The sequence below is a fragment of the Pinus tabuliformis genome, chromosome 5_1 (assembly GCF_031772625.1).
Source record: "Pinus tabuliformis cultivar Carrire ecotype Pingquan chromosome 5_1, CPIR1, whole genome shotgun sequence".
Classification (NCBI taxonomy): Eukaryota; Viridiplantae; Streptophyta; class Pinopsida; order Pinales; family Pinaceae; genus Pinus; species Pinus tabuliformis.
In genome coordinates, this window is record NC_142305.1 from 494,763,971 (window position 1) to 494,908,149 (window position 144,179).

A 144,179-nucleotide genomic window follows, 5' to 3' on the forward strand; every position below is an offset into this window, starting at 1 on the left:
AGTTTTAAAGTGGTTTGTGGTTACCTTTGTATTCCTCTCCTCAGCCTGGAGGAATTATGAAATGCTAACACTGTGATCCAATAAAAAAATCATTATTCAGAGGGGTCTAGAGAAGAGAATAGCATAGCACTTCAGGAAACAATCCCAAGGCACTCCATCTTTGTACTGGAACTAGGGAAATTGTAGATGGATTATAAATACATTGGCAGCAATGTGGGAGAAGAAACTATCTGGCAGTATCTGCCAAATCCCCAAGTGTATTTTCAATTTGCTCTATAGTCCTTTCTGAGTGTTGCAGCGTTATACGCCAAGGACAAGTAGTTGAGGTTCGGCTCCAATTCTACCAACAACCAAATATCCATTTAATGCATGATAATTTGAATTTTGGAGTCCGATCCCCTGTGAAGACTGTAAGCCAGAGATCAAAACTCAAGGATGGCTTTCTTAATATCCTTCAGTCTGATTTTTTGCACAAAAATGACACCAATGGAGGTTGATCTGAAGGCAACACAAGTGACAGTTCCAACCAATACTTTATTTAAAAGTAACCTCTTGATTGCTAGGTAGCTCCTCAGCTCATGTGCAGAACATTTTCTCTATGATCACTATGGAGAAAACCTAACTTGACATCCTGCAGACTTGCATTTTGTGGGTTTGGAGATGTCCATAATAAGATTCAAGAGTAATATGTGAGCAACAATGATAAACCCCATAGTTAGCATACAATCTATATCAATGGAAACGCCCATATTGGAAAGCTTCTATTATTAATCCTCTAGTGTAAATTTAGTAAATACTCAAAATCAATACTTATCATATTTCAGCTTCCATTCATATCTGCAAATATCTTCGTTATTTACTTAGCACCCTATAGTGTAATAATGACTTAGAAATTACAGGGTCATTTCATCTCCCAATCCTTGTTCCTTAGTCTACCTTGAAGACTAATGATGGCTCAGTGGAGAAATGTTAACACTTAATCCTTGGACTCTAGTTTCTATCCACGCCAACCTATAGCTAGTGTCGCATCCCTTCCAAGACTTATGTTCCAACCCGCACATGCTTAGGTATACTTCACTTTGACCTTTTGTCCATCATTTCTAAACAAGAAATCAAATTCTTCATTGAACACGAGCTTAAAGTTCGGTTGGTGGCTACTTTCTCCTGCTCCTGAGTGGTTTCACGTTTGTGTGGCCTTCAACTTCATGTCCACTTATCCACTCAGAGGTAACTCCCCATCCCCGTCCATGCTCTGAATTTGGGCTAATTTTGGATTCGTTCACTTGTGCTTACTTGATCAACTCTGTCTCGCCAACAAGTAGAAAATACCACTGAAACATATGTCTGCACACGAGCTTATCCTTCCAACTATCACGGCCATGTTGGGTAGTAAGAAGCACCTTGTTGCAGTCATTTCACACTATGATATGCATAGCAGAGCTTATGAAGAAGTTTGTGAAATACTTCCATGCCCAAGGAGGACGACAACGATAACCATGAACTCACTCTTACACTTCTTACAAAGGCCATTCCAAGTATACCCACTCATTATCACATTCCATATGAGAGCATCTCATTGGCATATTTTGTCAAACACTTAGCGTGCATCCTCCATGTACCCAACACATCACAAGTTTGGTTAGCAGGGCGTTGTTATTATGGTGAGGCCCTGTGATAAGGATGTGGACGTGGATTTATTATTTTTTTTTCTTTGAGTGACTTCACATGGGATATGCCTGCAATAGACAAAAATAGGTATTAGTGTTGATATTGGGATTTAATGTTAAGATTGTTGGATTGTGCAGCGGACCCTGGTGTTTGTTTGGGTTGTTCAAACGTTGAAATAGCATTGGCATGAACACGAAAATTGTAGAGAAAAATGATGTGCTTTAAATTTATGGAATGTCGAGTGGAGGGCAGTAATGTGGATGAAAGAGAATCCTTGATTCCAATGCAAGCATTAACTAGAGTACAGTTGCAGTCCATGAAAGGACATTTTTTTCACACATTATGTAAACCACATACGAGCACCCTGCTCTGTTCATTTAATAATAGTCTGATACCACCATGCGACGGTTATTTTGTAATCATGGTAACCCATATGATTATATTTCATTGGTCCCTTGTGTATTCAACACTTCGACATCTTCCATATCTGTTACATTCCTCTAACTTTTTAAAATAAATATAATATTTAAAAGTAAAATTATATTCTTAAATCTTTAATTTATTTGGTTTATTTTAATTAAATAAATTGGAAACATTTATTTTCCCTGGCTTAATGTGGCCCTTATTTAATGATCTATTCCTAGCAAAATGAAAGAATAAGATCACAGGTAATTCAACCATAGCATAGTGATTACATCGAAACTTCGAAAATAAAGCTTAAAAAAAAAGTCAATAATATCCCCTAATATGGACAAGAAAAGATGGAAAGTGGCTAACTTCGAAGTACATTTCACTTATTATTACCCAAAGGTATACGGAGTTCCATAGTAAATAAAAACTAACTCAATCAAAAGTAGTTGATTTTCAAAGTGGTGCCCACTTCATATTGCAATCCTCCTTAGGATTGACTTAAATGGCCAGTCAGTAAATTTTGCCAGTCATATCAAAAAAGTTGTGGCGTTCGATGGCTTCTTGCAGTTTTTTACCCCACTCCTCAATTACCATCCTGGTGAACCTATCTACAGACAAGTATGTATTCATGGCTTCTTTTCCAATGTTATAAATCCTTCTCCGGTAAACCAATGGGAGGGTTTCAGATACATCAACTATGCTTTCCACCAATTTCTCATTGCCCTTGAGGTTGACAAGAACACTAATCCAATTGGTAAGAAATGAAACGCGAAATGGGATACAGGTAATTATCCGCCCGTTTCTTAGAGCTTTCAGAAACCGATCCATTATATCAACTAAACGATTAGAATATCCACTATTATCTCGACAATATCTATCCCATGCAATATATCGATATACGACTTTGGGAATTTCAGCATCTTTACAAAACATATAGAACACTGTTTCAAACAATTCCTCATCGCGTCGATCAATCACCTTAACTATCCAAGAAAGTGCGGAACAAGATTTAGGGGTTTCAAATTTGGCACGTTCAATGTTGGCACTAAACTCTTTCAGAAGTGCAGACCTGCAAGTTTCCGCAATGGATTCATTTGCATTAAAGTGAGCTATGATATATTCTTCAATATACTCGCCATTAACAAATGAACCACTGGAGATTGTAGACAACATTTTCTGGAGAGTCTGCTCCAGCATCTGTTGACCCCCAAGATCTTGTTTGCATTGGATCATGCCGAGTCTATCACTTAAATCACCCCAAATACTTATCTCCAGAGAGAGTAAAAGGGCTCTGAGTTTGACTTCTTGTTTAGTGCTCCAAGGAACGGCACTCAAATATTTCATACATTCCTCCATGCATTGTTGAAACAAGAGTTCGGAAGCAACTGGTAGAATAGCAAGGGCTTCATCCACATTTGAGAAACGCAAGGGTTTACCTGCATGAGAAGAATACATGAGCTGAATACATTTAATATAAATCTCACCACTGTAACGGCTTGGTACAGTGATTTCAAAAGGCTTCGTCTTCTCCAAGGACCAGCGCTCAGACAACAAGGTGTTGTAGAATTCAGATTTTCTGAGCACAATGGAATGAAGATGAAGAAGCTTTCTTTGGTACTCAGTTCCATCTGTGTAGATTAACTGTAATTGAATGTCAGCGGTGCTGTGATCTCCAAATTGAAATTGATCAGCCATTGCTACCTGCAAATGGAAACTTTTCAAAACCCTGAAATTCAAAACCTTCTGAAACTTTTGAAAACTCAAAAGTATAACACTCACCGTTGCTCACCTTTATTGTCTTTTACAGTCTTTGCTTTGCACGCCTGCGAAACGGAAGCGAAAGAGGCGTCAGCAGCATATATCTTCACGGCAACCAATTATTTAATGGTGATATATATCATACAACAAATTTTAAAAATATAACTGCTCTTTTATATATATATATAATCCAATTTTAATTTTCAAAAGTATTATATATTTATTTTTAAAAATTATATTAACTATATTTTAGTCATAGTAATATTTATTTATTTTTTTAAATCACACTAATGTTTTTTATAATATTAATTTTAAAATAAATAAAATTTTCAATCATATGTAATATTTGGACACAAAAACAATCAAAACCGCTGAGATTAATTCGATTGGTACTTCATAATCCTTAAAATAGGACGCGTTAATAAGGTTATTTATTTAATTCTTAAAATTGACTATATCCATCCATGTATAAATATATATTATACTAGCTTTTGCACCAAAAGGTGCAACACCACACACAGATTGTGTTTCGGTTTTTTTTACCCTTTGAATATGCAAGACCTGACAATGAAAACCATGGTGCTTGGAGTGAAAAGACAAGTGTTCTTAGCAACAAAACCTTCAGTGTTTGAGAGACCCTCTCCCTCCGGTTTTGAAAACCTGAAGTGGGGGAAGGAATCTCCGAAGAGAATACAAGGACTATATGTTGTAAATGAAAACTATGGTACTTGGAGTGAAAGGACAAGTGATCCTAGTAACAAAACCATCCGTGTTTGAGAGACCCTCTCCCTCCGGTTTTGAAAACTTGAAGTGGGGGAAGGAAACACCGAAGAGAATACAAGGTTTATATGTTGAAAAAGAAAAGTAGAGTGTCTTTTTTGGATAGTGAGTTGTAGCCTATTATGTTCCAATAACAAGGGGTTGCTTGTAATAGACCAAGAATAAAGTTAGACTAGTAATAGGTGATTGTTTGTAATAGACCAACAATAAAGTTAGACTAAGATAGGTGATTGTTTGTAATAGGGAAGATGGCTCTAATGCTTCCTTCTATCACTTTGTAAATCCTTCAACCCTGTCCCATTGATATTTAAGGCAGTTGTTAAGATATTCAACACTAGGAGTGATTTAAGGTCAACTTGTCTAATGTAATGTTAGGTAACAAGGTGCTTTTGGTGTGTTTATTTAATGTGATTTTATATTTTAATGATCCAATAATCACAAACATGTCCTAGATGAGTGATCTAACAATGCAAACATCTCTTTGATATTAATGATAATTTATTCATAACTTACCATCCAATTGGTCCATCATCTATATTTAAAAAGTACGAAGGATATGTTGCTAATGATCGATTATGGAAAATATTCATGTAAATTATTCTTTTAGCATTAATTAATTACTTCAAACGATCATGTTTGCTAAGGTTGTGCATTGTTTTCCTCTTTAAATGTTTTAACCATGTAAACAATGGTGAACTGATCTTCGATGGCATTTTTCAATTTCTTAACATGTTTTACATGTGTTGATGTATCCTATTTTTTTTAACATAAAGAAGCCAAAACAAAAATCATACCCCTCCAATCTCAACAAAGACATCATTGTGTTCTTGGCTTTCACAACAAAGACTTGAACCAAACCAATATTTTCTTTTTCTAATGGTGGTCCCTGAGGAAATAATGCCTAGGCAACTCTTTTCAAGCAATCTAACCCTCCTAGGATCTCATTATCCACTCAACACAAAGAACTTGTCTTAAATATAAGTGTTGAGAACACCCATTATCATCCTGAGCTCTTGAGGTACAACTTAAATTCAAGTTGGTCCTACGAAATCCTTTTGCAATTCAAAACCAACACAAAGAAATAGCCCTAAAGATCCCTCCAATGTCTCATAAGCACCTCAAGATGGCACTGAACAAGAAGAATAATAAACAGATTGATCATTAAATTTTTGGTACAAATCTCAAAGAATATTTGCAATTCAAAACCAACACAAAGAAATGGCCCTAAAGATCCCTCCAATGTCTCATAAGCACCTTAAGCACCTCAAGATGGCACTGAACAAGAAGAATAATAAACATGATTGATCATTAAATTTTTGGTACACATCTCAAAGAATATTGAATGTTATCAACTTTTCAGCGTTTTTTTCTACTTTGTCAATCATCATACCCCATAATTCCTTTGGCAAATCCTAGACAACAAAGAGATGTCAAAAAAAACTTGAATAGTGTGTCAACAGGAATCCATGTCCATCCTTTGTTTAAGAATAATGTTAGCCTCTCTTTAACACTTGACTGAAGCCTTCAAAGAAACTCTCGTCAATTCTTCGCACAAATAGATATTCTAGTGCTTTAACACTAATATAGTGCATGGGCTAATGGAGAACCTTCTCTAATAGATTTGAACAAGTCCACAACTTCAAATTTGCATCAATGGATGGAAAGATACACTAATTTGTGATTCATGAACAATTTCACAAGAACTATGAAGAAAAAGGAGTCAAATCCCAACGCCTTGGCCTTTAATCAAATAAAAGATCACCACATTCTATCATAAGCCCTTTTTTAAATAAATTTTAATCAACCCGGTGTCGAGGTCTATAAATCTAGCCCATTTCATGTCCAATCCATTCTCAATAATAAGAATTGTAATAATAATAATAATCTAATTTTAAGGTCATGGCTAAGCCAACAGCGACTTGGTGTATGAGACCAACTTGTTTCCGGGACAAGGGACCCTCGCCTCACAATGATTTAACGGCTAAAGTCTATAGAGGCTACCTACCCCACTCTCCATTTGAACCTATAACCTATTAGGAGAAAACAGCCCACTCAAGCTGTACATGTAGTGAACCATACTACTTTGACCTGATCTGATAATATGGGGAGAATATGCTCAACTCTAGGGCAAGGGCCATTTTCAAGACCTCACAAGACACAAAACGATGCAATGGGCCTCCAACCCCAGATAACCTTGATGATCAAACCTATATGATAAACCTTGTTGAATAATACCTTTGTTTATTTTTACCCAATAATTGTTTTCTCACTGCTTCCTCAAGTACTAGTAGAATGTTTATGCTGACAAACCCCCCAAATAGCCTTTTAAACTACACATGGAAGTACCAAGAGATTGAATATATGTATGCAATACAATTACAAGTATTTCAAATGAACAACTTATTTTTTTCAAGATTTGAAAAAAAAAAATGGAGAACATTTATTTATAATAATAACAATAATCTATTTTCAAGGTCACAGCTTAAAGAGACACCAAATTGGAGTATGCAATCGCTTGTGATGGAAAAAAAAGTTTTTTTTTAAAGAACATTATAAATTGTTTCGTTATCAGTCCTTTGAGCTTAATGGGCAATTAGGTATGCATGAAAGTGCAACCTGTGAATAAATCCAGGGCACAATTTGCCCATAAAAGGTATCAGCCTAGATAAATCTTTCATTGGATAAGGTTTGATCAGGATCAACAATTGACCTTGCAAAACCTTATTCTTGGAATTCACTGAATAAGGCACAGGTTCTAGGCCACTACATCAATCACCCCAATCAGTTTTCAAAGAGTCAAGGCTGAAGACTCTAATTAAGAAGTTCCAGAATTATAAACTTCCAAGGAACAAAAGAAAGTTCACAAGCTCACAAGCCATGGAACTCGCACAAGGGTGACTGCACCTACTTTTCTCTATTATACTTTTAGGCAACCTTTTCTAAACATTCATCATTTGAGTGCTGAAGTTACAGTTGCATTTTTCATGAGCAAAACAAGATATTGTTGGCATTATGATAAAGGTATGACACAGATGTTGTCCTTGATGGCAACTCACTCAAATGACAGATCATAGTGCAGCAGGTCAATAGCAAAGAAACAAGATATTGTTGGCATTATGATACAGGTATGACACAGATTTGTCCTTGATGGCAACTCACTCAAATGACAGATCATAGTGCAGCAGGTCAATAGCAAAGAATTAATGATCAGAGAGAGGTATACGCAGGTTCATCATGACAAAGATGCGTATACACGCGGGTTAGTGGACCAAAAGGTGTGTATAACATACACACGCACTTTCACAGAAGGAAAGGCGTGTACATGTTGGAAAACTAAGTTTTGGTCCGTGGTATTTGGTCCATGGTATTTTGGTATTGGTCCATGGCATTTGGTCCAAAGTATTGACCCCAGGTATTGGGTCCAAGGTATTGCTCCTACGTGGTTTTGGACCATGGTATTGAGAGAGGCCTAAACCTATATAAGGAGGAGAAGATCATTAGGCCAAAATGTGCAAGTGTGCAAGGATTGCATATCGATGAAGTGTGAGATCTAGCATGCTGGTTATGGGTTTGTGATGCCTTGTTTGATCTGAACCAAGGATGCACCTATGCGGTTGATGATGGATGATGGATCAAGATCATAAGGCTTGGAATGTATTATCATTATGTGGTTTGATCATGGATAGACTAGATCTGAATTATTGACGCATGTTTTATTATATAAATGTTATGATCTGGGTATCACTGATGTCTGGAATAGCTGCAAAGTTATGAGTAAATATTTGCAGATTTGTATGCAGTTTCGCTTTGGTAAAAGCGCGTATACACGCTGGTTTGGCTCATCAGAGTACCATATACAGTATGAAATATGATATTTGAAGTTGCAGTTGGATCTAGTGGTTGTTGCAGAATTTTGGGTTCTGCTCTATGTTCTGGTGACTGTGTTTTGATGATAGGGTTTCAGTGATTCAGTATTGGGTGATTCAGAGATTGATGATGCAGGTGTAGTTGATGGTTGTATTGCAGTAGTGATTGATTTGTACTTCAATGTTGTTGATGGGTCCAGTATGAAAATTGGATGAAACGTGGCCTTTCATATTATGGTGTTGTAATGAAACAAGAAGTTCGTAGCCTTTAGTAGGCGGAGGCTATGTACTAGTAAACATATTGGCTAGTACAAGAGCTAGGGGGTTGTAGCTCCCTTCCAGTGGTAGCTGGAGAACGAGAGAAGGTTGTAACCTTCTGCAAGTGGTTGCCTGCGTACTAGTATGAGTCTGCGCCAGTACAAGATTGTAAACAGGTTTTTTTTATCTTAAAGAAAACAGCAGGGAGTGGTTTTTGTCCCGCATTGGGTTTCCACCTTATATCATGGTGTTCACATGTGCTTCTTATATGTGATGATCTGTTCTGTTTTACTGCACATGTTTACTGTTTATATGGTTAATGAAGTTCTGATGCACTGATTAAAGATCAACATATAATGGATTAACTGAATCATAAGTTTACTGGATATACGCTAGTTGCATTAAACACAGTTGCATGTACATGCGGGTTCCCTTAACTAAAGTAGCGTATATGAATCTGAGTATGGAAATGAAAAAGATATTGATTTGCTAATACTGATTCACCCTCCCCCCACCCCCTCTCAGTATTATTTCCAACAATTGGAATCAGAGCAGGTCCTTTGGTAGAAGCTTGATCGCTTGAAGGAGATCCGTAGAACAATGGGAAAGAAAGCGCGTCAGAAAAAGAAGACAACTCAAAGGAACAGTGACAGCTTGCCATTAGGTGGAAGCAAGTATTCAGATTCTGAATCACCTCATATTGAAGATGAAGAAGCAAATGAAGCATCAGATAAAATCATAGATCAACAAGATCTATTTAACAAAAGGAAGAGTGCCCTCAAAGAAGAAGTTACCAGATTAAAAGCTCAGCTGGAGTGTGCCTTCAGAGTACGTCAAATGTTGCACGAGCAGAATGAAGAACACGAAAATGAGATTCTCAAACTAAGGCAAACAGTGGAAGAAGGAAGAAAGTCTGAAGAAATCTTGAAGAAGCAATATCTAGAAAAGGAAGAACAACATCAGGTTGAGGCAAATATCTTGAAAGGTAAATTAGAAGAAAAAGATAAACTATTACGATTTCAAGACAGTACTAAGATTTTGGATGATATTCTTAGTAGTCAAAGGTCGTCTACCATCAAAACTAGTCTTGGTTTTTATGAATCTGTTGAAGATGAATCTAGCTCACAAGGTGAGGCAAGGAACTCTAATGCAAAATCTGAAATGCTCAACAAGGAGATAAGAGGTCAATCCCATCAACAACCAAGGAAAGAAATTCTTCAAAGAAAATCTTTTGCTCATAACTGTGGAAATGATAGACTGTTATTTCCTCGAATGAATAAATGTTATGTATGTCATAATCTTGGACATGTTGCAGCCAAATGCAGAAGTAGAATGGTTCAAGACCGTCACACAGAAAGATCATCACGTTCCAGGTACTTTAAGGGATATTGTTTTGCTTGCAATATGTTTGGTCACAAAGCCATTGACTGCTATAGAAGGAATATGAAACATGTAAGATGTTATGCATGTAACAAGCTTGGAAATATAGCAAAGGAATGTAGGAAAAGATTTTGAGCACCATACCAAAAGGAGAAAACATCATCTCAGTCAAAGATATGGAAGAAGAAGGAAGTACAGTCAGAAAGATGTGACATAGCAAAGTATACAGACATGACAGACTCAGAGGGAGCTGAAGGTGTAGAACCTCAGTGTTCCAAATCTCATACGCAAGTTTCATGAAGACAATTCGCGTATATACACGAGTTAGAAGCTGCACAGTTGCGTATATGTTGGTTTGAGGAAATGCAGTGGGACAGACTCAGGAAAATAAGTCTGATATGGTTCGGTCATGGTATGTGTTGGTTGGCACAGGTTCAGGGGGAGCATATGCTTCGAATAATGCATTGTTGGCATTATGGTTAGAAGTCTTTGGTGATGATGCTTATGTGGCTAAATGATACATCTTGCTACTTACTGTTGGTTGGCCAAGAGAATGGTATTGCAGGTTACAGGTCTGGAAGCTGGTGACAGATGCTTATGGTGCAGATCATATATGGTGTATGATAGTTGCTGATGACTATCATGGTCTTGTTTAGATTGCTGGTCCTGATGACTATCATGGTCTTGTTTAGATTGTTGGTCATTGTTATAAAATTCATGTATATCATTTGATGTAAAGGTCATGAAAAGACCTAATTTGTAACCCCACTTTGCATGGGAAGGATGATGTAATAATGTCTATTTCAGTCATGTATAAACATTTGATATATCCCCACTTGGTTGGCAGATTGATGTATGTATGAGTCATTGGTGATAGGAAGGTCATACTCACTTAGTTGAGTTGAAGAGTCATGTTATAATTTTGAAAAATATTTTTGCAGACTCTGCATGTGCTCAAGGGGAGCATGTACAAAAGGGGAGTTCGATCAGAGAATTCAACATGTGCTCAGGGGGAGAATGGACGGATTGGTATATCTCAGCATGTACAAAGGGAGAGCTCAATCAGAGATTTCAGCATGTACTCAGGAGGAGTATGAACAGCAGAATGTATATCAAGGGAGAGAATATCTTGGTCCGCCCTTTGCCCTTGATGTCAAAGGGGGAGAGTGACTTGGTGTGGTTGTTGCCATCAAGTCCAAAGGGGGAGATTGTCGGCATTATGATACAGATATGACACAGATGTTGTTCTAGATGGCAACTCACTCAGATGACAGATCATAGTGCAGCAGGTCAATAGCAAAGAATTAATGATCAGAGAGAGTTATACGCTGGTTCATAATGACAAAGATGCGTATACACGCGGGTTAGCGGACCAAAAGGTGCGTATAACGTACACACGCAATTTCACAGAAGGAAAGGCGTGTACATGTTGGAAAACTAAGTTTTGGTCCGTGGTATTTGGTCCATGGTATTTTGGTATTGGTCCATGGCATTTGGTCCGAAGTATTGACCCCAGGTATTGGGTCCAAGGTATTGCTCCTACGTGGTTTTGGACCATGGTATTGAAAGAGGCCTAAACCTATATAAGGAGGAGAAGATCATTAGACCAAAGTGTGCAAGTGTGCAAGGATTGAATATCTGATGAAGTGTGAGATCTAGTATGCTAGTTATGGGTTTGTGATGCCTTGTTTGATCTGAACCAAGGATGCACCTATGCGGTTGATGATGGATGATGGATCAGGATCATAAGGCTTGGAATGTATTATCATTATGTGGTTTGATCATGGATAGACTAGATCTGAATTATTGACACATGTTTTACTATATAAATGTTATGATCTGGGTATCACTGATTCTGGAATAGCTGCAAAGTTATGAGTAAATATTTGCAAATCTGTACACAGGTTCGTTTTGGTAAAAGCGTGTATACATGCTGGTTCGGCTCATCAGAGTAGCGTATACAGTATGAAGTATGATATTTGAAGTTGCAATTGGATCTAGTGGTTGTTGCAGAATTCTGGGTTCTGCTCTATGTTCTGGTGGCTGTGTTTTGATGACAGGGTGTCAGTGATTCAGTATTGGGTGATTCAGAGATTGATGATGCAAGTGTAGTTGATGGTTGTATTGCAGTAGTGATTGATTTGTACTTCAATGTTGTTGATGGGTCCAGTATGAAAATTGGATGAAATGTGGCCTTTCATATTATGGTGTTGTGATGAAACAAGAAGTTCGTAGCCTTCAGTGAGCCGGCGCCTACATACTAGTAAACATATCGGCTAGTACAAGAGCTAGGGGGTTGTAGCTCCCTTCCAATGGTAGTTGGAGAATGAGAGAAAGTTGTAGCTTTCTGCAGGTGGGTGCCTGCATACTGGTATGAGTCTGTGTCAGTACAAGATTGTAAATAGGTTTTTCTTATCTTAAAGAAAACAGCAGGAGTGGTTTTTGTCCCGCATTGGGTTTCCACCTTATATCATGGTGTTCATGTGTGCTTCTTATATGTGATAATTTGTTATGTTTTACTGCACCTGTTTACTGTTTATATGGTTAATGAAGTTCTGATGCACTGATTAAAAATCAACATATAATGGATTAACTGAATCATAAGTTTACTGGATATACGCTAATTGCATTAAACACAGTTGCGTGTACATGCAGGTTCCCTTAACTGAAGTAGCGTATATGAATCTGAGTATGGAAATGAAAAAGATATTGATTTGCTAACACTGATTCACCCCCCCCCCCCCCCCTCTCAGTATTATTTCCAACAGATATAAAGCTCAAGGGATTTCCAAAGACTACGATCAAGGAGTTGTAGACTAATAAACCTCTTATGGAATGAGGAATTTCATAAGCTTTTCCTAGGAGTCAAGACTATGATCAACAAGTTCTAGAACTATAAAATTCTAAGGAACCAAGAAAACTCACAAGCCATAGAACTCCTACATTGGTGACTGTCCCTGCTTTTTCTTCAATCCACTTAGGTCACAACTTTTAACTTTTTCATTGCTGCTTAAATTACAGCTATACTTTTTCATCATTAAAATAATATATGAAGCAAAAGTTTTTCCATAACCTCTATTCCAGAAGTTTTGGAATTATAGATCTCTTACGGGAGGTGAGAAACAGAGAGCCAAAACAGAAAAGTTCATTTGCATTTTGTCTACATGGCTCCAAACAGCACAAACTATAAAATTCTTTACATGAACCCTCCTGGTGGGTCTTAGCCTACCCAAAGGCTGTACTCTTGATACATCAGTATTCAATATAGATATTAAAACTCAGCATTCAATATAAATATTAAAACTTTGTTGCTTGGACAGTGCAGACATTTCGGATACTCAATTAAAGAATTGATGAATGATTATACCTGACCAAAGCATGTCCCAAAACCAACCCTTCGCGTGTTCTTTCCAAATGTGAAGAATGATGGCTGCAATTACAAAGAAATTATATCAGGACAGTGTTTTCAAATGGAAAGTTGCTCAGGTCATGAATAACAAGTCTCAATGATGTGTTCAATAATACTTCAATTATGCATCTCAGCATCTTGAAACTTCCACAACTACGTGTCCTTCCAGCCCCTCAATTAAATGAGTTTTTCCAAAACATAAATGGCTTACTCAGATACTAGACAAAATCCTGGCGAAAATTAAAGATATTTATGGATAACGAACCACACAAACTTGTGTAAAATTATTTCAAATTGACAAGCTATTTGATCTCCGTGGCATTTATTTTTGGAATTAATATGCAAAGCTGAAACTTCCACAACTACGTGTCCTTCCAGCCCCTCAATTAAATGAGTTTTGCCAAAACTGGCAAAACATAAATGGCTTACTCAGATACTAGACAAAATCCTGGCGAAAATTAAAGATATTTATGGATAACAAACCACACAAACTTGTGTAAAATGATTTCAAATTGACAAGCTATTTGATTTCCGTGGCATTTATTTTTGGAATTAATATGCAAAGCTGAAACTTCCACAACTATGTGTCCTTCCAGCCCCTCAATTAAATGAGTTTTTCCAAAACATAAATGGCTTACTCAGATACTAGACAAAATCCTGGTGAAAATTAAAGATATTTATGGATAACGAACCACACGAACTTGTGTAAAATGATTTCAAATTGACAAGCTATTTGATCTCCGTGGCATTTATTTTTGGAATTAATATGCTTTGCAGTACCTGTAAAATGGGTTATATATTTGTCATCATTGTCAATCCTTGAAACCATTGTCCTTTTTCCTCTTTGCCTTTTTAACAACTTTCTGAATTTCTTAAATACTTCAAAGGCTTTTAAATTGATCATAAAACACTGGAAAATACTCAGAGCCACCAATTGGTTCCATCTTTGTTGATTCACATATATCACCATGCACTAATTTTAGTGTTTGCCTCACTCTGGCATGTTCTTTCAAAGCTGTCATGGTGTTGCTTGCCTGATGAACCTGCTTCATTGGTACTCGCTTCTCTTTGGATTTTGGTGGACCATTCACCATTCTGTTCCTAATCACTAGCTTAAGATAATAGTAGTTGAGATGGTTGTACCTTCAGTGCCATATTTTATCAATCTACGAAAGTCACAGGTAATATTGTTTTGTTGCTATGGATTCAAACCTGTAAACGCATCTCTCCTTGAAAGTAATTACAATCTCTTTATGATTGTGTTTGTTTTCTCTGTGGTTGGTGATTCGGCAGGGACATCACCATCTTCCTCTATTTTCACTGCTGTTCCTACTGAGACATTAGGGCTTCCTCTTTTGATGAGGATGAGTAGCCTTTTTCATGTTGCAGATGAGTATGTCTTTGCTGATCTCTTTTTCAGTAGCTTAGTTTATTTCTTTATTATGTTCTAGTTTTTACGAGTTGCTTCAGCACTTCCATGGCATGTCACTACTAAATTGTACTTTTGAAACCTGTTACCCTACTTTTGTGGTTGAAATTATCTTATCTTATCAAATCAAACACTTCTCAGTTTTAAACTTCCTCTCATTGTGTTATTAGCAACATGATTGACATTGGGAAGATTGTTCTGCAAACCAGGGATATATAGAATATTTTGGATGTGTTTCACTCAGTGTTCCACGGGGACATGTCTTGCAGGGTTGGGGGTGTGCCCCCTGCACTTTATGTGCCCCTAGGACAGGGGGGTGCCTAGTGAAACATTTTGCCATGCATTCCATCTTGTGCAGCTTGGTGAAACGCACAGTGAAACATTTTGGCGATGTGTGGGATGTGCTTCGCAAAATGGGGGGCTTCTGGTGCATGCCCCCCGAACATTAAACCCCCAGAAAAGTAACATGCTTGGATGTCCCCCCATGATTTTTGTCCAGAAAACCCCAAAAATTATAAAAAAAAAAGTCATAAAAAATAAATAAATAAAATCTATGCAAGCAAAGAATCTATTGCGTAATGATGAATTTATGTGAATTTATGTGGGATGAATTGTTATGTTGGGATTTTTTTCTTAAAAATTTATTCTAGAGATGCCCCCATGTTAGGCAACCCTGTCCCTCTGTTCCCTATGAACTTCCTTAAAATTCGGGGGATATCTCCACACATCTCCGTGTGTGTTTTAAGAATATTTCAAATGAATAAAGCTAATTGTTAAAGTCAATTGATAAGTAATTGTTTTTTCTTGTATTTTTCCATTGATTTCAGATAATTGATCATTGACATCGTTAACACCTTTTAGGTGGCCACCGTTGATCTGCTATTTTGTATTTGTGACACATATAGCTTGACTTAAAGATGAGTAGTCTTGTTTTATTTGCATCTTCATATGAAAGTCATGAACTTTTTTCTTCACCGTGCATATTCCATGTCCTACACTTGAGGCACCTGGTATGATGTCATCTGCTGCAGATGGCATAGTGATCATCTATCCTTGCTGGTTTACAAATATACTTTTTCCGACTTCTGACAATAATATTTCAACAGCCACTTAAATGCAGAAGCTGCTGGAAAGTTTGAAAACTCCATTAGTATGCAGATTTATTGTTAAACAAAAAGGTCAGCAAAATCTTACTTCTGTCACTAATCTTTGTGATTTTGTTAGACTTTGTACAATCTTAACAACATTTTGCTGGGTAGAATGGGTTATTCTTTGACTTTGGATAGAAGCTTGCCCTTCTGGTGCCACTTAAATGCCTTCTCTTAGGAAAAGTCATACCTCTTGTTGGCATCTGTATTTTTCCTCAATCTTCCTGTCACTCCAAATGATCAAAGTCTGCTGGACATGCCTTCTAAACTCTCACTTGCTGTTACCTGACCTCAGTCTTTTCTTTTCACATACTGACATAGGCTCTTGTTGATGTTCTCCAAGCTCATGGCACTAGTGTCAAGGTCTCTAGCATAGGAGTCCCCGCCTCTAAAATTATAAAAATAAATAATAATGATAAAATCCCAACAAGAACAATTCATCCCATGCAAATTCATCATTGTGCAATCTGGTGGAAATCTTCTACTCCTGCCAATCAATGCTATAATAGTATAATAAGTCTGCTGAATTCTGGATGGGATATGAAATTCTACTTTCTCCAATGAGGTTGGAACCATTCTCAAACACACTGAAACAATTAATGGTAATGTTAAAAATTTAAGTAAAAGTGACTATCTCTGGACATTCTCCAAACAGTCATAAATGACACTGTTTGGAACTTTGGATAGAAAAAGTAAGATAAAGGAGAATGTCTCCTTTATGACTGTTTGGAGAATGTCTGGAGAATGTCATTTTTATTTTAAGAATTTAATATTTCCCTAATTACCAAGGTCACAAACTCCTCAAATTTCTATCCCATACTTCTGTTTTGTCTTGAAGGGATGTTGAACAAAACATTTGGGGGCCGGGGCACCCAGGCATCCCCTCCTAGAGTTGGTGGGGAGAGGGGGCAGGGGGTGCCTAGATGCACCCCTTTTGGGGAAATGTGTCCCCCACATTGGGAAATGTTTCCCTTGGCGCCCCATGCATGGCTTGAGAAACATGGGGGGATGTCCCCATGAAACATTGGAGAAAATATGTAACAAAAAAAATCCAAGGTGGTTAAAATGCCGAAGCAGACATCTTATAGACACGAAAACATGCATTCCTCAAATTTTTAAAAAATTAAAAAATATGTATAAACCATCCAACATTTTAAAACTAGCAGTCTTTCTTCAGTGAAAAGCAACTTGAAACATAACATACCACATAACAAAGTGACATATATGATCTCATCATCTTGATTCCCTCACTAGTTTTAGGAGAATTATTAGTGTAAAAAAAGTTCAACACACAAGTTTTTAACACAAAAGTACAACTGAAGCAGTGTGATATCAATTAGATACATTTGAAATCATAAATTAAAATTCTAGGCTCGGGGTCTCAGTATATTTATGTAATTTCATGTCCATCTTCATCACTGACAACACTAAACTCTTCAGCTTTGTCATTATCTGGAATATTTCTAAGTAGTACATTGCCACCCTCATCGTCTAGGTGGTGGTGTATGAATGTAGGCACTTGGACCCCTCTTCTTCCTGTGTTTTTTTTTAAATTCAATCCAGTTCAATTTCCATCAATTAATCAAACCTACCCACCCTATTCCAGCCACACCGATTTCCCACATTGTATGATTCCCTCGTGCTGCCACACTGTCTGTCTCGAAAAGAAAGAGAGAACCAAGCCAAACAACTTCCTCTGTACACAGCACAGCCTCCTATGTGGCCTACATTATCCTTCTCTTTTCCCGTTTAAAATCACTCCAAATTAGAGAAGCTTTCATTGCAATCCTCAAAGCCATCGAAATAATTAAAAAGTTCCTTCCTGAAAACAGATTCAATATTAGGTGCTATAGCTGAGGGTGTTATTTCTTCAGGAAGGATCATGTCGGATCTCCATTTCCCTCCAGTGTGAATGTGAACATGACAACTGATCGTTCTCCCCAACCCCTGTGGTAGTATTGGTGTTAGCATTGTTGAAGTTTCTAAGTCTACCAATTAGAAACCCTCCATGCACTTTATTGATTTATTCCTACCTACTTGTTCTGTTACTTAACAAGTTATTTACAATGTAAATACTGAAAATAAACACTAGTGCATGCTCAACATGTTACAGATCATCAACTGAAGGAAACATAAACAAGCACACACAATGACACCGTTATTTTTGGACCAATGTCCCCGGAAAAACCCAATGTGGGAAAACCGGTGTAGCTATCTGAGGGTTTTCTTATTAAGCAATATCAGAGTACAATCTGGGTGCCGAAACTGGCCTACCCAACAGAGAATTTCCTTGGCAGTAATACCTCTCAGTTTGAGACAAATCTCCTCGCTGAAACCCCGGATAATCCTTCTGGCAGCTCCTCAACTCCAATCTGCCTCAGAAACCCCAGCGTCATCCTTTTTGGACTGCGTCAGCCCCTCTCTGCCTAGTGTTGGCCCTGCGTCACCCTGGATGGGTCTGTGTCAGCCTTAGGAGGCCCTGCGTCAGCCCTCTGGCCCGCTGCGTCAGCAACGCTAGCCTCTCTGAGGCTCTGTGCAGCTCCTAGTGACCTCTGTGTGGCCCTGCGTGAGTTTTGGCTGCTACTGCGTCACTCTCCCCGGCTACTGCGTTGCTCTCCCAGCACTATCTCTGCCTCTCTGTCTCTCTGTACTCAATGCCCCTTAGCTGCAACTCTCAATCACTAATTCCATCTCTCTTAGCAAACCCTGCTCTAGAGAATAGAATGACTGATCACTCTGGTGTGTTCTCCAAGTGACCCTCAAGCCTCCTCTTATACTTTTCTTGTTGGCATATCAACGGCCGAGATTAAGGCCCTAATCAACGGCTAAGATTAGATCTGGCTTGATCCATGTCTTTTGGACCATTCTAACATAGTTTCATATTAATACAAATTAATATTTTATTTTCCCTAAACTTAGACTTAGGGACTCCATTAAAAATATTAATTATTTTAATATCTCCTGAACTGTTTAGAATTTGCCCATACCTTTTCTGGGTATTGGAGATCTCATGTGCCCCAACCTCTCCACTAAATTTTGTGGCTAGATCACATTCGATGCTACCCCAAATCAACACTCCCTCTTAGCAAGGATTGTGCTCTAGCAATACTCCTCACTGAGTATTACTCTGATCATCCAACATCGGTCCCTGTGCTGATGCTAGGCCTGCTGCCCACCATCCTCTGCACTACTGTATCCTATACTGTTGCCCATGGTTCTGCCACTACCATTATTGAATTTGTATGATAGCTCCCTCTGCATCCGTGTTGCTACTGGTCCTTTCTCCCAACACTGCATCCGCACTGCACCTCCTCTCATCATGCTGCCCACTACTGCACTACAACTCAGTTACTGAGAAGTAAGTAATTGATCTCCCAACTCTGACCTCTCTGTTGGGCTAGAGACCCTCCTGATGCTGAAGCTCCCTCTGCCACTGACAAGTGCTCCCTCTCTGACCTCTGTGCTGCTGCAACAACTCCCTGCATCTCGCACCGTTGCACACCTCTTTGTGCCATCCTGCACTGGTGCAACACTCCCGTGCCTCTCGCACTGCTGCAGCGTGCTAGCCTCGCGCTGTCTCGGGATTCCTACAAGGTAGCTCTCTCTCTGCCGCATCCATCTCTACCCAACTCAGCCAGTCCTACTACTCCTCTTCAAGGCTTCCGTAGTAACGTCTAATCCAAGAGGCTGGGTACCTCAAGGATCCTGCCCCTCATCTCCTGTAGTCTGCCTGACTACAGCTCGATGTCTCCCCACTTCCGCTCAAGTGGTGCGTGTGCACTCATAGCATAGTCATCATCTGTCAAAACTTCCTTCTCTGCCCTTGCTGGCGTTGCCTTAGTCTCGGAAGACTCTCCCTTACTCTTCTTCCTTGGACACTGGGTCACATAATGACCCAGCTCTCCATAGTGGAAGCACTTGATCTTGGAGAGATCCTTCTTTCGCTTTTCATGCTTTCCCTCAGTTGCTAGGGCAACATCTTCCTCCTCCTGTTTGACTTTGATCCCCTTGTTGTTTCTACCCGTCTTCGACTGTCGTCTGATCTCTTCTTGGCGAAGAGCAGCCCACATATCATCCCAAGGTGGAAGTGTCCCTCTACCCAATATACTCTGGACAAATACCTCCCAGTCTTCTGAGACTGCATTCAGGGTCATCCTCACCATCAACTCCTGATCCGGCGTGGCTTCTATAGCAGTCAACTGATCTCGGATCTCATTCAGTCCTCCGAGGAAGGTGCCAATCGATTCTCCCTTCTTCATCTGATACGACCTCAGCTGATTCTCAAGTAACATTCTTCTCTGCACAGAAGTATGCGGGTACAATTTCTTGAGGGCCTCCCACATCTCATATGCCGTTTCCTTCTCGGCAATGTGTGGTACTACATGGTCCTTGACCTCGTCAAGTATGATGCTCATGGCCATCGCCATTGCCTCCTCGTACTTGTCGTTATCATTGGGGTCGACTAGGATAGCTATAACCTTCAAGGCAAAGTCCTTGACACGATTTCTGTCAAGTACGGATAAGATTCTGGCCTTCCTGACTGCGAAGTTCGATGCTCCATCTAGTCTATCCTGGTCTCTTACTCAGTGTAGTGCCATGATGCTCTTCTACTTCTCTCCTGGAAGTTCTCTGTTCGACTCCTCCAAGTCTCTACTTCCCGTCTGGAAGTTCTCTTCTGGACTCCCTTTGAGTCCTGATTTCCCTCCTGGAAATCCTTCTGCCGCTGTCGAGATGCCCCCTACTCTGATCGTCTTGTGCAACCGCACCACTGATCCGGGTTCCTCGGTAGCAACTCCCTCCTCTTGGCCTTGCTCTGTCACATATTGTTCTGACTACAGTACCTCACCAGCTCCACTCTGCAATAATTTCTCAGCCTTGTAAACCCCAGCAACCTGAAGGTGAGAGCTCCTAGGCTCTGCGCAATCCCGGCACTAGCAACCCGGCCTCCTCAGCGAATTGTGTCAGCCCTCCCAACTTCTACATGGCTCTGTGTGAGGCTCTGTTTGCCTTCCTTAGCCTCTGCGCTGCCTCTTCCTGCCTCACCCTTGATGGTGCAGGCACTGCGTCACCCTTCCCTTGTTGCTACTCTGTTATAAATAGCTTCTGTCACCTCGGGACAGTTGTTTTTTGCTGCTATTGCTCCGCTCGGCTAATGTCCTCAGTCCTCCTGTGATCTGCAATCACGCTCCGATACCAAGTTGAAGTTTCTAAGTCTACCAGTTAGAAACCCTCCATGCACTTTACTGATTTATTCCTACCTACTTGTTATGTTAATTAAAAAGTTATTTACAATGTAAATACTGAAAATAAACACTAGTGCATGCTCAACATATTACAAATCATCAACTGAAGGAAACAGAAACAAGCACACACAATGACACCGTTATTTTTGGACCAATGTCCCCGGAAAAACCCAATGCGGGAAAATTGGTGCAGCTATCTGAGGGTTTTCTTATTAAGCAATATCAGAGTACAATCCGGGTGCCGAAACTGATCTACCCAACAGAGAATTTCCTTGGCAGTAATACCTCTCAGATTCAGACAAATCTCCTTTTTGAAACCCCGGATAATCCTTCCGGTAGCTCCTCAGCTCCAATCTGCCTCGGAAACCCCAGCGTCAGCCTTTTCTAGACTGTGTCAGCCCCTCTCTGCCCAACGCTGGCCCTGTGTCGCCCCGGATGGGTCTGCGTCAGCCCTCTAGCCCTCTACATCAACCCTCTGGCCCTCTACGTCAGCGACGCTAGCCTCTTTGAGGCTCTGCGCAGCTCCCGGCTACCTCTGTGTGGTCTTGCGTGAGCTCTCGCTGCTATTGCGTCACTCTCCCCGACTACTGTGCTGCTCTCCCGGCACTATCTTTTCCTCTCTGTCTCTCTGTACTCAATGCCCCTCAGCTGCAACTCCCGATCACTAATTCTATTTCTCTTAGCAAACCCCACTCTAGAAAATAGAGTCACTAATCACTCTGGTGTGTTCTCCAAGTGACCCTCAAGCCTCCTCTTATAATTTTCCTGTTGACATATCAACGGGAGAGATTAAATCCCTAATCAACGGCTAAAATTAGATCTGGCTTGATCCATGTCTTTTGGACCATTCTAACACAGTTTCATATTAATACACATTAATATTTTATTTTCCCTAAGTTTAGACTTAAGGACTCCATTAAAAACATTAATCATTTTAATATCTCCTGAACTGTTTAGAATCTGCCCAAACCATTTCTGGGTATTGGAGATCTCATGTGCCCCAACCTCTCCACCAAATTTCGTGGCTAGAGCACATCCGATGCTACCCCAAATCAACAAGCATCTTTGGTGGAGTGGACTCTTGGCAGAAAGCAGAGACCCCTGGCCTCTTACAAGTTACAACCCATTTCTTTGCCTCCCAGGTACGACATAGTCGATGGCACAACCCCACCTCTTTGCCTCCCAGGTACAACATATTGGATGGTATGCAGGTGCCTAAAATGTGCATAGAGTGGTGGTATCTAGACAGGATTTTTAAGCATGTTAACTGCAGCTCATTCGTGTTTGTAGCAACCTGTGCTTATGTCAATGACCTCGTTCAATTCACTTATTCCATCCGCAATTACTCATTATCTCTTAATGTCCAAATTCATCAACATTGTCATGGTTGCCTCCGAGTTCGTGGAAGACTGGTAATGTTGACTGTATCATATCTGAAGTTTGGACTATGCCAAATATTCAATGTATTTCAAACTAATGCAAATAACTATACACGAAAGGCCTGTTAGCTCTGCTACATATTTTTTATTTCTAAAAGTCGGAAGTGAGCTTGGTCCTTGGTCATGCTCAAAAGAGACTCACAACGGTCATTTTCTCCTTCCCTTGCCCCGCTCATTCTCCCTTCATCAGTCCTAAAAACGATTATTTCCTTTATCGGGTCCGGGTTTAATCGTTATCGCAAGTCGCATCCATGTGTGTATAAAGGCCGCACTCCTCAACTTCCGCCGATGCGATCTGATCGCAAGTCACATCCATGTGTGTGTAAAGGCCGCGCCTCTCTGCTTCCGCCGATGCGATCTGATCGCAATCGCACATTGCCATATGTAAAGGCCCAAAATCACCAAAATCCCGATCCAATGACTCCCGTCGCGCCCGATAAAGCGACTCGCCCAATCACTCCTCTGTCGTTCGATCAGTTCCGCCAAGATCCAACGGCCCACGCTCATTCCACTCTTGTTAATTCTGATATCCCTCACCAAGCCATCTCCACCATCTATCCCCCCGATCCGACGGCCGACCTTTCTCCCTCATCCAGCTCGTCCATTCGCCATGCAGTCCACTTCCCTTGACCGTTCCATGCACCTGAAGGACGAAAGCAGTGTTACTTGGGAGCGGGAGCGGGAGCGGGAGCGGGAGCGGAAGCGGGAGCGGGAGCGACCATTTTCAGAAGCTCCCGGTTTGGGAGCGAATCCCGGAGTGATTTTTTAAAAAATATATATATTTTTTATATTTTTTAATTTTTGATACATATATGTCAACAAAAACATGTAGAATGATGAAATAGACATAAAAAAACATAAATTGATCATTGAACCATATCACATCAATCATCTAGAAATTATAATCGTCATCAACCTTAGTAAAATAATAAATTAAAATAACATTCAATTCAATAACATTTATCATCATTGATCACCAAAGTAACAAGTTGTACTTGTAAGCCAAGTTTAACCATTACAAGAAGTAATATCGAAGATATTTCTAAGTCCTAACTTCTAACTGTTAACATGATATGAAATGTTAAAAATTTATAAAATGAAACATGAATAATGAGATGAAATGAAACAACTTTAGTCTTTCACAAAGCATCATATTCATAATTCACAATCATTACCAATGAGTTATAATTGCCAAGGCCCAACTTCAAACTTCAAATTTTCATTGTCACAGTGATATAATGTTTACAAAAAATATCATAATGTCATAATGATATGAAAGAGTCAAGAGTCAAGAGTCAAGGACTCAAAACTCAACACTGAACAGTTATGAAAACTAAAGTGACAAGTCTAATAGAAACTAAAAAAGACAAGTAAACTGTAAATCTACAAGTGGCCCTTGCCACGAGAGTCTCCAGGAGTATAAGTAGGTCTTGGCGGTCTTCTAGGAGTCTCCCGCCCAGACCGACGACCAGAACTAGAGCCTCCACGCGAGGGTGTCGATGGAGGTGGCGACAGCAATGGAACAAGACTCGGGCCCCGAGAACTGCTACTGGATGGTGGAGGTGGAGGTGGCATGGCTGCTGCAGCTGCTTCAGCTTCATCCCGTACAAGCTCATCTTCTAGTTCTTCCATATGTACAATGCCATCCTCTAAATTGTCGTCCTCAGGGTGATTGTCCCAAATTTTATATGTGGGATCTTCATTAGCCCGATCACAGTAATGGCTCAACAACCTCAAATTGTAGTGCACATAAACCAAGCTTTCTGCTCGGTTTTTGTTGAGCCTGTTTCTTTTCACATTATGTATATAACTGTAGGTGCTCCAACACCTCTCTGCAGAAGAAGAATTTACAACCTGTGCAAGAACTTTCAATGCCAATTTTCGCAAAAGTCCGTCGCCGCCATATGTTTCCCACCATGTGAGAGAATCAAATTTATCTTTGTCGTCCATTGCATGGAAGTTACCATACAAACCACTGCCAGTGAAGTATCTGCCTATTTCAAGGCGCACAGCTGCACATTCCTCCCTGTCAGGCACCAACTTTTCTAATGCATCCAGATATCCTTTAGTTACCTCTCGATCTAAATGGGGTTTGGTCCTAACACCACCCCCTGCTGCAGGTTTGCCCAACCAAGAATCTGAGTAGTATTTTGGCGTAAGGATATACGCCAAGCAATGTAGTGGAAGGTTAAGCTTTTTCCACCGTTCACACACACAATCGTGAATCAGATTGTACAAGTCGGGATCTCTGTTATTAACAATGTCTTTTATTTCCCCCAACATGGTATCCATTTGCTCATACACCTCGCCAATCACTGGTTTGTCTGTATCTACAAACCGAATCATGTTATAAATTGGCTTGGTGAAATCCAATACCTGTCTCACAGCTATCCAAAACTGCCCATCAAGAGCGGCCTCCTCCACCGTTTCAAAACCTGCAATGTCAGCTACATTTGTAGCCCTTTCCTTTAACACCTGCCAATTTGGACTTGATACCATGCTAGCTAAACCCTCTCTTACCTTCAAAAGGCGCCTGAAGGTGAGGTAATAGCTACCAAATCTAGTCCTCGCAATCTTCAGCAACTCCAATCTCGAGTGACTGCGGAAAAGGCCATGGGTATTGCTATGATTTGTAATAAATTTTATCATTTTTTTTCCTCTCTTGTACAAATCCCCAATCCATTGGTATTGTTCATTTTTGTTTTTGACAATATCATGCAACAGAAGGTTCAATGTGTGAACCAAACATCCAGACCAAAATATGTTCGAGTATCTATCCTCAATAATTGCTCCCGCTGCCTTACAATTAGGAGCATTATCAGTGATGACTTGGATGACATTGTATGGGCCAATACGCTCAATTGTTTCAAGCAATGCTTCTGCAATGTTGATAGCGGTCTTGAACTTGTCTGAGTAATCATGTGCAGCTAGAAAAATGGGACCACTTCGGGACACAGCAAGAACACTTATCAATGGCTTGCCTTTTACATTTGTCCATCCATCAGATACAATGGACACCCCATTGTCAGTCCAAGAACTTGTCATTTTATTCAAAGAATGTGATATTTTTGCTTTTTCATGATCAAGGCCAACTGTTCTTGCCTTGTCATACCCAGGGCTCTTGTATCCTTTAGGGGCATCATTTATGGCAGAAACCATTTCGTGCCAATAAGGTGAGCGTAGAACATTGAATGGTATCCCATTTGCATAGAGGAACCTGTAAATTTTTGAATCCACATCATTCCTACACCCCTCATCAAAGAAATCTGATATGGTTCTACGGCGTAAAGATGATGACCCTGAGCCTCCATGTCCATATCCACTGCCTTGGGAGAATGCTGAAGGAGTTCTTTGTGAGCTTGGTTCAAAGAAACCCCTTGATCTTTTTGCTTTGTATTGGGCGTCCTCCTCTTCCTTTATGTATTTGGCTCTATCAACTGTTGACACCGCGTCACAAGTTCTGATTCCTATTTGTTTCTCTCCATCCCATGCCCTTTTCCCGCAAAGGTGTCTTCTCAAACGGGTGTATGAGCCTGTGAAATCAGTGTTGCAATGGGGGCAATGAAATTTAGTGGTTCCACCCCCTCTCCCTGTTTCAGGCCTCTGAACATATTTCCACAATGGAGTTTGGTCTTGTTTAGTTTTTTGACCCTCATGTTCACCCTCCACATCCTCCTCACTGGGGTTTTCACCTATTTGACTTCCTTCGGCTTCTTCATCCACCTCTTCAGTTTCAGGCCCCCTCCGTTTCCTACTCTCCACCACCATAATAACCAGAAAGGGGACCAGGAAGAGGAAAATGCCAATAAAAATGCTCAGGTCCATCGTGTTTGATGTTTGTAGGGTTTGAGTCTTGAATCTGCAAATTAATTTAGTTTATTGGGATTAATTCATTTAATTTATTAATTTAATTTAAATTAATGATCTTTAAACTCAAACAGGTAAATGAAACTAACAAAATTAACTACCTAACCAACTAAACTAACTAAATGATTAAGTTACTTACCTCTGCAAGCTTGCTCCTCGCTCCTTGGCACTTGCTCCTCGCTCCTCAGCTCTGGCTCCTTGCTCCTCAGCTCTTGCTCCTTGCTCCTTTGCTCTCAAACTCAAGCTCAATCTCATTGAAATGATTTTGTTTTGGCCCATTGGGCTTATAAATCCAAAAAAATTAGTTTAATTTTTTGTTTTTTTCGGGTCCGCGGATTTTTTTTCCGCCGAATCGCTCCCGGAAATTTAAAATTCGCTCCCGGAGCGTTTTTTTATGCCCGGGAGCGATCAGGGAGCGATCGCTCCCCGATCGCTCCGGGCATTAAAAAGCGCTCCGGGAGCGCGGGAGCGATCGCTCCCTGAAGCGCTCCCTCACAGACCAGGGAACGCAAATTTTTTTACGGGAGCGCGCTCCCGAAAATCGCTCCCGTCCGGGAGCGATTTGGGGAGCGCGCTCCCGAGCCGCTCCCGCCCGGAGCGCGCTTCGGGAGCGGGTTCGTAGGGGGGGGGGGCCGCTCCCCCGCATCACTGGACGAAAGTGATCGTCTCACCAGTACCAGTTACAGTGGCTTCTCAACAACCACATTTAACAGACAGCATGGCCGAGGAGGAAAAGGACAGAGCTTGATCGTGTAACTGCATTTAGCAGTTATGGAACTTCATGAATACGAACACCCCTACTGCCTGAGAAGACAACAAAGCACCTGAGAAGATCAGATTCATCCACTGAGACAAGTAAACGCACTCAGAGACTCCATCAGGTAACTAAATGTGGTTGGTAGTCAATTATGACCCCTCCATACCTAGAATGGCCGAGTGTCTTTGTATTGAAACTCTATATATACCCAAAAACAAAATGTAATCATGGTTGATGGTTGTTGTTTTGATGTAAGGTTCAACTTCTGGAGACTGTAACTATTTTGATATTTGCAGCGTCTCGTCTTCATTTTCAGCTAATACAAGCTTCTTTTACTGTTAATTGCTCACTTTTCATTCTTCTTCTGTTCTAAGTTGTGCCTGATATGTTGTATTTCTGAACTCTTGATGTTTAGCATTAGAGAAGTTGTCATCCTATCTCTGTGTTAAAGTCTTGTATGTATCAGTGAATGAGCTATTCAAGTTTCTTTTCACCTAGTACCAAAGAGCTGTCATCCTGTCTGTGTATTAGGGAATTAGATTTGCAGACTTCTTTACTGGTTGCAGCCGGCCATCACATGGTCTTGTGCATCTGTTGGTGTGGTCAGTATTCTCCATATTCACCCAATCCTTAAACTGTGAGTAATTGGTGGTCTAAAGCCTTGTAGTCTGGGGGTGTTCACGCATGTCTGGGATCAAGCAAAGTAGAAGTGGTTATCTGGCTTGGACAAGCATCATTCCTTCCATTCAACCATTTGCAACAATAAGTTGAATTTTTATGTTCCCGAGCATCTCCGAGCTACAACTTAGGAGAGTTTCTTGGGGTGATAACATTAATTGGTGTCGTTGTCGGGGAGAGGAGATTGAAGCTCAGCTTCCCTGGGAGAATGACACAGTTCCAGCTTTGATGATAGACAGAATCTGGATAGATTTCTAGTTGTAATCATCTATCTAGCGACTCTACTGGAGGACCAACCTTTGACGACTTCACATTATAGTTCTGGCTCAGTTTGTGAGACATACTCGAAGAAATCCTCAGAAGTCACCAGCTGACCCAGTGCCTCACCCTGAGAAGATTGCTAAGCAAAGGAAAACATCACAGAAAGGAGCATCAAGATTAGGTAAGCCTAAAAAATCTTATGTATCTCTGCAAGAGAAGATTATAGTTGAGAATATACAGTTTGAAGATCTAAAGCCCAACGTTGTTAGTGAAGAAATACCCTCAGAGATTCATAAAGCTCCTCGTTCATTTAGTTCCCCTTTGGATCTCAGTCCAAAGAAAGTCTCCGATATAGTCCATCACATTCCTTTGTCCCTGTCATCCACTTCACTGCTCCCTACTGTTCAAACTGCCAATATCCTTCCACCTACCCCAGTCATGGCAGGTCAGCAAGCACCTACAAAGATGGAAAGAATCATAGTTGCTAGGTATGGACCCTTGGTCTTGCCTGTTCCTTTGAATGCCATGCCTGCAGGAGAATATCAGAAATATATGCCTAAGTTCACTGGTACAGAGGGAGTAACAACTGAAGAGCACCTTGAGTCCTTTTATAGCTATGCTGATAACCTAGATATCAGTCAAGATGATGTGTGGATGAGGGTTTTTGTCCAAAGCCTAGATGGAGAGGCTAGAAAATGGTTTAGAGAATTGACTCCTAGGTCTATAGCAGACATTGAGGCCTTAGATGATGTGTTCCTAAAGCATTGGGGGGATAAGAAAGATCTGCTCTACTATCATACTGAGTTTGGGAACTTACAGAGGGAAAATGGTGAGCTGTTGTCTGATTTCAACAAGAGATTTAACCGCATGTAGAGCAGAATACCAGCTGAAGTGAAACCCACCCCTACTTCTGCTAAGCTTACTTATGCCAATGCCTTCGATTCTCGTTTCTGTTTACTACTGAGGGAGAGAAGATGTGCTTCTTTGGCTGATATGCAAGATGCAGCCCTGGAAGTAGAATCAAACATCATGGCGACAGAAAGGCTCGAAGGTAACTCTGATAAGAGAAGACAGAGGGGTGAGCTCTCATCATCCTCAGATCCTAAGATCGATAAAATGGTCAGGATGATAGAGTCATTAGCCTCTGAAGTTTCCCAATTAAGGATGGAGCAGCATTCAGGGAAAGGACAAGCTCCTCATAATTTTGTTCTTCCAAATTTAAATCCATATAGAGGAGCGAAGGAGCAGTCGCAGATTTTGCAAAGAAACAAAGGTGCAAACGAAGACCAAAGGGTGAAGCCCCTGTTTCAGAATATAGTCATGGAAGAAGAGAAATTTGAAGAGGAGGATGAGGTCCATGGTATGGAAGACAAGGGCAGTGCCCCTTTCTTAACCAAAGCTGCCTATGAGAAGTCATTATCCAAAGGCCCTGCTCATAATTTTGTTGTACCTGCAAAACAACAAGCTTATAAGCAGAAGCAACCAGCAGCAGATCCCATCATCCTCAAAGTTCCAGCCATAGAGGTAAGAGGCCTTGAAGGTTCCCCTTCTTTCAGTTTTCAGTTAGAAATTCAGAAGCCAAGAATACCCATGCCTCTGATTGAACCAGTGAAGAATGAGTCCTTCAAGAAATCCATCCTCGAAGACCCTGAACCTAAAGCCAGCCCAGCTTCCAATGACTATGCAAATCTGCAAATTGACCAACCTACTGTTATCCTCAGCCCGGTGATTAAAAAGGGTGAAGTTAGTTCCCCATCATCTTATGTTCCTCTGTCTGTTCAAGAGACAATCCCTCATAGCTGCCCCCTAGGCACTGAGGCCAGCCATAACTCAATGCCCAAGGCTGATACTGATAGTCTCAGTCTTGATATTCTGAAGCCTGCCCAGGTGGCCTCCACACAGCTTGAAAGGGCAGTTTGCCAGATCACAGAGGAAGAAGGTGCACAGTTTTGGGACACCTCCTTGGATGGGGCTGGTTCTAAGCAAGCTACAGAAGCAGGTGAAGTCTTTGTGTCCCACACACAAGAATACATTGGCCCACCATTTATATTAATTATGCAGGCCACAAATGACACAGTCGAGTACACAGCAGCCATTGTTATTCAGCAGGTGTACAAAAGCTTCCGCGAAAAACATCCAAGGATGAGAACATACAAAGAGGGGGTGAAATATAAACCATCTCTACCTGATAAGGTCAAATGCCCTAAACTGTTTGAGGTAGATGATCAAATCAAACCAATTCTGCAAATCTTTGATGAATCGGCTAACATGCATAGTGACCAAGAGAAGGGGAAACAATTTTGGTGGCCCAGTAAATGGGTAGTTTTTTGAAAATTATGTTGTTTAAGGTCTTCAGGCCTTAAAGTTGTAAATATGTTGTTTTATCAGTTTTAGTGTAGGCCAAATTAAACTCCATGCCCAATGGAACACTAGGAAATTTTTGTTGATCTGGTTTTTGAAGGAAAGGCAACGATCTACAGTTCTTGAGACCTCACAAGGAGGATCTCATCCCCAGGAGGAGCCAGTGTTAGCTCTGCTACATATTTTTTATTTTTAAAAGTCGGAAGTAAGCTTGGTCCTTGGTCATGCTCAAAAGAGACTCACAACGGTCATTTTCTCCTTCCCTTGCCCCGCTCATTCTCCCTTCATCAGTCCTAAAAACGATTATTTCCTTTATCGGGTCCGAGTTTAATCGCTATCGCAAGTCGCATCCATGTGTGTGTAACGGCCGCGCCCCTCTGCTTCCGCCGATGCAATATTGCGATGAGATCTGATCGCAATCGCACATCGCCATATGTAAAGGCCCAAAATCACCAAAAGCCCGATCTGACGACTCCTGTCACGCCTGATAAAGCGACTCGCCCGATCACTCCTCCGTCGTTCGATCAGTTCCGCCAAGATCCAACGGCCCACGCTCATTTCGCTCCCGTTTCTTCCGATATCCCTCGCCAAGCCATCTCCACAGTCTATCCCCCCAATCCGACGACCGACCTTTCTCCCTCATCCAGCTCGTCCATCCGCCACACGGTCCACTTCCCTTGACCGTTCCGTGCACCTGAAGGATGAAAGTGATCGGCTCACCAATACCAGTTGCAATGGCTTCTCAACAACCACATTTAACAGACAGCATGGCCGAGGAGGAAAAGGACAGAGCTTGAGCGTGTAACTGCATTTAGCAGTTATGGAACTTCATGAATACGAACACCCCAGCTACCTGAGAAGACAACAGAGCACCTGAGAAGATCAGATTCATCCACTGAGACAAGTAAACGCACTCAGAGACTCTATCAGGCAACTAAATGCAGTTGGTGGTCAATTATGACCCCTCCATACCTAGAATGGCCGAGTGCCTTTGTATTGAAACTCTATATATACCCAAAAACAAAATGTAATCATGGTTGATGGTTGTTGTTTTGATGTAAGGTTCAACTTCTGGAGACTGTAACTATTTTGATACTTGCAGCGTCTCATCTTCATTTTCAGCTAATACAAGCTTCTTTTGTTGTTAATTGCTCACTTTTCATTCTTCTTCTGTTCTAAGCTGTGCCTGATACGTTGTATTTCTGAACTCTTGATGTTTAGCATTAGAGAAGCTGTCATCCTATCTCTGTGTTAAAGTCTTGTATGTATCAGTGAATGAGCTATTCAGGTTTCTTTTCACCTAGTGCCACAGAGCTGTCATCCTGTCTGTGTATTAGGGAATTAGATTTGCGGACTTCTTTACTGGTTGCAGCCGGCCATCACATAGTCTTGTGCATCTGCTGGTGTGGTCAATATTCTCCATATTCACCCCAATCCTTAAACTGTGAGTAATTGGTGGTCTAAAGCCTTGTAGTCTGGGGGTGTTCACGCCTGTCTAGGGTCAAGCAAAGTAGAAGTGGTTATCTGGCTTGGACAAGCATCATTCCTTCCATTCATCCATTTGCAACAATAAATTGAATTTTTATGTTCCCGAGCATCTCCGAGCTACAACCTAGGAGAGTTTCTTGGGGTGATAACAAGGCCAATACAGCCTAATCATGCTACTATGCTTTAAACAGTCATAGATTGGTCCAGAAAAGAATCAATAAGACAACCACATCTGTAATGATCTGAGATCTGAACTTCAGAATTTCTCGATACAAAAATCCTTGTCAAATTCCAGAATTGCAACTCTAAATACAATAACAAAATAAAAATAAAAAAACATCAAGCGCATTCAGAGAATAATTCTGGTGTGCACTTAATTCGTAGAGAAAAGGCTTGCCACCAAAAGAATCAACCCAGTCAAAGGCCATGCAGCGTCCCTCATGACTTGAACCCAACCAATTAATGAATTTACAGATCAAAGATTTTATTGCAACTCTAAATATAATAACGAAATAAAATTAACAAAACATCAAGCCACTAATAGAAATTAAGAGCATAATTCTGGTGTGCAACTCAATTCGTAGAGCAAAGACTTGCTACCTAAAGAATTAACCCACTCAAAGGCCATGCATCATCCCTTATGACTTGAACCGATCAAATATTTTACAGCTTACCATTGTCTTGCTTTAGCAGTGTTACAACACAATCTAGCACCTCCCATGATGTAAAGTCCTAACCATCAAGGTGCTAGTTTTGTGCACTCTAGGAGGCTACCCACTGTCACCACAATAACTCTTCCTCCCATTTCTAGTTGGCTTTTCTCCAACTCGAGGAGGGGGCTTCCCAAACAATCAGATTGCTAAGGCTATGGAGTGAAGGCAGAAGGTGAATTTTGAAGAGTAAGCCTTAACGAAATGGGTGGTAATAGTTGGTGAGCTCCAGTATTGTAGCAATAGTGCTACAACTCCTGGGGCTTCCTGTCTCTAATTTTATCAACCCGGTAGTTCGTACAAACTTGGAAGCGACGGTGTTGTATGCACAAGTACTAGCTCTTGTCGCAGCTGTCACTTGGTCAGCTGGCACAAGTCCGCTAGGGCTCAAGCCAACTTCTATATGCTCTTAGAAGAAGCTTGCTAAATGATGGACGAAAGCTAGCTCAAAGAAAACTAATCTACTTGACAAAAATGAACTGAAAACCAACCATAACATGGAAACCCTAGTAAACCCTAATCTGACTAGTCTAACCTCTAGGATGCAATAGTGAGAGTGCAAATGTCTAAAAATGATGCCATTACTTCTAGTGATGTGAAATGCATGAACTCAAACTACTTTCATTGAAAAGAACATTGTTTTTATGTTTTTGCTTAAATGGTTGGAGTGATTGTGATTTGGTTCTTATTAGGGTTTGGTTGTGCAGAGGTGGTGCAAAGGGAAGGAAAGCTTGGGAAAGGTCAGGGAGGTTAGGAGAGGTCCCAGGGGATCTCTAACATCATCCCACAGAAGTTCCTCACGTTCAGATGCTCAGCAACCGAGTGAGTGGGCTCGTACAGGATGTCTGCAGGGGATCCTACAGGAAACTCAGGAAGTCTATTAATTTATACAGGATGTCCTACCGTGGGTGTTTTGGGTGATGGTGAAGTGATGGAGTGGTATGGGGACACAGGTAAGATGGAGATGGAGCTGGTGATGGCTCAGGAGTAGAGAAATAGGATGGAGAACGAGTGCATGAAGTTGGTTGGTGGATGGAAGGCTAGAACAACGAAAGGTCAAGAAAATGAAGCTACGTGGGAAATGGAAGAGTTGGAAGATAACCGAGCTGAGCAGAGGTCGAGGATGTGGCTTTAGGCGTGGTCAAGACGACGAAGAAGGAAATGGAATGATGTGGAGCAGTGTAAATAAAACAAATTGCTTATGACTGTCACAAAAAAACGAGAATTCATTAACCTATGCTACCTGTGCTATGAACTCAATGAACAGCAATGTAAACCGTGAAGAGAAGTTGTGCATGGAGTTGTGATGAAGGAGTATGGCTCCGGATCAAAGTGCATGGAAAGATCTCTAATGAAAATGACCGTGTTGCAGCTTGCATAAAGGTAAAAGACTGTGTTTTTTTGGTGGTTGGTGTAGACTGCACCCCAATCTCCAAACAGAGATGGCAGTGGGGTCTCTCTCAACCTTTTTCTTGGAGCTCCAGTAAATTACAATCCTCCTATTCTAGCTAAGCAACTGAAAGCAATTTAACCATAAGCTAATCCTACTCAATCTCATAAAACTAAATCAGCAGACTGTAATTTTGAATTGCATGTTAAAGCAAAGAAACAAAGTGCTGGAACGAAAGGCAAATAACACTACAAAACAGAGGAGGTCTATTGCTCTCAGGTTGGGCCCTAACCTGAGAGCTATAGCTCCCTTAAAAGCTCAGAACTAGATCCAAATCTGCTTGCCTTTATTCATAATCAAAAGTCTAATGTCATGCCAAAACTGGCTTACAAAACAAACAAACACCGAGCTGTAACTCGTGCTCAGAAATTACAATGATAATTCCAAAGGTCAAAAAGCTTCTAACATAGGCTACGGCCTGCATATTTATACACAATGAAGATCAGGCTGGCTTCCTCCATTCGTGGGGCTTGGCTGTCCAACTGAAGTCAAACTGCTGTAAAACTGTTGATCCTGTAGAACATGTTGGCTGCCTTTGAGCTCGGTGGGGAGAGCTGTTGGAGCTCGGAGTTAAGGTGATAATTACGAGGGAAGTCATTTAAGGCTGTAGACAACCTCCCTATAAACCTGCAACGTCACCTTTGCTGTCTCCTTGTCTCCATTTACGTGGTCTTTTGCTCTCTTTAATGCCAAAAACCTGAAATCACCATGTATTAGCCACATAGATATAATGCCTGCCCTTCTTCCTACAAACAACACGAATATACTAAGAAATGAATGCATAAGTAATAAAAGATGAATGGTTGAGCAAGTAAAGTAGGCCAAAATGAGCCCAAATTGTACCAAAAATTGGGGCTCATCATCACCCCCCAGCTAAACCATTTGCTCATCCTTGAGCAACTTAGTCCAAATCTTCATCCTTCATGGCTTTCACTGCTTCCCTTACATCCCAAGCTTCTGTGGTAATGTCCTCCTTGCTGATATGAAACCCAGCTGTTCTGTCCACCTTTTCCCATTGTTCATTGTCATCCTTCTCTGTGCTACCTTCAGCCAATCCTAGCAGCAGTGGTGGGCTGAGTTTAAGGCCAATCCAGCTGGCCTGGAGGCTTTGCATGGATTTCTTGTAAAGGTTTACCCTTGCCAATGCTTCCCTCATCCGAGTTGGGGTATGGTATTCTCGGATCTTCAAACTGTGTGCCAAGGTATTCCATCTGCGTGTGCATGCTTGGGCAGCAGTTTCTCCTAACAGTCTTTCCATGTCTTCAAAATGGGCTATGGCTTGGGCCTGTTGGTCCATAAATCTCAAGGAAGCTGTGGGATCAGTAGACAACTGTTGGTGTGCTGAGATGAGTGCAACCGGATCCTCTGGTTCTGCTCGAATGAACAGTGGCTCGCTCACTTCTCGGTTCATGACCGATTTTCCTTCAGCTGCTCTTTGATCCTCATGGTTTAACCATGAAGCGAAGGCCATCAATTGCATATCACCCAAGGCAATATTGGGATCCCAGGAGACTTCATTAGGCAAAGCCAAATTGTGGAGGTAGAACTCTGCTAATTTGGCTTTGTCTTCTGACGAACTAGTACTGCACAATTCAGAAAATTGCTGTGGGTTATGGATCTGAGAAATACCTCTTTGTGCCAAGGTATTTATTTGGAACTGCAGCCATTGATCTTTTAAGTACAACCCATAGGATTTTGCAGGTTGTCTGCACTGTATTGCTTCCATGGCCCAACTGGCCATGCAGGCCAATTGTGCTTCCTTTTGTTGCAGCTGTTCTTTTAGAGCTTGCACTTCAATTTGGCCTTGCTGTTCTGCTTCCTGTAGAAGTGTCATTGGCTCCTCAAGACTGGTGGTCAGCTCCTTTTTGCCCTGTTGTTCTTCTGTGGTGTCTTTGGAGGATGTACCTACCCCTGCCCTTAGCTCCTGTAGCTGCAATTTCAACTTCTGGTTTTCTTCCTGTAGAAGCACACGTTGGCAATTAGCCACATGCTTAGCCATGGCAAATTCACTCCTGACCTCCTTGAGTTGCTCTTGTAAGGGACCTATGTCCGCCACACCCTTTGACTTGGCGATCTGCATCCATGTGTGGGAACGGACCCTTTCCTCCTCTAATGCAAAAAATAGAGGCACAGTAAATTTCTGCGGTATGATTTTTCCCGCCTCTAAAAAGGTGTAGTATGAACTCAGACTAGGTGAAGGGCTAGGTTCTGGGATATGTTCTCTTTCTACCTCTTCAGGTGGTGCTACCTCACCCTCCTTTTGCGGTGATGAGGGTCCTTCTCCTTCCCTCTTTTCCGTTTCCTGTAGCCGGGCCAGAGTGTCCTGTAGAACATTTTCAGCTTCCTGTAGCCGAGTTTTTTCATCCAACAGGTCTAACCTTTCTTGCCACGTATTTTTCTTTGGACTTCCCTTCTCGTAGGTGACTGTTATCCTTGAGGGGGACTTTTCCTTGGGAGAAGCAGGGGTATCTTCGATGACAATCGGGCTGCTGGACGGAGGCTGTGGCTTGCCCGTCTTTATCCTAACACTTCTTCGAGCTTTAAAGTATAGAGGGGTGTCCCTCTTCCTCTTTCCTTTTGGCTTAGGTGGCGTGCTGAGGCCAGCTAATACAGCTGCTGCCTCCCTTGCCAGAATGTCCACCTTCTTCTCCTTGGGTTTTAATTTTGCAGGGCTTCCTGTAGAAGCCTGTTTCTCTGTTTTCGGGCTTCCTGTAGAAGCCTGTTTCTCTATTTGTGGGCTTCCTGTAGAAGCTGTTTTCGGGCTTCCTGTAGAAGCCTGTTTCTGCTTTCCTGTAGGGACAGGTGTCGCCACCTTGGCTTGCTTTGCTGCAGGGGTTTTACCTTTTGGTTTGGTTGCGGGTGCTGATGAGGTACTTGGGCTGACGTGGACCTCTCCAGCTTTGTCCGTTCTGCTCTGCAACCTTTTTTCCCTTGCTGACAAGATGGGTGAGTCAGCTTTCTCCTCAGCATCTTTTTCCTTTTGCTTCTTCTCCCGCTTTTGCTTCTGCACTGTGGTCGGGGTCCTCGGGCTAGTTTCCTTCTTTCCCTCGGCCTCTGATTCTTCTTCCTCACTGCTAGAGGAACCACCTTCTTCAGCCAGCATCCTTATGTCTCCATCTCTTGTTAAATTTCTGAATGATTCCCATGAGAGGGGAACCTTATATGAATGGAGCGCATCCTCCACAAGAAGCTTGATCAACCCATGGTGGGCTACCTGATCTGGTATGCCTTCTTTGAGCTTTGTGGCACACTCAATTAGAGACTGTAGCAGGAAATAAGGGATGCTCAGTTTCTGTTCTACAGGAAGATCAATCCGGTGCCTTAATTCAGTGAGCAACCGAAAGTGATATGCATACACGATGCTATAACGACCTTCACAGGTTATATACTTCATGATTTGCAGGCTGACTTCGTTCCATGGTGGCAACAAACTTGTTCTTCGCACCCCATTTTTGTCCTCCGAGAATTCCTCCTCAGGTGGGAAGAATTCTTTCTTGGCCTGCTGGCTCAACTTCCGTTCTTCCTTATCCCACGGCAGACCCATTGGAAGTTCAGTGATTCTACTGATATATTGCGGGGTGAGCTTGAGGCTTAGGCCCCTGAAATTCACTGTGGCCAGTGTCTTGGATTTCGGCCTCAGGGCCTGCAAGAATTCCTCGGCCACTTCATCGTCGTAACCCTGCAGCTTATCACAAAATGATATCCATTGTGCTCGTGTGAAGAGCTCCACCACTTCCTGATTTCTCCTTAACTTGGCTGAATCAGTGGGTTCTCGTCTAATAAACCCACCCGGCATGATAACACAGTTTTCTTAACCGGAGGTGGTGATTGTGGAAGAGATTTTAGTTTACTGAGACAGAGCATAGAATTATGCACAGAACCCACAAAATTTATCCCTGAGGAACTTGACACAGTCTAATTACTCGACATCCTGTAGAATGACAGTATAGGCACAGCAGACAACAATTTCACCACTTTCCTATGACCAGACTGTGGACGACAATTCTGCCACCTTTAATAACCAGTTGCATGAAGAGTTCAGGGTTACCTCTTTAATTGGCCACCTTTTTACGTGAGGCACCCGCTTTCCTGTAGAAAACTGCGTTCCTGTAGGATGACAGCGTTCCTGTAGAATGACAGCGTTCCTGTAGAATGCAGCGCGCGATTTTCGGGAGAGACTGCAGTCGGTCTGCGCCTTGGGTGTGCTTCTCAATCGCTCTGATAGCCAAAGGCTCGGCGTATCACACTGCAGAAGGATCAGGATAGCCGCTCGAGTTCAAACCGGTGGTTGATACATGCATGAATGCAATCTAGCCGATTAGATTTTGAATTCGGCGGAATTCGTGGCGCGGGGGTGAGCTGTCCCCGCCGGACCGTTGGGTGACGTCACCCCATCATTCAACTGTGCGTTCACTTGTTGCCGCATCAATTCCCGCAGATCTGCCGCCGCCTCTTCGGTTAAACTCGTTTTCTCGACGGGATTTCTCTCACGTGCGTGCTGCTATTCTTTTTGTCATGGCCGCCACCCTCTCATCCAACTAGACCATTAACTGGCCGACGTGGCCGGCCAAATGGCCATACGGCCGCTCAACCCATTCACCTTTACACTTAGCAATCAATCAAAGTAACATTCATGCAATCTGATGGAAGGAAGGGTCGAGACACTTACCTGCGCGGCTGCACACGATGTTTCGGTTCTTTGCACGCTGATGAGTCGATTTACCTGCTGCTGGCGAACTTACACAGTCCCGGAGGTTCATGTTTGCAGGCTGCCCGATGGATTGGACGCTTTGGTTGCATGTGCCCGCGTTTCATTGTATATGGCCAGCGCTGTGAAGAGTATCCACTCTAGCAGGCTCAACTGTTACAGGACTCCCGCGGGCGTCTTGGAACAGTTCTTCCTCCTTAGATGCATGCTGCACGACAATGGATGGCCTCATGATCACGCTCCCGGAGCTTCTGGATGACGATCTGCTTGCTAGTGCAGGTAACTTTGCTGCATGTCGACAAGGATGGTGGAGCAAGATAACAGCAATGTGCAATGGTGTCAACAGTGGCTTGCATGCGTCCAAACCGATCCTTAGCCGTTAGATCTCCTCATGAAATGGATTCTGGGCCGTTCTGAGCTTCTACAGGAAGTTTCCTGTAGAAATACAGAGCTTCCTGTAGAAAGGCGGCTCTTCCTGTAGAAAGTCTGCACCTTCCTGTAGAAAATCCGCATCTTCCTGTAGAAAATCTGCATCTTCCTGTAGAAGACTCAAGCTGTAATGAAATTGCACATACCTTGGAGAAAATGAGTATTCTTGGAGAGGGTGCTGGTGAGGTGTCCTGGCTGCATGATGAAGACCCTTGGCTTTGAGTTGAGAGGCTTCCTCTCCTCCATAGAACACCTGCATGCACTTTTACATAATAACTTGCTGACTTTGTTTTTTTCCTTTGTTTTTTTCTTTTTTTTCTTTTTTCGAAAGATAGCAGGGGCGCCTCAGTGAGGTTTTCACCCTTGCCATCTGCCTTAAGCGCCTCAAAGAGGTTTTCACTCAAGGATCTTTTCCAATCTCTCTTTTTTTTTGAAAGACAATAGGGGCGCCTCAATGAGGTTTTCACCCCTATCACCTGCCTTGGGCGCCTCAGAAAGGTTTTCACCCAAGGATCTTTATTATTTATTTATTATTATTATTATTATTATTATTTTTTTTTATTTTTTTTTTAGATTCTTCAGGGTATGCCCAAAGCAGAGGCAGAACTCTTCTCTATGACCAATACTGCCTTCTCCATAGTTTTGATGAACTCTTGTCTTGAGGGAGGCTTCCTGTAGATCTTCAATCGATGCCCATTGACAAGCATGGGGATGGCTTCCTCATCAATGGTCCGAATAAGAACAGATCCATTGTCATGACATTTTTCCACTGAATATGGCCCTAGCCATCTGGTTCTCAGCTTCCCCTTGAAATCTTTGTATCTGGAGTCATACAACAAAGCCCAATCTCCCAGCTGAAACTGCTTGTCATGGAGATGTTGGTCATGCCACACCTTTCGCTGAAGTTGAACCACTTCTGAGTGAAGGAGGGCCTGCATTCGGTGCTCATCCAGTCCATTCAGCTGCAAGAGCCTTTCTTGTTGTGCATGGTTGAGATCTAGATCCAGCTGAGCTGCCATCCTTAAAGTGTTGTATTCAAACTCAATGGACAGCAAAGCTTTCTTCCCATAGACCAGCTCATAAGGTGTGAAGCCGGTGGTGGTCTTCCAAGTGGTGTTGTAAGCCCATGTGGCTTCAACCAGGCGATCTGCCCAGTCCTTTCTGCTGCTGCTCACCACCTTAGTCAAGATCCCTTCTAATGCTCTATTGGTGACTTCCACCTGCCCATTTGCTTGAGGGTGATAGGGGGTGGAAGTCCTATGCTTGATCTTGTGATGAGCTAGTAGATCTTCAACCAGGTTGGAGGTGAACTGGCTCCCTTGATCGGTGACCAGCTCTCTTGGATAGCCAAACTTATAGAAGATGTTTTCTCTTAAGAACTCGGCCACCTTTTCTTCTGTTGCTGCTTTGATTGCTTTGGTCTCTGCCCACTTTGTCAGGTAGTCAGTGCAAACAATGATGTAAGACCTTTGCCTCGAAGGAGGGTTGATTGGGCCCACAAAGTCCATACCCCACTTCTCAAATGGCTCAAGAGTCACCTGAGGTTGGAGAGGCATCTCATCCCTTTGGGTCGGTTTCCCCATTCTTTGGGATTGGTCACACTGGCTGACATATCTTCTGACATCTTGATGAAGTGTGGGCCAATAGTAGCATGCCTGCAGGATTTTGAAGGCAGTTCTCTTCGCTGCAAAATGTCCTCCACAAGGCCCATCATGACAGGTGAGGAGGATATCAAAGACGTCCTCCTCCCTTACACAACGCCTTAAGATCTGATCGGGGCCAAAGCTTGAACAGATTGCCCCCGATCCAAGTGAATGAGGCACTTTTTCTGATGATTCTGCTCTTCTCCCTTGAAGATAGGTGCGGAGGGAACTGTGCTGAAACAATGTAGTTTGCTATATCAGCAAACCATGGAGAGAGTACTGAAATAGCAAACAGATGTTCATCGGGCATCTGGTCATCCACTGTTCCATCCTCATCTGCAGACAAATCCAATCTAGATAAAAAATCAGCAACAACATTTTCTCTACCTGGTTTGTCAACAATGGTCAAATCAAACTGCTGCAATAAAAGTAACCATCTAATAATACGAGCATTCACATCTGGTTTATTCATTAAATATCTGATTGCAGCATGGTCAGTATGTACAAATGTTTGATAGCCAGTGATATAATGTCGGAACTTGTTCAGTGCATGGACCACAACTAAGAATTCTTTCTCAGTTACGGTGTAATTCAGCTCAGCTTTGGACAAGTTTTTGCTAACAAAGTAAATGGCATATGGAAGTTTCTGCTCAACTTGTCCTAAAGCTGCACCTATGGCTTTGTTCGAGGCATCAGTGTGGATGTGGAAAGGTAGGGCCCAGTTTGGACCTCTCAGGATTGGGGCTGTCACCAACTTGTCCTTCAATTCATTCAAAGCCCTCTGACAATCGTCAGTCCAATTAAACTCCACATCTTTTGCCAACAGGCCAAACAATGGCGAGGCTAGCTTGCTGAAGTCTTTAATGAATCTCCGGTAATATCCTGCTAATCCCAAGAAACTCCTAACATCCCTTACTTTTTGAGGAGGTGGAACCTTCTTGATGAGAGCAATTTTGTTAGGATCCACCTGTAACCCTTGACAAGAGATGGTATGGCCTAGCACGGTCCCTTCAGTCATTAGGAATTCACATTTTTCAGGACTAAGGGACAAGTTCATCTCAATGCATTTGGTTAGGACTTTTCCCAGATTGGACAATGCTTCCTGGAAGTTGGCCCCATAAGGAGTGAAGTCATCCATGTAGATTTCCACTGCATCATGGACCAGCTCCGAGAAGATGCTTAAGACAGCTCTCTGGAAGGTAGCAGGAGCATTGCATAGCCCAAAGGGAAGGACTCGGTAGGCAAAGGTACCCCAAGGACAAGTGAAGGTGGTCTTATCTTGGTCTTCCGAGCTGATTTGGATTTGGTTGTACCCGCTAAACCCATCCAGGAAAGAGAAGAACTTCTTTCCTGCCAATCCATCCAACACTTGATCTATGAAAGGTAGAGGGAAATGGTCTTTCTTGGTAGCTTTGTTCAGTTCTCGGTAGTCCACACAGATTCTCCATTTCCCATTTTTCTTGGGAACCAACACCAGAGGGGACACCCATTCACTATCTGAGATGGGGTAGATGAATCCGGCATCCAACAGTTTTTGCAATTCTTCCTTGACAATGTCCTTAAGGGCTGGATTCATTCTCCTCTGGGGTTGCCTAACCGGTTTACAATCCTCTTTGATGTATATGTGATGGGTACAGACCGAAGGATGGACTCCTTTCATCTCCTTATAGCTCCAAGCAAAAGCATCTAGGTGGCTGGCCAACAGGCTACACAGCTCCTTTTCCTGAGAAGGAGACAGGGAGGAGCTGATCTTTAACGCTCTCTCAGGGCCGAACTCCACATTCTTGACTCTGGGAGTGACAGGGTTGGTTGTACAAAGATCCACTAAGGTGCTAGCTTGGGCATCCTCCACCAATTTCTCTAAGGATAGTGCACTGGAAGGTGGATTCTGGATCAAGGTCTCGATCAAGTCATCCTCGGTTGGAGGGTCTCTTCCAGTGGTATCTAGGGTGCACAGAGGTGCTGAGTACACCTTGTCTTCCTCTCCTTCTTCCAACCAGAGTGGTAAGTCATGCTCTAAGGAGGGTTGGGCAGGAGGGTATAGGACTAGCTGCTTGGACATGGGACCATTTTTTATGGTCATGTTTCCTGCACGACAACTTATGTAAGCATCTGCAGTAGCTAACCAAGGCCTTCCCAGAATGAGAGGATATCCAGTAAGCTTTGCCTTTGGTTGCAGAACCAGGAAGTCTGCAGGGTATTCCCAAGAGTCAATAGAGACCAAGACATCCTCCACAATCCCTTCGGGAGTCACGGTGGAGCGATCTGCTAGTTGTAGTACGGTCGAGGTCTTCCTCAAGGAACCCTGAAGATTGAGTTTGAGCATGGTATCCTTGGTCATCACATTAATGGCAGCCCCCAGATCAATCAAGGTGTGAGGTATGATGGTGCCATTGATGTGGACATCTACTACAGGACTTCCAGGATCTAGGTACTTTGGGCAGATGACTTGTCCTAACATAAGGTCAGACAGTTGTCCTATGACATTGATGGTTGAGGCATCTTTCTTCCGCCTGCCTGGGTGTTTGAAGCACTTTTCCTTAACCAGTTTGTTGTATATTGGCACATCCTTGATGGCTTGGAGAAGTGGTATTTTCACACACAACTGCTTGAGCTCTCCCAGAAGCTCATCCTCCTCTGGGTTGGGTTGTGTGGTGGCTGTTAGTCTCTCAGGAAAGGGTGGAATAGCCTTTGGTTCACTTTCCTGTTTATCTTCCTCATCCTCTGGGGGAGGAGGTTGGCGATCCGGAAGGGTCTTTCCAGATCGAAGATTGATCTCCTGGATCTCCACAGCATAGGTAGGACATGATGTTTCCCCAGTGTATACCTGCTGGGCCTGTCTATTGTTGGGGTTCGGGTTCGGTTGAGCAGGCATTTGAGGTTGTCTTGGAGGAGCAGGAGGTAAAGGTTGAGGTTGAACTGGTGGTGGAGGCAAAATGGCAGGAGGAGTGTTGTACTGGGGCCTCCACCCCGACTGAGGTGCACTCCACTGAGGCTGTGACTGGGCATGTGAATGATATGAGTGAGAAGTGGGTTGAGTAGGGTACTGAGGTGGATAAGACCATGGAGGAGGCATGGACCAGGAAGGATGAGCAGGGGGACCCCAGGAAGGCATAGGAGTCGATTGGTTGGGGTTGTAATAAGCTTGAGGTGCCCCTTGCATTCCCTGCTGATAAGGTCTAGATCCTTGTGGCCTCCTTTGGTTGATGAAATAGAGAGGTTCAGTGGGGGCTTCTGTCCCTTGGTACATGGCTTTAAACCCAGGTAAGGTTGGACACTAATTTGTGGGATGGTCCTCCTCACAGACGAAACATACTTCAACCGAATGCAATGGGCATTCGTTCTTAGGGTGTCTTCTTGTGCACCTAGGGCAGAAGACAGCCAAGGCTCTCTCGGCTTCTTCTTTCTTCTGCTGGATCCTGAAGGTGTCCAGCTGCATGGCAATGGTTTGTCTCACCTCACTCTTAAGATCTTCTAACTGGTTTGCAAACTCATGTTTGGAGAAAGGGACACCAGTGGAGAGGAGATTTCCTCTACCTCGTTTCCTAGCTGCCCTGGAGTGATTTCTAAACACAGTCTTGATGTCCTCATAAGGCAGTTGGTAAATGTCCCCCCCAGCTAACATGTGAAGGGTATCTAAGAGGTCTTCAGGGACTCCTCGGAGCAGGACCAACTTGAGGGATTCAGGGTCAAGTGTGCACCTAGCCCGCTTATAGCTAAGTTGGAACCTCTCCTCATAATCCTCTAAGGACTCATCATTTCCCGTGGTCATCCGAAAGATTTCTCCCTTGGTTTCTTTGGACCTACAGTAACCCCGGTACTTGGTATTGAAGGCTTGCTGCATTTGAGCCCAAGTAGTGATACTATTCCCAGGTAAGCCCATGAACTAGCGTAATGCTGCATCCTTAAGAGTTGAAGGGAAGAGTTTCAGCTTTTGCTCATCTTCAGTATAGTCATAGGTTCTACAAAGGACAGCAAACTCAAACAGGAAGGTATCCGGATCTTCAGTAGTCAGTCCATGGAAGTGAGGTAAGGCGGAGGGGCTAATGTTCTTCATTTTCATCTCTCCATTGGTCTCTCGGATGGGGAAGGCACATTCTATTCTCTCATCTTCTCTTCTATTGTCAGCCATAGCTTCAGATGGAGTGGTCTCTAACTCTTCTTCTTCTATAGGATCTTTGTATATCTCAGGATGTTCACCTATAGGTTCTTCTGGGTCACTGTCACCAAAGAAGAGAGAAGGGTGACTCAGTGATGTGGTGGGGGTGTTGGGTAGGAATTTGCCTGATTTATCTCAGTTCCTACGAGGCATGAAATGGAAAAGACTTTCTTCTTTTTTTTTGATTGTTTTTGCTTTTTCTCCTTGGTACCTGCAAAACTGAAACAGATTGATCTACAACTAACTATAAAGATGCAGAATTAAACTGAAAGCAGGAAAGAACTAATCTACTTTGCTCAAATGAAATTGCAGGAATGGAAACACTAGTCTACGCTTGCAGAAATGAAAGGCTAATCTATGAAAGCAGGAAATGCTAATCTATGAAAGCAGGAAAGGTCTATGCTACTTTTGCAGAATGGAAATGAAATAAACTACTTAGCAGAAGGCAAGAATAAGAAAGTAGAAGAAAAGCAACAATTACTAATACTCTGACGCTTCCCCGGCAACAGCGCCAAAAAGATGGTGAGCTCCAGTATTGTAGCAATAGTGCTACAACTCCTGGGGCTTCCTGTCTCTAATTTTATCAACCCAGTAGTTCGTACAAACTTGGAAGCGACGGTGTTGTATGCACAAGTACTAGCTCTTGTCGCAGCTGTCACTTGGTCAGCTGGCACAAGTCTGCTAGGGCTCAAGCCAACTTCTATATACTCTTAGAAGAAGCTTGCTAAATGATGGACGAAAGCTAGCTCAAAGAAAACTAATCTACTTGGCAAAAATGAACTGAAAACCAACCATAACATGGAAACCCTAGTAAACCCTAATCTGACTAGTCTAACCTCTATGATGCAATAGTGAGAGTGCAAATGTCTAAAAATGATGCCATTACTTCTAGTGATGTGAAATGCATGAACTCAAACTACTTTCATTGAAAAGAACATTGTTTTTATGTTTTTGCTTAAATGGTTGGAGTGATTGTGATTTTGTTCTTATTAGGGTTTGGTTGTGCAGAGGTGGTGCAAAGGGAAGGAAAGCTTGGGAAAGGTCAGGGAGGCTAGGAGAGGTCCCAGGGGATCTCTAACATCATCCCACAGAAGTTCCTCACGTTCAGATGCTCAGCAACCGAGTGAGTGGGCTCCTACAGGATGTCTGCAGGGGATCCTACAGGAAACTCAGGAATCCTACAGGAAGTCTATTAATTTCTACAGGATGTCCTACCGTGGGTGTTTTGGGTGATGGTGAAGTGATGGAGTGGTATGGGGACACAAGTAAGATGGAGATGGAGCTGGTGATGGCTCAGGAGTAGAGAAATAGGATGGAGAACGAGTGCATGAAGTTGGTTGGTGGATGGAAGGCTAGAACAACGAAAGGTCAAGAAAATGAAGCTACGTGGGAAATGGAAGAGTTGGAAGATAACCGAGCTGAGCAGAGGTCAAGGATGTGGCTTTAGGCGTGGTCAAGACGACGAAGAAGGAAATGGAATGATGTGGAGCAGTGTAAATAAAACAAATTGCTTATGACTGTCACAAAAAAACGAGAATTCATTAACCTATGCTACCTGTGCTATGAACTCAATGAACAGCAATGTAAACCGTGAAGAGAAGTTGTGCATGGAGTTGTGATGAAGGAGTATGGCTCAAGATCAAAGTGCATGGAAAGATCTCTAATGAAAATGACCGTGTTGCAGCTTGCATAAAGGTAAAAGACTGCGTTTTTTTGGTGGTTGGTGTAGACTGCACCCCAATCTCCAAACAGAGATGGCAGTGGGGTCTCTCTCAACCTTTTTCTTGGAGCTCCAGTAAATTACAATCCTCCTATTCTAGCTAAGCAACTGAAAGCAATTTAACCATAAGCTAATCCTACTCAATCTCATAAAAACTAAATCAGCAGACTATAATTTTGAATTGCATGTTAAAGCAAAGAAACAAAGTGCTGGAACGAAAGGCAAATAACACTACAAAACAGAGGAGGTCTATTGCTCTCAGGTTGGGCCCTAACCTGAGAGCTATAGCTGCCTTAAAAGCTCAGAACTAGATCCAAATCTGCTTGCCTTTATTCATAATTAAAAGTCTAATGTCATGCCAAAACTGGCTTACAAAACAAACAAACACCGAGCTGTAAATCATGCTCAGAAATTACAATGATAATTCCAAAGGTCAAAAAGCTTCTAACATAAGCTACGGCCTGCATATTTATACACAATGAAGATCAGGCTGGCTTCCTCCATTCGTGGGGCTTGGCTGTCCAACTGAAGTCAAACTGCTGTAAAACTGCTGATCCTGTAGAACATGTTGGCTACCTTTGAGCTCGGTGGGGAGAGCTGTTGTAGCTCGGAGTTAAGGTGATAATTACGAGGGAAGTCATTTAAGGCTGTAGACAACCTCCCTATAAACCTGCAACGTCACCTTTGCTGTCTCCTTGTCTCCGTTTACATGGTCTTTTGCTCTCTTTAATGCCAAAAACCTGAAATCACCATATATTAGCCACATAGATATAATGTCTGCCCTTCTTCCTACAAACAACACGAATATACTAAGAAATGAATGCATAATTAATAAAAGATGAATGGTTGAGCAAGTAAAGTAGGCCAAAATGAGCCCAAATTGTACCAAAAATTGGGGCTCATCAATAGTACAATGGATTAATGGGTGATGTGGGAAAGGAATATGGAGGTAAAATCCCCAAGACCAAGTGCCCAATCACACCTTGGGAAATGGAGTCAAGGGAGCATCGATCAAACAAGGCAAGTGCATGAAAATGTAAGGCAATATGGACTGCTATCCATGCCACAAATCAGCCTCAGTTTGCTAATTTTCATGGCAGACAATTACCTTGGAAGGCTACAGGTGCCATACCTAAGCATTTGTCATGAATGTGAGGTCATGTTAACCTAGCAAAAATTTGGTTTATTATATGAAAGGTTAACATAAGAACAATAAGAACAAGAGGAGGGGTAAATCCTCAAATTATTATCCAAATGACATACGGTTCATTATAAAGGGAATCACAATAGTAAAAAAATTCTCCATATAGGAGGATATGCGCCAAGTGTTGATGATATTAGCATTGGACAGGTACTTCCACACACACTTAGTTTTCTTAAGCCCAGATATGATTTTTATGAACAAAAATGCATTGAGCTTAGTAACTTTATAATGCAAGCGAAAACTGAAAACCATTCACAAAAATTTTATTTTACCCTGAAAACCCCAAAAGGAAAAACCAGCAAACAAGTGATTTTATTATCTCAGCCCATAGAGAAGAATTCTGAAAAGTTATTACAGCAATTTGTACAAGTTCAGAAGTCTTGGAAATTGTGCCACAGAATTCAGCCCAGATTTATCCCTCAGCTGTGCGGCCTCCTTGGAAATTGCGCCACTTCAATAAACTGCCCCTGAACAGCCTCGATCTGTGTGCAGCAGATGTGAACCAAAATCTGTACCTGTGTATGGCCGATACAGCCTCAGCAAATGTGCCCAACTGCCTTGGGGATTGTGTAGCTGTATGGCTCTTTCAAATGGATGCCTAGGGATGTGTGCAGCAAGAAGAATTTGGCCCTCATTCTGCTCTATGATTTCTCTCTCCTGCAATATATTTTCTTTGGAGGCGTCTCATCACCAACTCTGGCCTCTAGAGTTTTGGTGTTTGGAATCGATTTGCAAGAGTCCCACCCATGTTCAAATCTCTGGAGGCATCACCCATACGTCCGTAGTGTAGGAAGATACAAGCAATATGAAAGCAAGTCCCATCACCAACTCCGGCCTCTGGAGTTTTGGTGTTTAGAATCGATTTGCAAGAGTCCCACCCGTGTTCAAATCTTTGGAGGCATCACCCATACGTCCATAGTGTAGGAAGATACAAGCAATGAAAGCAAGTCCCATCCAATGTTTTTAAAACCGGAACCGGTGACCGGGCCGGTCCACCTAATGTCTAACCGGGACTAGTTTGGTCTAAACAAACCGGTTTTAGAAAAATACATTAAATAATTAGTTTTTAATGAAACAAAACTATTTTTAAGATTTAAAACCATGATTCCAAGCCAATAGAGACAAAATATGCAAAGTTTGCTCATTTATATACCATGTAGAGGTGAATATATCAAAATGGCACCGAGTGCAATACATATCATCGACAAAATAGCAAAATACATAAGCAATGAGGCTCTAAATGGCCTATAAAGTCCAAAAACAATGTTGCAAGCTATGAGGCCATTGGCCTACTACAAGTCTACAGCGTACACATATTCAATCATCAAGTTCATCACCACTACTAGCCACAGGATCATCATCAGGAGCTACATAGACATCATCTGGTTCAGAGTTTGAGGATGCCTCAGCCTAATCTACAACCTCAGTAGCATAGATGATAGAAGTGAGAAGTTTATAAATTTATAACACAAAAAAAATTAATTCATGGACAGCAGTCAAACGAGGAATTTTCAAGTGAAAATCCTTACCTGGAAATGCAAACTAACTTCCTTAGCCTCCACTTAAAGATGCCAACTCCACTGACAACTACAAATTATCACCAAAATAGCTCCAACTCCAACTCCAAGATGACTACTCCAACAAAAACTCAACACTCTCCAAACTCCCAAGCAAACTCACAAACACTCATAAACACTCCAAATCAGATGTGTGAGACAAATGAGAGGGAGAGGGGCCTCTTAAAGGCTTGGAGAGGGTGTTTTTGGAGGGAAAGCACCCTTAATTTCCCTCCAAAACCCCTAAACTACCTTGGAAAAGCCGCACTGTAGATCCCCAGTGGGCATGGCAGGTAACCGACCGGTTTAGGACGGAACCGACTAGTTTGCTACAAACCGGCCGGTTCTGTGCTAAACCGGCCGGTTAGGACTGGTTAGGGCCAATTTCTCACCACAACGCCTCCTTAATCAGGTTTTTCAGCCAGTTCCAACCGGTGGCCCTATGACCGGCCGGTTAGACCAGTAACCGGTTAGCTAGGCCGGTTTTAAAAACTATGGTCCCATCACCAACTCCAGCCTCTAGAGTTTTGGTGTTTGGAATCGATTTGCAAGAGTCCCACCCAGTGTTAAAATCTCTGGAGGCGTCACCCATACGCCCGTAGTGTAGGAAGATACAAGCAATATGAAAGCAAGTCCCATCACCAACTCTGGCCTCTAGAGTTTTGGTGTTTGGAATCGATTTGCAAGAGTCCCACCCGTGTTCAAATCTCTGGAGGCGTCACCCATACGCCCGTAGTGTAAGAAGATACAAGCAATATGAAAGCAAGTCCCATCACCAACTCCGGCCTCTGGAGTTTTAGTGTTTGGAATCGATTTGCAAGAGTCCCACCCGTGTTCTCCTTAACCTCAAAACCTCCTCTGTCAAGTGTTAAATCTTTTTTTGTGAAAGCTTCCTTGTGAGCACTCTTGTTTTGAAACTACTCAATATTAAATAACTTAAATCTATAGTCTAATGTTTCAGTTAGATACCTTGTTAGCACATTAGAGCTCTCAATTGGTAAGAGCTGATGCATTAAGCCAGATTGAACAATGATGGGAAAAAAAAATTGAATGCCAACAACATATCATTCAATAGACTCTTCTGTAATTGGGAAAGGATGCCTCTTAGAAATTCAAGATAACATAGGCAGCATGTTGCAGGGTATGAGGAATCTCATAAGCTTTTCCTAGGAGTCAAGACTATGACCAATGAGTTCTAGAACTATAAACTCTTAAGGAACCAAGAAAACTCACAAACCATAGAACTCCTACATTGGTGACTGTGCCTACTTTTTCTTCAATCCACTTAGGTCACACCTTTTAGCTTTTTTATTGTTGCTTAAATTACAGCTGTACTTTTTCATTATTAAAATTAAAATAATATATGATCCAAAAAAGCTTTTCCAAAACCTTTGATCCAAACATTTTGGAAGTATAGACCTCCTTCGATTCTGAAGTTGTTTTGGAAGTATAGACCTCTTATGGGGGATAAACAGAGAGCCAAAACAGAAAAATCCATTTGTATTTTGTCTACATGGCTCCAAACAGCACAAAAAACAAAATTCTTTACAAGAACCCTCCTGGTGGGTTTTAGCCTACCCAAAGGCTGTACTCGTGATACATCAGTATTCAATAGAGATATTAAAAGTTAAAACTCAATATTCAATATAGATATTAAAACTTTGTTGCTTGAACAGTGCAGACATTTCGGATACTCAATTAAAGAATTAATGAACGATTTTACCTGACCAACGCATGTCCCAAACCCAACCCTTGCATGTTCTTTCCAAATGTGAAGAATGGACGGCTGCAATTACAAAGAAATTATATCAGGACGGTGTTTTCAAATGGAAAGTTGCTCAGGTCATGAATAACAAATCTCAACGATGTGTTCAATTATGCATCTCAGCATCTTGAACCTTCCACATCTACTTTTCCTTCCAGCCCCTCAGTTAAATGAGATTTTTTCCAAAACATAAATGGCTTACTCAGATACTAGATAAAATCCTGGAGAAAATAAAAGTCGCAAGGGCTGTGCTGTAAACAATGGACTGCCTTGCAACATATCGGAGGCATTCCTCCTTTGGAAAACCAACATCGTGGGATCAACAAGCAACCAGCCAGAGAGAGCATTCTCGATCAAGCTATGGACTCCAAATGAGAGCACTCGCCTGATGCTGGTAGAACGCATGACTGATAATCTCTTTTCAATTTCATTCTTTTCCAGAAAATATGGCCTCCTGAGCAAATAAGAAGCTGCGGAAATGCTTAGAGAATCGAGAGAGCATTTGTTGCTGTAAATGACCATGAAGCCAAGGAACCCAGTTCAGATGATAGCTCCGTAGTGTAGTTTTATGCAAGAGAAGCCAGTAGACTCATGCCAGAGGCCGTTAAGCAAGGACCCACAACCCAGAAACAAGAACATGAGAAAAAACTAAGGCCTGAATTGAAGGAGATCATTTTTGACATATAAAGATGTGATCGAGGGTTTGTCGATGGAACCCTTGCTGAGAAGTTCCTGAGGCCATTAGCAGAGAAAGGGAATAGTTATACCAAGATATGCTTCAGCAACCGAAGCTTTGGTCTCGATGCTGCTCCTGTTGCAGAGATAGTCTTGATGGAAGTTCAAAATACGGCAATATGTTTCCCTAATCGTTCGGTCTTTTTCTATGTTGACCTGATTCAGATCTTTCAGACACTGCAAACATATGCAGTAAGGAAAGAAACAACCAGGATTAACTGATTGGATGGAGATCTAGCAATACTTTCAACAACATTGATGCCTCTGATTAGAACACGGAATATGCACTTGCTGAATTTCATCCATTTCTCTATTAATTCTAGATAATGATGGTTCAACACGTCTTTCAGACTCTCTGTCCTGTTTACTCAGTGCAAGCTCTGCGTATATATGTTAAAGTCGCTGGTGAAAAATTGAACTGCTTGCAATCGACTGTAATAGTAATATTCCAGAGGTCCACCATTAGAAATTGCAAATATACCTATAACAAGCAATTTTTCAATTTTGTTTGTAGGTTGAATACAATAAAGAAACAATGGCCATTATCCTGGATGTACATTTTACTGTGAGAAGGACGGCTGGCAGCTGGAACGGGAAGCTATTGAACAAGGTGTCCTCACCGGCCTCATTTTTCAAACCCAGCGCAGCGTTTATGCATATATCCGACAAATTCTACGCAGGGAATTTCGTTTAAAGATTCTTGAATATAATTATTCTTTAAAATATTAAATTATTTTTAAAAAACTTAAAATAAATTTACTATTGACTTTTTAAAAATATCATATAATTAGAAAATTGTTTTCTACCGTGATCAAACGCTGATTGCCTTTTAATTCAAAGTTTCATGTTTTTTTGGTGTCATCCAAAGCCAAATGGTTGGCATGCGGATTTATTATTTTATTATTTTTTATTGTACTCAGCTACCTGTTCGATATGCCTTAAGTTGTGAACTTAGGTAAACAGTGACACAAGATTAAGACAATCAGGAGATTGCGCTGCTATGGCTGAGAACAACTGCAGAATACAAAAAATTGAAACGCACCTGAACAACCTAGTTTCTTAGTACAACAAGACTTGAAACACACCTGAACAATCTCATTCCCTGGTACACCAAGACTGGAAGCAAAGAGCACACAGAACCTTGGAGGTAGATGATTGTTACAACGTGGCACTCGTATTATGGGCTCAGCCTCCTTACCACAGAGGAGGGCACATGCAACATAAAATTTGGCATCCCATCAGGGCACCACCCAGCAATTAGGTTCCACCAACAGCACTACTCTCAACCCTGTTATTTTAGCAGCAACATCTCTTGATGCAGATCCTCTAGTAGCATAGACAGAGGTGGCTGGAACAGTTCGTGATCGAGCCTTAGCTTAATACTGGTATCGAGTCCTCAGCTTGTAGAGATTATGACCTTTGTTTTCGTGCTTTTGACCTTTGTGTTCGAGTTTTTCTATAATAGGCAGCAATCGCAAAGACAATGATAGAGGCATTACGGGCAGATAAGGTAGCAGCAGAAGCAAGGGCAGCTGGAGTAGAGACAGGGACGATCAAGAGCCAAAGGGAAACATCCGAGTTGCACCAGATGTATCAAAATCCCAAGCCAAGCACTACATAAACAATGTCGAAGCAGAAGAGAAGAGTCCCAAGAAAACAACAAAGAAACTCATAGCTTTGTTGCCAGATATCTAGCAGTGAAATTGCCCAGAATTGGTATGTAAACTCTCTCATCTCTTAATTGTGACTTGTTCCATGAAAATGAGCATGAACATCTTTTCTTGTACTAATTTAGATGTTCATCTTTAAAGCTACGCTGGATCTTGCTATGCTCTCGTTCTATCTAGCTTTGCCTATGATGGCTTACCTTCGCTTATATATATCTTACTCTGCCTATATATCTTACTATGAGTATGCCCACATTCTTTAGCAATATACCATATCCTGACATTCCAATATTAAACTTGTGAGAATGGGTAACCCTAACTTACCTTTCCATTCCAGTCCAATGGCAGTGGCAGAGACTACAAGGCTCTACCAGACAATAATCTTAAATGTCCACCTTAACAAAATCAGATAATCAATGAATCTTGGCAGTGAAGCAAATTTCAATGATAAGAAAGTAAGACAGTGCGCTTACCGCCAAATGGTTTGAAGGCGTGCTACCAGATTTAAGAGCCAACCCCAGTGGAAACCCTTTCGTAGTAGAGCCGACGGTAAGGGCTGCTGAATTTCCACGATCTTGGGTCTAGGACAGAATCTTAAAATATCTGACGCTACCACACCAAGAATCTCAAAGATACTACTTTTCTCAGTGGAATATAAACAACAGTAAATCACACATGCACAAAATATAGACAATTTTTTATATTTTTCAACCCAACTTCGTTATATTAAACAACATATTATACAACAGTCTAGGGCTCCCGTACCAGGGATAATGGCCCTCATACATCGACTAGTACAAGATACAAAACTGGGGCTTGGTGTCAATCCATCAACAACAAATCTACCCTCAACAAGATACGCTGACCATCTAGCTGATGAAGTCGACTCTCTCAACTCCCCTCAGTCGCACCCTGTACCTGCCTAGTCCTTCAGCTCTAGATCTACAGCTCCTGCCTCTATTAATGCTCCAAGTCCATCTGGCCACTGAATCTCGGCTATCCAATCTGCTCTCTAGTTGTGCGTTACTCTATCAAGGGCAAAACAAATCGAGACTCCTATCTAGTTGTTCACAGCTCCACTTGTGAACAACTCTCGATCTGCCCACTGTTGCTCCTTAGCTACTCAGGGACTTCAGCCCACTATGGTCTTCCTTTGTAGTACCAATGAAGACCAACATAGGACACGGAGGTCTAGCACCTATCACTGCAAGATGTCCATCTCCCACAATGAACACGGGTTAGGAGGACTACCCATCATTTTCTGTAGAAATCCTTCTCCACACACAAGTCTCGGGCTCCACAAACTACTCCTGGTTAATCAGACCCTTGAGCTCAACAACTGCCTCTCTCGCAACTACCTTTGTCCATCAAAGTGTTGCTCATTGAGCTCCAACTTGGACACTATCATGATGTCCTCCATCACACCATAAGTGCCCAATCACGTCCATACTTGATCCATTCTCACGCTGCCCTCCAACAATTCGTGAGTGATCAAGTTCACGTTGTAGCATCTGCACCAAGCTAGGACATCCCCACACCTAGGAGACCCTTACACATGGCTGCCCACAGACTTCTCCTCATCCGCCCTTTTCTCTGCAATAAAGGAGCTATTGCACAAATCTAGGCACCAAAATTCACTGTGAAACTGCCCATTGGTTAGGGCTTCTAACATGCCACGTCAACCCTACATCCTTGGCTTTCACAGGCTACAACAACTATGTCCACTCTAGGACACCTACATCACTCCATAGCGGGATCTGCTCCTAGTTGGAGTTCCTTCAAGCCCAAGGCAACTCAAACAAATGGCTCCCAACAATCTGCAATGTAGACTAATCCAAACTGATCCAAGAACATGGATCCAACGCACATTCCCATGCTACTGCAATATTGTTGTACTATTGTCCTGGTTAGGGCAACTGCATGTTGCAACTTCCCTTCATAAACCAACTTGACAAACCTCTCTTTGTTGCGACCTAGGCCAGGAGGTACACCTTCTTTGTGGGTTGTTGTTCTAGGCAATTGGCAACCCTTAACAACCCAACTTTAGGACTATTTTGGGAGGCTAGACCTGCTACCTACCTCAGTTGGTTGCGACTCTCCTACAGCCCACCAAAACAACCCCCATACTAGCCCTAAAATAGTCCACAATACTCCCAACAGTCTCGGACTTCCTCCAAGGGACCTCGGCCCCTCTACCAGCAACTCGGACACCCAAAACAACAATCTCAGACCCTTAAGACAATCCCTCCTTCCACCTTGTTCCTTCCTCCTTATTGTTGTGGCTAGGGGACAAGAGAATCCTCCTCCAATGAGTCTTCCTTTTGAGAATGCATTGCACAAATGGATACCTTAATGCATCTATATCGCCTTCTATTTATACATAAATGAGGGGCTCCTTCCAACGTTACTCTAAGTCTATCCAACTTGTCAAGAGGCTTATTTAACCCAATCTTACCTTGACACATATGGTGTAAACCCACCATAACCTTCAAAACTTCATAACTCCTTAATGACAACTTGAAATCGGATGATTTTCTTTGCGTTAGAAACGTCTCACCGAGACCTATCATCCTCATCCTTCACATGTCGAAAAATCGTCACGGTTTTGGCCCAAACATCTATGGGTGCAAAACCCCAAGGCTTAGGTTCTAAGCCCATAGGCCTACTTGTGGCGCTTACCTCCAAACCTCAAACACCAGGGCTTGGAGTACCTCCCAAGCTACACAAAAATCAACACTCTCTCTTAGCAAGGGAGGTACTTCTAAGACTAGGAAGTAACCATCATTGTCCGGCGACACTAGCCCATCTGGCATCCATCACTGCAACATACTTTGTAGAATGAACCCAGTCATCTCGGTAGTGCCTCTGCCTCATCACATCTGAACCTGAAGATCCCAAACCTCCATAGGGTTGCTCCTTCTGAGGCTAGACTCCCTCTGAGCCTACACGATCTCCACTGGCTCAGGCCTGCAAGCACTCATCCTCCTGGATCAAATACCACTCGTCCAAATCCCACCAATCTCAAATATGCAACATCACGATCCTATGAAGACTCTAGCCTGCCAACTTGTAGTCCATCACCTAAAGCCGTCTCAAGCAACCTAATCTCGTCCAAGCCAAAGTAACCTTCGAATTGTCCCAACCATCCATGACAAGTCAACAAAAGTTCACAATCAACAATCTGCCCTACAACAAACTATTGTTCACCAGCCTCACCACCAATCCACCAAAACTCCAAGCCAATCTCCCTGCCAAGCCAGTCAAGACCACATCTCCATGTCTTCAGCTAAAACTTTTGCTCCATTATCTAGACACCCACAACTCCCTTTGAGTTGCTTCGTTGTGCACACTCTGATTCACTGTCCCTCAAAGTAGCTCAAATATGCTCCTGATACCATGTTAAATTTCCATGATCTTGGGTCTAAGATAGAATCTTAAAATCTCTAACGCTACCAAACCAAGAATCTCAACAATACTACTTTTCATAGTGGAATATAAACAACAGTAAATCACACATGCACAAAATATAGATAAATTTTTACATTTTTCAACCCAACTTCATTATATTAAACAACATATAATACAATAGTCTAGGGCTCCCGTACCGTGATAATGGCCCTCATACATCCACTAGTACAAGATACAAAACTGGGGCTTGGTGTCAGTCCATTGACAACCAATCTACCCTCAACAAGATACTTTGACCATCTGGTTGATGAAGTCGACTCTCTCGGCTCCCCTCGGTCGTACCATGTACCTGTCCAGTCCTTTGGCTCCCGATCTACAGCTCTTGCCTCTATCAATGCTCCAAGTCCATCTGGCCACTGAATCTCGGCTATCCAATCTGCTCTCTAGTTGTGCATTAGTCCATCAAGGGCACAACACATCGAACTCATGTCGAGTTGTTCACAGCTCCACTTGTGAACAACTCTCGATCTACTCACTGTTGCTCCTTAGCTATTCAGGGACTTCAGCCCACTATGGTCTTCCTTTGTTGTACCGATGAAGACCAACATAGGGCACAGAGGGCTGCTACCTGTCACTGTAAGATGTCCATCTCCCACAATGAACACGAGCTAGGAGGACTTCCCATCCTCTGTTGTAGAAGTCCTTCTCCACACACAAGTCTCGGGCTCCACAAACTGCTCCTAGTTGATCAAACCTTTGAGCTCAACAACTGCCTATCTCACAACTACCTTTGTCCATCAAGGTGTTGCTCACCGGGCTCTAACTTGGACACTATCACGCAGTCCTCCATCACACCATAAGTACCCAATCACATACACACTTGATCCACTCTCACGCTGCCCTCCAACAATCCACGAGTGATCAAGTTCACGTTGTAGCATCTGCACCTAGCTAGGACATCCCCACACCTAGGAGACCTTTACACACGGCTGCCCACAAACTTCTCCACATCCGCCCTTTGCTCTACAATAGAGGAGCTATTGCACAAATCTAGGCACCAAACTTCACTATGAAACTACGCATTGGTTAGGGCTTCTAACATGCCACATCAGCCCTACCTCCTTGGCTTCCACAGGCTGCAACAACTATGTCCACACTAGGACACCTACATCACTCCATAGCGAGATCTGCTCCTAGTTGGAGTTCCTTCTAGCCCAAGGCAACTCCAACAAATGGCTCACAAAAATCTGTAATGTAGACTGATCCAAACTAATCCAAGAACATGGATCCAACGCACATTCCCACGCTGCTGCAAAATTGTTGTATTACTGTTCTGGTTAGGGCAAGTGCATGTTGCAACTTCCCTTCATAAACTGACTTGACAACCCTCTCTTTGTTGCGGCTTAGGCCAGGAGGTACACCTTCTTTGTGGTTTGTTGTTTTGGGCAATTGGTAGCCCTTAACAACCCAACTTTACACCTATTTTGGGAGGCTAGGCCTGCGGCCTACCTCAGCTGGTTGCGGCTCTCCTACAGCCCACCAAAACAACCCCCATACTGGCCCTAAAACAATCTGCAATACTCCCAGTAATTTCAGCCTTCCTCCAAGGGACCTCGACCCCTCTACCAGCAACTCGAACCCCCAAAACAACCCCCATACTGGCCCTAAAACAATTTGCAATACTCCCAACAGTTTCGGCCTTCCTCCAAGGTACCTCGGCCCCTCTACCAACAACTCGGACCCCCAAAACAGCAAGCTCAAACCCTTAAGACAGTCCCTCCTTCCACATTGTTCCTTCCTCCTTATTGTTGCGGCTAGGGCACAAGAGAATCCTCCTCCAACGAGTCTTCCTTTTGAGAATGCATTGCACAAATGGATACCTTAATGCCTCTACATCACCCTCTATTTATACATAAATGAGGGGATCCTTCCAACGTCACTCTAGGTATCTCCAACTTGTCAAGAGGCTTATTTAACCCAAGCTGACCTTGACACATATGGTGTAAAGTTGTAAACCCACTCATGACCTTCAAAAATTCATAACTCCTTAACGACAACTCAAAATCGGATGATTTTTGTTGCGTTAGAATCGTTATGCCAAGAGCTATCATCCTCATCCATCAAATGTCCAAAACTCGTCACAGGTTTGGCCCAAACATCTATGGGTGCAAAACCCCAGGCTTGGGTTCTAAGCCCATAAGCCTACTTGTAGCGCTTACCTCCAACCCTCGAACACTAGGGCTTGGAGTACATCCCAAGCTACACAAAAATCAACACTCCCTCGCTTCTAAGACTAGGAAGTAACCATCATCATCCGACAACACTAGCCCATCTGGCATCCATCACTGCAGCATACTCTATAGAATGAATTCGACAATATCAGTAGTGCCTCTGCCTCATCAAATCCGAACCTGAAGATCCCAAACCTCCATAAGGCTGCTCCCTCTGAGCCTACACGATCTCCACTGGCTCAGTCCTGCAAGCACTCATCCTCCTGATCAAATACCGCTCATCCAAATCCCACCAATCTCATATATCCAACATAATGATCCGATGAAGGCTTTAGCCTGCCAACCTGTAGTCCATCACATAAAGCCATCTCGATCAACCTAATCTCGTCCAAGCCAAAGTAACCCTCGAGTTGTCCCAACCATCCATGACAAGTCAACGGAATTCCACGATAAACAATCTTCCCTACAACAAACCGTTGTTCACTAGGCTCACCACCAATCCAACAGAACTTCCAACCAATCTCCCTGCCAAGCCAATCAAGACCACATCTCCATGTCTTCAGCTAAACCTTCTGCTCCATTATGTAGACACCCACAACTCCCTTTGAGTTGCTTCGTTTTGCACACTCTAATTCACTGTCCCTCAAAGTAGTTCAAATATGCTCTGATACCATGTTGAATTTCCACGATCTTGGGTCTAGGATAGAATCTTAAAATCTCTGACGCTACCAAACCAAGAATCTCAACGATACTACTTTGCACAACGGAATATAAACAACAGTAAATCAGACATGCACAAAATATAGACAATTTTTTACTTTTTCAAGCCAACTTCGTTATATTAAACAAGATAATATAACAGTCTAGGGCCCTCGTACGAGGGATAATGGCCCTCATACATCCACTAGTACAAGATACAAAACTGGGGCTTGGTGTTAGTGCATCAACAATCAATCAACCCTCAACAAGATACTCTGACCATCTAGCTGATGAAGTCAACTCTCTCAGCTCCCCTCGGTCGTACCCAGTACCTACCCGGTCCTTCGGCTCTGGATCTGAAGCTCCTGCCTCTATCAATGCCCCAAGTCCATTTGGCCACTGAATCTCAGCTATCCAATCTGCTCTCTAGTTGTGCCTTAGTCCATCAAGGGCACAACACATCGAGAATCCTATCGAGTTGTTCACATCTCCACTTGTGAAAAACCCTCAATCTGCCCACTGCTGCTACTCAGGAACTTCAGTCCACTATGGTTTTCCTTTGTTGTACCGATGAAGACCATCATAGGGCACGGAGGGCTGCCACCTATCACTACAAGATGTCCATCTCCCACAATGAACATAAGCTAGGAGGACTGCCCATCATCTGTTGTAGAATTCATTCTCCACACACAAGTCTTAGGCTCCACAAACTGTTCCTAGTTGATCAGACCCTTGAGCTCAACAACTGCCTCTCTCGCAACTACCTTTGTCCATCAAGGTGTTGCTCACCGAGCTTCAACTTGGACACTATCACACTGTCCTCTATCACACCATAAGTGCCCAATCACGTCCACACTTGATCCACTCTCACGTTGCCCTCCAACAGTCCATGAGTGATCAATTTCACGTTGTAGCATTTGCACCTAGCTAGGACATCCCCACACCTAGGAGACCCTTACACATGGTTGCCCACATGCTTCTCCACATCCACCCTTTCCTCTGCAATAGAGGAGCTATTGCACAAATCTAGGCACCAAACTTCACTATGAAATTGCCCATTGGTTAGGGCTTCTAACATGCCACGTCATCCATACCTCCTTGGCTTCCACAGGCTACAACAACTTTGTCCACGCTAGGACACCTACATCACTCCATAGTCGGATCTGCTCCTAGTTGGAGTTCCTTCAAGCCCAAGGAAACTCCAACAAATGGCTCCCAACAATCTGCAATGTAGATTGATCCAAACTGATCCAAGAACGTGGATCCAATGCACATTTCCACACTGCTGCAATAGTGTTGTACAGGCTAGGGCAAGTGCATGTTGCAACTTCCCTTCATAAACCGACTTGACAACCCACTCTTTGTTGCAGCCTAGGCTAGGAGGTACACCTTATTTGTGGGCTATTGTTTTAGGCAATTGGCAACCCTTAATAACCCAACTTTGGGCATATTTTGGGAGGCTAGGCCTGCGACCTACCTGAGCTCGTTGTACAGGCCACCAAAATAGCCCCCATATTGGCCCTGAAACAGTCCAAAATACTCCCAGCAATCTCGACCTTCCTCCAAGGGACCTCAGCCCCTCTACCAACAACTCAGACCCCCAAAACAGCAAGCTCAGACAACCCCTCCTTCCACGTTGTTCCTTCCTCCTTATTGTTGTGGCTAGGGTACAAGAGAATCCTCCTCCAATGAGTCTTCCTTTTGAGAACGAATTGCATAAATGGATACCTTAATGCCTCTACATCACCCTTTATTTATACATAAATGAGGGGATCCTTCCAACATCACTCTAGGTTTGTCCAACTTGTCAAGAGGCTTATTTAACCCAAGTTGACCTTGACACATATGGTGTAAACCCACTCATGACCTTCAAAAATTCATAAGTCCTTAACGACAACTCAAAATCGGATGATTTTCATTGCGTTAGAATCGTCTTGTCGAGAGATATCATCCTCATCCATCACATGTCGAACACTCGTCATGGTTTTGGCCCAAACATCTATTGGTGCAAAACCCCAGGCTTGGGTTCTAAGCCCATAAGCCTACTTGTGGCGCTTACCTCCAACCCTCGAACACTAGGGCTTGGAGTAACTCCCAAGCTACACAAAATCAACACTCCCTCTTAGCGAGGGAGGTACTTCTAAGACTAGGAAGTAACCATCATTGTCGGACGACACTAGCCCATATGGAATCCATCACTACAACATACTCTATAGAATGAATCCGACAATCTCGGTAGTGCCTCTGCCTCATCACATCCGAACCTGAAGATCCCAAACCTCCATAAGGCTGCTCCCTCTGAGGCTAGACTCCCTCTGAACCTACACAATCTCCACTGGCTCAGTCCTGCAAGCACTCATCCTCCTGGATCAAATACCACTCGTCCAAATCCCACCAATCTCAAATATGCAACATCATGATCCGATGAAGACTCTAGCCTGCCAACCTGTAGTCCATCACATGAAGCCATCTCGATCAACCTAATCTCGTCCAAGCCAAAGAAACCCTCGAGTTGTCCTAACCATCCATGAAAAGTCAATGGAAGTCCACGATCAACAATCTACCCTACAACAAACTGTTGTTCACCAGGCTCACCACCAATCCACCAGAACTCCTAGCCAATCTCCCTGCCAAGCCAATCAAGATCACATCTCCATGTCTTCAGTGAAACCTTTTGCTCCATGATCTAGACACCCACAACTCCCTCTGAGTTGTTTTGTTGTGCACACTTTGATTCACTATCCCTCAAAGTAGCTCAGACATGCTCTGATACCATGTTGAATTTCCACGATCTTGGGTCTAGGATAGAATCTTAAAATCTCTAACGCTACCAAACCAAGAATATCAATGATACTACTTTTCACAATGGAATATAAACAACAATAAATCACACATGCACAAAATATAGACAAATTTTTACATTTTTCAAACCAACTTCGTTATATTAAACAACATATAATATAATAGTCTAGGGCTCCCGTACCAGGGATAATGGCCCTCATACATCCAATAGTACAAGATACAAAACTGGGGCTTGATGTTAACCCATCGACAACCAATCTACCCTCAACAAGATGCTCTGACCATCTGGCTAATGAAGTCGACTCTCTCAGCTCCCCTTGGTGTATTTTTCTAGAAGTTGTAAGAACTGTTGTCGAGGCATACATGTTATGTATGAGCACAAATTGTTGTAAGGCCTTAATACTTTGATCAGGCATACATTCACTACAATGGCGCATCATCAAGAAATTGTGGAATGGACTACTTGTATAGGTACTAGGGTGGTAGGTGTACTGGTATCCTAGCTTGAGGGGGCTAATGTGAGATCTCATGTGAGATGGTTAATGAATGATTAAGACCAAGTTAATCTCCTCGAGTCAATTTTAAGGTGGGGATACCAGGGTGGTTTAGGTAAAATTGACCCAGTCAAATTACCAGATACTTTCAAGCTCTAGGTTTATGAGAACCCATGGTTTTCCCCATGGTATTCATCTTTAATGTAACATATTTAATCCTTGATTTATAATTCTTAAGAGGGATCAAATCTCTTGGGTTGTGACCTTTTCTTTCAAGATTTTCACTCTAAAAAAAAGTTGACGGGTCAAGAGGACTAGAAAAAAATATATATAAATTGGATGATAATGTTAAGAACCTCATACCTTGCACTATCCAAAAATTGTAACTTTCTTTATTTAGAGAATATGTTATTTTTATTTTAATATGGACGTGATAACTGGAAATTGAGCACAATGTAACTTACACATCTCTCTCTAAAATATGCATCTCTACATAATAACCAAAAAAAATATATTTCCAGATTCTTGCAAAAGAATCAAAATGACGAATTCTATTGCTTTATTCAAAATGTTTGATCTTGATGTCGATTAATTTGGTTGTTAAATTTTCCTTTTGGTTTAATTTCTCATAGGAAATTGAGCACAATACGACTTACACCTCTCTAAAATATGCATCTCTACATAATAACCAAAAAAAAAAAAAATTCCAGATTCTTGCAAAAGAATCAAAATAACAAATTCTATTGCTTTATTCAAAATGTTTGACGTTGATGCCGATTAATTTGGTTGTTAAATTTTTTTTTGGTTTAATTTCATATGTGTGTGTGTGTGTGTTGGCAAATAGGCAGGTTTTAATATTTATACATATCTTTCTCACATTGAGTTATAGAAAATGTCTCTAGGGCTAAATAATTCTTTCAAAAAAATCCACATGTTTAATAATTAGATTGTGCCTTATTAAGCCAGTTTCAACTATCATGCCATAGGGGCCACATCCCCACCATGACATCTATGACACGCAGCCACAAGTAAATAACTTGGATTTGATCATTAAACCTTCACACTTTATATTTTCATGAGTTTTCCAACTAAACTCCATAAAAACTGATATATTATTAATAATTAATTTAATTAAATAATTAATAACATTTTATTTGAAATTTTGTTACTTTCATACTCTTGACTTGAATCTTTTCCTGACAAATTCTCTGCTCAATTTTGCTTGAAAATCTAAATCCATTAACTATTAATAATCAATATAATTACATAATTATAAATTATTTAAAAATTTGTTACTTTCATACTTTTCCCTTACTCTTTTTCAAACATATTTTCTGTTCATCCTTGAAAATTTAAATCCCTTACCAAAATTAGATCTTTAATTCTTAAAACCAGTAATTCTATACAAATCGTTGAAGGCAGGTAGGTACTGATAACTTTGAGAGTTGAGAATTCTGTCTAACTCAACAGTAAATTATATTATAAGAAACATATATAGCTCTTCATGTTGTTGACATAGCATCAACAACATACGATACATGCACTTTATGATACAGATTGTTGCTCAAAATAAAGGTCGCAGTAGTAATTTGAGAGTGCATTGTGTTTTATTAATGCCATGCTCTTGTAAATGTTTTTTGAATGTGTCATCGTTTTCTTGGCGCGATCGGAAACCAGAGTCTTTATTTTGAAATGTGCATCCGAAATGGAGGTTACTAGAAGCAACAACAACAAAAGCAATGTTGTTTTAGTTGTACGTTTAAGCGGAAAACAGAGGCTCTGTATCTGCAGGTTTTGAACAAAGGAGATCATTTGTTCAATCTTGTGGCATAGTGTGTGTATTTTGAAATCGTATGTATGGAAGGTAGAGAATATTCAATGGGATGCCTTCGTCGTCTGGATAGTCTGGGGGCGATAATAGCAAAAACAACATCAATAACAGTAACAGTGTGATGGTTGTCTCAATGGGCTTACATACCTCGTCCTGCAAGCAGGAAGGAAGGCCTGCAAGAAACAACAACAACGTGAATAACAACAGTAGCAGAAACCTTAACGTTGTGAACTCTTCGGTGTTGGGTGTGGAGCCTGATTATCTTCTATAGTACCGGCATATTGGACCCCAGTTCAAAATGGGGCGGCAACGCCGCCCGTAAAATAATCGCTGTCGTGGGGGGTCACTTTTGGGAGCCCCCCCTGGCGGGGGGTTTCGGGGGCAGCGCCCCCGAAGCTAAAAACAGCTATAAAATTGCCTTGTAAAAGTATAGTAATTTCTAGTCAATCTGGGCCGTTCATTAGGCGGATGATCTGATGGTAGAACTTATGTTTAGTTTAGGGTTTTTTTGCCCTAAAAGGCAACCCCTCTCTTTATATGAGGGCATTGTATTTGAGGCTATGAGATAGATGTGTATTCGGTGAGCGAGAAACATAGAGGTGAGACTGTGAGAGAAAACAGAGGATATTACAGCGGTTTTGTTGTAGGTTGTATCTCTTCATTTTGCTGGATAATAGAAAGGAAGGACTGGCTGTTCGGGGTGGACGTAGCCCAAACTAGGTGAACCACGTATATCTGTGTCTCTCTTGTTTTGTGCATTTTCTGTGTTTATATTTCTGCAATATTTTATGTGTTCCATTGCTCCGTAATATATAATTTTCTAACAACTGGTATCAGAGCCGAAGGTCTATTTGGCTGATAAACTCGCAGGAAAGAAGGGTTCCTGGTTCGAGTGGGAGCAATGGCGGAAGATGGTAAGTTTAGGGTCGAGAAATTTAACGGCCAAAACTTCTCGCTGTGGAAGATGCAAATGGAAGATTATCTGTATCAGAAAGATCTATACCTACCATTGGGCGGAAAAACAAAGATGCCGACGGGTATGAAAGACGAAGAATGGAACCTTCTCGATAGAAAGGCACTCGGAACAATACGGCTGTGCCTTGCTGCGTCAGTCGCCTTCAACATTTCGAAGGAAACCACGACAGAGGGTTTGATGCAGACGTTGTCGAAACTATATGAAAAACCCTCGGCCTCAAACAAGGTATTTCTTATGAAACGGTTATTTAATATGAATATGTCGGAAGGTGGATCTATTACAAACCATTTAAATGATTTTAATACAGTTACAAGTCAGTTAAGTTCTGTAGGGGTAAACTTTGATGATGAAGTTAGAGCTTTGTTATTCTTGTGCTCATTACCAGAAAGTTGGAATGGTTTGGTAATGGCCATTAGTAACTCCGTTTCTGGATCTAGTACTTTAAAGTTTGATGATGTTGTCGGTGCTATCCTTAGCGAGGAAATGCGACGGAAAAGCTCCGGTGAGACATCGGGAAATGCTTTGAGTGCAGAGTCTAGAGGAAGAAAAATGGAAAGAGGAAAGAGCTCAGGATATCGCAGTAAATCAAGGAAAGGCAGATCCAAGTCCAGATCGGGGATAGTGTGCTGGAAATGTGGAAAGAAAGGACACCTAAAGAAAGACTGTAGATCTCGGAAGGGAAAAGAAGGAGATGCACAGCAAGAAAACAATCATGAAGCAAATGTGACAAGTGAGGTGTTACAAGATGCTTTGATTCTTTCTTTCGAAAATATTACTGATTCCTGGGTGGTAGATTCAGGGGCTTCATTCCATGCCACAACTGATAAGAAATACTTTCATGACTATGTTCAAGGAGATTTTGGACAAGTTCGTCTAGGTGATGATAAACCCTGTAAAATCGTTGGAATGGGTAAGGTTCTTGTAAAACAGCAGAATGGAAACCAATGGCTATTAAAGGAGGTAAGGCATGTTCCAGATCTAAAGAAAAATCTGATTTCAACAGGGCAGTTAGGCGGTGAAGGTTGTGTGACAACTTTCACAGATAAAGCTTGGAAGGTCACTAAAGGAGCCCTGGTAATAGCAAAACGCGAAAAGGTTGGTACATTGTATTTATGCAATGGTATTTCTAACTCTGTTAATGCTTTAACTTCCAGAGGAGCAGATGCAGCATTATGGCATCATAGGCTCGGACACATGAGTGAAAAGGGGATGAAGATTCTTCAATCAAGGAATTTGTTGCCGGGTTTGAAGAATGTTGATTTGGACTTCTGTGAGAATTGCATTTATGGAAAACAGTAGAGAGTCAGATTTCTCAGAGTTGGGAAAGAAAAGAAGAACGAAAAATTAGAGCTTGTGCATACAGACGTATGGGGACCTGCTCAGGTATCATCTCTCGGTGGCTCTCGTTATTATGTTACTTTTATTGATGATGCAACTAGAAAAACTTGGATTTATTGTATTAAGAATAAATCTGATGTATTTGATACTTTCAAGAAATGGAAAGCTTTGGTTGAGATTGAGACAGGAAAGAAATTGAAGTGTCTTAGATCAGACAATGGAGGTGAATATTGCAGCAAAGAGTTTGATAGGTATTGTTCAGAGCATGGAATTCGCAGAGAGAAGACAGTTCCAAGAACACCACAAGAAAATGGTGTGTCAGAAAGGATGAACAGAACAATCATGGAGCGTTCAAGGTGCATGAGATTGCATGCAGGATTGCCTTTACAGTTTTGGGCAGATGCTGTAGATACTGCTGTTTATTTAATAAACAGAGGACCTTCAAGTTCCTTGGATGGTGGTGTTCCAGAGGAAGCATGGACAGGGAAAAAGGTAAACTACTCTATTTTAAAGCCTTTTGGTTGTGAGGCCTTTGTCCATATTGATAAAGAAAATAGAACAAAGCTTGAGGCAAAGTCAAAGAAATGTACCTTTATTGGATATGGTGTTAATGATTTTGGTTATCGCTTATATGATTATGAAAATCACAAAATCATTAGGAGCAGAGATGTAATATTCAATGAAAAGGTCTTGTCTAAGAATCAGTTGCAGGAAAAGAAACAAGAAAAAGAAAACAAGGAATACGCAGTTCTTGATGAAATCACTAAAAAAGTAAAGGTGCCTGAAAACAATAATAATCAACAACCACAACAACAGCAACCACCACAACAGCAACAGGCACCCCAAACACCTGAAAGTGGTGTTAGAAGATCTACCAGGATAGGTAGACCCCCTGAACGATACTCTCCTTCATTATATTATTTATTGTTGACTGATTCCGGTGAACCCGAATGTTATGAAGAAGCAATGCAGGTTGAAAGCAGGAAGAAGTGGGAGGTAGCCATGGAAGAAGAGATGGACTCCTTAATGCATAACCAGACTTGGGATTTAGTCAGGTTGCCTGTAGGAAAAACTACATTGAAGAATAAATGGGTTTACAGGCTGAAGGAAGAAGATGGAGGAAAACAGAGGTATAAAGCTAGACTTGTGGTGAAGGGGTTTGCACAGAAGAAAGGTATTGATTTTGATGAAATATTTTCTCCTGTTGTTAAAATGACTTCAATCAGAACTATTTTAAGTCTTGTAGCAGCTGAAGATTTGCATCTTGAGCAGTTAGATGTAAAGACAGCGTTTCTCCATGGGGATTTGGAGGAAGAGATATATATGCAGCAGCCACAAGGATATGAGGTGAAAGGGAAGGAGAAACTTGTGTGCAAGTTGAAGAAGAGCTTGTATGGTTTAAAACAGGCTCCAAGGCAGTGGTATCTAAAATTTGACAAGTTTATGTCTGAACAAGGTTATACTAGAATGTCACTCTGATCATTGTGTTTATCTGAAAAGCAAAATGATGGCAGCTATATTATATTGTTATTGTATGTAGATGACATGCTTGTTGCAGGATCTAACATGCAGGAAATAAATGTGCTCAAAAGAAAATTGGCAAATTCATTTGCAATGAAGGATTTGGGTGCTGCAAAACAAATCCTTGGTATGAGAATAACTAGAGACAGGAAAAATAGAAAATTAACATTGTCTCAGAATGAGAACATACAAAAGGTGTTGAAAAGATTTAACATGCAAAATGCAAAACCAGTTAGTACACCTTTTGCTAGCCATTTCAAACTTAGCAAAGAAATGTGCCCAAAGACCCAAGAAGACATGGATTATATGTCTAAAGTTCCATATGCATCAGCAGTTGGAAGTTTAATGTATGCAATGGTCTGCACAAGGCCTGATATTGCACATGCAGTGGGAGTTGTAAGCAGGTACATGAACAATCCAGGAAAGGAACATTGGATGGCAGTGAAATGGATTCTCAGATATTTGAGAGGTACCACAAATCAGGCATTATGCTTTGGTGGTTCAAACATATCCCTACAAGGATATGTTGATGCAGATATGGCAAGTGACAGAGATAATAGGAGGAACACTACAGGATATGTATTTACTGTCGGAGGAATAGCTGTCAGTTGGGTTTCAAAAATCCAAAGTGTTGTTGCACTTTCAACAACAGAAGCAGAGTATGTTGCTGCTACAGAGGCTAGTAAAGAAATGATTTGGTTACAAAGGTTTATGGGTGAATTGGGTAAGGAGCATGATATGGGCACTTTATACAGTGATAGCCAAAGTGCCATTCATCTTGCAAAGAACTCAGCATTTCATTCTAGGACAAAACACATACAGCTCAAGTACCATTTCATACGATCAGTGTTGGAAGATGGAGAGTTGAAGCTGGAAAAGATACACACTAGCCAGAACCCTGCAGATATGCTAACAAAAGTTGTAACCAGGTAGAAACTGAGAATATGCTCAGTTTCAGTTGGTCTTCAAGGATGACGATGAAGATGAGAAACAGCCAAGTCCAAAGAGGAGTCATTGTCCAGCAAATGGAGCAGCGGTGGAGTTGCTACAATCAGTCTCCAAGTGGGAGATTGTTGGGTGTGGAGCCTGATTATCTTCTATAGTACCGGCATATTGGACCCCAGTTTTGCCGCCCGTAAAATAATCGCTGTCGTGGGGGGTCACTTTTGGGAGCCCCCCCCTGGCGGGGGGTTTCGAGGGCAGCGCCCTCGAAGCTAAAAACAGCTATAAAATTGCCTTGTAAAAGTATAGTAATTTCTAGTCAATCTGGGTCGTTCATTAGGCGGATGATCTGACGGTAGAACTTATGTTTAGTTTAGGGTTTTTTGCCCTAGAAGGCAACCCCTCTCTTTATATGAGGGCATTGTATTTGAGGCTGTGAGATAGATGTGTATTCGGTGAGCAAGAAACATAGAGGTGAGACTGTGAGAGAAAACAGAGGATATTACAGCGGTTTTGCTGTAGGTTGTATCTCTTCATTTTGCTGGATAATAGAAAGGAAGGACTGGCTGTTCGGGGTGGACGTAGCCCAAACTGGGTGAACCACGTATATCTGTGTCTCTCTTGTTTTGTGCGTTTTCTGTGTTTATATTTCTGCAATATTTTATGTGTTCCATTGCTCCGTAATATATAATTTTCTAACATTCGGTTGCCCAAAATCCTACCAATATGACCACAAATGGAAGCCTGGCCATAACGATGGCCATGGGGGACCAGACTCCTTGAAGACAAATCAAGGGAGACCTCAGAAGTACGGGACAGATGGAAGCATGGCTTTGGCAATTGCAAGATGACGGGACGTTGTGGAGTGGAGATGATCCCCTGGTTATCTATGGGACTGTGTCCCCCCATTTTCTTCGCAAGCTCAACAAGTGACTGCAGGTATTGGATGCATGTTGCTTGAATTTTCCATCCCTAATGACCAGGAGTTATGTATTGTGGACGAGAAACCTTTACCAGTCTTGCAGGGTGCGCACAAGCTAGGAGGGAAATTCATGGAGCATGGTCAGCGCACAGTGTGTGGCCACATGCTTTTATAGATCCAACGGTGGAAAACAAAAGTACGAATCAACTGTGGAAAACAAAAAGGTAGACGATTGTGGGCAGTGAACAGATTAAAAAAGAAACACCTTTGTTGTAAATATATATCATAAAACGTTTGGACCCAAAATACTTAAAACTAGCATTTGCACCAAAAGGTGCAAAGGGAACGTTGATATGTTTAGGGGTTTTCTTGACCCTTTGAACATATATACAAAAACATTTGAAGTAGAGGCGAAAGGATCTGTGAGCCCTGACAATGAAAACCATAGTGCTTGGAGCAGAAAAACAGGGAGGCCCAACAACAAAACCATTGTGGTTTGAGAGAGCCCCCTTCGGTTTTGAAAACCCAAAATGGGGGAAGTAAACACCGAAAAGAATACAAGGTGTATATGTTATAAAAGGAAAAAAATTTTAATAGAAGAAAGACCAAAAAAACCTCTATTTTTGGGCACAAATTGTGAGCATCTCCCAAGGGGGTTCTTTTGGCTTGATAAAAGTGACACAATTGATAAGTATATAAGAAGATTCCTTTGGATAGGAGAAATCACAACCATAGGTGGGTTAAGGCGACATTTCCTTTGGAAGCTTGGTTGTATGCAACAAATTAGGCGTCCAAACAATGTTAATGACATGAGAAATAAACTGCATTCTCACCTCAAAAAAACAACATTCTCGCCTCGTATGTTTAAGTGCTTACCTTTCTCCCCTTATTTACAATAATTATAGAAAATGAAAAGAAACTTTTTCTATCCAAGAACAAATCAGTTCAGTTGTTCTAAATGTTGTTTAAATTGATAAAATAGTTGATGATCCAATAAAAAATCAATATTCAGAGGGGTCTGTAGAAGAGAATATCATAGCACTTCAGCAAGAAACAATCCCAAGGCACTCCACCTTTGTACCGGAACCAGGGAAATTGTAGATGGATTATAAATATACTAGCATCAATGTGAGAGAAGAAATTGTCTGGTAGTATCTACCAAATCCCCAAATTCATTCTAAGTTTTCTCTATAGTCCTTTCTGAGTTCTGCAACTTTATACCCCAAGGACAGGTAGTTGAGGTTCTGTTCCAATTCTACCAACCACCAAAGATCCATTTAATGCATGATAATTTGAATTTTGGAGTCAGATCCCCTGTGAAGACTGTAAGCCAGAGATTGAAACTCAAGGATGGCTTTCTTAATATCCTTCAGTTTGATTTTCTACACAACATGCACAAAAATGACACCAACGGAGGTTGAACCAAAGCCAACACGAGCAACAGTTCCAACCAATACTTTCTTTTAAAGTAACCTCTTGATTGTTGGGCAACTCCTCAATCCATGTGCAGAACATTTTGTCTCTACGATCACTATGGAGAAAACCTAACTTGACTTCCTGCATACTTGCATTTTGTGGGCTTTGGAGATGTCCATAATAAGATTCAAGAGTAATATGAGAGCAACGATGATGAACGCCATAGTCAGCATACAATCTATATCAAAGGTAAAGTCCATATTGGAGAGCTTCTATTATTAATCCTCTAGTGTAAATTTAGTAGACTCAAAATCAATACTTATCATGTTTCCGCTTCTATTGATATCTGCAAATATCTTCGCTATTTACTCAGCACCTTAAAGTGTAATAATGACTTAGAAATTACAGGGTTATTCCATCTCCCAATCCCTGTTCTTTAGTCTGCCTTGAAGACTACTGATGACTCAGTGGAAAAATTTTAACGCTTAATCCTTGGTCTCTAGTTTCTATCCACGCCAACCTACAGCTCGTGCCGCATCCCTTCCAAGACTTATGTTTCAACCCCGCACATGCTTAGGTATACTTCACTTTGACCTTTTGTCCATCGTTTCTGATCAAGAAATCAGATTCTTCATTGAACAAGAGCTTAAAGTCTGGTTGGTGGCTGCTTTCTCCTGCTACTGGGTGGTTTCACGTTTGTGCGGCCTTCAACTTCATGTCCACTTATCCACTCAGAGGTAACTCCCCATCCCCGTCCATGCTCTGAACTTGGGCCAGTTTTGGATTCGTTCCCTTGTGCTTACTTGATCAACTCTATCTGGCCAACAAGTAGAAAATACCAATGAAACATCTGTCTGCATGCGAGCTTATTCTTCCAACTATCACGGCCATGCTGGGTAGCAAGAAGCAACCTGTTGCGGGCATTTCACGCTCTATGATATGCATAGCAGACCTTACGAAGAAGTCTGTGAAATACTTCCATGCCCTAGGAGGACAACGACGATAACCATGAACTCGCTCTTACACTTCTTACATAGGCCATTCCGAGTATACCCACTCATCATCACATTCCATATGAGAGCATCTCGTTGGCATATTTTGTCAAACACTTAGCGTGCATCCTCCATGTAGCCAACACGTCACAAGTTTGGTTAGCAGGGTGTTGTTATCATGGTGAGGCCCTCTGATAAGGATGTGGGCGTGGATTTATTAATTTTTTTTCTTCGAGTGACTTCACATGGGACATGCCTGCAATAGACAAGAATAGGTATTAGTGTTGATATTGGGATTTAATGTTAAGATTGCTGGATTGTGCAGCAGAGCCTGGTGTTTGTTTGGGTTGTTGTAACAGCATTGGCGTGAAGACGAACATTGCAGAGAGAAATGATGTGCTTCAAATTTATGGAATGCTGAGTGGAGGGCGGTAATGCTGATGAAAGAGAATCCCTGATTCCATTGCAGGCATTAACTAGAGTATAACAGCAGTCCATGAAAGGACATTTCTTTCACACATTATGTAAACCACATCACGAACACCCTGCTCTATAACACAATGTAAACCACATTGTGTTATGGAATTCAGATTGTCTGAGCACAATGGAATGTAGGTGAAGAAAATTTCTAGGTACTCGGTTCCATATGTGTAGATTAACTGTAATTGAATGTCAGCGGTGCTGTGATCTCCAAATTGAAACTGATCAGCCATTGCTACCTGCAAATGGAAACTTTTCAAGACCCTGAAATTCAAAACCTTCTGAAACTTTTGAAGAACTCAACAGTTTAACACTCACCGGTGCTCACCTTTACTGCCTTTTACAGTCTTTGCTTTGCACGCCTGCGAAACGGAAGCGAAAGACGCGTAAGCCGCATATATCTTCCCAGCCCGGTTAAACTTCACGGCAACCAATTATTTAACGGTGATATATATCATACAACAAATTTTTAAAATGTACCTGCTCATTTATATATACATATATAATCCAATTTTAATTTTCAAAAGTATTATATATTTATTTTAAAAAAGAATATTAACTTTTTTTTTTCTCATAGTAATAATTAATTTTTTTTTCTTAGTGTTTTTTTATGATATTAATTTTAATCATATGTAATATTTGGACACAAAAACAATCAAAGCCGCTGATATTAGTTCGATTGGTACTTCATAATCCTTAAAACAGGACGCGTTAATAACGTTATTTATTTACTTCTTAAAATTGACTATATCCACCCATGTATAGATTATATTACACTAACTTTAGCTTTTGCACCAAAAGTTGCAAGGCCACACATTGTGTTTGGTATTTTTTTTTCCCTTTGAATATATATACAATAACATTCGAAATAGAGGCGGAAGGATATGTGAGTCCTGACAATGAAAACCATGGTACTTGGAGTGAAAGGACAAGCGGTCCTAGCAACAAAACCATGAGTGGTTTGAGAGACCCTCTCCCTCCAATTTTGAAAACCTGAAGTGGGTGAAGGAAACACCAAAGAGAATACAAGGTCTATATGTTGTAAAAAGAAAGTAGAGTGTCTTTTTTGGATAGTGAATTGTAGCCTATTATGTTCCAATAACAAGTGGTTGCTTGTAATAGACTAATAATAGGTGATTGTGTGTAATAGTCATTGACGGAAGATGGCTCTAATGCTTCCTTCCATTTCCTTCTATCACTTTGTAAATCCTTCAATCGTGTCCCATTGATCTTTAAGGGCACTGTTAATATTCAACGCTAGGAGTGAGTTAAGGTCAACTTATCTAATGTAATGTTAGGTTACAAGGTGCTTTTGGTGTGTTTATTTAATGTGATTTTATATTTTAATGATCCAATAGTCACAAACATGTCCTAGATGAGTGATCTAACAATGCAATCATCTCATTGATATTAATGATAATTTATTCATAACTTACCATCTAATTGGTCCATCATCTATATTTAAAAAGTATGAAGGATCTATTGATATGGATCGATAATGGAAAATATTCATGTAAATTATTCTTTTTGCATTAATTAATTACTTCAAGTGATCGTGTTTGCTAAGGTTATGCATTGTTTCCCTCTTTAAATGTTTTAACCATGTAAACAATGGTGCACTGATCTTCGATGGTATTTTTCAATTTCTTAACAATGCTAACATGTGTTGATGTATCCTATTTATTTTAACATAAAAACAAAAAACAAAACGAAAATCATCCCCCTCTAATCTCAACAAAGACATCATTGTGTTCTTGGCTTTATCAACAAAGACTTGAACCAAACCAATATTTTCTTTTTCTATTGGTGGTTAATGCCTAGGCAACTCTTTGCAAGCAATCTAGCCATCCTAGGCCCTCATTATCCACTCAACAAAAAGAACTTGTCTTAAATGTAAGTGTGGAGAACACCCATATCATCCTAAGCTCTTGAGGTACAACATAAATTCAAGTTGGTTCTACGAAATCCTTTTGCAATTCAAAACCAACACAAAGAAATGGCCTCAGAGATCCCTACAACATCTCATAGGCATCTCAAGATGGCACCGAACAAGAAGAATAATAAACATGATTGATCATTAAATTTTTGGTACAAATCTCAAAGAATATTGATTGTAATCAAATTTTCAACTTTTTTTCTACTTTGTCAATCATCATACCCCATAACTCCTTTGGAAAATACTCGACAACAAAGAGATGTCAAAAAAAACTTGAATAAGTGGAATCCATGTCCATCCTTTGTTTAAGAATAATGTCAGCGTTTCTTTAACACTTGACTCAAGCCTTGAAAGAAATATCAAGCAAATGCACTCTATTCTCTATGATTTTTTTATCATCAAGATAGAGAGGAACAAGTCGTCTATGAAATGGCCGAGTAAGAGTTATCCTTGCTTTGGCTTGAGAAGAGGAAATCATTAAATGAGACTCTCGTCAATTCTTTGCACAAATAGATATTCTAGTGCTTTGAACACTGATATAGTGCATGGGCTAATGGAAAACCTTCTCTAATAGATTTGAACAAGTCCACAACTTCAAATTTGCATCAATGGATGGAAAGATACACTGATTTGTGATTCATGAACAATTTCGCAAGAACTGTGAAGAAAAAGGAGTCAAATCCCAAGGCCTTGGCCATTAATCAAATAAAATATCACCACATTCTATCATAAGCCCTTTTTTAAATAAATTTTAATCAACCCAGTGTCGAGGTCGAGAAATCTAGCCCATTTCAAGCCTAATCCATTCTCAATAATAAGAATTGTAATAATAATAATAATAATCTAATTTTAAGATCATGGCTAAGCCAACAACAAGTTGGTGTATGAGACCACCTTGTTTCCGGGACAAGGGACCTTCCCTCACAATGATTTAACGGCTAAAGTATATAGAGGCATATATACTCTACCCCACTCTCCATTTGAACCTATAACCTATTAGGAGAAAACAGCCCACTCAAGTTGTGCATGTAGTGAACCATACTACTTTGACCTGATAATATGGGGGAATATGCTCAACTCCCGGGCAAGGGCCATTGTCAAGACCTCACATGACACAACGATGCAATGTGCCTCCAACCCCAAATCAACCCTAATGATCAAACCTAGATGGTAAACCTTGTTGAATAATACCTTTGTTTAATTTTACCCAATAATTGTTTTCTCACTGCTTCCTCGAGTACTAGTAGAATGTTTATGCTCACGAACCCCATGGAATTACCAAGAGATTGAATATGTATGCAATATAATTACAAGTATTTCAAATAAACAACAATTTATTTTTTTCAAGATTTGAAAAAAATATTTTAAATGGAGAACATTTATTTATAATAATAATAATAATAATAATATATTTTCAAGGTCAGAGCTTAAAGAGATACCAAATTGGAGTATACGATGGCTTACAATGGCAAAATAAGTTTTTTTTTTAATAATAATAATAATAATGTATTTTCAAGGTCACAGCTTACAGAGATACCAAATTGGAGTATACGATCGCTTATGATGGAAAAATAAGTTTTTTTTTTTTTGAAAAAAAAAAACATTATAAACGGTTTCATTATCAGTTATTTGACCTTAATGGGCAATTGGGTATGCATGCAAGTGCAACCTGTGAATAAATCCAGGGCACAATTTGCCCGTAAAAGGTACCAACCTACATAAATCTTTCATTGGATAAGGTTTGATCAGGATCAACAATTGACCTTGCAAAACCTTATTATTGGAATTCGATAAATAAGGCACAGGTTCTAGGCCACTACTACATCAATCACCCCAATCAGTTTTCAAAGAGTCAAGGCTGAAGACTCTAATTAAGAAGTTCCAGAATTATAAACTTCCAAGGAACAAAAGAAAGTTCACAAGATCACAAGCCATGGAACTCGCACAAGGGTGACTGCACCTACTTTTTTCTGTTATACTTTTAGGCACCCTTTTCTAAACATTCATCATTTGGGTGCTGAAATTACAGCTGCATTTTTTCATCAGCAAAACCAGATATAAAGTTCAAGGGATTTCCAAGACTACGATCGAGGAGTTGTAGACTAACAAACCTCTATGGACTGAGGAATTTCATAAGCTTTTCCTGGGAGTCAAGACTATGATCAACAAGTTATAGAACTATAAAATTCTAAGGAACCAAGAAAACTCACAAGCCATAGAACTCCAACAATGGTGACTGTCCCTGCTTTTTCTTCAATCCACTTAGGTCACACCTTTTAGGTTTTTTATTGTTGCTTACATTACAGTTGTATTTTTTCATCATTAAAATAATATATGAAGCAAAAGTTTTTCCATAACATTTAAATTTTTAATCCAGAAGTTTTGGAATTATAGACCTCTTACGGGAGGTGAGAAACAGAGAGCCAAAACAGAAAAGTCCATTTGCATTTTGTCTGCATGGCTCCAAACAGCACAAAAAATAAAATTATTTACATGAACCCTCCTGGTGGGTCTTAGCCTACCCAAAGGCTGTACTCATGATACATCAGTATTCAATATAGATATTAAAACTTTGTTGCTTGGACAGTGCAGACATTTCGGATACTCAATTAAAGAATTGATGAACGATTTTACATCACCAACGCATGTCCCAAAACCAACCCTTCGCGTGTTCTTTCCAAATGTGAAGAATGGACAGCTGCAATGACAAAGAAATTATATCAGGACAGTGTTTTCAAATGGAAAGTTGCTCAGGTCATGAATAACAAGTCTCAATGATGCGTTCAATTATGCATCTCAGCATCTTGAACCTTCCACAACTACGTGTCCTTCCAGCCCCCAATTAAATGAGTTTTGCCAAAACATAAATGGCTTACTCAGATACTAGACAAAAACCTGGCGAAAATTAAAGATATTTAGGAATAATGAACCACACAAACTTGTGTAAAATGATTTCAATTTGACAAGCTATTTGATCTCCGTGGCATTTATTTTTGAAATTAATATGCTTTGCAGTACCTGTAAAATGGGTTATATATTTGTCATCATTGTCAGTCCTTGAAACCTTTGTCTTTTTTTCCTCTCTGCCTTTTTAACAACTTTCTGAATTTCTTAAATACTTCAAAGGCTTTTAAATTGATCATAAACTTACTGGAAAATACCCAGAGCGATCAATTGGTTCCATCCTTGTCGATTCATATATATCACTATGCACTAATTTTAGTGTTTGCCTCACTCACTGTGCCATGTTCTTTCAAAGCTGTCATGGTGTTGCTTGCTTGATGAACCTGCTTCACTGGTACTCGCTTCTCTTCGGATTATGGTGGACCATTCACCATTCTGTGCCTAATCACTAGCTTAAGATCATAGTAGTTGAGATGGTTGTACCTTCAGTGCCATATTTTATCAATCTACAAAAGTTACAGGTAATATTGTTTTGTTGCTATGGATTCAAACCTGTAAAGGCATCTCTCCTTGAAAGTAATTACAATCTCTTTATGATTCTGTTTATTTTCTCTGTGGTTGCTGGTTGGTGATTCGGCAGGGACATCACCATGTTCCTCTATTTTCACTGTGTTCCTATTGAGACATTAGGGCTTCCTCTTTTGATGAGGATGAGTAGCCTTGTTCATGTTGCAGATAATTATGCCTTTGCTTATCTCTTTTTCAGTAGCTTAGTTTATTACTTTATTATGTTCTAGTTTTTAGGAGTTGCTTCAGCACTTCCGTGGCATGTCACTACTAAATTGTGTTGGAATTTCTAAGTCTATCTGTTAGAAATCCTTAATGTACTTTCTAATTTATTTCTTCCTACTTGTTATGTTAATTAACAAGTTATTTACCATGTAAATACTGAAAATAAATACAAGTACATGCTCAACACATACAGATCATCAACTGAAGGAAAAACAAGCACACAAGTGACACCATTATTTTTGGACTAATGTCCCCGGAAAAACCCAATGCGGGAAAACCGGTGCAGCTATCTGAGGGTTTTATTATTAAGCAGTTTCAAAATACAATCTGGGTGCCAAAAATGGCTCACCCAACAGAGAATGCTCTTGGCAGTAGTACCTCTCAGTCGAAGACAGATATTCCGGCTAAAAAACCCAGATGTACAATCCCACAACTCTCAGCTCCAATCTGCCCCACGAAATCCCCCAGCGTCAGCCTCTAGGGTCTACGTCAACCTCTCTAGCCCAGCGTTAGCCCAACATCACCCACACTAGCCCTGTGTCAGCCTCTGGAGCCTCTGCGTCACCCACGCTGGCTCTCTGTGGCAGTTCGCAGCTCCTGGCTGCCTCTGGGTGGCCTCTAGCTGGCTCTGCATCAACCCTCTCCCGGCTTCTGCGTTGATGCTCTCGGTACCCTCTCTGCCTCTCTGCTTTTGTATTCACTGCCCCTCAGCTGCAACTCTAATCACTCCTTCGATTTCCTCAACAAGCCCTGCCCCAAAAAATCGAATTCTTGATCAACTCGGTGTGTTCTCCAAGTGACCCTCAAGCCTCCTCTTATACTTTTCTCGTTGACAATTCAACAACCAAGATTAAGTCCCTAATCAATGGCTAAGATTAGATTTGGCTTGATCCATGACTTTTGGACCATTCTAACTCAGTTTAATATTAATTCAAATTAATATTTTATTTTCCCTAGACTCCATTAAAAATATTAATTATTTCAATATCTCCCAAACTGGTTAGATTCTGCCCAAACCACTTTTGGGTATTGGATATCTCATGTGCTTTAGCCTCTCCACCAATTTTTGTGGCTAGAGCAGATCCGATGCTACCCCAAATCAACACTCCCTCTTAGCGAGGACTATGCTCTAGTAATACTCCTCACTGAACATCACCTTGATCATCCGACATTGGTCCTTGTGCTGATGCTAGGCCTGCTGCCCAACATCCTCTGCACTGCTGCATCATGTACTGCTACCCATAGCCCTGTCACTGCCACTGTTGCATCTACACGGCAGCTCCCTCTACATCTGTGTTGTTGCCCATGGCCCTACCACTGCCCCTGCTACATCTGCACTGCAACCCCTCTCATCATGCTGCATTGTGCTGCCCATAGCACTGCCACTGCTAACTATTGCACTGCAACACAGTTCCTGAGAAGTAAGTAACTGGTCTCCCAACTCTGACATCTATGTCAGGCTAGCAACACTCTTGATGCTGAAGCTCCCTCTGTTACTGACAAGTGCTCCCTCTCTGTGCTGCTACAACAACTATGTGCATCTTGCACTGCTGCCTCACGTTGTTCTGAGACTCTTGCACTATAGCTCCCTCTGTTGCTCCATCCTCATCCGTCTCTACCGACATCCGCCAGTCCTACTACTCCTCTTCGAGGCTCCCGTAGCAAGGTAAAATCGAGGAGGTTAGGTACCTTGAGGATCCTGCCCCTCATCACCTGTAGTCCATCTGACTACAGCTCGATGTCTCCCCACTTACTCTCAAGTGGCGCGTGAGCACTCATGGCACAGTCATCATCTGTCTCCACTTCCTTCTCTGCCCTTGCTGGCACAGCCTTGGTCTCAGAAGCCTATCCCTTGATCTTCTTCCTCGGACACTGGCTCGCATAGTGACCCAGTTCCCCAAAGTGGAAGCATTTGACCTTGGAAAGGTCCTTCTTCTTTCGTTTCTCCTGCTTTCCCTCAGATGCTAGGGCAACATCCTCCTCTTCCTCCTTCTTGATTTTGACCTCCTTGTCGCTGCTTCCTGCCTTAGTTAGCCTTCTGATCTCTTCTTGATGAACAGCCGCCCACAGTTCCTCCCAATCTAGAACAGTGTTTTACAACCTGCCCGTTTCAACTCCGAATCGGCCGTTTCGAACCGAGCCATAACCAAAAACATTGACCCGGCCAGCAACCCGGCTCGGTTGACCGAGTCAACTATGACTCGGCCGAGTCATCTAATGACTCGGCCGAGTCATAGTTGACTCGGTCAACCCGGCCGGGTCTGTATTGACTCGGTCGAGTCAATGAACCTACGGCTGGGCAGCGTAAAACATGAAAAAAATTCACTTTTTAATTCAATTCAGCTTGCTTGCAAGGGCATCTGTGCAATTGTTTAAGGCCCGATCTATGGTTGTTTATGTCTGTTTCGAAGCCCTTCTCGTGGCTAAACTTGAAGTGTACTGAATCCCATCCTTGTAACAATGTTGTTCATGGCTTGGTAGTGTAACATTGATAAGACCTAATCTGTGCCCTACACAGAGAATATCACTCCAACACTAGGTCATTAAAGGAGCTGAAACAAATCACTTAGTTGACTAATCTAAGTCTCCATGGACTGTTTTGTATCTCTGTTTGGTGATTGATCTTCAGTCTGATTTGAAAACATATGTATTGTCATAATCCTCTAAGGCTCAAATTTTCAACCAGCTTGATCTGAAGTTTGTATGGCAGACACGTCTGAGGTCATTCAATTCATTATGTTCGAGGCAAAGACGAAACATGCTAAGGACCCTTTTGTGACAGACTTTTGCCTCATCATATAAAAGTCAGTCCTCTAACTTGCATTAATGTTGACCTCAGCCTGTAGATATACTCTATGAAGCTTTATGAAGCAGAGCATCACTTGGATCAAAACTGAAGTAAAACTTCCAGAAGTTTGACTTCACATTTACCTGAAGCAGTGGTTGCAAGGCTAGTTCTGTAGCAAAGGAATTTTGGCATCAAAACATGGTTTAAGTGACATTACTTGCCATTGAAATTTCTGGTGTGTTTTTCATTGCATAAGGGTTTCCTTGGGCTACTCTTCATATAAGCAGATATTATTACTTTGTGGACTAATTTAGGGTGTTTCTCAAGTTTTGATACCTAACCAAAGTAGCTATAAGATCCTTCATTAGGTTCAGATCTCTTGTGAAGAGGCTTCATCTCCAGCAGTAAAGGCAGAAGTGTCATATGTTGTCTTCCATCTATATTATAATGCTGTGTGTTTGGAAACATGAATGAAAATCTTTAAAATTATGTTTAAAATATTTAAAATTATGTTTTTTTATAAAAAAAATAAATATTTAATGTATTTTTTACAACGACCGAGTCATTGAAATCGAGCCGGCCGAGTCATTACCGAGTCGGAGTCGGAGTCGGAGTCGATCCTCGGCCGAGTCGGAGTCGGAGTCGGAGTCGTAAAACACTGATCTAGAAGGGTTGACCTGTCGAGTATGCTCTGGACCAGTGATGCGGGGGAGCGCCCCCCCCCCCTTCGAACCCGCTCCCGAAGCGCGCTCTGGGCGGGAGCGGCTCGGGAGCGGGTCGGGAGCGCGCTCCCCAAATCGCTCCCGGACGGGAGCGATTTTCGGGAGCGCGCTCCCGTAAAAAAATTTGCGCTCCCTGGTCTGTGAGGGAGCGCTTCAGGGAGCGATCGCTCCCGCGCTTCAGGGAGCGATCGCTCCCGCGCTCCCGAAGCGCTTTTTAATGCCCGGGAGCGATCGGGGAGCGATCGCTCCCTGATCGCTCCCGGGCATTAAAAAACGCTCCGGGAGCGAATTTTAGTGAACCGGGAGCGGTTCGGCGGAAAAAAATTCCGCGGACCCGAAAAAAACAAAAAATTTAACTAATTTTTTTGGGTTTATAAGCCCAATGGGCCAAAACAAAATCATTTCAATGAGATTGAGCTTGAGTTTGAGAGCAAAGGAGCAAGGAGCAAGAGCTGAGGAGCAACGAGCCAGAGCTGAGGAGCGAGGAGCAAGTGCCAAGGAGCGAGGAGCAAGCTTGCAGAGGTAAGTAACTTAATCATTTAGTTAGTTTAGTTGGTTAGGTAGTTAGTTTGTTTAGTTTAATTTACCTGTTTGAGTTTAAAGATCATTAATTTAAATTAAATTAATAAATTAAATGAATTAATCCCAATAAACTAAATTAATTTGCAGATTCAAGACTCAAACCCTACAAACATCAAACACGATGGACCTGGGGATTTTTATTGGCATTTTCCTCTTCCTGGTCCCTTTTCTGGTTATTATGGTGGTGGAGAGTAGGAAACGGAGGGGGCCTGAAACTGAAGAGGTGGATGAAGAAGCCGGAGGAAGTCAAATAGGTGAAAACCCCAGTGAGGAGGATGTGGAGGGTGAACATGAGGGTCAAAAAACTAAACAAGACCAAACTCCATTGTGGAAATATGTTCACAGGCCTGAAACAGGGAGAGGGGGTGGAACCACTAAATTTCATTGCCCCCATTGCAACAATGATTTCACAGGCTCATACACCCGTTTGAGAAGACACCTTTGCGGGAAAAGGGCATGGGATGGAGAGAAACAAATAGGAATCAGAACTTGCGACGCGGTGTCAACAGCAGATAGAGCCAAATACATAAAGGAAGAGGAGGACGCCCAATACAAAGCAAAAAGATCAAGGGGTTTCTTTGAAAGCTCACAAAGAACTCCTTCAGCATCCTCCCAAGGCAGTGGATATGGACATGGAGGCTCAGGGTCATCATCTTTACGTCGTAGAACCATATCAGATTTCCTTGATGAGGGGTGTAGGAATGATGTGGATTCAAAAATTTACAGGTTCCTCTATGCAAATGGGATACCATTCAATGTTCTACGCTCACCTTATTGGCACGAAATGGTTTCTGCCATAAATGATGCCCCTAAAGGATACAAGAGCCCTGGGTATGACAAGGCAAGAACAGTTGGCCTTGATCATGAAAAAGCAAAAATATCACATTCTTTGAATAAAATGACAAGTTCTTGGACTGACAATGGGGTGTCCATTGTATCTGATGGATGGACAAATGTAAAAGGCAAGCCATTGATAAGTGTTCTTGCTGTGTCCCGAAGTGGTCCCATTTTTCTAGCTGCACATGATTACTCAGACAAGTTCAAGACCGCTATCAACATTGCAGAAGCATTGCTTGAAACAATTGAGCGTATTGGCCCATACAATGTCATCCAAGTCATCACTGATAATGCTCCTAATTGTAAGGCAGCGGGAGCAATTATTGAGGATAGATACCCGAACATATTTTGGTCTGGATGTTTGGTTCACACATTGAACCTTCTGTTGCATGATATTGTCAAAAACAAAAATGAACAATACCAATGGATTGGTGATTTGTACAAGAGAGGAAAAAAAATGATAAAATTTATTACAAATCATAGCAATACCCATGGCCTTTTCCGCAGTCACTCGAGATTGGAGTTGCTGAAGATTGCGAGGACTAGATTTGGTAGCTATTACCTCACCTTCAGGCGCCTTTTGAAGGTAAGAGAGGGTTTAGCTAGCATGGTATCAAGTCCAAATTGGCAGGTGTTAAAGGAAAGGGCTACAAATGTAGCTGACATTGCAGGTTTTGAAACGGTGGAGGAGGCCGCTCTTGATGGGCAGTTTTGGACAACTGTGAGACAGGTATTGGATTTCACCAAGCCAATTTATAACATGATTCGGTTTGCAGATACAGACAAACCAGTGATTGGCGAGGTGTATGAGCAAATGGATACCATGTTGGGGGAAATAAAAGACATTGTTAATAACAGAGATCCCGACTTGTACAATCTGATTCACGATTGTGTGTGTGAACGGTGGAAAAGGCTTAACCTTCCACTACATTGCTTGGCGTATATCCTTACGCCAAAATACTACTCAGATTCTTGGTTGGGCAAACCTGCAGCAGGGGGTGGTGTTAGGACCAAACCCCATTTAGATCGAGAGGTAACTAAAGGATATCTGGATGCATTAGAAAAGTTGGTGCCTGACAGGGAGGAATGTGCAGCTGTGCGCCTTGAAATAGGCAGATACTTCACTGGCAGTGGTTTGTATGGTAACTTCCATGCAATGGACGACAAAGATAAATTTGATTCTCTCACATGTTGGGAAACATATGGCGGCGACGGACTTTTGCGAAAATTGGCATTGAAAGTTCTTGCACAGGTTGTAAATTCTTCTTCTGCAGAGAGGTGTTGGAGCACCTACAGTTATATACATAATGTGAAAAGAAACAGGCTCAACGAAAACCGAGCAGAAAGCTTGGTTTATGTGCACTACAATTTGAGGTTGTTGAGCCATTACTGTGATCGGGCTAATGAAGATCCCACATATAAAATTTGGGACAATCACCCTGAGGACGACAATTTGGAGGATGGCATTGTACATATGGAAGAACTAGAAGATGAGCTTGTACGGGATGAAGCTGAAGCAGCTGCAGCAGCCATGCCACCTCCACCTCCACCATCCAGTAGCAGTTCTCGGGGCCCGAGTCTTGTTCCATTGCTGTCGCCACCTCCATCGACACCCTCGCGTGGAGGCTCTAGTTCTGGTCGTCAATCTGGGCGGGAGACTCCTAGAAGACCGCCAAGACCTACTTATACTCCTGGAGACTCTTGTGGCAAGGGCCACTTGTAGATTTACAGTTTACTTGTCTTTTTTAGTTTCTATTAGACTTGTCACTTTAGTTTTCATAACTGTTCAGTGTTGAGTTTTGAGTCCTTGACTCTTGACTCTTTCATATCATTATGACATTATGATATTTTTTGTAAACATTATATCACTGTGACAATGAAAATTTGAAGTTTGAAGTTGGGCCTTGGCAATTATAACTCATTGGTAATGATTGTGAATTATGAATATGATGCTTTGTGAAAGACTAAAGTTGTTTCATTTCATCTCATTATTCATGTTTCATTTTATAAATTTTTAACATTTCATATCATGTTAACAGTTAGAAGTTAGGACTTAGAAATATCTTCGATATTACTTCTTGTAATGGTTAAACTTGGCTTACAAGTACAACTTGTTACTTTGGTGATCAATGATGATAAATGTTATTGAATTGAATGTTATTTTAATTTATTATTTTACTAAGGTTGATGATGATTATAATTTCTAGATGATTGATGTGATATGGTTCAATGATCAATTTATGTTTTTTTATGTTTTTTATGTCTATTTCAACATTCTACATGTTTTTGTTGACATATATGTATCAAAAATTAAAAAATATAAAAAATATATATATTTTTAAAAAATCGCTCCAGGATTCGCTCCCAAACCGGGAGCTTCTGAAAATGGTCGCTCCCGCTCCCGCTTCCGCTCCCGCTCCCCGCTCCCGCTCCCGCTCCCAAGTAACACTGCTCTGGACAAATACCTCCCAATCCTCTGAGACTGCGTTCAATGCGGTCCTCACCATCATCTCCTCATCCGACGTGGCCCCTATGGAAGTCAGTTGATCCCAGATCTCCTTCAATTGACCGAGGAAGGTGTCTATCTATTCTCCCTTCTTCATCTGGTATGACCACAACTGATTTTCTAGTAGCATCTTCCTCTGCATGGAAGTATGCTGATACAATTTCATCAGGGCCTCCCACATCGCATTTGCCATGTCCTTTTCGGCAATATGTGGTACTACATGGTCCTTGACCCCGTCAAGGATGATGCTCTTGGCCCTCACCATTGCCTCCTCGTACTTTTTGTTCTCAGCCAGGTCAACTGGGATCGCTATCGTGCTCAAGGCGAAGTGTTTGAGACGATTCCTATCTAGAACGGACAAGATCCTGGCCTTCCAAACTACGAAGTTTGAGGCTCCATCCAGTCTGTCCTGATCTCTTACCCCATTCACTGCCATTTCGCTACTCCTCTTTCGACTCTTCTGAGTCTCTCTACTTCCCTCCTGGAATTTCTTAGTGTGACTCCCTCTGAGCCTTGATTTCCCTCCTAGAAACCCCTCTGCCAATGTCGAGATGCCCCACTCCGATCATTAGTGCAGTTGCACCACTGATCCGGATTTTTTGGCTAGAAATCCTTGCCAGCAACTCCCACCTCCTTGGTCTTGCCTTGTTAGGTACTATTCTGACCACAGTACCCCACCAGCTTCACTCCGCAACTTACCCACGGCCTCCTATGCCCCAGCAACTAAAGGTTAGAGCCTCTAGGCTTTGTGCAATCACGGCACTAGCAAAATCCGCACCTCCTAGCCACGGGCGTCAATCCTTCCTGACTGAGAAAGGTGACTGGGCACTACGTAGGTCAGGTCTGCTCCTCTCTGCCACTGCACTGATCCTCTTCCCGACTCGAACTGATGACACAGGCACTGTGTCACCCCTTCCTTGCTGCTTTTCCGCTAGGAACAACTTCTGTCACTCGGGACAGTTGTTTCTGCTGTTGTTGCTCTGCTCGACTGATGCCCTCAGTTATCTTGTGATCTGCAACCACCCTCTGATACCATGTTGGAATTTCTAAGTGTATCTGTTAGAAATCTTTCATGTACTTTCTAATTTATTTCTTCCTACTTGTTATGTTAATTAACAAGTTATTTACCATGTAAATACTGAAAATAAATGCAAGTACATGCTCAACACATAGAGATCATCAACTGAAGGAAAAACAAGCACACGAGTGACACCGTTATTTTTGGACTAATGTCCCTGAAAAAACCCAATGCGGGAAAACTGGTGCAGCTATCTGAGGGTTTTATTATTAAGCAGTTTCAGAATACAATCTGGGTGCCAGAAATGGCTCATGGCTCACCCAACAGAGAATGCTCTCAGAAGTAGTACATATCAGTCGGAGACAGATATTCCGGCTAAAAACCTCGTATGTACAATCCCACAACTCTCAGCCGCAATCTGCCCCACAAAATCCCCTAGCGTCAGCCTCTAGGGTCTGCATCAGCCCCTGGAGGCTCTATGTCAGCCTCTGGAGCCTCTATGTCACCCACGTTGGCTCTCTCTGGCACTGCGCAGCTCCTGGCTGCCTCTGCATGGCCTCTGGCTGCTTCTGCAAGGCCTCTAGCTAGCTCTGCATCAACCCTCTCACGACTTCTGCGTTGATGCTCCCTGTACCCTCTCTGCCTCTCTACTTCTGTATTCACTACCCCTCAGCTACAACTCTGATCACTCCTTCGATTTCCTCATCAAGCCCTACCCCAGAAAATCGAATTCTTGATCAACTCGACGTGTTCTCCAAGTGACCTTCAAGCCTCCTCTTATACTTTTCTCATTGACAATTCAACGGCTGAGATTAAGTCCCTAATCAATGGCTGAGATTAGATCTGTCTTGATCCATGACTTTTGGACCATTCTCACTCAGTTTTATATTAATTCAAATTAATATTTTATTTTCCCTAAGTTTAGACTTGGGGACTCCATTAAAAATATTAATTATTTCAATATCTCCTAAACTGGTTAGATTCTACCCAAAGCATTTCTAGGTATTGGAGATCTCATGTGCTTTAGCATCTCCACCAATTTTCGTGGCTAGAGCACATCCGATGCTACCCCAAATCAACAAATTGTACTTTTGAAACCCATTAGGCTTCCTCTTTTGATGAGGATGAGTAGCCTTTTTCATGTTGCAGATGATTATGCCTTTGCTTTATCTCTTTTTTAGTAGATTATTTATTTCTTTATTATGTTCAGTTTTTAGGAGTTGCTTCAGCACTTCCGTGGCATGTCACTACTAAATTGTACTTTTGAAACCATTAGGCTTCCTCTTTTGATGAGGATGAGTAGCCTTTTTCATGTTGTAAATGATTATGACTTTGCTTATCTCTTTTTCGGTAGCTTAGTTTATTTCCTTATTATGTTCTAGTTTTTAGGAGTTGCTTCAGCACTTCCGTGGCATGTCACTACTAAACTGTACTTTTGAAACCCATTACCCTACTTTTGTGGTATGAAATTATCTTATCTTATCAAATCAAACACTTCTCAGTTTTGAACTTCCTCTCATTGTGTTATTAGCAACATGATTGACATTGAGAAGATTGTTCTGCAAACCAGGGATATATAGAATATTTTGGATGTGTTTCACTCAATGTTCCATGGGGGACATGTCTTGCAGGGTCGGGGGTGTGCCCCTGCATTTTATGTGCCCCTAGGACAAGGGGGTGCCTAGTGAAACATTTTGCCACACATCCCATCTCATGCAGCTTGGTGAAACGCACAGTGAAACATTTTGGCGATGTGTGAGATGTGTTTCACAAAATGGGGGCCTTCTGGGTGCATGCCCTCCGCACTAACCCCCCAGAAAAGCAACATGTTTGGATGTCCCCCTATGAGTTTTGTCCAGAAAACCCCAAAAATTATAAAAAAAATCATAAAAAATAAATAAAAAATCTATGCAAGCAAAGAATCTATTGCGTAATAATCAATTTATGTGGGATGAATTGTTATGCTGGGATTTTTTTTTCTTAAATAATTATTTCTAGAGATGGCCCCCTATGTTAGGCACCCCTCTGTCCCTCTGTTCCCTATGAATTTCCTTAAAATTCGGGGGATATCTCCACACAACCCCATGTGTGTTTCCCTTCTGCATCCCAAAAACTTGGTGGAACATTTGTTTCTCACATTCATCACATAAATCGGTATAGTACCTTGTTCCTATATTTCATATAGTTTCCATCTCCAAGAGCCACTATTTAGTTTGTCTCTGTCTTTTCTGAAAGAGGTGAAAACTTGGGAAGTCATGCACTCTAAAGAACTCAAGTCTAGTTACCAACAATGTGTAGACTAATTGGTAACATACTACCTGACTGCAAAGAAAATTTATTTCAAGCATTTTCCTTCCCTTCATCCATTTTACTGTCGACATAATAATTCAATTCTCCTAAAATTGTAAAGGAAAGGTACTCTACTGTTTTTGATTTACAACCAAACTCTCCTGCAATGCAATTTTAAAACATCTTTATTTTCTTGCTGCCACTTGCCTCTGACTTTTGTACTAATGCATTTCCCTTGTTGGCTTCACCATCATACCGTTTGCCTCTTAGCTTTTCTTGTAACATGTACTCTAAACTTTTTCAAAGGACCAATGACCAGTAGGAATGGTCAATGTTTCAAGAATATTTCAAATGAATAAAGCTAATTGTTAATGTCAATTGATGTGTAATTGTTTTTAACTTTTTTCTAGTATTGTTTCATTGATTGCAGACAAATGATCATTGACACCGTTAACACCTTTTAGGTGGCCACCGTTGATCTGCTATTTTGTATTTGTGACACATATAGCTTGACTTAGAGATGAGTATTCTTGTTTTATTTGCATCTTCGTATGAAAGTCGTGAACTTTTTTCTTCACCATGCATATTCCATGTCCTACACTTGAGGCACCCAGTATGATGTCATCTGCTGCAGATGACATAGTGATCATCAATCCTCCCTGGTTTACTCATATACTTTTTCTGACTTCTGACAATAATATTTCAACAGAGTTAAATGCAGAAGCTGCTGGAAAGTTTGAAAACTCCATTAGTGTGCAGATTTATTGCTAAACAAAAACGTCAGCAAAATCTTACTTCTGTCACTAATCCTTGTGATTTTGTTAGACTTTGTACGATCTTAACGTCATTTTGTTGGCTAGAATGGGTTATTCTTTGACTCTGGATAGAAGATTGCCCTTCTGGTGGCACTTAAATGCCTTCTCTTATGAAAAGTCATACCGCTTGTTGGCATCCGTATTTTTCCTCAATCTTCCTGTCACTTCAAATGATCAAAATCTGCTGGACAGGTTTCTTCATGCTAGTCTACACTACTGGAGATGCCTTCCAAACTCTCACTTGTTGTTACCTGACCTCAGTGTTTTATTTCCAGATACTGGCATAGGCTCTTGTTGATGTTCTCCAAGCTCACGGCTTTAGTGTCAAGGTCTCTAGCATAGGAGTCCCCCCCTCTAAAATTATAAAAATAAATAATAATGATAAAATCCCAACAAGAACAATTCATCCCATGTAAATTCATCATTGTGCAATCTGGTGGAAATCTTCCACTCCTGCCAATCAATGCTATAATAAGTCTGCTGAATTCTGGATGGGATATGAAATTCTACTTTCTCCAATGAGGTTGGAACCACTCTCAAACACCCTGAAACAATTAATGGTAATGTTAAAAATTTAAGTAAAAGTGGCATTCTCTGGACATTCTCCAAACAGTCATAAATGAGATTATTTGGATAGAAAAAGTAAGATAAAGGAGAATGTCTCCTTCTGTTTGGAGAATGTCTGGAGAATTTCATTTTTTATTTTAAGAATTTAATATTTCCCTAATTACCAAGGTCACAAACTCCTCAAATTTCTATCACATACTTCTGTTCTGTCTTAAAGGGATGTTGAACAAAAAATTTGGGGGCCGGGGCACCCAGGCATCTGCCTCTTAGAGTCGGTGGGGAGAAGGGGGAGAGGTGTCTAGATGCACCCCTTTTGGGGAAGTGTGTCCCCCACATTGGGAAATGTTTCCCTTGGTGCCCCATGCATAGCTTGAGAAATATGCGGGGCATGTCCCCGTGTAACATTGGAGAAAATATGTAACAAAAAAAATCCAAGGTGGTTAAAAACTTAAAATGCCAAAGGCTGAAGCAGACATCTTATAGACACGAAAACATGCATTCCTCAAATTTTTAAAAAATTAAAAAATATACATAAACCATCCAACATTTTAAACTAACAGTTTTTCTTCATTGAAAAGCAACTTGAAACATAACATACCACATAACAATGTGACATATATGATCTCATTATCTTGATTCCCTCACTAGTTTTAGGAGAATTATTAGTGTAAAAAAAAGTTCAACACACAAGGTTTTTAACACAAAAGTACAACTGAAGCAATATGATATCAATTAGATACATTTGAAATCATAAATTAAAAGTCCAGGCTCATGGTCTCAATATATTTATGTAATTGCATGTCCATCTTCATCATTGACAACGCTAAACTCTTCAGCTTTGTCATTATCTGGAATATTTCTAAGCAGTACATTGCCACCCTCATCGTCTAGGAGGTGGTGTATGGATGTAGGCACTCAGACCCCTCTTCCTCCTGTGTTTTCTTTTTAAATCCAATCCACTTCAATTTCCATTGAATTAATCAAACCTACCCACCCCATTCCAGCCACGCCGATTCCCCACATTGTACGATTCCCTCTTACTGCCACACTGCGTGTCTCGGAAAGAAAGAGAGAACCGAGCCAACCAACTTCCTCTGTACACAACAGATCCTCCTATGTGGCCTATATTATCCTTCTCTTTTCCCTTTAAAATCACTCCAACTTAGAGAAGCTTTCATTGCAATCCTCAAAGCCATCGAAATCATTAAGAAGTTCCTTCCCGAAAACAGATTCAATATTAGGTACTATAGCGGAGGGTGTTCTTTCTTCAGGAAGGATCATGTTGGATCTCTATTTCCCTCCAGTGTGAATGTGAAGATGAAAATTGATCATTCTCCCCAACCCCTGTGGTAGTATTGATGTTAGCGTCTTTGGTGGAGTGAACTCTTTCCATAAAATAGAGGCCACTGGCCTCTTACAAGTTAAAACCCACTTCTTTGCCTCCCAGGTACAACATATTCGATGGCACAACCCCACCTCTTTGCCTCCCAAGTACGACATATTCGATGGTATGCAGGTGCCTAAAATGTGCATAGAGTGGTGGTATTTAGACATAATTTTTAAGAATGTTAACTGCAGCTCTTTCGTGTTTGTAGCAACCTGTGCTTATATCAATGACCTCATTCAATTCACTTATTCCATCCGCAATTACTCATTATCTCTTAATGTCCAAAGATTGTTCATCACCACTGTCATGGTTGCCTCCGAGTTCGTGGAAGACCGATAATGTTGACTGTATCATATCTGAACTATGCCAAATATTCAATGTATTTCAAACTTCATGCAAATAACTATACACGGAAGGCCAATACAGCCTAATCATGCTACTATGCTTTAAACAGTCACAGATTGGTCTAGAAAAGAATCAATAAGACAACCACTGCTGTAATGATCTGAGATCTGAACTTCAGAATTTCTCAATACGGAAATCCTTGTCAAATTCCAGAATTGCAACTCTAAAGATAATAATAAGAGCATTCAGAGCATAAAAATTCAGTGAATAATTCTGGTGTGCACTTAATTCGTAGAGAAAAGGCTTGCCACCAAAAGAATCAACCCACTCAAAGGCCATGCAACATCCCTCATGACTTGAACCCAACCAATTAATGAATTTACAGATCAAAGATTTTATTGCAACTCTAAATATAATAACGAAATAAAACTAACAAAACATCAAGCCACTAATAGAAATTAAGAGCATAATTCTGGTGTACAACTCAATTTGTAAAGCAAAGAGTTGCCACCTAAAGAATCAACCCGCTCAAGAGCCATTCATCATCCCTTATGACTTGAACCGATCAAAGATTTTACAGCTTACCATTGTCTTGCTTTAGCAGTGTTACAACAAAATCTAGCACCTCCCCATGATGTAAAGCCCTAACCATCAAGGTGCTAGTTTTGTGCACTCTGGAAGGCTACTCACTATCACCACAATAACTCTTCCTCACACTTCTGGTTGGTTCTTCTCCAACTCGGGGAGGGGGGCTTCCGAAACAATCAGATTGCTAAGGCTATGAAGTGAAGGCTGAAGGTGAATTTTGAAGAGAGCCTTAACGAAATGGGTGGTAATAGTACAATGGATTAATGGGTGATGTGGGAAAGGAATATGAAAGTAAAATCCCCGACACCAAGTGCCCAATCACACCTTGGGAAATGGAATCAAGGGAGCATTGATCAAACAAGGCAAGTGCATGAGAATGTAAGGCAATATGGACTGCTATCCATGCCACAAATCAGCCTCAGTTTGCTAATTTTCATGGCAGAAAATTACCTTGGAAGGCTACAGGTGTCATACCTAAGCATTTGTCATGAATGTGAGGTTATGTTAACCTAGCAAAGATTTGGTTTATTATATGAAAGGTTAACATAAGAACAATAGGAACAAGAGGAGGGATAAATCCTCACATTATTATCCAAATGACATATGGTTCATTATAAAGGGAATCCCAATAGTAAAAAACTTCTCCATATAGGAGGATATGCTGCACTTGTTGATGATATTAGCATTGGACAGGTACTTCCACACACTGTTAGTTTTCTTAAAAGCCCAGATATGATTTTTATGAACAAAAATGCACTGAGCTTACTAACTTTAAAATGCAAGAAAAAACTGAAAACCATCCACAAAAATTTGACACAAATATTTTACCCTGAAAACCCCAAAAAGGGAAAACCAGCAAACAAGTGATTTTATTATCTCAGCCCATAGAGAAGAATTCTGAAAATTTATCAAGTTCAGAGGTCTTGGAAATTGTGCCACAGAATTCAGCCCAAATTTCTCCCTCAGCTATGCGGCCTCCTTGGAAATTGTCACTTCAATAAACAACCCCTGTACAGCCTCGACCTGCATGCAGCAGATGTGAACCAAAATTTGTACCTGTGTATGGCCCGTACAGCCTCAACAAATGTGCCCAACTGCTTTGGGGATTGTGCTGTCTTTCAAATGGCTGCCTAGGGATGTGTGCAGCAAGAAGAATTTGGCCTTCATTCCGATGTATGATTTCTCTCTCCTGCAATCTATTTTCTCTAGAGGCGTCCCATCACCAACTCCGGGCTCTGGAGTTTTGGTGTTTGGAATCGATTTGCAAGAGTCTCACCCATGTTCAAATCTCTGGAGGCGTCACCCACACACCCATAGTGTAGGAAGATACAAGCAATATGAAAGCAAGTCCCATCACCAACACCGGGCTCTAGAGGTTGGGTGTTTGCAATCGATTTGCAAGAGTCCCACTCGTGTTCAAATCTCTGGAGGCATCACCCATATGCTCGTAGTGTAGGAAGATACAAGCAATATGAAAGCAAGTCCCATTACCAATTCCGGCCTCTGGAGTTTTGGTGTTTGGAATCGATTTGCAAGAGTCCCACCCGTGTTCAAATCTCTAAAGATGTCACCCATACGCCCATAGTGTAGGAAGATACAAGCAATATGAAAGTAAGTCCCATCACCAACTCTGGCCTCTAGAGTTTTGGTGTTTGGAATCGATTTGCAAGAGTCCCACCCATGTTCAAATCTTTAGTGGTGTCACCCATACGCTTATAGTGTAGGAAGATACAAGCAATATGAAAGCAAGTCCCATCACCAACTCCGACCTCTGGAGTTTTGGTGTTTGGAATCGATTTGCAAGAGTCCCACGTGTGTTCTCCTTAGCCTCAAACCCTCACCTGTCAAGTGTTAAATCTTTTTTTGTTAAAGCCTCCTTGTGAGCACTCCTGTTTTGAAACTACACAAAATTAAATAACTTAAATCTATAGTCTAATGTTTCAATTAGATACCTTGTTAGGACATTAGAGCTCTCAATTGGTAAGAGTTGATGCATTAAGCCAAATTGATCGATGATGGGAATATTTTTTTGAATGCCGACAACATATCAGTCGATAGACTCTTCTGTAATTGGGAAAGGATGCCTCTTAGAAATCTAAGATAACGTAGGCAGCATGTTGCAAGGTATGAGGAATCTCATAAGCTTTTCCTAGGAGTCAAGACTATGATCAATGAGTTCTAGAACTATAAAATTGTAAGTGTTAATTTTTGTAGCATCGAATGTGTTCTAGCCACAAAATTTTGCGGAGAGGCTAGAATACATGAGATTTCCAAAACCCAGAAATTGTTTCTAGAAATTCCACCTAGAAATGACTTAATTAGATTATTAGTTAGTTTTTATATATTTCCTAAGTCTAAACTTAGGGAATATGACTAATTAATCAAAACTAATTAATTTATGGTGTGAATGTTCTAGAAACTCACACGAATCAACTTCAAGTTAATGCTAGCCATCGATTAAGATCTAATCTTGGTCATTGAAGTCTCAACAGAGGATTTTAAGAAGAAGTCGATGGGGCTTGGAGAAATCACTTACGTTGTTTGATTTCTTGGAAGATTGATTTCCTGAGTAGCAGCATTCAGTTGCTAGAGAGAGAGCTAGAGAAATCGAAGCAATGAGAGAGGGGTAGGGACAATGAAGCCGGAGGAATATTTCCAGATCTGGTGAGTGCATTTGTAGAGAGGTAGAAGAGCCACAAACAGGCTAACAATGGGGCAACGCAGTGGCCTCTAGAGGCAACTTCGAAATTGCTGGGGAGAAGCTGGGTTTCAATGTCAGAAGTTGGGCAGAGGTTCTAGAGGTCATGAGAGACATTTTCCTGAATAGCAACTGGTTAGACGGCTTGAGGAGAATTTGTTCCAAGCTGAGAGAAGAAGCAATTGTGTTAGGGTGACACAGTGACTGCGCAGAGTACAGTTTGGAAAACTCAATTTGAGCTAAGGTCAATGCTGAGATTTGCCTGTGAAGTGAGGAATTTCTCCTATCTAGATTTTCTTTCCATTTTTTCTCTATAGGATTGCCAGTTTCGACATCCAGTTGTACTCAAATTATTTCACTACTGAATATGATAAAACCTTCAGTTGTTGCACCATTTTTCCCGAGTTGGGTTTTTCTAAGGACATTAGTCCAAAAATAACTGTGTTATTTTATGTGTGTGTGCTAGTATTTTTTCCAGTGTTTATTTCTTCCACAATTTATTTGTGTAGGTTGCAGTGTGATTGATTCAGTATTTTCTGTAGCAAACAGTGAATAAATTGTTAAAAAATAATTTAACAATTAGGAGAATTATTTCCAGTTGCTACAATAGGATTTGGGTTTTCGAATTTTCACATGGTATCAGAGTGCAAATGAGCAGTTGGAGTGCTCAGTAGCGAAGGAGTTTAGCTGTTCATTGAGGGGCAACAGTTTGAAACCTAAAGGCAGCGCAGTCACCTTGGCTAAGAGGACGAATTCTTGAGGAGAAATCGAGTTTTCTGAGAGAGGGACAAAAAAATTCGATCTCTCCAGATTGAGGGATTGCAGAGGCAGAGGGAGCAACCAATATTTTTCGCAGAGAAGATCTCTAGCTAGATGCAACAGTTGCTAGAGCAAAACTAGCGTCGAGAGGAAGAAGAGCACACACTGCAAAGGAAATATTTCCTTAGGGAACTTCTAGTCTCAAGAAGTTTGAATTCCCTTGCAGATCAGCAGCAGTGGAGTTACAACAGTGGCTACTCAGTCAAGTAGAAGCAACGGCCGAGTAACAACAACGACTACTTAGTCAAGTAGCAGTAGCGGTAGAGTGTCGAGTAACAACAGCGGCCAAGTAACAACAGCGGCCGAGTAACAACAGCTGAGCAGAAAGGGAAAATAAGATTTTCGACATCATCTGAGATGGCCACTACGATCTACGAGATCAGGACAGGTTGGATGGTGCTTCCAAATATGTCATATCGAAGGACAGGATGTCCTTCCTTCTGAATGAATATGGCCTGAAGCCAGATATTGATGCAGTGGTAGCTACCCCCAAGGATACAGATCAGCGGAAAGAATATCGAAAGGAGATGGCGAGGGCGAAGAGATTGATCCTAGATGGTGTCCGGGATCATGTTGTATCACACATAGCGGCCAAGGGAACAACCAAGGAGATGTGGGATACAGTTTCCACGCTACACCAAGGCACTTCCAAGCAACGGGGAGGAAAAGTTGAGATGCACAAGGATGCAGAAAGGGGAAAGCATAGACCCCTTCCTCACCAGGATTCAGGAGATCCGGGAAAAAAATTTAGCTGTTGGGGTAGCGCCTCAACCCACAGAGCTAGTACGATTGGCACTCAACAGTGTCTCCGAGGAGGGGAAGTGAAGGAGGAGGAGAATGTGGCCCTCGCATCAAAGGGTCCTAGTCATGCGACAGCGGGAGCAACAAAAGAAGAAGGACCTGTCGAAGGTCAAGTGCTTCAGATGTGGTGAGCTTGGTCACTACAGTACCCAGTGTCCTCAGGAAGAAGAACAAGGAGGAGAAGCAGGACCAATACGCAGCGTCAATAGAGATCGATAGGCTTTCCTGCAAGATGGAGGAGGACTTTGCCATATTTGTTGATATACCCTGAGGAGTGAAATGGGATGACTTGGTGTTGTAGCCTCAAAGTGCTACAAATGGATAGGATTCTTGAGGAGGTCCACCTCTTGAATCAATACCTTGCTACGGGGCCCACAATATTTTGTAGTAGGATGGATCAATCGCAGTAGATGCAGTCAGATGCCAGAGTGACAAAGGAAGAGTCTAGTTGCAGTCAAATGTTGGGGAGCGCAGTGCAAAGTTCGCACCAATGTGGGTGGCACAGTGTAGAGTCAGCAGCAGCGTAGATGCCTCAGTGGCAACGCAAATACTAGCAAGAGTCAGAGACTCGAAGACAGATGCATCATATTGATCACAGTTGATTCAGTATTTAGGATGCTTTTCAGTTGCAGCGACAACAGCTGGAGAGGGAGTTGCAGTGCAGATGCAGTGTTGGTAGTAGTTTTGCAAAGTTAGTAGCAGCATAGATGCAACACATATCAGAGTTGCACAATATTTTGTGGGTAGCAGCAGCCAAACATCAGTAGCGTGACAGGAGATAATGCAGAGATAGGGTGGTGCTACAAGGGGCAGCAACACTAGAACACATTCCTCGCTAAGAGTGATTGTTAGTTTTTGTAGCAGAATGTGTTCTAGCCACAAACTTTTGTGGAGAGGTTAGAATACATGAGATCTCCAAAACCCAGAAATCATTTCCGGAAATTCCACCTAGAAATGACTTAATTAGATTATTAGTCAATTTTTAAATATTTCCTAAGTCTACACTTAGGAAGTATAACTAATTAATCAGAATTAATTAAGTTATGGTGTAAATGTTCTAGAAACTCACATGGATCGACTTCAAGTTAATCCTAGTCATTGATTAAGATCTAATCTTGGCTATTGAAGTCTCAATGGAGGATTATAAGAAGTCGTCGATGGGGCTTGGAGAAATCACTTGAGCTGTTCGATTTCTTGGTAGATCAATTTCCTTAGTAGCAGTCAATTGCCGGAGAGAGAGGTAGAGAAATCAACGCGGTGAGAGAGGGGCAGGGGCAGTGAAGCTGGAGGAAGATTTCCAGATCCGACAAGTGCATTTGCAGAGGCAGAAGAGCCACAGAGAGGCTGATGTTGGGGCAGCATAGTAGCCTCTAGAGGCAATTTCAAAATTGTTGGGGAGCAGCTGAGCTTCAATGCCAGAAGCTGGGCAGAGGTTCTAGGGGTCAAGAGAGACATTTTCCCAGACAACAGTTGGTCAAACGGCTTGAGGAGAAGTTGTTCCAAGCTAAGAGAAGCAACAACTATGCTAGGGTGATGCAGTGACTGCACAGAGGACAGTTTGGACGGCTCAATTTGAGTTGAGATCAGTGTCGAGATTTTCTTATGGAGTGAGGAATTTCTCCTCACTAGATTTTCTTGCCAGTTTTTCTCTATAGGATTTCCAGTTTCGACATCCAATTGTACTCAGATTATTTCATTGTTGCATACTAATAAAACCTTCAGCTGTTGCACCAGTTTTCCCGAGTTGGGTTTTTCCGGGGACATTGGTCCAAAAATAACTATGTTATTTTATGTGTGTGCTAGTATTTCTTCCACAATTTATTTGTGTAGGTTGCAGTGTGATTGATTCAGTATTTGTTGTAGCAAACATTAAACAGATTGTTAAAAATTAATTTAACAATTAGAATATTTATTTCCAGTTGTTGCAATAGGATTCGGGTTTCCAAATTTTCACATGATATCAAAGCGCAAATGAGCAGCTGGAGTGCTCAATAGCGAAGGAGATTCGTTGTTCATTGAGGGGCGGCAGTTTGAAACCCCAAAGATAGCACAGTAACCTTGGCCAAGAGAACGAATTCTTGAGGAGAAATCATCTTTCTGAGAGGGACAGAAAAAGTTGATCTCTCGAGATCGAGGGTTTATAGAGGCAGAGAGAGCAGCCAGTATTTTTCACAGAGCAGATCTTTAGTTGGATGCAGCAGTTTTGCAACAATTGCTAGAGCAGAACTAGCATCGGGAGAAAGAAGAGCACACACTATGAGGGAAAGTTTTCCTTAGGGAACTTCTAGTCTCAAGAAGTTCAAATTCCCTTGCAGATCAGCAATGGCTGATGTTATGAATATAATTCATAACAAATAAAATAAATAACAATAAATATAAATAATAAATGATCAAATGATGATTATCTTAAATAGTCATTAGCTAAGTGAAAAGGCATGTCTAAAAGACATGCCCAATCATGAAAGGACACCTACCTAGGTATATAAGCAGGGCCTCATTGTAACATTCATCATCACTTGTACTTTTTATATATATAGTAAATTATTATTACAAATACCTTTGAGTATTTTTACGTTTAAGTCAACAAGCTATAAGTTTTGTTGCTTCAGTGGTACCAGAGCCATGAAAGACTTTGAACATTATCCACCGCACAATATAACCATGCGAGTCCTTGAACATTGTACGCCGCATAATATGTCATTAAATTTTCGCCCTGAATGCATTGAGCAGTTTAGTAAAATTCAAGAAAAGCTTCGGCAATTGGAAAAATCATATGCAGAAGTTAAAGTGTGTCTAAAGCGGATCGATAATAAGGAAGATGATAGCGACTACGAAGAAACGAAACAAGGTGATGCAGAAGAAGAAGATTTTGATCAGAATGATGATAATGAAAATGAAGATGTAATAGATAATGATGAATATGAAGCTGGTATAGATCAAGACGAGGATCCCAATGAAGCTAATCTTGATGTGGGTAAGAGTGATATAGATCAAGATGATGATCTAGATGAAGATGATGTGGATGAAGACTATCTTGAGAAACAATAAGATGAACGATATCATAACAATGAGGAAGATTGCATATTTGAAAAAGAAAAAGTGGATTATGGGAAAGAGGAGGAGGAAAACCATGATCAAAATGATGTTGAACATGTTGAATTGGTGTCTTCTCAAGGTGACATGAATGACAATCAAAATGGGCATATGACAACTGAAGATGAAAAGGCCAAAGATGGGATCGCTAGCAAAGGAAGCATCGCAGAAAATAATAAAGACATACAAAAAATGTGGGTATCTCAGAAGTTCGGGACCATGTAACCTCAGCCTTCATCTCTACCAGTAATGAAGTGTTCGAGAGCACCAGTGATAAGGAAACATGCACAAGCTCCATCATCCCGAAGGTCAAGGTCCAAACCCATGTACATGAAGAGTTGAATGAAGTTTTTGTTGTCAAAAAGCAGAGTATGGACATAGACTTGTGCCTGGCTCAGTGGAGAAATGAGATGAACCTTGACAAGGTTGGAAGTCCATTATGGAAGTTCCCATTAGTAGTAAACGATGAAGAAGAGCTTAATGGGACATTTTTCGATGAACAATTGCAGATCCAATTTCATGGATTTTATGCACAAACCACTAAGTCCCAAGTTGAGGTAGCGCATAAAGTGTTTGATATGAGGGGTCCTCAAGTGAGGGCGCGGACAAATCTAGAAAACGTGGATGTTGAGCAAATGATGGGTACAGCAAAAGGAAAGCGTATTGTAGTCCTTCTAGATTATGATGGGACACTTTCTCCTATTATAGAGGATCCTGAGCAGACATATATGTCTGATACGATGCGTTCCACAGTACAGGAAGTTGCAAAATATTTTCCAACTACAATAATTAGTGAGCGGTGCAGAGATAAGGCATATGATTTTGTGCGACTAGCAGAAATATATTATGATGGAAGCCATGGGATGGATATTATTGCACCTGCCAGAGCTTTTAATGCCTCAAAGAATGGTTCTAAAAAAACTAGAGATAAAAAGGGTAATGAAGTTGTTCTCTTCCAACCTTCTAAGGAGTTTTTACCCATGATAAATGAGGTATCTAAGTTATTGAAAGAGAAACTAAAGAGAATACAGGGTGCATTGGTGGAAAATAACAAATTTTGTGCTTCAGTGCATTTACGTTGTGTAGAAGAGAAGAACTTGAGTTTACTCGTAGAAAAAGTAAAAAGTGTGCTCAAGGACTATCCTCTTTTACATCTAACCCTTGGGGAAAAGGTTTTAGAGATTCGTCCATCAATTGAATGACACAAGGGAAACGCCCTTGAGTTTTTACTAGACTCATTAGGCTTATCAATTTTGAATGATGTTATGTCGTTGTATATTGGAGATGACCGGACGGAGGAAGACGCTCTCTACATTCTCGAAGCCATGAACGAGTTTGGGAATACTAAAATTGAAACCAATTGCATATATCAGAGCCCCTGCAGATCCGAAGAATCCCAACCAAGATTTGAGCTCTTAAAGCGATTTTATTTATTTATTTCCCTTTTCTTTTTCGTTTTGACCCTGTTTGGGCCGACAATCTGCGGTTTTTGTGTTCTCCCAGGCCAATCGCTTATTATCGGAGCAAACCGCTCAACCATTGCGCCGTTCAACTATTACGTCATGGTCAACGTCCAACCATTGTTTCCTTCATACCGCCCGTCGTATCCTGACATTTTTAGATCCTAAAGTTTCCCTGCTAACCAAATCTATACCTTACATATTTTATCTATCGTTGCTGAGAAAATATATGAAACACTGCATGTGCTTTTTTGGCTCCACCAAAATCCACAAAAAATACCATTTGTCACTATAAAATTCAAAACCCTTGCCTGAGTCGAATGCAGAAGTTGGCCACTTGCCAAGAAAGACTGAGTATGAGGGTTTAAAATAGAAGAGCGTGATCATGGTTTTCATGGGCATGCCGCCATGAAAATATGCAATAGACTCCCAACGTCACCTTCGTCGTCTGCAAGGAAAAAGATAATGCTTCTGTAATGTGGATGTGCAAAGACATTCTTCCACGTTCGGTAGTTTGCAGTCCTCACCGCACCTTCAACCCGTCATTACTTCGTCAACCGTCGTACCTCACTATCAACCATCACCTGTTATATAAGTCGTGTTATGCAAGTAATATAATATAGTTATATAATGTCGCTATATAGTTATATAACCCAATTATATTATATAATGCATATAATTATATAAACTTATTATGAATATAAAAAAAGAAAAGGGGATAAAAACAAAAATATAATAATATTATTATTAAAAAAACGATAACCCTAATTCAAGACAGTGTTACTAGCAAATTATACAAACGGAGGTCCCAGTGACATTGAGTTACATATGCCGAGATGACAAATGCAAAATGAAAAAAATTGTTAGCAATATAACTTTGCAGACAAAGCTTTTGAAGAAAGGGGCAATGTTATGAATATAATTTTGTTAAGTTATGGTATGTTCTATGCTTAGAGCAGTTTACTTCAATTTCTTCTTATTAGCCACTATTTACCAATCACATTAACATAAGGTAAAACGCTAATAGAACATTAATAAATCAATAGAAAACAAGCCAAGACAAGAGACACCAGATGTGGCAGCAAACCCCAATGTGGGGAAACCCTTTGATTAATTCTTCTATAATATTCAATAGTTCAGCAGAGAGAGAGATAGTACAAATATACAGTTCTGTAATTTTATGACAGCAGTGATAAAACCCTAACCAGCACTTGCAAAGTTGGTCAAACAATGCACAAATGACCTTGAGTCAACCTTGGTCAACTCAACCTTCAACAGCAATGAAGGTCAACCCAAAACAGCGCAAAAGAGATGGTCAAAAACAGGTCAATGCATATGTAGCCCTGCGTTCAACCCTAACCAGTTAGCGTCGGTCAATTCGGTGGTCAAATTCAGGTCAACGGATTGCTGAACAGATTTGCGACTTTCTTGATGGAGACTCCTCACACTAGGCCGAAGTCAAAACACCTTCCTCGTTGGTCAACGCAATCACCCTTAGCTTGTTGCACCTAGGTCAACCACAGTCAACGCTGAAACAGACCTGCGTCCTCCTCCTAGCTACATTTTCTTTCCTTGTTGCGTCCTTCTTCTCCCACGTGAGAGATGTTGCTCCTTGTATACCCAATCAAGTAAGGAGAGAGAGAGAAGAATGTAAGATGAGATGAGATGAGTGAATAATGCCTCAACCTATCTTGTATTTATATGAAACGTTGAGCATGTGTGCCACACATTTAGTTGTTGGCCGACCTTGACAATTTGTCAAGTAAATACAAATAAATTCATATCTCCATAAATACTTGTCAGAATCGGATGATCGTTAGATCAATCCTACACCTCTCAACGAGAGGAATCCAAGAAAAATATTAGCTGCCATAAATAAGATGACCCACGTGGAGCTTGGCCCTAGTTGCCAATTTTAACAAATTCATAACAACTAGAATAAATATAAATAATAAATGATCAAACGATGATTATCTTAAATAGTAATTAGCTAGGTGAAAAAGCATGTCTAAAAGACATGCCCAATCATGAAAGGAAACCTGCCTAGGTATATAAGTAGGGCCTCAGGGTAACATTCATCATCACTTGTACTTTTTTTATATATAGTAAATTATTATTACAAATACCTTTGAGTATTTTTACGTTTAAGTCAACAAGCTATCAGTTTTGTTGCTTCATCCGAGTAGCGGCAACGGCCGAGCAGCTTCAGCTAAGCAGAAAGGGAAGAGGAGATTTTCGACATCATCTGAGATGGCCACTGTGGACTACGAGATCAAGAAAGGTTGGACGATGCTCCCAACTATGTCATCTGGAAGGCAAGGATGTCCTTCCTTCTGGATGAATATAGCCTGAAGCCATATATTGATGCAGTGGTAGATACCCCCACAGATGCAGATCAACTGAAGGAATACCGAAAGGAAATGGTGAGGGCAAAGAGATTAATCCTAGATGGTGTTTGGGATCATGTTGTATCACCCAAGGGAACGACCAAAGAGATGTGGGATACACTTCCCATGCTATACCAAGGCACTTCTGAACAGCAAAAGATGTACTTGGAGGAAAAGTTGAGATAAGCCAGGATGCAGAAAGGGGAAATAATAGACCCCTTCCTCACTAGGATTCAGGAGATCTGGGATCAGTTGTCATCTGTTGGAGCAGCGCCTCAACCCACAAAGCAAGTACGATTAGCACTCAACAGTGTCTCCGAGGAATGGCAAGGGTATTTGTCCAAAGTATCTTGGACAAAGAAACCTTGCCAAGTTGGGACAAGACATGGGCCGATTTGCAACAGTAGGAGTTGAGACAAGCTCTATTGAAGAGCTCCATCAGTGGCAACAACAGCGGGTTGAAGCAAGTGAAGGAGGAGGAGAATGTGGCCCTCGCATTAAAGGGTCCTAGTCAACAACAGGGGAAAGCAACAAAAGAAGAAGGACCTGCCAAAGGTCAAGTGGTTCAGATGTGGCGAGCTTGGTCACGTCCTCTCAGGAAGAAGGACAAGGAGGAGAAGCAAGACTAGCAGGCAGCATCAACAGAAATCGATAGGCTTTCCTCCAGGCTGGAGGAGGACTTCGCCATGTTTGTTGATATACCCCCAGGAGCGAAATGGGGTGACTTGGTGCTATAGCCTCTGAGTGCTACAGATGGGAAGGATTCTTAAGGAGGTCCACCTCTTGAATCAATACCTTGATACGGGGCCCACAATATTTTGTAGCAGGATGTATCAATGGCAGTAGATGCAGTCAAATGCTAAAGTGACAGATGCAGAGTCTAGTCACAGTCAGATGTTGGGGAGCTCAGTGCAGAGTTGGCAGCGTTGTAGGTGGCACAATGCAGAGTCAGCAGCAACGTAGATGCCTCAGTGACAACCCAAATACTAGCAGCAATCAGAGACTCAGGAGACAGATGCATCATACTGATCACAGTTGATTCACTATTTAGGATGATTTTCAGTTGCAACAACAACAGATGGAAAGGGAGTTGCAATGCAAATGCAGTGTTGGCAACAATTTTGCAGGGTCAGCAACAACATAGATGCAACACACATCAGAGTTGCACAGTAGTTGGTAGGCAGCAACAGCCAGACATCAGCAACGTGACAGGAGATAATGCAGAGACAGGGTGGTGCTACAAGGGGCAACAACACTAGAACACATTCCTCGCTAAGAGGGAGTGTTAGTTTTTGTAGCATCGGATGTGTTCTAGCCACGAAATTTTGTGGAGAGACTAGAATACATGAGATCTCCAAAACCATAAATCTTTTCTGGAAATGCAACCTGAAATGACTTAATTATATTATTAGTCAGTTTTTAAATATTTCCTAAGTCTAACCTTAAGGCATATGACTAATTAATCAGAATTAATTAAGTTATGGTGTGAATGTTCTAGAAACTTAGACAGATCGACTTCAAGTTAATCCTAGCCATCGATTATGTCAGGCCATGCAGTAACTCCATAAGGAAAAAATGATTCGTATGTTATTCCATCAGGTAGGTCTTCATTATATACATGAGGGAGAGACTGTTCAGTTCATCTCCTGATGACTGTTCATATTTCTTATTTATTTATTTACATATATTCATCCAATCACAAGGATTAGGTGTCAACATTCCCCCCTTAATCTGAAGGGATGTTGGTGAGTCCAAGCATCATTTTGAATCGTTCAAGCTTTTCTCTTCCAAGCGCTTTGGTGAAGATGTCTGCAATTTGCTCATTTGTGGAACAATGACGGAGATGGATTGTTTTGGCCTCAACATGATGTCGAATCAGATGATATTTAGTATTGATGTGCTTCGTTCGATCATGGAACTTTGGGTTTTTGGCCAACTTTATTGCAGAGGTATTGTCAATCATGAGTGGAGTTGATTGTACTTGTTTTACCTGCAAATCTTCAAGAATTTCCCTGAGCCACACAATTTCTTTTTTTGCTTTAGCTGCTGCCACGTATTCTACTTCTGTTGTGGAATCTGCTGGAACTGGTTGTTTGCATGATCTCCAAGAGACAGCTCCTGATCCAAGACTCATAGCATATCCTGAAGTAGATACCCCAGTTTCATTGTCTCCATCGAAGTCTGAATCAAAGTATCCAATCAAGCTAAAGTCGTCCACCTGTGTATACTTGATTCCAAAATCTTGAGTTCCCTTCAAGTACCTTAGAACTCTTTTTGCAGCAGACCAATGTCCCTCACAAGGCTTTTGCATAAACCTGGAGAGGATTCCAACAGCAAACGAAATGTCTGGTCTGGTAGTAGTTAGGTAGTTGAGACTTCCTACAAGCTGTCTATACTTTGTTGCATCCTCAAATTATTTTCCTTCAATAGATGTGAGATTTAAGTTTTGTTCCATTGGAGTAGTAAGAGGATTGCACTCTGTCATGCCAAACCTGTTCAACAGATCTCCAATGTATTTCTTTTGAGAAAGAAATATGGACTTCGGATGTTGGGTTACTTCAATGCCAAGATAGTAATGAACATAGCCCAAATCAGTCATTTCAAAACTTTTCCCCAATTCCTTCTTTATGGATGCAATGTAGCTTTCATTGTTCCCTGTCATCAAAAGATCATCTACATATACCACAAGATATACAACTATTTTGCCAACTTTCTTGACAAATAAAGTTGCATCATCAAGATCATAATGTTTGAAATTGAGTTTGAGAAGATGCTCAGTTAGTTTTTCATACCAAGCTCGCGGTGCTTGTTTGAGGCCATACAAGGACTTCACCAGTTTGCATACTTTATGTTCATGTCCTTTCACAGCAAATCCTTCAGGCTGGGACATAAAAACATTCTCTTTTAGATCTCCATTTAAGAAAGCAGTTTTTACATCCATTTGGTGGACTTTCCAACCATTCTGAGTTGCTAGTGCAAAGAGTGTCCGGATGGTAGCCCATTTTGCTGTGGGGGCAAAAGTCTCCTCATAATCAACCCCTTCCTTCTGTGCAAAACCTTTTGCCACAAGCCTAGCTTTGTGCTTGTCAAGTGAGCCATCAGCTTTATACTTGTTCTTGTAGACCCACTTGCAGCCAATTGGTTTGGTTCCTAATGGAGGATCAACCAACTTCCAAGTGTCGTTCTTTATGAGGGCATCATACTCCTTTTGCATTGCTTCTTTCCATTCATCATGAGAAGCAGCTTCTTTGAAGGAAGTTGGTTCAAAATCTGTAGACAAGTTTAATTCACAATCATAAGAAACATCCATATCAACAGGTGAATTAGAGTCATCCACATCATCTCCATTTTGCCAGTTTGAATTTCTAGTTCATGTCTTTCCAACCTCATCAGGATGAACACTTTCAAGTGTCTTTGTCAGCCACTTTGGGGGACCTTTCTCAGATGGTCCAGGCTGCTCCGTTGATTGAGTTGGGACTGAATCAAGATTGAGTCTCCCAATTCTATCAATTACATCACTTAAAGCATCATCTGTTGTTGGAGTTTCATGCGGGGGAGAGTGTTCTTCAGAAGAAGATTCCACATGTTGATCTAGTATAGGAATCCCCCTTCAAGATGTGGAATCTGATTATCAAATTCTTGAAATGATTTTGCTTTTGCGAATCTATCCAAGCGATCAAGTTGCCGCTCAACAACATTGTCAGTTTTGGATGATTCAAGAAAAATTACATCTCTAGATACAACAAACTTCTTATTTACTTCATCATAGAGGCGGTATGCTTTGGAGGTGTTTGAATACCCCAAAAAGATACACTTACGACTTCCAGCACCAAGTTTGTTTCTATGTACCTTTGGTATCAAGGCATAACATGTGGAACCAAAGACCCTGAGATGCTTTACCGAAGGAACATGTCCATATCACATTTCATATGGAGTCTTGTTTCTTATAGCATTAGATGGACATCTATTCTTTATATATGCAGCACATAGAACAGCATCAGCGCAAAACATTATCTTTACATTTTTGAAGAAGAGCAGGGATCGTACCATATTTAAGATTGTCCAATTCATTCTTTCAGCGACACCATTCTGTTGGGGATTATAAAGCACAGTTGTTTGATGTTTGATCCCATGTTGGCGAAGATAGTTTTCAAATTCATTTGATATGTATTCCTTTCCATTATTAGTGCGAATAGACCCAATATGAGATTGTGCATCATTTTCAATCCATTTATGAAAATTCTTGAATGTTTGAAAAGCATCAGATTTGTTCTTCAATAAATAAACCCAACACATTCTGGTATAGTCATCAATAAATGTCATGATATATTTATTTCCATTTGCAAAGGAACAGGCATTGGACCACATAAATCTAAATGAATGAGTTCAAGTTTTCTATTTGCTCTTGAATGTGAATCATGAAAAGACTCTTTGCTATGCTTTCCTAGAATGCAAGCATCACATTGCTTAAGTTTCCTAGGAATTGTAGGCAAACCAGCAACACCATTTTTCTTCAATAAGCGGAGACTGTCATAGTTCAAATGTCCAAATCTAGCATGCCATAATAAACTTGATGGAAGTGTACCTTCTTCATGATGAGAATTGTATGAGAAATGTTGTGTATGAGCAGAGGTTCCTTGCAGCTTGAAAAGCCTTTCTTCTTCTATTCCCCTCATGACAAGTGAGTGGTCGAATGCTTTTCTTACCTCAAGCTTGCCATCAAACATATGAATGGAGTGACCTTGCTGTCGGATGTGGACCAAGGACAACAAGTTTCTCTTGAGCTGTGGGAGATATAGAACATGATGCAGAAGAAAGTCTGGAAGACCAGACAATTTAAGCCTGATTGTGCCAAGCCCTGATGGCTTGATTTTTGATTGGTCTGCAAAATATCCTGCTCCATCAACATTGTCAGTGAAATCTTCAAAAAAATCTTTTCTATGAGTCATGTGGCAGGTTGCTCCTGAATCAAGCAACCAATCATTTTTCCAAGAAGCAAGTGAAGCATTAAATAAATCTTCATTTACTCCAATGTTACATTGTACCACAACATAGTAAGCGGATTCAGGTGCTTTACCTTTGTCTGTATCATCAGTTTTACCTTTTTGTTGGTTTCTTTTCTACCCAATTTTGTCCCATGGTAGCTTGCATGTAAAGGCATCATGTGATCCATTTCTTTTGCAGCGTATGCAGTGCAAATTTGCCTTTTCTCCTTGAGAATGTCTGCCCCCCTGCCTCTGAAATATCTTCCTCTTCCTCTTCGACCACCTCTTCCTCGTGTAGAATCTTGAGCAGGATGCTTTTCTTTATGAGCAAGGCACACAGCCTCTTCAGAAGATTCAGGGGTTGTCTTCTTTCCAAAAGCTTTCTCTCTTTCAGCAAACTTTTTCACAAGAGAGTCAAAGGTTATATCTTTGAGATTTCCATTTGCTTGCAATGACTCAAGGTAATTGGAGTAAGTAGGATAAAGTGCCTTGAGAAAAGCGATAAGAGGAATATCCAATTCAACCTTAGTGGATTTGATATCATGCATTATAGACTTTACTTCAGATGCAAGAGCAAGAGGATCATTATGTTGCAGTTTAAGAGTGAAGAGTTTAATCATGAGTTGAACAACTTCAAGTGTAGAATGTGAGTCATAGAGTTCTTTCAGCTTTTGTAAGGCTTCAAAGGCAGTGGAATATGACGAAATATGTCGACTCACCTCTTCATTTACAGATGCTGCGATTAATGCATAAGCTTTGTTGTTCTTGTTTTCCCAAATGACGAGCTCTTTGTCTAAGGTAGGCTATACTGGTTCATTGTCTCCGTCTCCGACACACACTCATTTCCACAACTCATTGAAAATGAGGGTGTGTTTTATCATCCGGGACCATTCAGAATAGTTCTCCTTGCCAGCGAGAACTATTCCCACCATGGATATGATTGAATGCATTCTGTAAAAAAAAATTTCTGATAGAAAAATACTTCTGCCAATATACAGTAATATTGTACTTCTGGTGGTAATTTTTTTTTTTTTTTACATTTCAAAAGGGCATTTTCTCCATGTACAGTCTTTGTCTTTAATGAAAATATAAAACATAGATCAGCTATGCATTCTCAAAAAAAATTCAAATTTCATCCTCATCATTTTTCTACAACGTTCTTGAATTGTTTTACATGAAAAGGCAACAAAGCTATCTGAATTTGGTCTTCACCAATCTAATCTCAACATATATACTATAAAACTTCAATACAATACATGACATATCCACACTAGAAGTAGCACTCAGCTCCACCTATCACTCAAGATTCATGTCAGATTCATCTCCTTTGATGTCGGCCCCCTTATATGCCAACCATCATATATATATATATATATATATATATATATATATGACAAAATGAAATCTGATATCAATATCATATGCAGTTCTGAAAAGTATACCATACGCTGATGCAGAGAAGAAAAAGAACAACGAGGAGCACTTCAAAACAGTTCAAATCTCATGAACTCAGGCCAATTTTATATGAAAAACTTCAAAGCATCACGCAGCAGCGTTCTTCAGGCCAATGGGCGAAGACCTCGCAACAAACAATGAACCCTTCGAGATTGGGAGACCAACAGTCGACGTCCCTCCGAGCACACGTCGAATTCCTGAAAACAGTGCCATTTCCGTTGTGGGGGTTACAGTTTGAATGGGATTCGAATCAGCTTCTGAGCTCTTTAAAGCTGCAGAGATCTTTAACTAAAAGAAAGGTCGACGGCCTTGGACATGCAAGTGGCAAGCAGAAACAAACTCTGCATTTATGAAACGCTGTTGAGGGGACCATCAAAAATTAAGCAGGCAAACCCTAAGGAGGAAGCACTCACGCTTAGAAATCCTGAGCCAAAAAACCCATCTAGGAAACCCCTGGCGAGAACCGTTGTGCAGGACAGTGAAAAAAAAATGAACCGTCACCTACAAACCCAAGCGGTGTCGGCCCTTTAACGAAGGCTGCGACAGTGGAGAAAAACCTGGCAAGTGCGACCGACGTTGGCAGTTGTCCTCTCTTGTCCAGAGTTGCACTAATTGTATGGAGGAGCAGCGCAGGCAGTGTCAGGAGCAGCTAATTATATGGAGGAGCAGCGCAGGCAGTGTCAGGAGCAGCTAATTGTATGGAGGAGCAGCTAATTATATGGAGAGCAGACTAGGGAGTTACAAGGGACATAAGAGCTAAAAAAAGGAGCTGGCTCTGATACCATGTCAGGCCAAGAAGTAACTCCATAAGGCAAAAATGATTCGTATGTTATTCCATCAGGTAGGTCTTCATTATATACATGAGGGAGAGACTGCTGAGTTCATCTCCCGATGACTGTTCATATTTCTTATTTATTTATTTACATATATTCACCCAATCACAAGGATTAGGTGTCAACAGATTAAGATCTAATCTTGGTTGTTGAAGTCTCAACAAAGGATTATAAGAAGAAGTCGATGGGGCTTGGAGAAATCACTCAAGTTGTTTGATTTATTGGCAGATCAATTTCCTGAGTAGCAGCAGTGAGTTACCGGAGAGAACCAGAGAAATCGAAGTAATGAGAGAGGGGCAGGGACAGTGAAGTTAGAGGAAGATTTCCAAATTCAGTGAGTGCATTTGCAGAGAGCCAGAAGAGCCATAGGGGCGCTGACGCTGGGGCAGCACAGTAGCCTCTAGAGGCAATTTCAAAATTGTTGGGGAGAAGTTGAGTTTCAGTGCCATAAGCTGAGTAGAGGTTCCAGAGGTCAGGAGAGACATTTTCCCAGACAACAATTGGTCAGACGATTTGAGGAGAAGTTGTTCCAAGCTAAGAGCAGCAGCAACTGTGCTAAGGTGAGGCAGTGACTGCACAGAGGACAGGACAGTTTGGACGGCTCAATTTGAGCTGAGGTCAATGTCGAGATTTGCCTGTAGAGTGAGGAATTTCTCCTCACTAGATTTTCTTGCCAGTTTTTCTCTGTAGGATTGCTAGTTTCGGCATCCAGTTGTACTCATATTATTTCACTGTTGCATAATAATAAAACCCTTAGCTGCTGCACCGGTTTTCTCAAGTTGGGTTTTTCAGAGGACATTGGTCAAAAAATAACTGTGTTATTTTATGTGTGTGTGCTAGTATTTCTTCCAATGTTTATTTCTTCTGCAGTTTAATTGTGTAGGTTGCAGTGTGATTGATTCAATGTTTGATGTAGCAAACAGTAAATAAATTGTTAAAAAATAATTTAACGATTAGGAGAATTATTTCTAGTTGCTGCAATAGGATTCGGGTTTCCGAATTTTCCCACTAAAGAACCAAGAAAACTCACAACCCATATAACTCCTACATTGTAACTGTCCCTACTTTTTCTTCAATCCACTTAGGTCATACCTTTTAGCTTTTTTATTGTTGCTTAAATTACACTGTACTTTTTCATTATTAAAATTAAATAAATATATGAAGCAAAAGCTTTTCCAAAACTTTTGATCCAGAAGTTTTGGAAGTATAGACCTCTTATGCGGGAGAAACAGACAGCCAAAACAGAAAAGTCCAATTGTATTTTGTCTACATGGCTCCAAACAGCAAAAAAAAACAAAATTCTTTATATGAACCCTCCAGGTGGGTCTTAGCCTACCCAAAGGTTGTATTCATGATACATCAGTATTCAATAAAGATATTAAAACTCAATATTCAATATAGATATTAAAAATTTGTTGCTTGGACAGTGCAGACATTTCAGATACTCAATTAAAGAATTGGTGAACGATTTTACGTGAGAAACGCATGTCCCAAAACCAAACCTTTGCGTGTTCTTTCCAAATGTGAATAATGGACAACTGCAATTACAAAGAAATTATATCAAGACGGTGTTTTCAAATGGCAAGTTGCTCAGGTCATGAGTAACAAGTCTCAATGAAGTGTTCAATTATGCATCTCAACATCTGAACCTTCCACAACTGCTTTTCCTTCCAGCCCCTCAATTAAATGAGATTTTTTCCAAACATAAATGGCTTACTCAGATACTAGATAAAATCTTGGAGAAAATAAAAGTTGCAAGGGCTGTGCTGTAAACAATGGACTGCCTTGCAACAGATCAGAGGCATTCCTCCTTTGGAAAACCAACATCACGGAATCAACAAACAACCAGTCAGAGAGAGCATTCTCCATCACGCTATGGACTCCAAATGAGAGCACTCACCTGATGCTGGTTGAACTCATGACTGATAATCTGTTTTCAATTCTCATTCTTTTCCAGAAAATACGACCTCCTGAGCAAAGAAGAAGCTGTGGAAATGCTTAGAGAATCGAAGAGAGGATTTGTTGCTGTAAATGACCATGAAGCCAAGGAACCCAGTTCAGATGATAGCTCTGTAGTGCAGTTTTATGCAAGAGAAGCCAGTAGACTCATGCTAGAGGCCCATAAGGTAGGACCCACAAGCCAGAAACAAGAACATGAGAAGGAACTAAGGCCTGAATTGAAGGAGATCATTTTTGACATATAAAGACGTGATCAAGGGTTTTTCGATGGAACCCTTGCTGAGAAGGACAACTTCCTGAGGCCATTAGCAGAGGAAGGGAATAGTTATACGAAGATATGCTTCAGCAACCGAAGTTTTGGTCTCAATGCTGCTCCTGTTGCATAGAGTCTTGATGGAAGTTCAAAATACAGCAATATGTTTCCCTAATAATTTGGTCTTTTTCTATGTTGATAGACCTGATTCAGATCTTTCAACGACATTGATGCCTCTGATTAGAACACGGAATATGCACTTGCTGAATTTCATCCATTTCTCTATTAATTCTAGATAGTGATGGTTCAACATGTCTTTCAGACTCTCTGTCCTGTTTAGTCAGTGCAAGATCTGCGTATATATGTTAAAATCGCTGGTGAAAAATTGATCTGCTTGCAATCTACTGAAATAGTAATATTCCAGAGGTCCACCATTAGAAATTGCAAATATACCTAAAGCAAGCATTTTTTTAATTTTGTTTGTGGATTGAATGCAATAAAGAATAAGCCAAACAATCACCATTATTCTGGATATACCTTTTATTGGGAGAAGGTAGGCTGGTGGCTGGAACAGGAAGCTACTGAACAAGGTGTCCTCACCGGCCTCATTTTTCAGACCCAGCCCAACCTTTGTGTATATATCCGAGAAATTATACACAGAATTTGGTTTAATGAATTTTTCTTTAAAAAATCATATAAATTAAAAAAAAAAATGTTTTCTACCTTGATCAAAGGCTGATTGTCTTTTAATTCCAAGTTTCATGGATTTTTTTGTCGTCCAAAGCCATGTGGTTGGTATGCAGGTTTATTATTTTATTATTTTTTTGTGCTCAGCTGCCACCTGTTGGACATGCCTCAAGCCGCAAACTTAGGCAAACGGTGACACAAGATTACCAGAGTCTAGAAATTGTGCTGCCATGGCCGAGAACAACTGCAGAATACAATAAATCAAAACAGACATGAACAACCTAGTATAACATTACTCGAAACCCACTTGAACAATCTTGTTCCCTGATACACCAAGACTGGACAGCAAAGAGCACACAGAACCTTGGAGGTAGATGCTTGTTTCAACATGGCGCCCGTATTATGGGCTCATCCTCCTTACCACGGACGAGAGCACATGCAACATAACATTTGGCAGCCTATCAGGGCAGCGCCCAGCAATTAGGTTCCACCAACAACACTACTCTCAAACATGTTATTTTAGCAGCTACATCTCTTGATGCAAATCCTCTACGCCCAGTAGCCATGCAAGAAGCTAAGGCATAGGAGTAAGCAGTAGCATAGGCAAAGGTGGATGGAACGTGATCGAGCCATAGCCTAATACTGGAATCGATTCTTCAGCTTGTAGAGATTATGACCTTTGTTTTCGTGCTTGTGACCTTTGTGTTTGAGTTTCTCTTATAATAGGCACCAATCACAAGGACAGAAGCACTATCAGCAGATAAGGTAGCAGCAGAAGCAAGGGTAGTTGGAGTAGAGACAGGGACGATCGAGAGCCAAAAGGAAGCATCCGAGTTGCACCAGATGTATCAAAATCCCAAGCCAAGGACTGCAGAAACAATGCCGAAGCAGAAGAGAAGAGTCCCAATAAAACAACAAAGAAACTCATAGCTTCGCCAACAGATACCTAGCAGTGAAATTACCCAGAATTGGTACGTAAACTCTCTCATCTCTTAATTGTGACTTGTTCCATGAAAATGAGCATGAACATCTTTTCTTGTACTAATTTAGATGTTCAGCTTTAAAGCTACGCTGGATCTTGCTATGTTCCCATTCTATCTAGCTCTGCCTATTATTCCTTACCTCCGCTTATAGATATCTTACTCTGCCTATATATCTTACTCTGCCCACATTCTCTAGCAATATACTGCATCCTGAAATTCCAATATTAAACTTGTGAGAATGCGTAACCCTAACTTACCTTTCCATTCTAGTCGAATGACAGTGGCAGAGGCTACAATTCTCTGCCAGTCAAAAATCTTAGATGTCCACCTTAACAAAATCAGATAATCAATGAATCTTGTCATTGAAGCAAATTTCAATGATAAGAAAGTAAGACAGTGCGCTTACCGATGAATGGGTTGAAGGCGTGCCACCAGATTTAAGAGCCAACACCAGTGGAAACCCTTTCTTAGTAGAGCCGACGATAGGGGCTTCAAAAGCTATCTGATTAAACAGGCAGCGGTTGCAGACACCAGTACCTTTATATCCACATCTGGTCGATATATCCACATCTGGTCGAAGAACCAGCAGGTGTAACAGCACCAGTTGCAGGAGAAGCATAGAAAGATCCAGGACCAGGTGTTGATTTGTATAAGATCAACAGAATAATTCCATGTTGCAACTATTTTTTACTTTTTTCCCTTTGTTTAGTTCATGTGGCAGGAAGAACAACAAGACATGTATTGCATGTATTTTCTTTCCCTTTGCTGATTATTGCAGGTCTTTTCTGCAGGATGAGTTCATGTGAAGGAAGAATAGGTCCTGTATTTTCCTCGGGATGAGTTCTTGTAGTATGAAGTTGTTGGTCCTCGAGCACTTTCACGTTTTATTTTCTTCAATAAATGAAGAATTATTGAATTGATGTGTGAATGCAAAATTTTCTATGCACGTGTCTTAAAAATAAATTGTAATGGTTGTGCAGTAAAACACCCCGAGGATTTGGATTTGGGTTTGGATTTGTAGTAAAGATGCTGCATCTCGTTCACATTGGATTTGGAATCAGATTTGGGATTCCAGTTACAGTTGGATTTGGGTTTGTCGTTGCAGTTACAGATGGATTTGGGTTACATCTCCTCTGTTTAACTTTTGTTGAAGCTCATAAATTTGTGTGCATCATGTGGATAAAGATAAAGGAAACATTTGTTAACGACGTCGACGAAGAATCTTCAACAATGTTGTGAGGACCCAACAACACGCCTATCAGCGTAATTATATCATAAAACGTTTGAACCCAAAATACTTAAAACTGTTAAAGCTAGCATTAGGTGTAATTATATCATAAAACGTTTGAACCCAAAATACTTAAAACTGTTAAAGCTAGCATTTGCACTAAAAGGTGCAAAGGAAACGCCTATTTGTTTTGGCATTTTTTACCTTGGTATTATATAATCATTGTGGTTTACGAAACTTTTTTTCAGTTTTGAAAATTTTAAATGGGAAGGAAATATCAAAAAGAGTACCAGGTGTATATGTTGTAAAAAGAAAAAGAAAAAATGTTTTTGGGCTTGATAAAAGTGATACAATTGATAAGTATATAAGAAGCTTCTTTGGAATAAGAGAAATCACAACCATAGTTGGGTTAAGGCGACATTTCCTTTGGAAGCTTAGTCATATGCAACAAATTACGCGTCTAAATAATATTAATGACATGAAAAATAAACTGCATTCTCAACTCAAAAAAACTACGTTCTCGCCACATATGTTTAAGTGCTTACCTATCTCCCCTTATTTACAACAATTATAGAAAATGAGAAGAAAAATTTTCTATCGAAGAACAAATCAGTTCGATTGTTCTAAATGTTGTTTAAATTGATCAAATAGTTGATGATAGAAGTCATGACATATGTATTGAAAGGATAATGTCGATGAAGTCCAACAACAAATATATAACAATAAATATGATCTTATATCATATCACCAACATTACCCTTTTCAATTGATAGAAGTCAAGGCACAGAAGTGATAAGTCATTTGGCTATCCATTGCTAATGTATTCCTTGCTCTAAAGCTTGAACGTCGTCAGCTAATTGTTTAGGCTTGGTACAAGCAACTTACATGCTAACAATCTAAATGCATTCCTCACAAAGGCTATTTGGTGATTATTTCCTCTAGTAAAACATGATATGCCTTGATACCCACCTGATTAAGTGGGTAAATCAAACCAAGGTGGAAAGACACCATAAAAATTATGAGTTTGATGCATTCATAACTTATAAAGCATACTACCAACAATGCTTGAACTCATGCCCATGATATCGTCTCTTAAGGAGTTATGCCAAATAAAATATGGAACCCCTTACCATGTACAAAAGATTTACCTTTGTTTTGTTTAGGCAAGTGACATTACCTTCTACAAGTACCATGTATCTATCATCTTTCCAAGGTGGCATTATGTAGAAGAATACTTCAAACACGATGGATCATTTCAAAATTCACATGTCAATTACAATGATTGAAATCGTTTTCTTCAACTTCGTTGATGGGAATCCAAGAAAAAGTACATTACAAGAACCTAAGATCCCAATCATAGAGAAGGGTCACAAAAAGTTGAATCATCAAATGATTAGAATCTGAAATTTTGAATTAGATTGTTGAATCACACTGGAAGTTTAACTCCAACTCTCTCCCCTCTCCTAGAATGTGTGTGGAATGAGTGTGGATGAGGCCAGATGCAAGTCTCGAGTGATTTTGACAAGCATAGAAACATCCCTCATACCATGGCTGCTTAGATAGAAGACAAGTTGTAAGTTACCATAAGCAATATTTCCAAAAATTAAACAAAAGTAGAATAGTACTGCTAGTTAAATCAATATTAGGTAACTGAAGTCATAATGTAAGTTAAATTCACAAGAAAAATTGAAAGCCATAATAAATCCTTCCCCTTTCTCTTCAAGGTCAAAGCATTGCTCTAAGCATGAGTTTATAACAAAAGTAGAATAGTACTACTAGTTAAATCAATATTAGGTCACTAAAGTCATAATGTAAGTTAAATTCACATTAGAAAAATTGAAATCCATAATAAATCCTTCCCATTTATCTTCAAGGTCAAAGCATTGATCCAAGCATGATTTTACGACATTGACAAACATAAGGTCTTTCCTTCATAAATAACATGGAAGAGATAAGAAATTAACAAATCCCAATAGAATGGAGAAAGGTCCTAAGCTGATGAAAGTATATAGGTCATGTATCAAAGTGAAAGATTGAAGCCAGTGCTCCTTAGATGTCACAAACATAAATAATATTAACGAAAAGACATTTATGTATAGAAATGTTATGAACAAAACGATTGTACTAAGATTAGATCTCAATCAGAGTTTATTAAAGTAGATTATGTTTGAACTTATTTCCATAAAGATTGGAATATGCTAAAGATCTACATATGAAGCCACAAATCCTATTGTTTTTTTTTGTTAAAATGTAATTGATGAAACTAATCCCAAAACATGAAGAGATGTGATGGAAATAATATGACTTCTATCTTCATTTAATTTTATAAACAATTATTGCTTCATATGAGGGTCATTTCCAATCATAACAATTCTTGGATTTGGAATCTGGAATCACAGTGCTATTTGAATTTTGAATTTGTTATGGAACCAGCTCACAAAAAGATAGAAAATATAGATCAACGACTTATAAATCAGCCTCTTCGAGGGGGCAACCTCCTTTACATTACACAAATGAACAATTCTTGGATGATACAAATGACAATACCTACTTCTATATATAGGAGTCTAAGGGGTCATAATATAATCAGAGCCAACATAATAATAATAATGTAAGTGCACAACAATAACAATAGTGGGCTTCTATGGGGCACAATAATAACAATATGGGGACTACATGGGCACAACAATATAATAAGAGGGTTGCACTAATAATAATAAGGGGTTACACTAGTGGTAGAGGGACCTAACATGCCCCTCTCCTTCAAAAAGTGTTGTCCTCAACGCTTGAGTAGTTCTGGATGCTTCTGCATAAAATTCTCATCCTCCCTGTGGAATCTTCAGCGGGTAAGTTCTTCCACTTGATTTCGTAGTTGTCGGGGTATTATTTCCATGACTGCTTCAAGTTCCAATGTGATTTTTCCTTCCTCGCCAAGTTCCAACAATATTGTTTGAACTGGGAGCTTGTCACCTATAACCTTCTTTAAGCATGAAACATGGAAAACTGGGGGCACTCGGGAAGATGCAGGAAGCTCCAATTTGTATGCCATAGTACCAATATTTTGCAGCACCTTGTAAGGACCATAGTACTTTGGTGATAATTTATTATCCTTCTTAGCTTGCTTGAGGGACATTTGTTTGTATGGTTGTATTCATAAAAATACCCAGTCGCCTATATCAAAACTTATTTTGTTGTGATGTTGATTTTCTTGTTGTTTCATTCAATTTTGTGCAAAAGTGAGGCTATCCTTTTTCTTCTTGATATGTCCTTCTATCTTGAGAGTTTGAGGAGTGGTAATTCCTACCAATGCATTACAAGATATGGTTGGATTCATTTCTTCTTTCTCTGGGGTTGGTTCCCGGTGTATATCCTCTTCTTTTGACGTTTCTTGATCCTTTTCTTCCTCCTCTTCACAATAAATCTAAAATAATTTCTTCTCATCACACTTATGACCTTTAGTGTATTTGTTATCACAATTGTAACAAAGATCGTTTTCTCCTTTTTCTTCCAATTGTTGTGGCGTCAACCTTGTAGGTTGTGGAAGGCTAGGAGCAACAACACTTCCATCTTTATAATTGTGAGTGGTAGGATTTCTTGTTTCCATAATTTTGCTTTCAATTTTTCTTTCTAGCTTGAATGCCTTCTCCAATGAATCAGGTTCCCAAAGATGAACCTCATGTTGAATGTTATCCTTTAAAGTCCCTATGAAGACATCAATCCTCTGCTTCTCTGGAATATCATTTACCCTTATATTCAATTTTTGGAAGTCCTCAATGTGCTCTGTCATTGAACCCTTTTGTTTGAGATTTATCAATTGGCTAAGAAAGGTGTTGCTCTTTGTATCCTCATAATGTGCTATCATTTCCTCCGTGAAAATTGACCAAGTGACAAGTGGTTTACGAGAACAAAGCCCTTTATACCATAAAATTTGATTTGGTTCTAAATATAAAGATGCAATACGTACCTTTTGTAATAGTTGCACATCATGTAGATCAAAATATTTCTTCATCTGTAGTATCCATGTTATGGGATCCTTGCCATCAAAATTCCTCGTATTGATCTTTGGAATATGGTGGGTCTTCAATCCAATGTTATATTCTATGAAATCATGATTAACATTTATTTTTTTCTCATCATGAGTTTCCTCTACTACCTTTTCGTCATTAGGAGGCCTTTCTTGTAGCAGCTTTGTCCCACCTTCCTTCAAACCTTCCATGTCTTTCTTCAAATATTCCATGCCTTTCTTCAAATATGCTTCCATACCATCGATATTAGCTTCCATGGCACATACAAAACTATTTATCTTAGCTTTGATCACATTGTTCAAATCATCCCTCTAATTTTTCTTACTAGATGTTTCAATTTTTTTGATTCGAGTCATTCGTTTTCTTGCTTTTAGGAGCTCGATCTTGAATTTGTTGTATCTCTAAAATTTTGGATCTCCAAGGTTTGAAATTGCGACCTGTGGTAGCCCTTTGCATCATCTTTCCAATGCCACCAGTCTGATCGAAATTGGATTCTCCAAGAAAGAGTTATGCCCAATCTCCCAAGATGACCTGATTATATACTTTTTTAGTAGAGCGAACTTGTACGAAGTGTCACGTGTCACTGTTTCAACCTTCAGACTTGAAAATGATACACAGAAAAGTACAATTTGTCATCTTTCTGTAACTTCTTACGAAAATTCAATCTTATGCTCAGAGAGAAAGTTATGACGATTTTCCCAAGGTCACCTGTTTGGAATGTAATTCAGGAGTCTACAAAACCCTAAATGTCTTGGACGGAATCTTCGAAAATATCGCGAAACAAGATCTGAAATTTGGGCTCGAGCTTCACCAAGATTTCAGCTCAAATGGTTTTTAATTTCAGAGTTTGAACCTTGGTAGAAAAAAAATTATAGCGAAAATGCCATGATGACATGTTTGAGATGGAATTCTAGAGCTTGCAAAAACCCTAACTTCCTTAGATCATATCTCCAAAAATATAGCGAAACAATATTTGAAATTCGGACCCGAGGTTCAAAACGATTTCGACTCAATGAGTTTTTTTTTAGCTTATGAAACTTCGTAGAGAAAACGTTATAGTGAAAATTCCATGATGACCTGTTTGGAGCAGTGAAACCCTAGAATCCAAAGCTCTGATACCAAATGTTATGGAACCAGCTCACAAAAATATAGAAAATATAGATCAACAACTTAGAAATCAGCCTCTTCGAGGGGGAATCCTCCTTTACATTACACAAATGAACAATTCTTGGATGATACAAATGACAAGACCTCCTTTCTATATATAGGAGTCTAAGGGGTCATAATATAATCAGAGTCGACATAACAATAATAATGTAAGTTCACAACAATAACAATAGTGGGCTTCTATGGGGCACAATAATAACAATATGGGGACTACATGGGCACAACAATATAATAAGGGGGTTTCACTAATAACAATAAGGGGTTACACTAGTAGTATAGGGACCTCACAGAATAAAAAATATTAGATGGATATAAATGTGAAAGCATTTATTACTAAGTTGTGTATAACCTGAAATCTTTGATATGAGTATCCATAAAACTCGAAACATTTAGTTGTTTGGATTGACATAGTTGATATGGTGCCCACATAGAAGAACTCATTTGAGAAAAAAACCACAACAAAAGAAAACTCCTATACATTCAACATCATTTATCAAAGTGCTAAAATGCATCTTCACATTCATACTGCCATGATAATTGAGAAAATGGTCTTTTTAAAAGGCCCATACTTATTGAAAAGGATAATGTTAGTGATAGGATAGAAGCTTTTGATCATGATGTCGAATTTCTTGCTTGTTAAATTCTTCCAAGGAGTTATTCTCTTCAATTCTCGAGGCAAATCAAGGAGCAACAACTTGAGACATACCTAGAACTTCCATTTTTGCATGAGGTACAATTTGATTAAAAGAAAAAAATTCAATCCCAGTTTCTTCCATTATGGATGCATTAATATATTCCAACAATAAGAAATAATTAGGCCATATATGTCCATAAAGAATCATTTTACTAGCCTCAACCCATATATCTTGTATGTATCGAATCCCCAGAAGAAAACTTGAATTGGGCTCATTCCAATTGTTTAATAGATAAAATTAGTATTGCAATTATCAGAAAGATATATTAATGTCACCTAAAGTAAGTTTCATGGACAAGCTTTTGAGTGGGAAGAGAATACAATATGAAATACCATAATACCATATTAAGACAAGCACCACCTTCACTAATATGCATTGAATTTTCCAACAACCTTAATTAGTTTTCCTTATATATATTATAAACCTTATTTTGAGACTTGAGAGGGTTTCTTTTCACATGATGTGTTCATCCATGCAAAGGATAAGAGGAGGAAGACATACATTCTAGCAAATCCTATTTATAGCTTATGTACATGCTTTTGGCATGTAGTAGTGGCAAATCTCTAACGTTTTGTCTTACAAACTCGTTGAATTCTTACTCCACTGAGGGGATGGAAATGTTATATGCATGCAAGAGATTTGTTGTTGCAGAGGTTTTAGCATTTCCCTTGCACTAGAAAGTAGGTCAGTAAAGAGCATTTACCTTGTCCCAATGACAAGGCTAGCAAGGAGGCCTTCTAGCAAGTAGGTTACCATCAGAGAGCATTTACCTTGTCGCAATGACGAGGCTAGCAAGGAGGCCTTCTAGCAATTAGGTTACCATCAGAGAGCATTTACCTTGTCCCAATGACGAGGCTAGCAAGGAGGCCTTCTAGCAAGTAGGTTACCTAGGCTTTTAGGGGCTTTAATGGTTGTCTCCTTGCTGAAATCTATGGTTTTATGATTCTCACCCTATCCTATAGGTGAGTTGGCAAGGGTTCTAATTGTAATCATCTGCCTTCTTCATTGTTTTAGCAAATAGACTAAGAGTAATTTGAATTACAACCCATCAAATTCACTGGAATTTTTTGCGATTCTCAATACACTAGAGCAAATTGGAAAAATTATATAACAATTTATCCACCTAAATGTTATTCCCATAACATGAACTCTCCACTGAATTGTTTTGGATATTGCCAAAATTTTATTACCAATTTTTTTTTTTCAAATCAATTAATTAAAATTGCTTATATTATTTCTAAATTTTTTAATTATAATTTTAAAAATAATTAAATATCTAAATATCTTATAATTGAATTATGGTTTTGAATTTAATTTAATTTTTTCTATTTCCACAATTTTTTATCCATAAATTAGTCAAAAATCTAATACAAATAGTTAGAAAAAAACTAATTATAATAGCCCTAATTTTAAGAGTAATTTTTAACATCATTTAAAAAATACAAATAAACAGTTATTATTATTATTATTATAATACAAATAATATTGATTATAATGCTAAATAAACTTTTTTAATTATTATAATGTGAAAAATAATTTAGTCAAAAATCTCATACAAATAGTGAGAAAAGAACTAATTTTAATAAACTTATCATTTTAAGAGTAATTTTTAAAATCATTTAAAAAAAATACAAATAGAAAGTTTTTATTATTATTATTATAATATAAATAATATTGATAAAGTATTATACTAAGTAGTTTTTTGTTTTTGTTTTGTTTTGTTTTTTAATGGGAAGAATACTGATAAAATATTTTATTAGATATTTAATTCTAATTACAATATTCTTAGAAAAATGGTCTTGATGGTTAAGAGCATGTGTTTCTTCCTAAGAGTTCAAAATCACAAGAGGTAGAGTATGTATACCTTCGTAGACTTAGTATATGTATGCCTTCGTAGACTTAGCAGTGAAATTGTTGGGTGGAAGTGGGTCTCTTGTCCCATAAATAAGTATATGTATGCCTTCGTAGACTTAGCAGTGAAATTGTTGGGTGGAAGTAGGCCTCTTGTCCTACAAATAAGAGAATCTTATACAGCAAATTAGTGTTTAGTTTGGTCGTAACCTTAAAATTAAATAATAATAATATTATTATTATATAAATTTTATAGATAAAATATTTCATTAGTTATTTAACCTATATATATATAAACTTTCTTAATTTTAAATAATATATTAAAATATTTATTAAAAAATTCAAATATTAATATTAAGTATATTATTTAAAAAAAAAATATCCCTCCTTTTTATATATATTAATATTTACAAATATGTAAAGATTTGTATGCTTTTATGAATTTTCAAAAATCTTGTAAATTATTTTTCAAAATATCACAAGCTTTGTCACATTAGGTTTGGCTATTTAATATTTATTTTTATAAAAAAAATTAAAATAAATTTTATATATAATATTTTTTTTTGATGTTATGGTAAATATTTTTAATATATATTTTCTTAATTGATTAGAAAAACCGGTAAGTGGCAAATTTTGTCTACAGATTATTCTAATCATTATTATTATAATTTTTAGGTATTCACATCTTTTAATAAATATCTAAAGATTTGAACCTTAAATGTCTTGATATATAACAATTTATTTTCAATACATGTGAATAATTAAATTGTCCCCATAAAACTAATTTGTTTTAATATTATTATTTGGTGAAAAAATTAATTATAATTTTTTTTGTAAACTTGGTAGGATTACATTTTCATCATGTCCAAGGGGGATAGTACAAGATTTGAACCCAAGACTTCAGGTTTAATGAGAGTTCATTTCCACGTCATTTAATTGAGCTACCCCAAACTAACTAAAAAACTAATTATACTTTTAATTTATCACTGAATTTTACTTTTACTTTGATTTAAAAAAATCCATTTTCATTATTAAAATTTTTATTAATTTTTCTTATATATAAAATTAAGTTGAGAGTTAAAAATACAATTATATAATCAAAGAGATTTAGAACAGTCGGTGAGGGAGCGCGTTGTTAAGGCGCTTCGTAAGCAAAGGTCATCGGTTCTAGTCTCGCTGATATCAAAAATCCAGCATTGTTTCTGCTGGTGCGGCTTAGGCCGGGTGCGATCCCCGGGTGACTTTGACGACTTAAACGCCCTTGAGTCGTGGCCTCTTAGCCACAGGGTAAGAATGATTTTCAGGTTTCACCCACTTATGAACCAAAAAAAAATAAAAATACAATTATATAATATAATTTAAATTATATTTATAAAAAAAATAAATTTACTCCACAAAATTATATATACAAATAATTATACATACAAATCATGAGGGAAATCATATTTCTCTTCATTGTTTATTGTATATATAGTTATACATACAAATCACTGGGAAAATCATATTTCTCTTCATTGTTTATTTCTTCCGTTCTCCCTATAATGTCAAACCTCACATTATAAATACAAGTCATTTCGTTATAATTTTTTTCATTTTCCTAAAGCATTATATTATTAGTCCCTCTCGTCCCGACATGGGACTATAGTAATCGGAAATGAGGAGTTTAGTATTATTTGAGCTGTTTGTTAGTCCTGGCTCATCAACTATAAACAAAGTTTTTAGAGACATATTGATTTATCATGTTATTTGGCCTCTTCCCGAGGCCTGAAGCTAATCCAAAGGGCCCGAAGCTAATTCGAAGCTAAAAGATTCGAAGCTAAAAGAATAGGTTATAATTTTTTGTTTGTTTGATATTTTCAAACTTTGCAAATACTAGATTCGAAGCTAAAAGAATAGGTTATAATTTTTTGTTTGTTTGATATTTTCAAACTTGTAAATACTACCTAAACTAATGTTGGCATTAGTCGAGGGCATTAAATGTTAGCTCAACTCAGCAACATGAAGGTAGGAACATGAAGGTCCCAACATATAAGGAGCAAGGCATAGTTCCTGAAGGAACTAATGTTGACATTAGTCGAGGGCATTAAATGTTAGCTCAACTCAGCAACATGAAGGTAGGAACATGAAGGTCCCAACATATAAGGAGCAAGGCATAGTTCCTGAAGGTAGGAACATGAAGGTACCAACATATAAGGAGCAGGGCATAGTAGGTCGTTGACTACACCAAATGGCAATTGCACAACAAATCTATAGTCGTATTTCCGCCACCTGCGAGTGCATGTTTGTGTTGTGGCGTGACCAGGCAGGTTACGGTGCATTGGACATGCTTCCATTACTACGGCAGGTTCACAGGATCTGCGTCACCTGGAACTTACACTCATCTAAAACTGAAACTACAGTCATTTCAAAGAACCTCCATGATCTTAGGATGATGAGCCTCCAATTCCTACAAAACCATCTCAATATTCTGAGCCAACTGCTCGGCCTGAGTTCTGTTGAAGTCCTCCCTGACAACAACGTGTAAAAGCGTGATATGCTGAGCATTAGGAGCCATTGTATAAGCGGGAACAATCCATCTAAACTTTCTCAAATTATCAGAGATCTCGTATTCATCCTGTTCAAAGCGCTTGTCCTTCAACGAGAATGCAACAACAGGCATGCCCACATATTTGGAAAGTATGCTGAAACGTCCAGTCTATTCATATGCTGAAACGTCCAATCTCTTCAAGGATTTCTGTAAGGTATTTTGCATTCACTCTACACCTGCCACCAAGAAAAAAAAAGGGTTAAATCTCTAGTTGGGAATAGAGAGGGCTAAGTTAGATTTGGGCCAAAGAAAACACTGGTGTTCAAAGAATTACCTTTAAAAAAATTGAGGGTAAACGTGCGTTGATCCGCTGGAAAATGAGTTCTTCGGGCAGGTCTTTCTTGGTTTTCCAAACCACCCATTCGACTCCAGCATATACAAGTCCATATTTGTGCCCAGTTTCCTGCATCCTTCACGAACGGCCTGTCACACATGGTAAACTTGGTAAACGAAATAATATCATATATTTAATAAATTCATGATTTTCCCTGCTAATTGGGTTATCCAAGTGCATACATGGTTTATATGAGCCGCCCAGGTCATACATCCAACCCTCTTCCAGCAGCTCGGACAGGCAATACCAGTCATGGTATGGTCTTTCGCTTCTAGCAACTCAGATAGGAATACTAGTCACGGTATGGTATTTCGCTTCCAGCAACTCGGACAGGCAATACTAGTCATGGTATGGTCTTTCTATTTTCCTTCTTGAAAACAAATGAGCCTCGCACTAACTAATCTTTCTGTTTCATATCGTTTGAAGAGCTCGCTTCGACTGTGGCCGCGGAGTAATCTTTCATATCGTTTGAAGAGCTCGCTCCGACTCGTCATGTTCTTTGTGTACTACTTCTTCATCCATGGGTGGAACTACAGCAACTGTAGAAACCATTTTCCACCTTGGCCGATTCTTCAATTAGTAATCATTGAAGACACCTTGTTTCTCCTTGGGCAAACTCACTTTATGTCACCTGTGAAGATCTAAACAGAGATTTTCTCTCTGGCTCTCCTGTCAAAATGACCAGGTTATTAGTCGGGCTCGGACTTCGGTGAGCACCTCCTAACCTATAAGTGTTACTATTTTGGGGTTTTTGGGGTTCACAAGTTGGCGAAAACTCGCTAAAATGGCTATTTTACACGCTATGTCGCCACTTTAACCCTTCTCGGGTTTCAATCTGCCTACTCGGGTTTCAATCTGCCTACTCACAGATGTTAGCCTGATGCAACGTTAGGTGGCCTGCTTTAGAGCTTGCATGCTATGTTACGGAGACAGAGGTGTAACGTTAGGTGGCCTACTTTAGAGCTTACATGTTATGCTATGGAGAGAGAGGTGTAAGGCACATGGCCTTCATGTAGGGCCCACAAGGTGGATCAATGTTCTGATTTTCATTTTTATTCTTATTGAAATCATTTGAATTTCTTATATTTATTTTAAATTTGAACTTATTATACAATTTGCAGGGATTGTTCTATTTCACGTTCTAACTAGCATGGAGTTCATATGTTTATAAATATCCTTTGCTCTTCCCTTAACCAAAGGTTGTGCGTGAGGTTTCACAGAGGGAGGGAATTTATGGAGCTGGGCACCAACAAATTCATTGTGCACAGGTAGTTCTTGGATTTTCAAAAGCCCTTTAACTAGTTTCATGCATTGATTTTCAACAATATACAGGGTTAGCGTTTAGGATCATTAGGATTTTAATAATGGAGCGTACGTCTGCTAAGATCCTTGATTTGAATTCCGACCATCAACCCTTTTCAAATGAAGACGATACCCCTTTAACAAGACCAAGTTTGGTGGCCTCTACAACAAACCCTAATTTCATTGGAGGAATTTGTTTAAACCAAGATAATAGCTTGAAACCCTCCATTGGAAATAAAACTTCAAATGTGGTTGAAGATAGTCAGGATTGTTTAATGGGTACTCAAGGAGAGAATGTGGAGCCCACCACAACACTTGCCCAGGGTTCCAAGGGAGGGATATCTACTGATCTCAATGAAATTAGTACAGAGCTGGCAGAGAATTCCATGCCCATTGAGAACATTAAAGTAAGAGAAGTTGAAACTAGAGCAGTGCCAATTGTTGGTTTCGACGGTGGTTCAGATGAGCTTAGACATGCTGCTGTCGGGCTAGCCACTAAGAAGGAATCGGTTGCTAGCAAAGCTGATCAGGAACAGGTTTTGGGGATAGAATCAACATATTTTGCTTTGCAAAAGAATACCAGCGAGAATCCATCTTTGAGGGTACAAGCGGAAAGACATGAAGAAGCTGCAACTGGTTTGGAGAATACAACAGATTTTGGTGACAAAAAGCATACTATGCCATCTACAAATGAGGAACAAGCAGGTTCTTATTGCACGTTGAAGGAGTGTCGGTTTTCTGTTGGGGATCTGGTATGGGGTCATGAACTCAAATGTTATATGTGAGGACACTACTTTAAGGTTTGACATGGTAAGAAAAATCAATTATTGATTCAATCTTCTTTAGTCATTGTTCAATGTTTTTCTTTGAATATTGAAAATGCACTGATTATAAGGGCCAACTTGACAATAAATAATGACTGTTGAGTTAGAAAAATACCCATTTTTTGTTTTAACAAGAATCATTTTTTTTTAATTCTTCCTCTTGCACTCTTGCGTTTAATCCTTGCGTGCTTCATTGTTTTTCTCTGTCAGGCATACAGGGCACGTGCTTCCTTGTTCTGCTATGCCAGGCATACAGGTCAGCGATATGGCCACCAGACAAGCTGGATGGAGTCTATTGGTGAAATTTCCTTTGGCTCTAGTTGACCCTTCGTTACTACTTTCTCTATGGCCACCCTTGCCCCAAGCCAAACCTTCAGCATTTATGGCATTTTGAGGAGAAGCACCAAGCCAGACCTTCAGCATTTCTGGCATTTACAGAGACGCATCAATACTTTCTCTGCTAACTTCTGCTCGGCTTATATTCAATTGATTGGATATTTTCCCCACCTTCTTCATCATTGATTTCATCTAGTTCTTCTCCATTGCCAACATCCATGTCAGCTGAGGTTTCAGGTATTTATTTTAAATTTGAACTTATTATACAATTTGTAGGGATTGTCCTATTTCACGTTCTAACCAGCATGGAGTTCATATGTTTATAAATATCCTCTGCTCTTCCCTTAACCAAAGGTTGTGCGTGAGGTTTCACAAAGGGAGGGAATTTATGGAGCTGGGCACCAACAACTTCATTGTGCACAGGTAGTTCTTGGATTTTCAAAAGCCCTTTAACTAGTTTCATGCATTTATTTTCAGCAATATACAGGTTTAGCGTTTAGGATCATTAGGATTTTAATAATGGAGTGTACGTCTACTAAGATCCTCGATTTGAATTCCAGCCATCAACCCTTTTCAAATGAAGACGATACCCCTTTAACAAGCCCAAGTTTGGTGGCCTCTGCAACAAACCCTAATTTCATTGGAGGAATTGGTTTAAACCAAGATAATAGCCTGAAACCCTCCATTGGAAATAAAACTTCAAATGTGGCTGAAGATAGCTAGGATTGTTTAATGGGTACTCAAGGAGAGAATGTGGAGCCCACCACAGCACTTGCCCAGGGTGCCAAGGGAGGGATATCTACTGATCTCAATGAAATTAGTACAGAGCTTGCGGAGAATTCCATGCCCATTGAGAACATTAAAGTAAGAGAAGTTGAAACTGGAGCAGTGCCAATTGTTGGTTTCGACGATGGTTCAGTTGAGCTTAGACATGCTGCTGCTGGGCTAGCCACTGAGAAGGAATCGGTTGCTAGCAAAGCTGATCAGGAATAGGTTTTGGGGATAGAATCAACGTATTCTGCTTTGCAAAAGAATACTAGCAAGAATCCATCTTTGAGGGTACAAGTGGAAAGACATGAAGAAGCTGCAGCTGGTTTGGAGAATACAACAAATTTTGGTGACAAAAAGCATACTATGCCATCTGCAAATGAGGAACAAGCAAGTTCTTATTGCACGCTGAAGGAGCGTCAGTTTTCTATTGGGGATCTGGTATGGGGTCATGAACTCGAATGTTATATGTGAGGACACTGCTTTAAGGTTTGACATGGTAAGAAAAATCAATTATTGATTCAATCTTCTTCTGTCATTGTTCAATGTTTTTCTTTGAATATTGAAAATGGACTGATTATAAGGGTCAACTTGATAATAAATAATGACTGTTGAGTTAGAAAAATACCCATTTTTTGTTTTAACAATAATAATTTTTTGTGAATTCTTCCTCTTGCACTCTTGCGTTTAATCCTTGCGTGCTTCATTATTTTGCTCTGCCAGGCATACAGGGCACGTGATTCCTTGTCTGCTATGCCAGGCATACAGGGCACGTGATTCCTTGTCTGCTATGCCAGGCATACAGGTCAGCAATATGGCCACCAGACAAGTTGCATGGAGTCTATTGGTGAAAGTTCCTTTAGCTCTGGTTGACCCTTCGTTACTACTTTCTCTGCGGCCACCCTTGCCCCAAGCCAAACCTTCAGCATTTATGGCATTTTGAGGAGAAGCACCAAGCCAGACCTTCAACATTTCTGGCATTTCCAGGGGACGCATCAGTACTTTCTCTGTTAACTTCTGCTTGGCTTATATTCAGCTGATTGGCTATTTTCACCACCTTCTTCATCATTGATTTCATCTGGTTCTTCTCCATTGCCAACATCCATGTCAGCTGAGGTTTCAGGTAAGGAGCTTACTGCTCTCCTTCTATGTCATTCGGCGGGTTAGGTTTTGTTTACATGCTTGGTGTATTGGCTCATTGTTTCATTTGGGCAGGTGAGGTTTTTTTTCATACTTTCGTTAATGTTGCTTGTTTGTGCTGTGTGTTTTCAGTTTTAGGATTTGTTCCACTTCGAAATCTATCTAGCAGGCTTGATACCTTGAATTGTTTTGCATTGTGGTGAATTGGTTTGTGTTTGGAGGCCAATTTAGTTTACTATTGTAATTGGGTTGTTTTGTTTCTTTTTCATTTTGTCTTCTTCATTCCATTTTACTACCAAGATTGTTAGATTTTCTTGGTTTTACCTTTTAGCCTTTTTGGGTTCCATTGTGCGGAAAAGATTTATTAAACTCTAAAAATGAAAAGTTAAAACCACTTCATTCGGGAGCAACTAGATCCAGTATTCCTGTTTTTCTTTTATTTTGAGTGGGCTTTGTCTATTTTGGCATTCGGTTGCTTGTATTTTTGACTTCTCTTAAGAATAAATATCTACAAGAAGAAAAAAAGGGACTCTTTTATTCCATTGCAACACCAGGGCTGTTGTTTTTCACATTTGATCTTTTAAATGATTCACAGGGATTCTTTATGCAATTGTTCTATGTTTTTATATTACTCTTTGTAATTAGGTTCATATTTACCATTTTTCCCATTATACAATTGGTTTATTTTGGTTTAGGTTCCCCTATTCAGTTCATGTGGGCTATTAGTTTCTTGTGGCATTTATTGCACTTGTGCTACTATTTTATTCATTTTAGGATGGTCTTGCAGTAAGGATACTGAGGAGTTGGCTTCTTCTATAGTCCCAGGCTTCTTCATCAATTGGGTGTTGATTTGTTTATTCAGGTTTCTCTTGAGTAGTTATGTAATTGGGTCGGTTTGTTCATGAGTTTGGAGGAGTTGGCTTCTTCTATAGTCCCAGACTTCTCCATCACTTGGGTGTTGATTTGTTTATTTAGGTTTCTCTTGAGCAGTTATATAATTGGGTCGGTTTGTTCATGAGTTTCATGAGTTTGGAATCTGGAAGGGATTTTGATTTTCATTCTATTAGTAGATTGCTTCTGTACACTTTCGTGCTTGATATATTTTGTTATTTTATCCTTTCAGTCTGATTTGGAGCTTTTGTAATATTTCAATATTTTGGTATTACTGTAGACAAGCAATGGGATGCAATTGAACCATGGGTTTGGAAGCCCTTTGACATCTGAAATTTCGAGTTTTGAAGAAGCAAGACTTAAATGCCATCTCTAATTCAATACCCAAACCAGCTTCTTTTGTAGACAACTTGACTGGCCGAAAGAGAGAATGAAATTAAAGATTCTAATAAATGTTCACTGCTAATAAGCATTGTATGAAACAAGTGGTGACAAGCGACCAGGTGGGTCAAGGGACTGACCTTGCAGCCACCACATTTGTGGCAGTGCTGCTTCCATTCCAAGGGTTCTTATTACTGCAACTCCCAGCTAATCGACTTAGACAAAACCCAGGCAGAAAAGGCTTCTCTTACGTTACGGTAAAACAAAATGAGTTTTGCGGGCAACTTTTCATCTGTTGGATTCATTTTATCTAGTGTATTAACAGTTCCATAAACAATTCCTATGCTTCAGTCTATTGGAATCAAAGTGTCTACGTTTAATGCTCTAATTTGCAGAAAATGCTTCTCTTACATTACAGTAAAACAAAATGAGTTATGCGGGCAACTTTTCATCTGCTGGATTCATTTTATCTACTGTATTAACAGTTCCAGAAACAATTCCTATGCTTCAGTCTATTGGAATCAAAGTGTCTGCGTTTGATGCTCTAATTTGCAGCAGTGGGAGCCAACTTTTATATACAGCTAGTGACAATCCAAATTCACCAATATATCCAGATCCAGACTATGATTCTCATATTGATTATCGCTGGGGTGCAGAAGGTCTCAGAAAAAGCATGAAAAAATTGAGAGCTCCAGAGAAATCTCAGTTCCTACTGGAAGATGTTGAAGCATCTAATTTCCACTGCTTGGCATATCATGGCATATCAAGTCAAGAAGATATCCACTATAAGTGTCAATTGTAGATATCATTTTCAACGACTGGTATATGTTCTATGAGTGGGATTCAGCATCTTGAAAATCCAGAAAAACATTGGTTTTTTATTTAGGCACTTCTTTACTGCTTCCAATTGCATACGAGTTTATGAAATGTATCTATATAGATTTTTAACATTTTACTTGGGTACTGTTTTGCCAGGCTCCCAAAGCAGACTAGTTTATGAAATTTATATGTATAAACTGCAGCATATAATGTTCTTTTACATGCGCTGAGAGACTTTGGATACTTCCCATACTTCCTGCTCAAGGCAAGGACTAGCTGCCATGCAACCTTTCTTGTTTTATATTAATAAATAAAAATGTTAGTCAATTCAGTAACCAACCTCTATATATATATATACATAAATACGTGGTTGAATAGGTATGAATGGAATTTTATATAAAATTTGAAATAACACATAAAAGTACGTAATAGGTTTTATATGGGATATTTTTTTAGTATCGGTTTATTAATTATTGATTGTTGTCTTATTTTTTTTTATTTTTTTTATCTTAATAAAATTTAAATTAATTGTACGAATGTACTCTTTTTTATTATTATCTATTTACCAATTTTATTATGTTTTTTATTCATTTATTATCTTTAAAATGTTTTTTTCATGTTACAAATTTATAAGTTCATTTATTTCCCCTCCATGGATTGTTCATTCAATGTAGATGGATATGGGTAGGTAATTTTGGAAAAGTATTAATATATCCATGAGTAGAGGGACAAAGGTATGTAATGACGATATTAGGCAATTAGGAAAACAATATCTTTGTTCTGCACTGTAATGGAAGAGTTTAATGTTTTGTTTTAGTTTTTTTTTTGGCTTAATATAACATGTATTTTTTTGCTTTTTACTGGAATGGAGTAGTACAATATTTTGTTAAGCTAAACATTTAGTTCAACTCAATTGTTTTGGTTCACCCCTAACAAAGGAGGAACACTATTGCACAAAAGACATGAGCATATAGTTGGATTATCGGTTGGATTATCGCTTGGACGTAGCGTTATCGTGCACCATTTTATGGTCCAGATCCCAAACCTTGTAACTACGGGGCACTCCCTTTATGTTGGCTTGAATAGGGAGCTCTTTTTATCACTCACACATGGATAGTGTGCAGACATAGGGCTGAATTCACAACGCATGTTCGATTCTCACAGCATACGTGTTTGAATATCCCCTGAACTTCAAAAAGTGAAGTAAAGACGAGCATCGTGAAAATTGCCCAGAACTTCAGTGAGATGCTTGAAAACGACTTTCTACATCCCTTTTCTGAAACTATAACCTGCTTGTAAGGGAGTTTCCCAAAGTGCTACTCGATATATTAGGTGCAATCTTTAGATATATGATTTGTGATTTGTGAGTTAAATTTCCTTCATTCTGATGGTATTCATGGAAGAAGAGAAGACAATAATGAATATGGAGAGACCAGTGGAAGCTCATTGTATATTTGGCTCTTATCCGTTCCTACTTACTCGAAAAATGAGGTAAAGTCTTTAATTTTTTGATTATGTAGGTTGTTCGGTTGACTTTTTATTCGAATAATCTTCAATGGTGAATGTTTGGGGTTTCTTGCAGTACAAGACGGCTACACTGCTCCTTGCAGCTATTGTGTTCAAGGAAGTTACTTTGGGACCTCTGCTAGGTAATTTAATTGACTGTTAAATTACTTGCATTTATATGTCAATCCGGGTACGTGAGCTTGCGAAGTATACATGCACTATATGTGCTAGGAAATTTACTTTCAATTCAAAGAAAAAAAGGAAAATAAGAAAGATGCAAAAATGTAATGAAAATCTATCTATGACTAATTGCACATGTTTTTTTTAATTCCAACTCAAGACTTGGAAATGAATTCAAAGAAAATTTATTCTAAAGAAAGGACTTCAAGATCTATTCTAACAATGGAAATCTATATTCTAGTGAACTTGAAAGACAAGATTATTCTATGAACTTGAAAAGCAAGATTATTCTATTTTGTTTTGAAGAGAAATTTAATCTAATCAACTTGGAAAGAAAACTAAGTCTATCAATTCATGAAAGTAAAGTTGATCTAAAGACTACAAGACTTTGAAATAAAAAACTATTCTAGAGTATAGCAAACAAAGAGCAATGAAATAATAATTATGGAAGCCTAAAAAAGATTATTGATGTGCACACTCTAAACCAGAGCCAATCATATCCTATCACGCATAATTCAGAGACTTAAGATTAAAAGAAATTTGAAGTAAATATTTTGGTGTTTTTGATTTATTATCAAACGTTTGACTTGTAATGTAACAAGGAAAATTGAGTGCAAGTTTAGTTAAAAAAATAGAGCATTGACATAAAATTGAACATCAAAATAAATTGAACAAATGAATGAGGAAAATTCTGATCTAATTGCAAAGCATAAGAACTTGAAAAATAATAATAAAAGACGACTATACTATCTCTCACACATCCTCAGTGGCTCTCTTGGTGAGTGTGAGATGCTTAAAAACTCATATCGCAAGACTGGAATTACCAATCACATTCATAATTGTGCCATAACAGAGATTTCATTCATTAAAAAAAAATGAGTTTTCTTCTTCAATCAACAACAACAATTACAAATTAATATTCATCCTTGACATTTGATATCTCTTCTCATCAAAGAGACTGCAATTTTTAGAGTTTTAAGGCAATTAACAAACTCAGGATTTTCTTGCTTGAGTTTTGGTCATGGGATCAGTTTTGAAAATAAAATCCAATCTTATTTGATGGATTCTTAGATCAAATATCAGACCAAATATGATAAGAGTGATATCCCTACCATGTCAGACCAAATATGATAAGAGTGATATCCCTACCATGAATTTGTTAAAGAATAGCTCGTTCCAATCTTTATGGTGATTGGGCGTTGACTGTGAAATTGCAAAACCGTTTTCTCACGCAATTTGCAAAATAGGGCTCCAAAGAACCCTGAAAATCTCTCAAATGGTAACAAATTTGAAGAAATTGCATGTGAGGAACCTAATTGGGATCGTGCTAAAAAAAACCCATGTTTTCTTTTTCCAAAATTCGTTATCATTTTCTCAGAATATGTGCTTGAAACTGACTGGTTAAAACTGTTGCGTTTTTCCTTTGATCTCTTACTGGAGGTCCACATGTGTGAGCTGGGTGGAATTTGACCAATACAAATACATATTGGATCTTTTAGAAACCAAGTCCAAGTGTCAGATTTCCTTCTAGAGTGGTGATACTACCTTAACCATGGAGATAGCTACAAAAGCTTGACAAAATTGCAGAAACATAAATTGGCCAAACTATCATTAGTAAACCATCCATAATTCTTTTTAATCTATTAAAAATAAAGGAAAACGATGTTAATTAACCACTTAGACATATAGAAGCACATCATGAAGAATTATGGTAAAAATGGTGGCAAGTGAGTGAAATGGTGCAATGGATGGTTGGAAGTAATGGTTTAATGAATGACAAAGACAAGTGAGAATGATGACAAATCAGTGACCCAACATCTCCCCCACACTGAGATTTTTCATGTCCTCATGCAAATTGAGTCCCAAAAATGAACTCATATACCTCTTTTCTTTATCCACACAAGGTTGTCCTATTTCATTCTTGGAGAGTGTTGCTTTAAAAGATGTTGGTTGATCTTTATCAATGAATTTCTTCTTATATCACCTGTCCTTTCTCCTTGCTAACATCATGAGAGCATGAATCCTTGATAATTGCTTGATTGCTTCCAATATATATATATATATATATATATATATATATATATCCTTCTACTTTCTAACATCATGAGAGCATGAATCCTTGATAATTGCTTGATTACTTCATATATATATATATATATATATATATATATAAAACCTTACTGAAGTCCACACCAAGTCTCATCTCCATGGAATAAAGCTAATTTCCAGCACCCCTTTCTTTGATGTCTAAATCTGAAAGTTGAATGTTTCAATGGAAAAGGAAACATCAAAGAAAATAAAAGAGGAATGCACACCATGGAAAATACAACTCCCAAGAAGTTATATCTAATCCAAAGTAGCTTCTCCCAAAATATACTATTTTTTTTTTTTTTTCCTTCTATTGTATTCATCTTAGAATCCACTTCATCCAATTGTGTTGCAATTAGACCAGAAAGTGTCTAAGAAATGGAGTTGAACCAATAAAACCATCTCCACCGTCCAAGATGTTTCAACCAAGGGACAATGAACCCATAGAAGATATTCCAAGAGGAATAAAAGGTTGATGAAATGATTGAAGCAATGTGGTAACTTGGATTAATAACAACTGACATCATCCCAAAGTAGGTGAAGTAGAGGAAAGTGAAAAATATGAAGAAGAGGAACCATAAAATTTTGGTAGATGTCCACTCAAGAGAAATCATGGAGCAAACTCACACTGATTTGCATTAGTAAAAAAAGAGTAACAACTTACCGCATCCAAGGCTTAACTCAATTATTTGCAATGTGAATCATGTTCATCACCATACATTTGGGGGTGTGCCTCAAAGCCTTTTGTATACATGCTTAAATAGGATATTTGTATCCTTTGCCTAAACCTTATTACTTTCATGTGCTTGAGCCTTGATATCAACGATATGGAATATGATTTTCTTCATAATTTTGTGTTATGTGAAGAAAAGAAAGTATTTGTGTTGCTATTAGTAACTCTCGTTACATTTGCTTTATGATGTCAAAAGAACCTGTTGTCGAATTTCTTTCACTTTGTACTCAAATCTTGTTCTTGTTTGTTGCATATATTCTTGATGACAAAGCTTGTGGATAGAGCATGAATTTGGTATGAGGGATGGATCAATGATGGAAATATGGTTGAGTGGTTAATTCAATGATGGAGAAGATGGTTAAGGTCTAGGTCAATGATGGAGAATATGGATTGCATGAATGGTAATTGAAGTTATTATTTATCACATTTTCCTATTTTTTTAATAAATTAAAAAGTCTTGTACAAATTTTTACCTCAAGATTACCTTTTGAAGAACTTGGTGGAGAAGATAACATGATTTGAATGTTGATTTGGTGCTGATTTGGCTTAGATACACTGCTCCATCACTTTGACCTTGCTACACAAAATGTATCATTTCATATAATAGACTTGTTTTTTCAGTTTCTTTAAATGGTGAATCGGATTCCCCTAAATTTTTGTGAGGTTGTTAACATTAATATTATGCATCTTCTCACAAAAAACTCAGTCAATGGGTGCAAAGATCTTGAGAAAAATGAGAAATGGTTGTAGATTATGGCGGCCAATTTCTTGAAACATACACACTGGTATTTCTTGAAATTATGTGTATTTATTTACCCTACCATGATGCATTTACACTAAATTTTTTAGATCCAATGGATGCATGGTTTGCAAGATATGGTCAAATCAATTTCTGGCATGTTTCACCCTTCACGCTACCTAATGTTGCAACAAAAACATATGCCACAAACTCATTTTAAGGCCAAATTGAGTGCTTCAAAAGGGAAATAGTGTATTTTAACCTTTTTTACCGCCACATACCTTCATAATCCACTTTTTATGAAGAAAAGGAGTTGCTGTGAAAAAATACCAAATTCTGTCCTAATTTGTGCACAGTGGTAAAAAATGAAAATTTGCCTTAAAAACCCACTTGAAATGCCCTTCAAAATTGCTCTTTTTTTAATTATGCCCACGTATTACTCAATTTATCATATTCTCAAAAAACCCAATATCTAAGAATTTTTTATTTCTGCTCCAATCTCTTGCAATAATTGTGCCAAAACTACCCTGGAACAAGCTGCTACAGCCAAAAAACATGTTGCTACAACAATAGCTTTAGAAACTGCAACTTTTCGTAGTTGTTGTAGAAAATGTCAATTTTCATGGCTATTTCTATTCTTCTTCTGAAACTTGTTTTCTCTGAGTCTAAACCACTAATTTGGATTACTGCATGCCTAAGTAGAAATCATGAAACATGATGCATGTTTTGTTGATTAGTGGTTGTCATTGATGTTAACCCAAGCAACACCACAGGCTACCCCGATCTTGCATGGGAATTTTGACTTGAAAAATTACTCTATTCTAAGTCATGGATCTTCTATATGGATTCTACTCGTCGAGATGTTTTCGTTGATATATGGCACGCCACGTAATTCTTCACGGTTTGAGAGATATTTGTGTTTGAAGTTAGTAACCCCAGTTAGTGGGCTAAAACCCCATGGGGTTGTGGCATGGCACTCATTATTGGTTGTGGTCGTTGAATATTCAATAATTAATAATTTTTTAACCTGCTAAAAGCCCTCCAATGTTCACTTGTTGAAGCTGTTAAAATTGGAAACTAGGGCCAACTCCATGTGGGTCATCTTATTTATGGCAGTTGATATTTTTATTGGATCCCTCTCATCGAGAGGTGTAGGATTGATCTAAATATCATCCGATTCCGATAAGTATTTATGAAGTTATGAATTTATTAGACATGTCTATTCATCATCTACGTTTTAGTATAAATTAGTGAGGACTTGAAGTCATTTATACACACTCTTCATGTGATCTCCTCCTCTCCACGTCTTGGGTTTTTGGTGAAGGAGAGACACACAAGAAGATACGTTGGGCCAAGTGTATGATGCCCTATCTCATACGCAGATGATGCCCTAGATTATACGTAGATGATGCCCTAGCTTATACGTTGTAATGAAGACACCTAGCCGCAGTCATGGAAGACATTCATACGTTGTAATGGGAGACAATCATATGTTGTAATAAAAACTCTTTATATGCAGTTATGAAGACATCTAAACACAGCATGGAGACTCTATACATTCATGGAAACACTTGTACATACGTAACAATATATACGCACCACAGTTAGCCGCAGGTATAAAGAGAAACCACTGTCAAGACATGTAGCCATAGTGATAACAAGCACGGAAGAGCCGCAGTAAGAAGTAGAGCCGTAGGCATAGAAGCATGGTAGCCGCAGTTATGAAACCACCGTCAAGATCCCACATAGTCAATGAAGACCCTATAAGCATACACAGTCAAAAGAAACGCAACTATGAAAAGGAGCCGCAGTCATCTCTACATGAAGCTGAGCTGCAGCTAAGGGTTTGATTGCACCTCGCTATAGGAATAGTCATCAACTCGGGTGCTTGAGGAACAACAGCCTCAGCATATAAGTAGATATACATGTATCTCGGTGCTCTCACAATTAGGAAATGGTTTACAGTGAACAACAGCCTTAGCATATAAATATGTATCTTGATGCTCTCATTCCTTACGCAGTCATAGCGAGGAGAACTCAGATTAATGAATTATTGGAAGTCTGGGTACAAGGAGAAGCAATGACGAGGGTTTCAAGCAATGTTATATTGTATTGAAACCTCGGTGGCATACCTGTAGCAGCCATATCACAATAAACAATAGTGATAAAACTATTCTCTCTACTGAATGAAGATTATGCTAGAAGTCAGTCTTGGCATAACGAAATAGATTTTGATGATGGTCAAGAGATCCTTGGTATACCTGTAAAAGGACTCAGTCTCGACATCATGAAAATGATAAGGATGAACAGTTATGGTGTATAATCCTCTCATCAAAGTAGTGATGTATGATGATGAATGAAACAATGGGCATGATAAATAATGAGTAGCATGATGATGAGAGCAGGAGCAGTTCAGTCATCAAGGTTCAACACATGTGACAAGACAGCATGGTGTCACACGGTTATGTGCAGCAAATGGATGAAAGGTAGCACTATGATAGGTGAAGGAGTCACCTTAGAGAATCATTTGAAGCAACATGTCTTCAACTGATCTCATGCGATATAAAAAGTCAAAATATTGACTTCTATTGTCAATGTACTATCTCTCTCACTTTCTTTGTTGAACTTTGAAGAACATAAAAGAAGAATTGATCAAGGGTTTCCCCACATTGGGGTTTGTCCCTAGCTGGCGCCACATCTTATGTCCTCTTGTCTTGGCTTGTCTTCTACGATTTATATTTATGTTCTATCTACAATTTACTTTAATGCTGATGTGATTGCTAACTGTGAAAATTTAAATAAACTACTCTAGCATAGAACATACCTAAAATTAACATGGTATCAAAGTTGAGGTGAAGACAATGCCTAAGCAAGAGTGAAAGAGTAATCACCGAAGACAGTTGGGACAGGACAAAAGGATCAATGGGTTCCTCATCCCTCTTCAAATTCACCCAGGGTGAAGTCGAAGTAAAGAATATTATCAGAATGGCGCAGCGGAAGTTTCTAATGGCCTACCTAAAGATCACTTCATTGGGAAGTTCGGATCTAAGGGTGGAAGGAAAGGTGGATAATAAATTTGGCCATTATTCGAAGGAGTGTCCGAATGGCAGAGACACATCTCTTGATGAAGACAACAATCATTCCAGGGACATCTTCAATGATCAAAGGAATGACAGGTAATGCAGGTCATCAAGGAAATGGTCGACCCCTCAAAGAAAGCAAGGAACCCATGGTATGAAGAATCAAATGTTGTTTCTGATAAGATAAAGAAGCGTTATCTTGTATTGGCCCTCTCCTTCAGATTCTTCAGGAATCTGGCTTATTGATTGTAGTGCTTCAAGGCACTTCGTCAGATAGAAGGGTGCACTCTCTAATTTGGTAGAGATGGAAACAATCGTGGGATTATACTTGGAGCCGATGCCACCTATTTCGAAAAAGGGTGTAGGGAATGTTACCTCTCAATTGAATGAGGATAACTCAGTTCATTTAAAGAATCTCTTTTATGTACCTAATCGCTAGAAGAACTTGGTGTCCATTTCAGCAATGGAAGTTGAAGGTTTCAAGGTGGCACTCTTCGATGGAAAGGTACGTGTTTAGAATCTTCAAGATGTTTTTGAGTTCAGGGTTGTATCAAGTTACAGGAAGTCCCCTGCGGACCATGTCCATTGACACATAGCACCAGAGGTCTGTGAGTTAGATGGTGACAGGGAAGCCTGAATTCAAAAAGAGCATGAAAGTACATGTCTAAGATGTACCAAAAGAAAATATTACTAGGGGACCATTGCCCTCATGTAGCAGGCCCACAGGGCTAGAAAAAACCGAGGGGTTTGAGATTGATGATCAGGAATCTCACATATGCAGGTGGAAGAAAGTCCTTTATGGCTTGAAGAAAAACACCCTAAGCGTAGTATGAGAGGATCGATAGCTATTTGATGAAGCTGAGATTCACTAGGAGTGAAACTGATCCAAACCATCCGAAGGTTGTGGATGATAGACCTCTCATGCCAGCACCTTATGAGGATGACCTATTTCTGACAGGTGCAGACCCTCTCATTTGCAGAAGTAAGAGGGATTTGGATTCTGAATGTGGAATGATA

General features: G+C 40.1%; 1 protein-coding gene, 1 long non-coding RNA gene and 1 pseudogene across 9 annotated transcripts; 2 read left to right on the plus strand and 1 right to left on the minus strand.

Annotated features, from left to right (window-relative positions):
• Positions 1-2,393: 2,393 nt before the first annotated feature.
• On the minus strand, positions 2,394-117,632 carry LOC149165655 (BTB/POZ domain-containing protein At1g63850-like). 8 transcript variants are annotated; one of them, XM_089432343.1, is made up of 5 exons: positions 116,895-117,632; positions 51,504-51,566; positions 13,489-13,551; positions 3,869-3,902; positions 2,394-3,515 (listed from the first exon to the last, which is right to left on the minus strand). In XM_089432343.1, the coding sequence occupies exons 1-5, from the start codon at positions 117,105-117,107 to the stop codon at positions 2,590-2,592; spliced, it is 1,299 nt and encodes a 432-aa protein (XP_089288469.1). In that variant the 5' UTR covers positions 117,108-117,632; the 3' UTR covers positions 2,394-2,589. The 8 variants fall into 8 exon arrangements, 7 of the variants coding, with proteins under 7 accessions (XP_089288469.1, XP_089288472.1, XP_089288475.1 ...); XM_089432346.1 differs by lacking the exons at positions 51,504-51,566; positions 116,895-117,632 and adding exons at positions 74,180-74,238; positions 74,328-74,437 and having other exon boundaries at positions 2,394-3,780; positions 3,859-3,902; XM_089432349.1 differs by lacking the exons at positions 51,504-51,566; positions 116,895-117,632 and adding exons at positions 74,180-74,238; positions 74,318-74,424 and having other exon boundaries at positions 2,394-3,780.
• LOC149165656 (putative trehalose-phosphate phosphatase C pseudogene) lies at positions 101,858-103,114 on the plus strand (annotated as a pseudogene).
• Positions 117,633-131,137: 13,505 nt separating the features above from the next.
• On the plus strand, positions 131,138-132,723 carry LOC149165657 (uncharacterized). Its single transcript, XR_016260341.1, has 2 exons — positions 131,138-131,260; positions 131,398-132,723. It is a non-coding gene; the product is annotated as an uncharacterized LOC149165657 (long non-coding RNA).
• The last annotated feature ends 11,456 nt before the right edge of the window (positions 132,724-144,179 follow it).

Bases quoted from the DNA above. Each gene is read 5' to 3' on its own strand.
- LOC149165655 (XM_089432343.1), bottom strand. From the start codon at position 117,107: ATGCTTCTCCTGCAACTGGTGCTGTTACACCTGCTGGTTCTTCGACCA. The intron at 51,567-116,894 runs GTAAGCGCACTG...TTGTAATTGCAG, and splicing joins CGCCTTCAACCCATTCATCG to CCGTCCATTCTTCACATTTG. The intron at 13,552-51,503 runs GTAAAATCGTTC...TTGTAATTGCAG, and splicing joins TTGGGACATGCGTTGGTCAG to CCATCATTCTTCACATTTGG.